Raw genomic sequence first — 144179 nt, 5'->3', positions numbered from 1 at the left:
CGAGGCAAACACTGATCTCTGATCTAGGCTTACCAGGAAGAACTTCCAAGTTTCTCAGACTCTTTCCTCTCCCCCTGCCCTGGAACTCCGAAGTCACAGTGGATGACTAACATGGATCCTGTGTCCAGTGTATTGTGTGTGCAAACGAGCACGTGTAGACATCGCTTGTATCGAAACGATCCCAAGGAAAAGAGCAGAGGGCCAGTGTCAGAGTTAACTTCCAATCAGGATATCCCACCTGGAAGGAAGCCAGCTTCTGTGCCTTTGAATAAAGCAAGAAAGACATGACCTTTCTTTTAACTGAACAATACCGTTGGCATGACCGCTTCTGTGGGCTTCTTCTGCACTGCATCTGGCTTCAAGTCATTTGGGAATGAGTGAATTTAGCATTAGAGTCTTACTCTCTTTTGCTTTCTGTTGTGGGAGCTCAGGCAACAACAAAGGGGGCCAGGGCACTGCTTACTGGCTTGCTTGCTCCGATAGCTTTCTCATCCAGTCCAGGCCCACCTGCCTAGGGGTGGTGCCACCCATGGTGGGCTGGACTCTCCTTCACCAATACATCAAGAGAATCCCACACAGGCAAATCCGATCCAGGCAGTTCTTCAGCTGAGACTCCTGTTCAGAGGTGACTCTAGACTGTAGTACCTTGACACCTGAAGCTAAGAAGAAACCCGGAAATTAGGAAAAGCTAGAGCACAGTAATTCATCACTTTTTGGTTTTAAATCCATGTTTGAGATGTTTCAGGAAGAGTAAGGACCTGAGCAGTTTATACGTTGCTGATTGGAAAATATGCAGTGAAGACCTTTTGGTATCTGGGTATATTTTAAAGGAAAAGCTTCCAAAATGTTCTGACACTTCCACACGGAGGCCCAGCTTCAAGTGTATCCTAAACGGACATTGGCACTGGTATAAAAACTGTCCCAGCCGAGACAAGTTGGCCCAGAGTCACTGTGGGGTTCTGTTGGGTCTTTCCTCTTCTCTCCTGTCTTTGCCGTTTAGATGCTGGCCAGAGCCTGAGTGTGCTTTCTCTGGTACTTTGGGCTTTCTCACCTTCTCTCCGATGCTCCCTTCCCAGCCATAGGGCTATCTCTCCCCACCTGACTCTCACCTCCATGCCTGACTCAAACAGCGCTGCTCCCTCTCTTTCTCTTCTCCTTCTTCCTCTTCTGGACAGCTGCTGGAGCTTACATCTTGCCGGCCCTGGGCTTTCTCCTTGAAACCCTAATAGAATAGTCCTAGAGCTTCCCAACAGTGAACGTAAGACCATTTTTAATGTTATTTATTTATTTATTTATTTTGATTGGAATACAATTACATCATTTCCTTCTCCTGTCCCTTCCTCCAACTTCTCCCATATCTCTTCTCCTCATCTCCATGTCACTCCCTCCTATCAAATTGGTGGCCTCTTTTCCCTTGAACGTTATTGTTACATAATCCATATATATATAAAGCGAAAGAATTATAAAGTACCTCACATCCAATAACAGTCAATTAACACATACATGATATCACAGACTTCCTGATTTGTTTGTACGTGTCTGTCACACGGTCTCACTGTGCAGTTGAAAGTGATCTTGATTTGTTATTTAGCCTAAGCTGACTTGAAGTTATGATTCTCCGGCCTTGGCCTCTTCCGTGCTGGCATTATAAACATACGGTGCTATGCCTGCCTACTTTCTAGTTCTTAAAAGATGATGGGTCTGCCGGGCACAGTGGCGCACACCTTTAATCCCGGCGCTCGGGAAGCAGGGATGGGCAAATCTCTGAGTTCTATGCCTCATCTAGAGAGTGAGTTTCAGGTTAGCAGGGAGCTACGAGGACGAACCCTGTCTCAGGGGCAAAGTGGGTGGTGGGCTGCCAAGATGGTTCAATAGCTAAAAAAAAAAATCACTTAGGATGTGATGATGATGATGATGATGATGATGATATGATGATAATGATGGTGGTGGTGATGATGATGATGGTGGTGGTGATGATGGTGATGATGATGATGATGATGGTGATGATGGTGATGATGATGGTGATGGTGTGATGATGGTGATAATTGTACTAGCATTAATAAATAATTTTAGAATAGTAAGGAATGCCTATTCAGAAGAACAAAAGCAAAAACCATTTCTATTCTGTAATTTGTATTCAATTACGTTGAATGTGTGTAGATGATAATAGCACAGACAGACAGACGGACGGACATATATTGAACATCTACACCCCAAAATGTTCATAGCTAACCCTGAATGATAGAATTGAATGTGAGTTTCATTTTCTTCTCTTTGCTTCTCTGCATATTTTATATAGGTAGACTTCTTTTTTTTTTTTTTTTGGTTCTTTTTTTCGGAGCTGGGGACCGAACCCAGGGCCTTGCGCTTCCTAGGTAAGCGCTCTACCACTGAGCTAAATCCCCAGCCCCTATAGGTAGACTTCTTAAAGCCGTGCTAAGTCTTGCCTCCTGAGACACAGCGGCTGGTTTGGGATCTGGGTTGATTTGGCCGCCATCAACATTGATGAGTTTTTTTTTCTTTGTCTTCCTGTCATTTACTTTTGTTTGATGTTCACAGGTCAGGCCTCAATGATATGTTCAACTCTTGGGCCAAAGGCGTTCCTCCCAGGACGTCCAGATTATCCTGTTGTGTATTTCTTCTCCGGTGGCCTGACGAGGTGCTCCTTGCCTTCGGTGAATACAGAAGGCCACCAAAGGAGGGAGAATCTAAGCAACACAGCCATGTCTGAAGCCTGAAGGTCTCGGCAAACTCGCTGACGTGCCAGGCTGCTGGGCAGTCACCATGCATCCCTCTGGTTCCATAATTACACCTCCTTATGCTGGTCCTTAAATCCAAGCAGGCCCATGCCATCCCCCATGATGTGCACACAACCATTAGTAACCTTCACCAGAGTCACTACTCAAAAACCCCGGCTCTCATCAAGTTGGAAGTGACCTATTCTAACCTTTCGCCTTCTTATTTCACCCCGTTTTTTTTTTCCTTTTACGTCATCCCCGAAGGAGAGGGTGAATGCATGTTTTGGATCACCTGTGGCCTTGTCTTAAATGAAATCATTTCTTAAAGAGGGGAGGAGGGGTTGGGGATTTAGCTCAGTGGTAGAGTGCTTGCCTAGCAAGCGCAAGGCCCTGGGTTCGGTCCCCAGCTCCGAAAAAAAGAAAAAAAAAAAAAAAGAGGGGAGGAGATGCAGCAGGTAGAGGAATGGTTGAAAAGAACAAGAGAAGATGACATGGAAAGACAAAAAGACAACAGAAGAGGAAGAGGAGGGGAGGAAAGAACGTCTGAGCCTACTTTCTGGTTCTCTACCAACTGATGGTTCACTTGACAGGGGGACTTTACCATGTGGGACAGGCTAGTGTGTCCTTCTGGTAATTTTTTTTAAGATTTATTTATTTATTATATGAGCACACTGTAGCTGTCTTCAGACACACCAGAAGAGGGCATCGGATCCCATTGCAGATGGTTGCGAGCCACCATGTGGTTGCTGGGATTTGAACTCAGGAACTCAGTGCTCTTAACCGCTGAGCCATCTCTCCAGCCCATCATTCTAATAATTTGAGGGAGGGGATTATGCAGGTAAATTTCCGATTGAACAAATAAATGACTTTCTGGATTTATTCACTCTCTGTGAACATGTCCCTACGTTGAATTTTCACCTAAGGATCTTGCTTATAAAAATGGAGCGAGCTAGGAGCTGGAGAGATGGCTTAATGGATAAAAGTACTTGCTGCTTTCCCAGAGGAGATCTGGTGCCCTCTTCTGGCCTCCTCTGCACACACAGCCCGCACTTGGACACACATGCTCATAGATCAATAATAAAAATAAGTCTCACAGGCTGAAATAGCAAGCAGACGGTGGGGAGCAGGGGACGTTGGGGGGAAGGGGAGACGGTTATATAAGTAAAATCACTTGCTGTGTAAGTGCAAGGACCTGAGTTTGGATTCCCCAGCACTCACATCAAAAAGCCAAGCACGGCCACACGTTTCTGTGATCTCAGGAATGGGGGCAGAGATAGGCGGATCCCAGGAGCTCAGGGTCCAGCCAGTATTTGCCTCCTTCAACGAAGAGAAGAAGCTTACATCACACTACATCAAGACTGGGTGAAGCAAGCTCTATGCATCTACTGTGTAGACACCAAGACCCCAGGAACACACACTGATTCTAGACGCCCATGTAATGTCTTCACAGTAGATGACGAGCCTAGTGACTCCAACAGTCTCTTGTTCCTGTAGGCAAGGATTCCTGGGGTCAGGGAGAGGGGCTTGGAGGAGACATCTACATGAAGAGGCTTATCCACGTATAAAGTACATGGTCTGGGATTGTTTTCCAGTAGAGGCTGGTTTAGAATTGGAATACTTGAATAGCTCCTGCTTACTCCCAGTTGACAGAAAGCCCACCTCCTCCCTCCCTGCATCCTCTATTGAGTTTGGTAGGAGTGTAGGAAAAGCCATCGGATCGCATCCACTACTGTCCTTATCAAACTACAGAATCATTATTAAGGCTCATCATCAGGTTCAAACGACGTTAGAAGTTACCGGAAGTGTGTATGTTGAGGGAAGGGTGGCAGACGGTAGGCTATGTACCCAAATGTGGTTGAAAGAACACCAGGGAGCAGGCAGAAACCCACGGGTTCAAATCACAGCCTTTTTGAAATTCAATGTTCTTATCTATGAAAAGGGATGGAAATTTAAAAAAAAATAAAGAAGATTAAAAAAAAAAATAAAACTCTCACGCTGGCTATGAGGATTAAATGAAAGCACCCACTAGCCACCAAGAAATAATAGCTGAGATTACCTATGCCAGTTGGTTATTGTAACAGTTTAATGGCTGCCATGTTTGCTGAAGTCTTACCTAAAGAAAGACATTGAGTTAAGTCGGTGATGAACTATTGCTTCAGTTGACGTAAAAACAGCCTATTGTCTCCTTGCTAGGAGAACAGCTAAGGTTCCTAAGAGGTGAAGAGAGACTCTCAAGGCTGTGCAGCCTCGCAGCAGAAAGTCCAACAATATCGTCCAAGTCGCCCAGTACCCTGGACTCTATCAGCGTTTTTGTAATACTTCCTCTTTAAAAGTGACCCGTAGCTGTGATTCGTGAGTAACTGCAGCGTCTTGCTCAAGCCTGTTTCCTGTTTTTCGAACGTTAAATCTGATCGACTTTGACCCTGTTATTATTTCCCAGTAAATATACCGAAATTCTAACCGGAGGAGGAGGAAGAAGGACTTAAAATTTGATCCACTAGAAAACAGAACGATTAACGTCAAGTTTGAGCCCTCCTAGGGTATATAGATCCCTGGTGGACCTTCTTTTAAAGATTTATTTTTATTTCGCTAGCATGACTGGCTTTCTGAAAATAATGTAGGTGCACCAAACACACATGTCTGGTTTCAGACCCTCCCAGACTGGAGTTCTAGATACTTGTGAACCTCCATGTGAATGCTAGGAATAGAATCTGAAAGGCTAACTAATGCCAACTCTCCAGCCCCCAGTATCTCTGCCAAAGACACTTGAAAAGCTGGTGTCTCCCAGACTCAGTTATCTTAGGACATAAAGTGCGCGCGCGCGCGCGCGCACACACACACACACACACACACACACACACACACACACACACACACACACACACACACACACACACACACACACACACCACAGCCCCACTGTATTTGGCATTTCTGTTCCTTCATTAGCTGCCTTAGCCGGATTTTACCGAAGTTCTTGCCGAGACCCATAAAGAGAATCCAGTGTGTTTTGCTGCCCCCTTGTGGTCACTTTAAATGGGATTGAAATTTTCCAATTGAAACGCCTCCCGGTCAATGCATTCTGTTCAACTTTATCACCCATGGAAAATGTGTGTATACACTACCAGACTGTCACAATGAGCACTATGACACTCAAATAATTTCAAAAGACTAAATTCTTTTTTTTTTCGGAGCTGAAGACCGAACCCAGGGCCTTGCGCTTGCTAGGCAAGCGCTCTACCACTGAGCTAAATCCCCAACCCAAGACTAAATTCTTAACTGCATTTGAAAGAGGCCTTCTAATGGAAACTTCCAAAATAAAATGGCGCTTCATTTCTCCAAAATGTAGTATCAGACATGGCAGTATAATCACAGAATATGAGTTGTCGATATAAATTTGGCCTTATTTGGAAAACAGAGAACTGTAAATGTTTTCTTGTGCTATCTGCTACTTAAAGGAATTCAGATGGCACAGACATTTTGAATAAACGATTAAGATGTTCTACTTTTAAAAAGGGAGAGGCGGCCTATGAGAATCTAGGAGTCATTTTAAAAGAGCTCATTTATCCGCACGAAAGAAATGTTAGGGGCTGGGGATTTAGCTCAGTGGTAGAGCGCTTACCTAGGAAGCGCAAGGCCCTGGGTTCGGTCCCCAGCTCCGAAAAAAAGAACCAAAAAAAAAAAAAAAAAATGTTAGAGTTTGCAGCTGTAACTGAGATATTGATCAGAGAAAAAAGGAACCGAAAAGAAATAAAACCCCCACTAATTGTGTGGATTGATCAAAATACACATGGAAATGTCCAAGAGACATTTTTTTTAAAACTAGGAAGTTTAAAATAAAGTTAATGAATGTAAATGGTTTCTCAGCCTCTACTGTGCTAGCATTTGGGGCTTATTCCGATCTACAACCATACACAACATTAATATAAATTTTTTCAAAACTATAAAAATGATAAACGTTTTAAGATATAAATATAAAATAATAATAAATATTTGAAAACATGTCCTGCTGTTGGTTTTCTTTTTTTCCTCTTCTGTCAAATTTTACTCCTTGCAGCCCTGGAGAATTGGAGAGCTAAGTGGTCATGAGCACAGGCTGCTCTTCCAGAGGACCTGGGCTTCGTTCCCAGACTCTAGCTGGTGGTTTGCAACTGTAATTCCAGCCCAGAGGAATCTGATGTCCTCTTCTGGCCTGTTTGGGAACTGCATGCACATGGTGCACAAACACACTTGCAACCAAAACATCCATACACATAAAATAAAGATAAATAAATCTTTTCAAACTCCTAACTCTTCTCTACCTTCACTTACATCAGCATGCTATATATTATTACATATTAAGCAAATAGTGATACATCAGTATATACAATACAAGCCCTATGTGAACCACAGTAATATATTTATCATAAGGTACAATCTTATATAATATGAATTATGCGGGATGAATAGCGAGTATATAATTGTTGCATTATGTAATGCAAGCATTTTATAAAACAATTCCTGTTAATATAAATTACATATCAAACGTATTAAGTGTGTGAAACATTAAATTATCATGTGTTAGTATGCTATGTGAAAATACAGTATAAAATAGTAATAGGGACATAAGCCATAGGGACTATTTAGGCAGTGAGTAAAAATCTTTTTCTTTGTGGAGAAGTTGTTATAGATGCTTACATATTAGTAGGCCATGTAATCAGTATACAAGATCGAACATGTTAATAAAATGTATAAATAGTAAAAAAAAAAAAAGTCACGGATTTGAGCCTTTTAAATGAACTGCAAGATCTTACCCCCAACAGGTTCTCTAATAAAACAGCTGGACACACAAACTGCACAACATTCACTTAACTTTGTGAGGCCACAGCCCCTTTGAAGCTAGAGATGAGTCACAAGACTGTGGCAGCCCCCCTCATCTGAATGATCCCCAGGGCTGTGTACTCAACACCAGCCAGAACTCCCTTAGGGAATGAGCTTAGGGACACCAACGCTGAGGACAGCATATATCTCAGTGAGTGCCACATAACAGGGCATGCGCAAAGCTGGGAGCCTGCAAAAGGGCATGCGCAAAGACGGGGACCTGCAAAAGGGCATGCGCAAAGACGGGGACCTGCAAAAGGGCATGCGCAAAGATGGGGACCTGCAAAGTGATTCTATGGATGATGAATTTGAATATTCATTGTTGTTTGAGGTGAAGATGGTCCGAAAAAAATGGTGTATACAACTGTTCCATTGTATCCATGATCGCTAGCCCTGCTGCCTAGTTCCTACGGATGTGCTACACTCTCAGTGTGATTTCAATGAAAAGACAGCTTACAAGTGACAATTCTACAATCTGACGTGGAAGGAGCTGTTTAATAAACAAGATATAGAGGCGGCTGTCCATCTCCTATGAATTCAGGCATTTCTTTCCTCAAAACGTATAAGCCTCTGAGTGGCCGGGGGTTGGGGGACGCTTTGCCAAAGGGGCTGAATTGTTAGCAAAAGGGTAAGATTATCAACCATCTGATGTGCGACAGACCAGAACCTTGGAAATCTAACGAGAAGAGCCAAGGCACAGGAAATCAGGCAGCCGATTCTCGAGCTTCTAGAAAATGTCACATAAATGCCATTTCACCTTGCAATTTTTGCTGACCTAGGAAAGTTAACGCGGAAACCGGCATGTTTGCCCCTGTGCGGAAAGTGGAAATTCATGTTACAGGCCCACGTATTATATATCATAAAATATTTCCATCTGCTTCTGAACTTTCCATAGGAGAATGCCCAACCTCCTTTTATGGATTACCATGGAGTAAATGGAGAGTTTGTATGGAGTTTTGCCCATCCCCAGCTTCCCATCTCTCCCTGCCTTCAGCCCTCCCCCTACCCCACCCCCACCACATACACACACCCCTATGAACATTTGGCATCGTTTAACTCTGAATGAGCTGGCTACACACATGCAAAAGATATTAACTTTACATTTCCACTAACTTCCTCTGACCAGGAGAGATGTTTGTTAACTTACTGCCAGACCCGTCTGAGACTTCGAAACTGTCTCCCCTTGTTCCCCAGGACAAGACTGTGCCCTTAGCAGACCGAGCCCCACCTCCCACCACCACTGCCTCAGCCCCCAGATTTTCCAGTCAGCTGTTGGACAATTTGGATGCATCATGACAGCCATTGAAACGTGTTAAAGGAACTGAGAAGGCGCAGATGTCCCCATGCACATTTATATGTAGGGGAAACTCCAGTGAATGCCTGTTGCTGTAGTAGTATAGATCAAACCCTATATATAATGTTTCTTCCTACATCCGTATACACATAGTAAGCCTATCTTATAAATTAAATTTACAAAACATCAACTAGTTATTATTAATAACTTAGAATATAACACAGACAGCAATGTACTGTAATAAAAATGAAGCGAACATGCTCACATTCTCTTGAAATATAACACAATCCTACAGTAACTCTTCTTGTGCTAAAGCCTATCTTTGTAGGTCGTCAGGTGGCTAAGTTACAATGCCCCTATGACATCAGGCTACTTCTAAAGATGCAGACCCCGAGCTGAGCCTGATCCCTCAGGCAATTGCTAAATGCCTCCAAGTGGATCCACGCCACAGACGCGCACTGGATAAACTTCCAACTCATGGATCCAACGGGACGGAAAACTGGAGTTTTATAATGCTACTTTGAAGAATAGCTTGGGGCATAAATGTGTTCCATTTTACTTCTGCGGGCTTCTGTGTGGTGTTTGTAGGCCACCACGAATGGTGCGCAACTGGAACCACCAAAGAGAGTACGGGTAAGGGGGGCTACCATATCAAGTATCCTGATATTCAGTATACTTGCATTTCTGAATGCTGGTGAGTTGGTATTTGACATGTCCTTAAAGAATAAAGCTCCCTCCCATGACCACCGGGCCTGGTTCTTTCAGCTGCTGCTTCTCGGGCTTCACTTCATGTGGTCACTGTCTGATCCTGTCTCCCCAGCTCGGCAATAAAACCAATGCCTGTCTCTCTGTGTCTCTCTCTTGTCTGCCTGCCTGTGTATTGGCAGGCTCGCGCTCACTCTCTCTCTCTCCGTCTCCTTCCCCCTACCCCTACCCCTCTCCCCTCCCCTTCCCCCGCTTCCTCCCCCTCCCTCTCCCCCCTTTTGCCTCCCGCATGTGGATCAGTGCCATGCATGCCTCATGCCTACCTGTCTGCCTTCATGCACATTCACATGCTTCATTCACAACAATCATGGACTCGCCCTCTGTAAGCAAGCCCCCAATTAAATGCTTTCTTTTCTAAATTGCCACGGTCATGGTGTTTCTCCACAGTAATAAAACAGTAACTAAGACACCCACATTTTTGTTTTACCACAGTCCTCGAATAATACCAAGCATGCACAGGTACAGACAGGTTGCCGGAACTGCCTGCCCCTCCCCCTGCTCTCTTATTGGTCCACCATCCATGCCCTATTCGGACTCCGGTCATGACCAAGCCTCGATTCTTTCTGACCTTAACTGAGCAAAACGAGGTGCCACTCTAAAGCCTGCCCAGACCTGAAGCCCTGGTGATCTTCCCCCGTGGCCCCTAGAATGCACCTGACCATCACGTGACACTCAGAACCCCATGCCTGTACAGTTTTGCTGGTGAGGATAGGCCAGACCATCCTAGAATCTGCTGGGTGATTTACTCTGCAGCATGGGATCGCCCCAAAGTACCAGTACTCGGTGATCCCCTAAAACATCAGTTTCTGGGGCTAGAAATGGCTCAGTGGTTAATACACTGACTGCTCTTCCAGAGGTCCTGAGTTCCCAGCAACCACATGGTGGCTCACAACCATCTGTAATAGGATCTGATGCCCTCTTCTAGTGTGTCTGAAGACAGAAGACAGCTACAGTATACTCATATAAATAAAAATAAATAATAAAAAAATAAGCCGAGACCCAGAAGATATGGAAAAATGTATCCACAACCCCAGAGACGAACAGGGAGTAAAACCGAGACACTTACCTATGTCTGATGGCACCAAACAGCCTCTGCTTCACTTGAACATATACTCACATCCTTCTCTTAAAGTAGAAAAACAACGGGAATATGGCTTTTTAAGTCTCAAATCCACGTGGCTTAGTTTCTCTAGCATTTGATAAATTAGAAGGATTTTTCATTTAAAATTGCTTGAGTGCTTGGAGAGATGGCTCAGCTGTTAAGGACGCTACTGTTCTTGCAATGAGCCACAGCTGGATCCCAGGAGCCACTGGGTGGCTCGCGACCACCTAACTCTAATTCCCAGAGATCTGTACCTTCTCCTGGCCTCGAATACTGAAAGATCGCCTTGGTTTCTGCAGCCCGGCCTAGTTAAAAGCCACGTCACCTGCCCTTTATTTGCCTCAAGTAGCATACTTCGAGCCCAACACACGTGATCGAAATGTTTGCACATGCGCGGTGTTTGCTGTTTTGTGGCGGCTGTGTCTTCAACTCCTAAAACAAGGTGTGCAGAGGTAAAATGTCGGCTTTTCCATTTACATGAATAAGAGAAGAAGACTTGTGGTCTAATACCCAACTGGAAACTAGAAGCACTGTGGACTTTAAGATTTGGTTCAATTTTACACTCCTACACATTCAGCCGATCAAAGGACAAGCTTTGCTGTGACACAAAGGGCTGGATGGTCTGAAGTGAAAAGCCTTCCTATCTGAAGCTGCTATTTGTACTTTATGTGCATTTTAAATCTAATTATAGCTGCTGGAAAAAGCATTCAAGTAACCGAAAGACAATATTTAGATAAGCACGTTGTCGTCGTATGGGATATTTATATTTATGGACATGTAATCTAATACAAGGTCTCTAAATAGCTATAGTATTATTATCCTGACACCCGGTGGTACGGTAACCCAATCCAGCAAATCCCTTTTGGTATGCGCTCGTGCTGAGTTCTGTTGCCCCGGAGAACCCTAGAGAACCCTAATACTGCGTGTGTCTGAGATCATGCTGCTGGTAGCTACTGGTGACAAAGAGTTTTGCCCAGCCTCCACGGCTCCGAAGTAGAACCTGTTTTCTGGTATCCATGCTGACACCTGCTCAGTTTATTTCATCTGCTTTCACTGTTTTGAAATAACTACCCATTTTTTTTTTGTTACCATTACCAAGTTATATTTCAACTGATGTTATCCCACAATAGTGTGCAATGAATCATGGGTATTTTGTGTTCAAGCACAGATAAGCCAAAAATAAAACTCACGAGCTCTTTTTTTTTTTTTTTTGCAAAATTTTTATTAATTCTTTGAGAATTTCATGTGATTTATTTTGAGCACACCCCACTCTCATTCCCACTTCTCTGGATCCTCCCACACTTTCCCATACCAACTTTGAGATTATTTTTTCCTTCTTTCTCCACAGGTTTCCTTGACCCTCTGTTTTGGGGACTGGGACCTCTGTTTTGGGGACTGGGACCTCTGTTTTGGGGATTGGGACCTACTGTAGTGTGTAGTCAGCCAATCAGTGTCACACCATGAAAGGAAGCTATCGAATGCTGATGGTTCCTTGGTAGTGGGGGGTGACTGACCACTTTCTCTGTTGTCTGTTGGAACTCTGGCTGGAGGTTGTGGAGATCTTGTGTGTACTACCACAAGCGTCGGGAGATCATGGTGCCCAGGAAACAGTGTTTCCTTAACATTACCAACCACCCCCTTTATTCTCAAAACATTACTTCCATAAATAAAGGGGATCCGTGTTCCTCTTCAGTAGCAAACTGACATCACCATTTGCCCTCGGGTTTGGTTGGAACCAACTACACTGCTTTCTGGGCTGCTTTAGGGAGCTCTAGGGTCTGTCAAGTCACTATTTCAAGTTCATCCCTGGCAGATGACTCACTGGATTCAGCAAAGGAGTCCTAAAAGCCAGTTGGTCAGCTCAAGGAGAGGATAAACATCCAAAGGCCATATCTGCCCAGTGAGACTGACTTAGTCACTTTATGGTAGAAGTTGTGAACTGGCGAGAGGTTTTCATCTAAAGCACATGGTGTTACCAGCTTGACATTCCTGGCTGCCAATTGGGGAGAGTGGGGGCAGGGGTGGGAGATCCAGAAAGATGCCTCACTCCCGATAAACATCTGTGCATCTGTTGAAAAGGTCAAGTGGTCAAGCAAGTTCTTGCCTAATTTTCTGCCTCCCTCTTGGCTGGTGTTTTTGGTCATAGGAAAACTGAGTGCTCTGAGATGGTTTGACTACTCTCGGGCAGATAGCGCTAGGCTCTGAGTCAACCCCTTGTCCCTCCTTGGATGACAGGGAGACTGCACTTGCCAAGGAGGTTTCTGGCCAAGGCAACATCCTTTGAGGTCTTGCTCTGAGCCACGTAGACACCCTCTCCTAGACCTCCTTTGCTTTGAGGCTGGCTCCATGTTCTGGATCCTTCACTAACTTTCCACTTGGAATCTGGGGAGTAACTTTCTTTACCTACAATGGGCACAACTATGTTTTCAAGAGGGGGGGGTCTTTCTCCCTACCCCTTGTTTCTCAAGATTCCAAAATTTGTACCACATGGACTGGAGAAACACTTCAGTTGGAAAGATGCTTGCCTTGCAAAGATGGACACATACATTCATGTCCCAGAACTGCCATCTAAAAAGGCCTGGTGTGGTGATGCACGGTTGTATTCCCAGAGCTGGAGGATTGGAGACAGAAGGAACACAGGGGCTCTCTGACCAGTCAGCCCAGCCAAACTGGCAATCCGAGGTCCCAGGAGGTGAGAGCCTGTCTCAAAACAAACTGAGGATGGCTACTGAGGCATGATACCTCTTCTTTAATCATCACATGCACAAACACACACACACACACACACACACACATACACACACACACACACGACAACAAGAAGCCAAGAAGAAACTGTGTATAACCAGATCTAGGAGTACCAATAGATTTAAACATGCCTGAACACACATATCCCCTCTGTCTGATATACTTTACATCCATCTGACCAATATAGTTACTGTATTTTATGTCTCAGAATCATTCTAGAGGCATCTTCTTCTCTCTGTAGAGATCAAAAGCACTACAGTAACATTCTATATCGGACCTCTGCACTTTGGTCTGATAAACAGATGGATGCTTCTTCAACAATGATTCGGATAGGAATCCCTGCAGGATAGTGTTAACGCCACGGCCTTGAGTGTGTTGCTGACAGGCTCCCAGGTGATGGAGCAATCAGCTGATGAGCAGGGGCACAGAGGACAAACTCCAGGACAGTGCCCTTGGACACAGTTTCTACTGACACAGTCAAGGCAGACAACTGCAGGTGACCACTGACCACTCATTCATTGTGTCTGTAAGTGTTGTCCTAAGTGCAGGGTTTTATCTGTAGCATTATTAAGAGCTTTGTGGACTTGGAGCTGGGTAGATGGTTAAGTGGGTGAGACGTTTGCTGCACACACATGAGGAGCTGGGTTCGAATCCCCAGGACCCACCAAAAAAAACCAAAAAACAAAAAACAAAACAGCCCGATAACACACATCTGTAAGTCTATCATCCTGTGGTGAGAAGGAAAGTGGGAGACAGGACAAAGTTTGAAACAGGGTGCGTTTATCAGTATTAAAGTGACATTCATTATAAAAATCTTAAAAAAGCCTTTTCCTCTTAGAAGCAGACTTCAATTCCGTGTTTCTATGCCCTGTGCTTATTAAAAGGCTTTTCCTTAACAGTGTTCTCCTCTGAGGTGAACATTTTCCTGAACCCCATCCCACTTGTTCCATTTTGTTTTGGAGAGAGACCCATAGGACCACCAAGACATCATCAAGCAAGCAGGTTCCAGGAGCACAAAGCCCTAATTTTGGCAACTCTTAGCCTGGAGCTGGAGGTGGAGTCAAGGTGGGTGGGGATGTGACAAGAATGGAAAGAGAGGGCTGTGCTGAGACAAGTAAGTAAAACTATGCTGATGTTCAGCCCTGAAGAAAAGTGAGGAGATCCTTTGGGTCTTCCAAACATCTCTATAGCCCTATAAAATATAAGAATATGACCATTACAAAAATGGAATAGTCAAATTTTTCATTAATACAGGAATGGTTAAACATATATGTATGGACACATGTGTCTATTGGAATATTATTCAGCCACTAAAAATGACTTGACAAAAGCATATAATGTAATTAGGAATTCAAGGCAGGTGTGGTAGCTAATCTTTATTGTTAGGTTGGTAGAAGTTGATATAATTACGGAAGCAAACCTCTGGGTGTGCATTTCCCAAAGGCTTTAGCAGAGAAGAGAGGAGCCACCCACATTCAGGGCGGAGTCCTGGACTGAATTCCCATTCAGTAGAAAGAGAGCTGAGTACCTGCACCCTCCCCTCCCTCAGATTCCTAACAGAGGATACAATGTAACCAGCTGCCTCCTGTGCCTGCCGCCTTGACTTCCCTACCATGATGGATTGAACCCTCAAGCTGTGAGCCAAAATAAACCTTCCCGTGAGCTGTTCCCTCAGTTATCTTGTCACAGCAGTGAGGAAAAGTAGCTAATACAGCCAGCAACAACAATGTAAGTCCGCAAAGATTTGTAATACCCGTGGCTCTTCTGAGTGTGTAGGTGTGGAGGCCAATTGCAGAACAATGTACTTTTAAAATTCATGAACAATTAACTCAGAATAGGAGGTGGTATCTATTTTCCCCACGTGTGTTCTCAAACTCTTCTCAAAATATATTATTTTTAAAATACTAAATAAATAAATAAATAAATAAATAAAGCTATTTCCACTCGAGGAGAAAACGCCTACTCAGCAAGTATTTATGAACCCCGGCCATCTGGGGTGGTGGGGAAACACAGACAGTTATGTGAGTCACTCCTGTCGACGGTTCACTCTCTCCCCTGTCAGTTTAACTCCAGTTATGGCTTGACTTCACAAAGCGGTGGCTAACTCACCCTCAATCAGATCGCATTGTCTGGATTGTGTGAGGTCATGGATTATAATTAAATAGAAACTACTTTTATCACGCATTTTAATAAACTCTTCTCGGTGTCTTTTGGCTGGGGATTTAGCAAAAGAGAGAGAGTAAGCGTCACAGAGAGCACTCATTCAGAGGGGCATTTGCCTTGTCTGCACGAGGTCCTGCGTGTCCCTACCATCATCTGAGAACTCATGTAAGAAAGGCAGTCCCAACATGGCTCAGTGGGAAGATGCTTGCCTAGTAAGTGTCTGCCACCAAGCCTGAAGACAGTTCAATTCCCAGGCCACGAATGGTGGCTGGCAGGGGAGAACTAATTCATGCAGTTACCTGCTGTCCACGGGCATAGCATGGCACACCTGCCCACTGCCCTCAAAACAAATAAATAAAACACAATAAAAATATTGTTTTTAAGTCAGGAATAGTAGCACATGCTCTGGGGAGCCAGAAGTTGATGAATCCCTAGCACTCAGTGACTGATGAGTTCCAAGTCAATAAAAGACCCTGTCTCTGCCCCTCCTGGGGATCCATCCCATATGCAGCCACCAAACCCAGTCACTATTGCTGATGCCAAGAAGTGCTTACTGACAGGAGCCAGATACGGTTGTCTCCTGAGAGGCTCTGTCAGAGTCCTACTGGTACAGATGAGGATGGTTGCAGCTAACCATTGGACTGAACAAGGGGATCCCAATGGAGGAGTTAAAGACTGAAGGAGCTGAAGGGGAGAACAATAATATCAAACAACCAGACCCGACCAGAGCTCCCAGGGACTAAACCACCCAACCCAATGAGTACACATGGAGGGACCCATGGCTCCAGGCACATATGTGGCATAGGATGGCTTTGTCCAGCATCAATGGGAGGAAAAGCCCTTGGTCCTATGAAGGTTTGTTTCCCCAATGTAAGGCAATGCCAGGGCATTGAGGTTGAAATGAGTGGGTGGGAGTGGGACCACCCTCATAAAAGCAGGAGGAGGAGGAAGGGGGTATGGGAGAGAGGGGAAGGGGATAACATTTGAAATGTAAATAAGGAAAATATCCAATAAAAGAAGAGGAAAAAAGGGGTTGGGGATTTAGCTCAGTGGTAGAGGGCTTGCCTAGGAAGCGCAAGGCCCTGGGTTCGGTCCCCAGCTCCGAAAAAAAGAAAAAGAAAAAAAAAAAAGAAGAGGAAAAAAAAAAGAAGAAAGGTATGTTACACCCTTCAGAAGTAGTCTCAGATCTGAAGAGTTCTTAGTGTGAAGATGAGGAAGGCTGTGAGTAAGGGATAAAATAGAGACCCTGGAAGATGGTGCCTGAGAATCTTAAGCTTGACTATGCCCTCAATGACACTCAAAGACAATCGTCAACTTGACTGGATGTATTAAAAAAAAAATCTCCAAGGAAAAAACCCTCATGGCTTGTCTGGGAGGGATTGTCTAGCTTAGATTATCTAAATTGGGGAAACCTACCCACTAAGTGAGTAGTACTTCTCCATGGACTGGGTCAGAGTGAAGAAAAAGGAGAAAGACAGCTAAGAACCAGTGTCCTTGATGGTAGGAAGGCAGCTGGGTGAATACCAGAAACATCTGAGGGTCTTCCTTGCTGTTTGCCTAGAGGCAGACATGATGGGACCAGGTACCTCCTGTTCTTGCCTTCATGTTTTCCTCTCCATGGTGGACTGTGTCTTGGGATTGTGACCCTAAACAAACCTTCCCTCCCTTAAATCTCCCCTTGATGGGTATTTAGTGATCACAATGAGAAAAGGAATCAAAACCCCTACCCCATCCACACATCTCTCTCTACTTCTGGAGTCGAAGGTCTATCTGGTAAGGATAACGGGTTCTGTCTTAAAGCAGTCTGTTGGGAGAAAGATTGTAAAGTTTAGGTGGGTCATCAGAAAGTCATTTGGGCGACATGTGTGAGCACAGAGAACCCTCCACCTTGGAATCTAATTTCTGGAAGGATGTACTTCTACGGTTCAATTTGAAGTGCATTTAAGTCTGTCAACCCTGATTTCACATTGACACATTTAACCAAGAGACAAGTTAGAAGTGGATGTCTACTTACTGACACAGTGACCGGTTTGTTCTAACTGTTCATCCTGGCCATTCTCCTCAAACCACATTAAGGTGAATATAAATCAAATAGGGCTTAGACTCTAAGACCAATCAGAAAAGTTTGCAGACACAACCAGTTATTATAAGTTAGTTACTTATACTAACGTTCTCTTCTTCGTCTCTCTGACCAGCTCACTCGTGGTACTGCCACATCTCACAACAGAAATGTCCTAATACCAAAGGCATCAGGAACATGGAGAAAAGAAAAGCGAGTAGGTCTTAAGTCTTTTCATTGAAGCCGTTTGATTTTAATCATGAGATCATGGCCCTTTCTTCTAACCAAGGCTGTCTACAAGAATATTGAGCATGAAGTACATTATGAATGGAATGGGTTCTTTTTTCCCCCTCTATTGTGTAGTTTATGCTGTGTTCTGGTCTGCTTAGAGAGTGGGATGTGTCCTGGTTAATTTTTACTATCAACTTGACACAACCTAGAGTCACCAGGAAAGAGGTAACATTAATTGAATTACACAGATCAGATTGGTCTGTGTGAGAGGCCATCTTGATTTATGATTGATGTGGGAGAGCCTAGCTCACTGTGTTGATTTATGATTGATGTGGGAGAGCCCAGCCCACCGTGGGTGGCACCATTCCCTAGGCAGGTGGTCTTAGGCTGTATAAGAAAGCCAACGGAGCATGGGCCAGTGAACGAGCCAGTCAGCAGAATCTCTCCATGTTTCTGCCTTGGATCCCAGCCCTGACTTCCTTCACTGAAGGACTCTGACCTGGAACTATGAGCCCAATGAGACTTTTCCTTCCTTACATCGCTTTTGGTTGTGGTAAAAATCAGAGAAAGAAAAATCAAAACGACAGCGGCATGGTAGGACCAGACGAAGGATGAGGGAGGGTGTTAAAGTACGCAGGCAATACTCTCACCTCAGGGTTTTGCTCGGTTTTGCTTCTTGTTGTGGTGGCTTACACCCAGAGCCTCGATCAGGCTACACAGGGGCCCTCACCCTGAGTTACATCTGCACTCCCCCAGGTCATTTCCTAAGGACCGCATTCCTAGAGCACATCTCATGAGCAATTCAAGGATTACACTGACCCACTGCACTTTTTTAAATGCCTTTTATTAGTTGTACATTTCCTTATGAGCTAACACACCATTTCGTTCCAGGGCATCCCTCCTGAACGCTGATATTATTCGTCCCAGCTTTGGAAGCACAGTTAGCACTGTGATAGAACAAAGTGGTTAGGCAGTTGCTTTCCGCCCTTCTCACTGTCTTCTCCACTGTTCGAGTCAGTTCACAAATTGACGAGACATTGAGCACAACACTCGGGGTGTGAAGTTTTACACACACATACACACACATACACACACACACACACACACACACACACACTCATCCAGAGAAAAGTGACAATATCAGCAGCTCACGCCATCCGCCATCCTCCTGGGCACCAGTGAGGAACTAAAGAACATCCTGAGATGGGAAATTAGAGAGACCACCATTCCTCCTTAGCACAAAAATTCAAGTTTGACTTCATCTCTCTGGTTTTTTTTTTTTTTTTTTTTTTTTTTTTGAGGTGGTAAGAGAGGAGCTGGGAGAGCCACATAACTCCCACTGGCCTAACGTTGCTGCCATTCCCTTGGTCCAGTGCATGGATTCCAAGAAATTCTTCATAGCATATCACAAAAAAAAAACAAAAAAAAACAAAAAAAAACATACACTTCATGTGCTCTTAGATCAGAAAGGGGAAGATGATGTTCCACATTTTAGATCTGGCGATAGGAATTCCACCATACTATGACCTTTACACAAGACAAAACACCCAACTTTGGCAAATTATTCCTGTCTTGATGACTGACAGAAGCCAGTCAGTCACCTAGGCTATTACACAGCCCTTATCAATGGTATTTGCAGTGAAATATAGATTTCTCCAGAATACAACCCAGGCTATTTGGCTATTTCAAATGTTACAAACATACATGACGTCTTTAAGGCCACATCATCCTTCAAGTAGGTATACTCCTGGAAGTTTTGTAAGCATCTATCATCTATCAACATCAATGAATATATCTATATCTACCTCAGGTCCTACACATGAACTACTTATTGCCTTGATTTGGAGATAATATTACCAGTTTCAACAAGCTGTTAAATTTAAAAAAAAAAAAAAAGAACAAAAAAAAACCCAACCACTATGTCCAACTTGGATGACAAGAAAGCTAAGCTAACACAAGAATATATTAGGCCACCTCGGACATGAGGCAAAGAAAAGAGTAATGGACTGTACAACAAAATGGCCATTTGTAACACACAATCCCAAGGCTATGCGGAAGTCATTACTTGATATTCCTACCTTCCTTTCCTTTCCCCATACAGCAATGAGGGGCGGGGGAAATAATCAGCCCTGCCTGTTTCCACTGAGGAAAAAACAACGTGAAGCCTACACCCACAACTCCATCACTTTTGAAGATCATAGGTGAGAACGGAGGGCCCAGACTTAAATCGAACACTTACCTCAAAGGCATGAAACGTTCCAGGAGGCCCTTCCTGCAAAGAAACTCTTAGTGAATTCTATGTTCTATGATTCAGCCTGCCTCATGTAAAGAAAATGATCCTGGAACCCACAAAGAGAAAAAGGTGATTCTAGCCCAGGATAGTCAGCAGCGTAGGGAATGTGGCAGAAAGATGGGAGTCTACGTGGGGAGGCCAGCACGGTCTCATCTTCTAAACTCTCCACACACGAAATTTAAGGGGGCTGGAATTGGGAATTCAAAGGCAGGGGTGGACCTCTAGTATCTCCTGTCACTGTTTTTGGGTGGGCACCAAGAACAGTCGTCCACACGTAGGCATTCTTACACCAAGTCATGTTTGCTTTGGCCCCGAGAGCTTCCTCTAGAACACACACGCTTTGCAAATAAAGTTGGCTTCGTGACATAGGAAAAGAAACAATCGTAGTTATGGAACGAAATGCGCCGCCCATAAAATTCACAGGATGTAAGGACGGGTGCCGATACATAATACTTAAGGGGACTGAATGCCTAATCCGGTGGCTCCTTTTGAAAGAATGAGGGTGAGCAAAGGACTCTTCATCCCTCCACAGAGGCACCTGCCCACTGCTGCTGGGATCACGGTAGTAAGGATCCGGAATCAGCCATCGACTAGTGAAGAAAAAATGAACGGTGGTACACATGTGAATGGGATTTGGGTCAGCCATAGTGAAAAACGAAATGTATAGGGAAATGGATGGAACTCAAAAACATTTAGTGAGAGAACCTGGACAAATAAGATGAGAGAGATATCTCACATTCCCTCTCCTGTGTGCACCCTGGTTCCTCGTTTTCTATACGTGTGAATGAGGGAGTGCGTGTAGATGCCAGGAAACTAGAAATGGGCACATGAGAGGACGAAAAAGAGGCTTTAGGGTAAGGGATGGAAATGATGATAGAAAACAAATAATACAAAAGTAAAAGGGGAAACACTGGGGGATAGAAGGGCTTAAGCAACAGTGGGGAACAGGGAGATGGGGGAGAGGAGGTTCAACCAGAACATAGCACATTTCAATACGGCAGAAGTCCACCCGCTCCTTTGAGAGCTAGCTAAAGATTCTCTGGGATACTTTTAAGAGCTTAGAGTGACGGGGCTCACTGCTGCAGAACCGTCCTGACTTATGGTATGTAAAAGCGCTCACACAAGAATGCAGCCAGCCTGGGTCATCTATGACACACCAAGGCAGAGTGACAAGAGACACATGAGGAAAGAAAGACATAGAACGTGGTCTCAGCCTTAATCTGCAGATGACACAGACGGCCGTGTCAGGGACAAGTTAGTACACGCACTTGTCCTTGCTCTCCATGCCACAAAAGGCTCGTCTGTGGAATGAGACCCTGAGCCTCAGACAGACACAAGTATCGACTACAGGAAGGGAAGGAGCATGATGGGCTTACTGCTCACAAAAGCAAGACTCTGCCCATACTGACAACTATAAGAACGAAAACCAGTGGGGATCTCTAAAATTATAACGATTAAGCACCCCTCAAAAGGGGGGCCCAATTGCCAAGTTCAAATGAAGACACCCATGGTCACGAATTTCTGAGAGTCCCAATAGTAGGCTATGTACATGTAAATTCTTTTAAAGAACTATTTTTTGAATGGGTACGTGTGTTTATTTGCGTAAGTTGTATGCACCACATGCATGCTCACGCTGGGGCCTGAGGAGTCTGAGAAAAGGCCTGAGAAAAGAACATCAGATTCCCTGCAAGGGGAGTTAGAGGCAGTTGTGAGCTCTCCATCCCATGTGGGTGTTGGGGACCTGATGTACTCTTCCTGTTGAGCCATCTCTCCAATCACTGAAATGTGCAAACTCCATCAGCACATTTGCATTAAAACACAAACAAAACACAACTTCCTTACTACAAAGTCCTTGAATTTGACTTCTGTATCTTTTTAAACTAGACCCCTCCTAGTTTTGAATAGGAAGATATTTCTATGGGAATTTTGCCTGAAGAGTGAAGTCTGGGTCAGGAACTGCAAAGAAAACCACCAACCAAGGCCCTGTCTCCAAAAATATGGCTGTGGGAGGAGGATATTTGCATAGCTGTTAAGAGCAGAGACTCAGAAAAGGTCCTCTCTGGATTTGGTGGAGAGATGCTTCCCATGAAAAGAGAGCTGTGCTCTGAAAGTTCTTGAAGACAGGTTTTGTTTTCCCAGTGTAACAAAAAAAGTTCTTTTCGATAGACTACCTGATCAAACATTTCAATAGGTCCTCTTAATGGGTCACTGAGATTTAGATGATACAGATAATGTAGATATCATGTAGATAATAAAGACACTATAACTTCCAAATGTGTCCAGTTCTGATGATGATAAAAGAAATAGCAAAGATCTCTGGATGACCACTGTCTTAGAGCAAATGGTAAAAAGACAGCGACAGACGATGACATAGCTTTCTGGGTACACAGGGACCCAACAGACTCTAAGGTTCAGAAATTCACTGGGGTTTGGGGGGGCAACCCAAGAGAAATCACATCAGAAAGGTGGTATTTTGCACAGGTCCCTTAAATCAGCAATATACTAATGGGTCAGTAAGAAAAGTGCCCCACCCAAGTTCAGAGGCAGAACTCTGAAATGGTCAGCTCAAGTTTAATCACAGTGAAAACAGGAAGTCTCTAAGCTCACCACTCACGGGAGGACTTTAGACCCTAAGCTACCTCAGATTACGCTCAGGGAAACAGACAAACAAACCAGTATATGGGTGAGCTGGGCACACTTCTGAAGAGGTTGGACTGCTGATGTAGCCTAGTGGGTAAGAGTGGTAATGGCAATGTAACACAGCAGGTAAAGTGATTGTCTAATATGCATAGAGCTCTGGGTTTAATTCTCAGCACCACATAAAACCAGATGTGATAGTGTACTCCATAATCCCAGCACTTGGCAGATGGAGGAAATAGGGTTGTAAGTTCAAGGGCATCCTCAACTACATAACAAATTTGAGGTCAGTCTGGGATACATAAGTTCTGTCTCAAAAACACCAATAAAATAAAATAAAATAGGATCAAGAGATGACTTAGTAGTTTAAGAGCACTTACAGATCTCCCAGAGGACGTTGAGTTTAGCTCCCAGCACCCACATCAACCAACTCATATTGCTTAGTATCTCAAGCTCCAGGAGATCCAATCCACACATACTTATACACATAGAAATGCATGTTCACAGACATAGACATAAATTTAAAGTAGAATAAAAGAATCATGTCTGCCTTCTATTTCTAACACCAACTTTGGTCTCACGAGTCCACTGTAGTTCTGAAAACAAAAGAGAAACAAAAGAGCTAGCATCTGGGTTTATGATTTGTCTTGCTTGAACAGTCCACTGCAGAGAAAAAGAAAATGTAAAGAGGCTAAGAGACAAGGATACAAATAATATCTAAGAATGAGCCTTTCCAAAACTAACCTAAGTCATGATGTCAACTATGTAGTAATAAAGAGAGTATCACTTAACCTTGAGGAAACTGTTCCGTCGCCTTCTAGAATAATAAATACTTCCCTGGAGAAATGAACAGATAACATTCATAGTACTAAATAAAGTCCTCCCGTGTTTTCTGATTTTATTTTCCTGTATTTGTCTTCCTAACAGGCCTCAGGAGCTAATCCAAATATGGAGCTGAAAACCCCAATCATACAAAATGTTGTGTTTGACCGTCTAAGACAGGCATTGGCAAACCATGGCCTGTGAGCTAAATACAACCCCTGGATTGGTTTTGTAAGGTTTAATTGTAGCACAGGTACCAGTTTTGCTCATTTAGGCATTTTCTGATGTCTTCAGATTTCAACAGAAGAGCTGAGAAGATACTACAATAACAACCAAAGAAACAGAAAGCCAAAAATATGTACTATCTGGGCCTTTATCGACACAGTCCTACATTCTATAACGTTGATTGATCTACATTCTATAGTAGTCTACTGATTTATAAGGCCCATAAACTTCCATCCCTCCCCCAACAAAGAAGTGCTTTCAAAATTGATAGTTCTTACATGCCATATGTTGTCCTAGAGAAAAAGTTCTAGTTTTCAATATATTTCCAAGGTAATTATAATTCAACCAATTAAGGCCATAGAAAACTTCCAGGTACTGGTGCCACACACCTCAGATCCCAGCACTCAATAGACAGAGGTAGGTGGATCTCTGTGAGTTCATAGCCAGCCGGATCTACACTGTGAGTTCAAGGCCAGCCAGGTCTACAGGGCAAGTTCCAAACCAGCCAGGGCTACACAGAGAAACCCTGTCTCAAGAAAAGAAAAGGAGGGGAGTGGAAGAGAGGAAAGGGAGGGGAGGAGGGAGGAAAGGAAAGGAGGAAGAAGAGGGGAGGGGAGGGGAGGAGAGGAAAACCAAAGACTATCTTTGCCTGTCAGTACATTCAACAGTGTTTTAAATGAATAGAGATCCCAGGAAAGAGAACCATGGCATCTCCAGAATGAAACAAATGAAATGTTTGTCTGCTCATCTGGTGTGGTAACTGTTTCTTCAGAGATTCACTGTGTGGCATTCTTCAACCACAATGTCTATCTATCTTCAACAGCCTGACAGAAAAGTGTCTCTTCCTTTTTGAAAAGTTTGAAAAAAAAAAAAAAAGACCATGAAGGTGACATTTATCCAAGTATCATTTCACTTGCTACCTCCGTAAAAGTAGGAGATTCCTTGAACCAGCAAATCCCCTTAAACTCAGGCTTTCTGACAAACACTCAGTGTGTGGTGTAATAGAAACTCTCTTCAGTTGGCTAGCAGAATATCAACTCTGACGAATTGTGTGAATACACAAATCTGATTGTCAAAGTCAGAGAAAGTAACAACCACACCAAGCCCCAAAAAAGTAAAAAGGGAATTAAGAACTAGATATCCATTCTTTTAAAACAGAAGAAACTTGTTTTTCCTAAACACTCCTGGAAGTGATTACTCTGAACAGAGGTAATGAAACCCTGTGGTTAATGAAGACCTTTTGGGGTTTAAACCATGACATCCTAGCCCCTCTCCACGTCTTCTGTGATTATATAAGACACTAGGTCAAGTCTATTAGGAGAATGGAGAAAAGTGATTGTCTTGGTACCAGTCTCCTCTACTGCACAGACTGTTTCTGACTGTTGCATTAAAAAAATTGTGGGGGTTGGGGATTTAGCTCAGTGGTAGAGCACTTGCCTAGCATGTGCAAGGCCCTGGGTTCAGTCCCCAGCTCTGGAAGAAAAAAAAAATGTGTATGTGTGAAGTGTGTGTGTTGTGTGTGTATTGTATGTACTTTTTGGTGTGGGTATGAGCACATGTGTGTGAATGAGTGCATATGTATGTGGCTGTGTGGAAACTAAAGGTCAGTGTGAGGGGTCTCTCTTCAATCTCTCTCCAAGTTTGTATTTTGTTTTGTTGTTTTGTTTTGAGGTAAGTTCCTTCTTTGAACTTGAGGCTAATAGCTTTGCTACAATGGTTGGCCAATGAGCTTCAGGGATCTTCCAGGCTGCCCTTACCTTCTAAGCATCTCCCTAGCTCTATCTGTTTTGTTTCTAGACTATGAAATCTATTAGCACACAGCTAAGGAACACCCAAGAATGGCTTCGATCTTTACCTTCATAAGTAAGGAGGCAGGCAAACGCAGATGACCAACAAGAAAGAGAAGGAAACAATACGGAGCGGCAGGGCTCGGTGACTGAGAACTCAGTTTTCAAAGTCGCTGGTCAAAGACTGAGCAAATCTCAGCATTGCATATGCCCAGCATCCACAAGCCTTGTGCTAAAATAACTCTGTAGGCTGGCTGATATAGTATGAGTTGTCAGGAGAAATACTGATGTCTGAGTGATAGTCTTCAAAGGACTGCTGCAAAGCATCTTGGGCCTAATTGTTTGATATGCTGAAGTATTCACTATCCTGGTCTACAGCATCACACACACACACACACACACACACACACACACACACACACACAAAAGGGGGAGGGGGTGCTAAGACAACCCATCAAAGGCACCATAAATAAGGAAACTTTGGCATAGGCAAATTCTTGTTAGGTTTAGAAGATAGACAAGGACTAGGAACAACGACCCATTTTGACTACATCTATCTGTACTCTCTTCCATCTCAGGGGACCATTTCAGTCTGACTTTTAATTAAGTGCCCTCAACCCTGGTGTGCATTAGGAACACATGAGGACCCTCCCTTTTCTTTCGCTCGCTCTTTCTTTCTTTCTTTCTTTCTTTCTTTCTTTCTTACCTTCAAGTACTACTTCCCCATCTCGACCTGGACCAATCAATTCCAAGTCTCTGTACCCACACAGGCACCTAAATGGCTCCAAAGTGTACCAAGCTTGAACTAGCAGCTCTTCCCACTACGGGTTCCTGCCCTGGGCTCCCGGACCTAACAGCCCAGGCACACAGGCACACAACCGGCTCTTGGTTAGAAGTGACTCAAAGTAGGCAAGTGATTAAGAGTAATCGGATCCAGACCAGAAAGACCAGAAGTTTCACTAGAAGTTGTAAGAAGGCTCCCCAGGGGGTTGGGGGATTTAGCTCAGTGGTAGAGCGCTTGCCTAGAAAGGGCAAGGCCCTGGGTTCAGTCCCCAGCTCCGGAAAAAAAAGAAAAAAGAAAAAAAAAAAGAAGGCGCCCCAGGCAGGAAGACAGATGTGACTTCTCTCTATGTCAAAGAAAGGAAACTGTCAGACTTAGAGAGGTGGGTGGGAAACTGGATGGGCAGTATCAAAAGGATAATAATACCACCTTTCTGGTAAGAAATAAATAAAACAGATGTGTCTTTAGAGCAGAGGAAGCTGTGCTTGGACCGGTACCAGGTGGAGGGGTGTTTGGAGGGATGGAGACACTGTAACCATTCACAACACACTTGGAAAGGTCATCTGTCATCAGGAGCGACCCACCTTTTGTTGGCGACAGGGTCTCCCACCGGCCTGGAATGTCAACATGTAGGCCAGGCTAACCCATCCATAGGCTTCCAGAGATCTCTCTGTCTCCCCCTCGGACCTCGCCATCACTGGTTTTATAGGCCTGCGCCACAAGGTCAGGCTTCTGTGGGTTCCAGGAATCTGAATGCAGGTCCTCACGCCTGAGACACCAGTGTTTTTGCTGACAGCCATCTCCTCAGCCCTGCCAATGGGTATCCCTCAAAACAGGCCATAAAAGAGATGCTGGAGTGTCCTGTGGAAGAGAGTCCTGAAGATACCAGTAACACAATGGAAACGGTACTGTTAATGCTTCCACAACCAGACGGGATGGAAGGGAGAATTCCAAGAGGTCAGGGAAGGGAATGGAAAAAAAAAAAAAAAAAAAAGCAGTGTTATTTTTTTTCCTCCCCCTTTTTAGCAAATATCTACCTTTTCCCTGCCACTCGGACCACATAATTTTAAACTAGAGAACTCACGATGCCTTGAATCACAAGAATTCGGTCAACCTGCAAGAGCTTGAGAGTGGAACGAGCTATTCCACATTGCTAGAAAAATACGTGGTCTGAGCCCACGCCAGCTCGGCAGTCTGTCGCAAGGCGCTGCTCTTCATTCAGTTTTCGTTTCATCAAAGACTGCTGCCCTTTCTCTTCTCGTATCACAGCCCTTCTAACAGGTAAGGCCTCTTTCTTCCTGGGACGTGAGAACGAACCAGCAAAGCAGGACAGTACGCGCATGACAGAAGCAGGCCTTGGGGCGTGTCCATTGAGGAGAAAGCAGAAAGCCTCATTTCCCTCTGCGAGCTTCCTCTCAGGACTCCTCTCAGGACTGACAGGTGACCTTCCAACTAATACAGGTGTTCCTAGACGCCACTCAGTAGGACTTGGCTAACAAATGTACTCACACCTATAAAAATAGACACACACACACAACACACACACACACACACACACACACACACATACACAGAGAGAGATAGGTAAATAGAAAAAGCATATTACTTCTCATTAATTTCATTTTTCCACTAATACTATACCACGAATTTGAAGAGAACCATTGTTTTTTGTTTTTTTTTTTTTACTCTTTGAGCCATGAAACAAGTGACTTTCAAATTTTCCAACGTTGGGGGAGGTGGGGTGAGGAGCATTAACTTTGACAGTTCATTCAAAAGATTCGGTGATCACCCACGGTGGAGTTGACGGTCGGGAGCAGCCGCCATGACAGCCGCAAGCCACAGTGCATAGGAAGAGCCCCTTTGCTTGAGATTTTTTTTTTATAATATTCTTAAAGATGCATATTAAATAACTTCCTCTGGACCACAGACATGATTGAACTTAAAAAATAAAAGCCCTATAAACACTGCCAAGTCAGCCTTGTCTCTGTATCTCCCTTCTTGCATAAAAATGGAATATTTCCAACCAAGCACTGAAACATAAATATTAAAATAAGTGGGATACGCTACGAACCTACTTTACAATCTCGTCAACTACTGTAGCACCTTGTTACCAGGGCCAATGCATTCATTTTGTAAAGAACACGAGAGATCCCAGAGGCTTGAGGACTCCTCGTATGCCTCGCCATTAAATATTTTATCACCTTTTCGAGTCCTAAGCCTCTATCATATTTCATCCATATAGAGAGCTCAGCCTACGCTAGAGATTCCAAGGCCCCCTTCGGAGAGGAAAAAGAAAAACAGGGAGAGGAAGCCCCTCAGAGAGGCAGGGTTCAATGATCTCAAGATGACTTTCTGTTGGCGCTGTGGTGAACTCACTTCGCCCTGTAAACCCACCAATCCACAGTAGGGTCAACCAGTCAAGTCCGTGGCTTTTTAGTCCCCGAGTATCAGTTTTACGAAAGACGCCACATCTGCTGCTTTGGCTTCATGGACGGTGAAAAATGGATGTTGCTAGGGAAGAGAAGACAAATACGTGTCGTCAATTCTGGGCACTGATAATATATAAAATTAGCAAATTAATATATCTGTTTAGTAAAGGGGTTAATAGGTCTATCAAGGCAAACTGGATTTCTCATAGTCCTTGTGAAATCAAGTGCACGTTTATTGACGGGCTTACCTCAAGGCTATCTCTTTATTGTCTCCTATTTTGATAAGTCTAGGTTTCCAATACAAAGAAATCTATAGTTTAAGTAACATAGGCCAAGTATGCTACATAATTCCATCCATAGGGAAACACAAAGATCGGCTAAGACCATCTCTCTAAAAAATTATCTCAGACAGCTGCAGTGGTAAAATGATTAAAACGCGACAGACTTAGCTTCCTCCACATCATGGGACAAGGAGCATGGTGGCAGAACAAGATACCAACGTAAATAAATGAGCAGGGGAGGCATCCGGGCCCTTGACATTGGAAAACTGGTTTGAACTAAAACAGCCTAGGCCATTTTCCAAGGCCACGTTCCCAGTGAAGACTAAGACTACATCTGTCCTGAAGAGTTTGAGCCATTTATAGACTATAAAGTAGACTGCCAGGCTATACTGGTCAATTCAGAAGAAAACTCCACTCAAAGATTAAAGGTTGAAAAAAGAAAAAAGAAAAGTTCTTTGTGTGTCGGGTTAAGTCAACTTAACGAGGTCATGTCTTACACCTTGTAGAGAAAAGGTAAGGCACGCCTCGAGAGCCCCCCATGTTCCAAAGCAAGTCCAACGACCAAGCCATTTCTTCTGTGTACCAGAACAATGCCTCGGTATCGCTCAGCTGGGCTAATAAGTGTTGGGCTGTAGCGCCTTCAACCTCCAGCTACAGAGAGAGATTAGGTCATGTTGTTCAGCAATTCTCGTGGGGAGAGAAAGAAGCAAAGAAACTGAAGAAGAAGCCCCTGAGGTACCCACACCGCACGCCCCTCCACCTCACCTGCCACACCCAGGTCTCTGACTAGCCAGGGGTACTACCTTTAGTGGCCACTGGGAACAGCTCCAGACGACCGTTTTCTCATGCAGTCATGACTCACTCTGCTTCTCTGATGAGGGGTTTCAGCTTGCAACCTTCGCTCTGCCTACCAGTAGGTTTTCTAATTATATTTGTTTGAAACCTGACAGCGGAGGGCCAGATGAGTCAGCTCTGTGGGGAACTGAGTGCCCACCCATGCAAGTCTTAGGAAACAATGCAGCGGGGGAAGGGAACAAAGGTATAAAAACCCCAAAGGTAGTGGGTGGTCACCGTGGAGCACTGTGACTCAGAACATGGAAAGTTCTTCTGTTTCTGCCCATTAGCGAGTGTGAGCTGAGTGCTGGCTCAGAGCCTTATGCCCAGCGTGAAGCTCTAGACTCCCCCATCTGCCACATACTGACACCCCTTTCGATGGCTGACCACTTACCAAGGTCTTGTTTTTGACCACTGTATTCATTAGCTTTCCCACATCCCCTTGACATTTGGGGAATCTTTTAGCGTGCTTGAAAAGCTCCTGAGTATCAAAACAGGACACGCCAAGCCTCCGATGGTCTGGATGGCTGAGTCCAGTGCCTATCTGCTCTACCTAGAGTCTTATTCTGTGGTCACTAGCTCAGTACATGGGGGCTCCAGTCCATGAATGGATTAAGTAATATGATCTTAAATCCTTAACTTGGAACAAGTCCTTTAGATGTCTTTTAGTTTATCCCACATTAAGAAAATACTGTGAGGGCCCGAGGACAAGAGATGAGAGTGTTGGGGGGTTTGGAGTCGAAGAGAGTTGAGAGCTTGATTCCTTCTATAAACGACTAAGAATAGGAAGGACAGCAACTTGGAGGTGGGCAAATGGGGTCCCAAAAACAATCTCCAGGCTCAGGCTCCAGCGTAAGCCTCTCTCCCTAAACAGGTCCAAGAGGGAGGACCCTGTACCATTTAGGAGTCCTGTGGTGCCAGGAAGAAACATGGAGGTTCATGGACATGCTGCCAGGAAGCAGAGTCAAGCCACATCACTAACAGGCCCCCAAAACATTCCAGGTACATACCTCAACCCCTAGGGCTGTGGGTTCAGTTCTTGTTTTGTACCGCAATCCAAATCTAGAACTTTCTCAGATATTTGGAGAGGACAATCACTCCACTGAGAAATCATCTGAACAGCCTGGCCACTATTTCTGGTGGCAAATATTTAAGACGGGGGTCATCAAACTATAATCCACAGACCAAGTCTAACTCCTTGTCTGTGGTGGTTTGAATGAGAAATGTCCCCATACAATCAGATGCTTGAATACTTGGTCCCCCACTTGGTGGCGCTGTCTGGGGAGGTTTAGGAGGTGTGGCCTTGCTGAAGGGAGTACATCACTGGGGGCAGCTTTGAGGTTTCAAAGACTCAAACCATTCTCAATTGGCACTCCCTGCTTCCTACTTCCTGCTTCAAGACTTGAAACCCTCAGCCCCACCTCCACCCCCCACCTCCACCCCCCACCTCCACCCCCGCTCCTGCCACCGCCACCTTGCCTCCACCATCAAAGGGTCTAACCTTCTGGAACTACTTGCCTAAATAAACCCTTCTTTCTCTAGGTGGACTTCGTAGTGTTTCATCGCCAGAATAGAAAAGTTACGATAGAGTGTCTGACTTCTAAATAAAGTTTTATTGGCACACAGCCACATGCTCACTTTGCTTTCCTACGCTAAAAATGGCTACTTTCGGCTTAGTTCATTTGCTTTAACAGCAACTACATGGCTCATTAACCTAAAATACTATCTAGACCATTACCAAAAAAGTGTTGGTTAATATCTGCTGTTGGAAAAAAAAAAATGCTACAAAACAGACGTTTGAGGAGATGAGCCAATAAGATGGGGCTTGCGGCACGTATAGCCCTCCATCTGAATTAGGGTGAAAATTATGGGGGATTCCGTAAAAAGTATATATCTGGGTTGGGGCCTTGATGATAATAATATTCCTTTATTTGGGGAAAAAAATCTTTTTTTTTTCCCTCTTCCTACCTCTTCACAAATTCCTAAAACTGAAACAATAGCCTCCCAGCACGTGTTGCCCAGTGCTGAAGTCAGGGAGTTCCGACTCAGAATTTCCATTTCAAAACCTCAATTCCACAGGAAAGCAGGGAATAGTTACGGTCTTAAAAGGCTCTCCATTTCCAGTACCACAAAGACTCTTGCCACAAAAGGTGGGGGCGAGGGCTGCCCACACAATCTTACATTACTAGACATGCCAACCCCCCTCCCCTTTTAGTGTTTGCTAGATTGTATCAGGAAGGCAGATGTCAACACCAGATGCCAATGTATAGGAAACCTTTTTTTTCTTTTCCTCAAATGTTTTCCGATGAAAGTTTTGATAAGAGGCCACTTAGATTGAAGAAAAAAAAAAAAAAAAAAGGATGGTCGGCACTAGCTGAACTACAGAGAAAATGTTATTGTATCAGAAATTAGTTATGAAACAGAGACTTCAGGATTCCAACATCCACAGGGTCCTATAGGAGTCATTCCCTGTCTATCACACCTTATGTGATATTATCTGTTAAATGTCCATGCATACCACAAAAGGGAAGTAGGGCCTGGAAGGGCCTCCAGTTGGTCACTTCTAAAAAATAATAATTCAAGAACAGATTTTCAACTCAAGCATGTAGATATACCCTCAAAGAGCACACATCTGTTGGGGTTTTCTTTCTTTCTTTTTTTTTTTTTTTGTTTTTTTTGTTTCTTTTTTTCGGAGCTGGGGACCGAACCCAGGGCCTTGCGCTTCCTAGGCAAGCGCTCTACCACTGAGCTAAATCCCCAACCCCGGGGTTTTCTTTTTTAGATATTTATTTTAAGTCTGTGAGTACACTGCCACTGTCTTCAGACACACCAGTCGAGGGCATGGGATCTCATTACAGACGGTTGTGAGCCACCGTGGGGTTGCTGGGAATTGAACTCAGGACCTCTGGAAGAGCAGCCAGTGCTCTTAACTTCTGAGCCATCACTCCAGCCCCCCACACATCTGTTTTCATAATAGCTGTTGACTGGTGAACACTAGACACTGCTCTTCTAAAGGAGGACAATGGAAGCTCAAGGAGATGGCCTGACTCCAATTCTTCTAATCAGAGAATGGCTCAGGGTTCAAGAAACCAAAGTCTATCCCCAGAACTCAAACAACACATGTCTGAGATGGCCACATCGGTCATCTTTTGATAACTCTTTTTTGATATTTTATTTTTTATTTTTATTTATGTATATACATGTGGGGAAGTGGAATGTTTATATACTCACGAAGACCTGAAGCAGACATCCAAATCCCTGAGGCTGTTGCTACAGGGCCCAGCATGGGTGCTAGGAAGTGAATTTAGGTCCAGTTCCTCTACAGCACATGCTTTTAACCACTAAGCTATTCTATAACTTTTATGAATATTTCCAAATGATTCTTGCTCTGTGTCTCAGCTACCCCAGAACACTGTCTAATAGGAGATACCGGGAGCATGTGCCTCTATGAAGCACTCAGCTGATCCAGACAGACAGTGGGGTTGTGGGTAGGATAAAAGAAAGCACTCTGTGACTGCTGTTGGCAGGTCCACTAACAAGGATCTCAAACTTTGCTCTTCCCACTCTTGGGATTGAACAACATCATAATTCTCCCGTGGTGGTTAGCGCTTTAACTGTCAACTTGGCACAACCCAAAAACCATCTGGGAAGAGAGTCTCAGTGAGGAATCATCTACACTGGGTTGGCCCGTGGGTATGCCACGGGAGACTGTCTGAACTGAGTTAACGGATGTGAGAAGATCCAGCTCACTGTGGGTGGCACCATTCCCTAGGCAGAGAGAGGGTCCTAACCTGGAGTGGTGAAGCAGAGCTAAATGCAAGCAGGCAAGCTAACATGTATTTATTTACTTCTGCTCTGATTTCCTGGCACTGGTAGAATAATCTGAAACCGTGAACCAGAATAACCCCATTCTCTTCTGATTTGCCCTTTGCCAGGATAGTTTATCACACAGCAACAGAAACAAAACTAGAACATCTCCCTCCCACTGTTAAAATTATAACCTTGATCATTGAGATAAACCTGAGAGGTGGGCCGTAAGCACACACTCACGTGTGGTCTAAATTCTTTCTCTCCAGAATGCACTTGTCCCACATCCTACATCTATTTAGGCAGAGGTGCTGTCCCAGAGCAACAGTGTTGAGGCTTTGTTCTCGTCCTGTTACTGATGGGAAGGACGATACATTCAGGATCATCTTTATTCCTGTAAAGGGACTTCTTTCCGCCAAAATGAAGACCAAAAATTAGAGAGGAAGAAGATCACTACTTCATCCAAGATTTGTTAACGAAAAATCGATGGGCCATATGGCTTGTCCCATCGAAGTCTCTGAACTCACATAACGAGCACATTTATAGTGGGAATCTTCCAGATTGGAAAGCACCAGATTCATGGACGTAAACATTTTCTAGGTTTACCAACATGGCAAACATCACTGGGAACGATGACCTATTCTGAGCTTGCACCAAAAACAAACAAACAAACAAACAAACAAGTATGAATGGGGCCGGCAAGATGGCTCAGTGAATAAAAGTACTTGCTGCCAAGCCTGAGGACCTGAGTTCAATCCTCAGGACCCACACATGGTGGAAGGGGAGAACTGACTCACTCCAGCAAGGCGTCCTCTGATCTCTACATGTGCACCGTGATATGTGTGCCCATAAATATACAAGTACATGCACATAGAATACATAAAATATTTGTAAAGGGTAAATATGAGTGATGAAGGGCCCTTAACTCTGTCTTATGTTCAGTTCGCAGGAATCAATCATATCTCAATGGATCCACTCCTCCCTAAGTGTTTATTTACACGCCATTTTAGCCACGGCTACGTCACGAGCTGTTTATTTGTTAACACGCACCAAAGTGTTTGCACTCACCATAAGCTCTGGATACGTGGGCCGTTCTTTGGAATTTTTCTTCAAGCTTAAAGAAAAAAAAATCACATTAAAAAATCTAACAACCATTTTTTTTTCACTGTTAGGACTTTAGAACCAGTGTAAAACCATAACTAATTTTTTTTAATGCACAAAGAAAAAGGTCTCCTATACTGGCTTCCATTGTGAATTGTAAACTCTTAGAAATTATGTTTTAAACTATGTTGGGCTTGCTTTAACATGAATAAGTATATATGTGGAGAGAGAGAGAGAGAGAGAGAGAGAGAGAGAGTGTGTGTGTGTGTGTGTGTGTGTGTGTGTGTGTGTGTGTGTGTATTTTCCTTTAATACATCGTGGGTGCCGTTCAGTCTAATTTTCTTACCTATAGCCATTGCATTTCCAAACCTATCTGTTCTTTCTTTCAAGGTAGCTTTTTATTCCCACCTCCTGGAAACAAAACCAGCAAATGTTCCTTCCAGGACACTAAGTATTCCTCACTGCCTTCAATGCGTGCCCCTCCCTGTTTGTGGTTCCCTTTTGCTTTTGTATGTTCCAAACCTGCCCTGAGACGGAAGCCACAAACCTCTATTTTACCGAGGAGGTGCTTCTTGTTCACTGTCTTGGTGGATAAGAAAGGAAAAGCATACTCAGTCAGCAAATTAGCAATGATTCTTAGAAATATTTTTGTGGTCATGCACTGCTGTCTAGCGGTCATTCGGTTCTCCAAATAGTCCAACACTTAACAACATTTGATACCAGAGGCAGTCCTCATAAAACAACGTGAAAGAGACCGGCCCATCGCCCCTGTCCTCAACCCACCCCTATCCTCTTTCCACTCCTGGGTCTAAAACGGAAAAGAAACAGTTTACTCCACATTAGAGTTCCTGGCTATAAAATGAAGGAAAGAATGCCCTTGAAAGCGAAGATGTACAAAATAACCGATAGCTTCCTGTAGTCACTGGGCCAGAAGATCATACATGAACGGGAAGAGAATCAGCGATAAAGTTTGAGAACCACAGTGTGACAGCTTATTAGCTTCCTGGGATTTGTGTTGCTAGGTCTTTTAGAGCAAGTGAGATCTTGAGCATCTGACAGGAGCTCTGCTACACCCACAGGAGTGAACCCCCTACGAGGGGTGCAAAGTACAAAACCGTGGGAGAGTGACGTCACTGGGCGACGCTGAACTATAGGTTTAAGCAAAATGAACTCCTCTTTAAAAATTAAAAGCTTTTGAACCAAAACAACTTAAAAGCAGCCTACCGGTTTATTCCAGGCAATGGTGTGGGTGGGAGCCAGGGAACCTGAGACAGGCTACAGGCAGAGGTGAGGACAGAAGTGTCAACCTGGAACTGAGGGTAGACCTAGGACCTAGTGGCCTCAGGGACCAGACAACCTATGAGAGAAAGTTCATCTCAACCGGGAATAAAAATAAGAATGCGTTAGAGAGAATGATCAACTGTCAGCATGGGGCTGATATGAGGATGTGTGCCTGGGTGGAATGAATGAACTTTTAACCCACCTGCTGGTGGCTTTGCATATGCCTACATCCTGTGGGTCAATGTTGGTGGTTCCCAATGGTGGCTATTCTGTACCTTCACCCCACGGGACATTTCTCAATGGCATCTCTGGTTGTCACAACGAGTTGTCAGTATCTGACAGGGGCAGAAGATGTTGCTAAGCAACCTTCAATGTGCAAACCTGCCACACCAAAGACAATCCAGTTGAAAATGTCACCGGTACAGACATCAAGAGGTCAAGAATACATGGACTGTGTGTAATTGGCTGGCCCTCTTTCTAAAAAAACAAAACAAAAACAAAAACAAAAAAACTTGCTACACCCTTCTCCGAATTGGAATGCAGTTTTAAGAACCTTCTCCAATTGGTCTACGTGCCACTTGCTTATAGTCTCATCGTGACTCCCTCACGCCTATCTCTCTCTCTCTCCTGTCTTCCTAGAAACAAAACGTTGTCTAAATTCAAGTACTAGTTCATCTGGGAAATAGTACAGAAGAAGAAATATCCTCTGGGGACACAGGTGCCTCCTTCAAAGATCCTAGATTTTATATTTAAATATATACAGAAGCCCCAAATATCCGGCTATTATTCAAATCTAAACCCAGAAATTCTCCTCCATTGGTTAAACAATTTAACTTAAGTCAATAAAAGTAACACAAATACAACATCAAAACTGCACTTGATAATCAAGGGACTAAATAGGAAATCTGAGGGGCCAGCAAGATGGTTCAAGGGGCAACGGGCACTTGCTGCCAAGCCTGGGAATCTGAGTTTGAATCTTGGAGCCCACACAGTAGGGGAAAAGACTTCTATAAGTTATCCTCCGACCTATATGTGCGCATCAGGGCAGCATGCACCCCACACATATCGGGGAGGGAGAAAAGAGTGGGGGGAGGGGTCAAGGGAGGAGGGAGGGAGTGAAGGAGGTGGAAGGAGAGAAGGGAGGGATGAAAAAATAAAAATGTTTAAAATACATTAAATCTATAACTTCCCATGACTAACTGTTTACTCAACAGCAGAACGAAGAGATTGGTTAGTCAAGAGGAATACCTTGACCTTGAAGTGCTAACATAAAGAATTCTCCTTGCAACCAGCCAGTGCTGGTGTCTGGCTCCGTTTATTGTGCCACAAAAGGGTTCTCTCTTCCCGGTTGGCTAAAGGCCTTAAAGATCCATTGTGACTTTACAGAAAGAATCCGGGACCTTGCACAGATTAGGCAAGCACTCTGTCACCAAGCTACATCCTCAGCCTCTGGGCTTTCAAGTTTTAAGTAAAAGTGACCGTGAGACAGGACACTTTCCTCCCCAGAACAGTTTATAAAACTTCCTCTCTTGCTTGAATCCATTTTCTTTTTAATGTGGGTAAAGTCATCCCCTGGTTGACCAGGCACAAAGTATGTAAGATCCTTCAGACCTCACAGGCTATTGCTCAACTGCCATTAAGTTACCTCTTAACCTCCCTAATCAGAAGGGAAAGTTTACCCCCAACTACAGAATTCTAATGAAAAGGTCTTTCACAGTGGCCGGCCTTCATAATGATGTCTGCAATTCCAGTACTCGGGAGGTTGGAGCAGGAGGATTACAGAATCAAGGCCAGCCTGGGCTACACAGGGACTTTTAGGACAGCCTAGTGTATACAGTAAAACTCTATCGAAAAAGAAAGGAATAACAGAGAAAGAGTTAGAGGCAGAGAAATAGAGAGAGAGAGAGAGAGAGAGAGAGAGAGAGAGAAAGAGAGAAAGAGAGACAGAGAGACAGAGAGAGACAGAGAAAGAGACAGAGACAAAGCTACAGAAAGAGAGAGACAAGAGGGAGGGAGGGAGGTGGAGGAAGAAGGAAGGAGGAGAGGGAGGTGTGGAGGGAGGGAGGGTGAGAAGAAGGAAGAAAAGAAAGAAAGCAAAGTAAGACTATTTGGTGAAAGAGTGAAATAATATAGCCTCTTCTTTCCATCTTTTCAATCAAAATCACTTCCAAAGAGGCACTAGGAGTAATAGTAAAATACCCAAGATAAAGTTGGGGTGGAAGCAAACTTTCCATGTTTAGTAGAAAATGCTTGAAACTCAATATAAAATAACAACCTTGGAGTTCAAAGGTACACCACTTTCTTCTTGAATGGAAGTCTGGCTTTTGAATGTCCGAGTGGCTTGTCATTTTCAAGTGTACAATTAGCTGATTTCTCTAATTCCCCTTCCAAAGGGTGCATCTCCTGACCATGGCTGACACTACAAACCCGATCCTCGCTGTCTTGAGGATTGCTAGCTTGAAGTTCGTGCTGACCAGGAGCTTTCTGCCTATCTGAGCTCCCCCTGATCATTTCCAAGAAGGGCTATTTGGTGTGTCCACGGAATAAAAACACACGGTGTGCCTCCGAAGCCATACATTCATCAAAAGATAAATAATACCCACTGCCCCTTTTACTCTCCTGCTCTGAACAAACAGACTGTGCTTAATCGACTGTTTGATTTTAGCTACTCTGAGTCAGACAGTATTGACATCTGGATGAGCCTCCAACACACTTGGGTATGGCAACAGGCTAGCCGGCTGGGCACCAAGACTACAGAGTCAGCCCTGAGGAAATACAAACGTAAGTCTAACTATTTCAGCAGCAGGCAGCTTATTCCAGAGACTTCCCTGTGTCAACACGGGTGAAAAGGTTAGAGTGAGAACTGTCGGGCCAGAGAACAGGTTCAGTACATAAACTGCTCCTCACCCAAGAAGCATGAAGACCCAAGGTTGATCCCAAAACCCACATAAAAAGCCAAGAGCAGCAGCACACACTGCTAATCTTAGCACTGGGGAGGTAGGGACAGAAGGATCCTTGGGCTTCATGGCCAGGCAGCCTAATTGAATAAAAGACCCCTCCTCAAAATACAAAGTGGTCGTACCCACGAAATGATGCCTGAGGTTGACCTCAGCTCCCCTCACGTGCACACACACCATCTATATACCCACGAAACCATACACAACATATGTATATGAACACATATATACCCAAACACGTGCATGATATATATACATATATACATATATAAGTATATGTGTGTATGTGTGTGTATATATGTGTGTTGTGTGTCTGTGTGTGTGTGTGTGTGTGTGTGTGTGTGTGTGTGTGTGTATGTGTGTATGGTCTATCTGCTAAGATCTCATTTTTAAAATAAAACAATATTAAATCTTCTACAAGACTAGACTGTAAGGATTTTCTATTACAAACATCCAAAAGCAAGTTCTCTGGTCATGTGCTGGTTTGAATGAGAAAGGTATACACACACACACACACCATAGTCTCCCATGTTCAAATAGTTGGGCCCCATTTGATGGCACTGTTTGGGGTGGTTAGAAAGTGGGGTCTTACCGGAGGAAGTATGTTACAGGGGGATGGCGTCAAGAACTTACTATCTTAGCCTACTCCCTGTTCACTCTCTGCTTCCTGCTTGAGATTTAGACATGAGCCCTTAGCTTTTGCTCCAGGTGCCAAGCCTGCTGCCTGCTGCTATGCCTCCCTGTGATGATCAACTTATCCCACTGAAACCATAAACTCTTCCACATGTCTCCTTAAGTGTGGTCTTATATGTAACGTGTAACTAATACCGGTTATTACCGCCCACCTTAGAAGTTCTTTAAGATCGATCTCAATGATAAAAACATATATTGGGAAAAAGGAGCAGCCTTCAGTTGTGCTGTTTTTAAATAAATACATAAAGGAGGTATTTTTAAATCACTGTTTCTTTGTTTCCTTCTGAAATACTTCAAGATATCGACATAGGCAAAAACTTAAAAATAAACAAAAACAAAAACAAAAAACAGGACTCCAAAACCACAGAAAATAATCCCAAGAACTGATGAGTGGGATTGGGTTGACATTTAAAAGTTTCTGTGCAACAAAAAGAAATCATTCTCAGAGTGAAAAGGACTATCTATACTACATAATGACAAGTCTTAAATGCCCAGAGAATAAATCTTCCAACCAATAAACGGGCTAAGGGACCAAATCAGAAGAAGCACAAATAGCCTTCTTGAAACTTGAGGTTTTCGGCATGCTTAGCTATTCCAGAACTCCAGATCAGCAGTACTTTGAAATTCCATCTCATCTCAGCCACGGTGGCTCTCACCTAGAGAAGGAGCAGAAAGAATGTGCAAGCCAGAAAACCAAAGGTTGGAAGGAACGCCGTGAGGCGTCACGTTCTGCACACGACACGGCCTTTGCACACATCCACTTACAGCAGCAGCCAGAAGACCTGACGAACAAGACATTCCAGCATGGATGTGGATTCTCCCTGGAGACCCCACCGCTGATGGGGGATCTGTGTGGTTGATGGCGGCTTGACAAGAGAATGTCTCTCTCGTTTGACGACCAATGGCACTGGCTGGACTTAGAGGATTATTAATGATCATTTTTAAAGGACGTAAGGCCGGGAGGCAGAAAACATGGAAATGAGAAGTGGGGTAGTGGTGTACAGATAAAATACACTGTGTATTACATGTGTGAAATTTTCAAACAATAAAACAAACTTCCGGTGAGGGTGTGGGAGAGAGAGGGGCCTTTAGCCACTGCTGCTGGAGAAGGAAGCTTCTACAGCTACTTTGGAAATCTGTGTGGAGATTCTGAAGGAAAAATCAAGACTAAAACTAAAATTACCACAGAATCCAGATCTATCACCACCAGTGCCATCACCCCTCTTTCCAGGGAAGGAACCCTTAGCCCATCCGGAAGAGGTGACAAGAGAGCACATTCTGGTGCCAGTTATAACTAAAAGGTCCAACACCCATGTGGATGGAAAAAGAAAATGTGTGTGTGTGTGTGTAGGTGTATGCATTTATATGTGTATGTAAGACTGTGTGTAAGTGTGTAGGTGTATGTGTTTGTATGAATGTGTATTGTTAATATATACACATGTAAGACTCTGTGTGTGTGTGTGTTTGTGTGTGTGTGCAGGAGTATGTTTGTATTTATATGTAGGACTGTGTGTAAGTGTGTAGGTGCATGTGTTTATCTAAATGCGTAAGAGTGTGTGTGTGTGTGTGTGTGTGTGTGTGTGTGTGTGAAGGGGTATATGCATGTGTGCAAGTGTGATGGTTATTCAAGGTTGTCAACTTGACTCCATCTGGAATTAACTAAAACCCAGGGGGCTGCTTACCCTTAAAAGGGCTCTTTCTCTTTTTTTCTTAATTAAATCATTTAAAGTGGAAAGACCCACTTATATTCCAGATTGAGGCGAGAAGATAGATCTTTAAGCCAGATCTTTTGAGGTGGAACGATCCACCTGTAGTCAGGGCCACACCTGCTGGTGGCAGCCTACGTAAAGGACATGGGAGGAGGAAGCTGGCTCCCCTTGCCTGCTTGCTCTCGCTCTCACTGGCAAGTCTGTTCCTTCTCTGGCATTAGAGCCTACTTCTTCAGGATTCAGAATCTCTCTCTCTCACTCTCTTTCTCTCTTATATATGAATAAGAATGAATCAGTTCTGTTCATCTAAAGAAGCCTGACTAATACAGTAGGAATGCAGTAAGGTGTGTGTGTGTGTGTGTGTGTGTGTGTGTGTGTGTGTGTGTGTAGGTATGTGTTGGGGGGGTCATGATGTAAAAAGGGACCATGAGAAGAGAAGCATCTGACAGGGAGGGAGGGAAGGAGAGCATGTGACACGGAAGGAGAGACACTCTTGTGGGGAGCAAACAGACCAATAACGGTAAGAGAGTGCAGAAGGGGGCTGGAGAAGGAAACACTAAGAACAAAGTGTGTGAGAATACACCCCCCCCCAAAAAAAAAACAAGTATTCCACGTGTTAAAGACTAATTGTGAAGAAGGAAAACAGATCAACATCATGAGGAGTAAGTACCCACACTTCCCTTCCTTCATCCAACGTGCTATTTGCTCTGATGCTGCTGAAGAAAAGGGAAAGAGAAACACTCAGTACCTAGCCCTCTGGGCTTGAGTTAGCTGGGTACCGTGACGGTGCCTTTCTCGAGAACCCCGTCTGCCTCACAGAAGGTCTTTTTCTCTGTGTCGGTTGCCCGTGTGTGTTCCCAACTGCTGTTTCGCTGTGCAGCGCATGAGGCGTCTCTGTTGCTATCCATTGCACTTCCGATTCTTTCCTGCCCTTTAATTTTTCTTTAACTTTCAGAGAAAACAAATCCAACCCGGACCTCCAGACTGTATCACTTCCAGTTTGTACCACTTCTGAAATCCACGACCCCCTTTCTCTGCTTGACACAGAGATCTAGGGCCACCGGGAAAGGTCATAGCATGACTGAGTTGCATCTGTTTAATGACAGCACTTGAAAAGAAGAGAGCTTTCTGTGAAAAACGCACCAGCAGGACAGCTACATGATTAGGAAATGGAAATCACGGGTAAGAGCTAGGGGCAAAAAGTAAGCTTCCTTCAGGGATACGCACTTTCCCGAGAGTTCTTTCTACAACATCAAGCTCCGTTCTAAACTGTCAATAGCAAAGCTAATGAAATGATGCTGGCCCTAAGCACGGAATGGACTCACACGGTGATATAAATGAAAAATAAAATGTTATCTATCGTGGTGGTTTGAATATGCTTGGCTCAGGGAGTGGCACTATTAGGAGGCGTGGCCTTGTTAGAATAGGTGTGGCCTTGTGGTAGGAAGTCTGTCATTGTGGGCATGGGCTTTAAGACCCTCATCCTACCTGCCTGGAAGCTAGTCTTTCCCCTAGCAGCCTTCAGATGAAGATGTAGAACTCTCAGCTCCTCCTGTACCATGCCTGCCTGGATGCTGCCATGTTCCTACCTTGATGATGCTGGACTGAATCTCTGAACCTGTAAGCCAGCCCCAATTAAATGTTGTCCTTATGAGACTTGCCTTGGTCATGGTGCCTGTTCACAGCAGCAAAACCCTAACTAAGACATCTATAAAGGCTGGAGCCACTCTAGTATATAAAAGGTGTGTGTATGTGGTGGGTGGGCGGGGGGCGGGGGGGGGGGTCACTGCAAAAACTCAGATAGTTTCAACCCAATTTTATGTTCATTCTCAGCATCACAGCAAACACTGTGGTGGTTTACAGCATAGTGGGCGAAAGCCTTACTAACCAAGCCACTACAGATGATCCTACCAAGGATCTGAAGTCCAACCAAGGACACACGAGGATGCTCAGAGCTGCCAAGCTGGTTCTCTTCTGGTGTTACCCAATCTCCACAATGATAAAGAAAATCCCTCCTTTACATGGTCAATTCCTGAGAACGCAATTCCAAAAACAAGCAATACTGAACTATCTGAGGAGATCTGTGGGGCCAGAGGGATGGCTCAGTGGTTAAAAGCACTGACTGCTCTCACAGAGGACCTAGGTTCAGTTCCCAGCACCCACACAGTAGGGCACAACAGCCTGTAAACATAATTTTGAAGAATCAGTCTCTTCTGGCTCCCATGGGCTCCTGCAAACATACACTCAGGTACACATGCATACCCATAAAAACAAACAAATAAAACCTTTTGTAACTTTCAAAGAGACCTGTCCTGTGACAGCTTCTAGGCTGACATGTTTTTAACGAACTCCACAAAAGAGCCAAGCTGCTATGAAGTCACATAGAGTTACCAAGGTTCGCTGGCTTCCACCAGTTACAGCAAAGCCAGAACTTGTCAATAGCCCAAAATAGTTACATAAATAAAATACGGTGTCTGGGAGCTGAAATTCATAGAAAAAGATCAAGAGATCCCAGAGGAGCAGCCACGAGCATTCTGAGAGTCATGGGGGAGGGAAGGTATAGCAAGGTCATTATAGAAAGATCAATAACATGGGTAACCTCAACTCTCCCCACATGGGCGCATACATTAACATTAGAACAGGTGCTTGTCTCTCAAGGTCTTGTGTTTTGTATACTGGGGCCAGAACGCAGAGCCTCCGACACACCAGGAAGTTGTTCTACTCTCCTCAGCCCCAACACTATTTTTAATAAATATTGGCAAAATGTTTCAATGCTTCGATTCTTTGCAAAAGTAAAATAAATAAGTAAATAGCTGAGCAAAACGAAGTCTGACACGGGAAAGTAACGAATGATGTTACCACTTATGTCTGAGGAGCACTCAGGAAGACTCAGAAGCTGACAGCAGGTTCACAGAACTGACAGCTAACCCTGGGTTCTCACCACATGCGGAGAGATTGCATGGGAAGTTTGCTAGTAGGGCTCAGGGGTCAGCACCTGGGCAAACTTTGCCAGTGACTGACCCATGAATGAGGAAGACTACGGGAATCACAGAGGAAGAGTCTGCATTTTACAATCATTCACGCCTGCCTTCTGCTTCACAAAGCTTCATGAAATACCCAGAATCCTTAGAGCAGGGGTCCCGGAGGGGAAGAGAAATAGAAAGGGAAGCCTGAAGACACTTCCTTACACGGGTTCCTCTCCTGAGAACTCTTGGAGCCAACCGTGCACCGTGACTCATGGCTTTTCCTACGTGACCTTTAAACACTTGAGGATAAAAGGGGGAAAAAGTGAAGCAAGATAAAAACACGAACGGTCAAGTTTTTTAATCTAAAAAGCAAAATCGTGACCCAGTTTCAAAGTGGCAGATGCATCGCCTCGCCCACACAAAAATCACTCAAGGGAAACAGGAGGCGCTTCAGGGGAACGAAGAGGGGGGAGGACGCATTTTTATTAAAGATGCCCAATAACACTGTCCTAGAGCCCAGTATTCCAGCTCTCTCTGGTCTTTCCGCCAAAATGAAAACTCACAATAAGGCGCTATGGTAGCCTTGTAAAACTCTAAAGGGACGCCAGGATGGGGAAGAGGGTGGGTGAGCACCAAGTACGGGTCCAAGGAGCCTTAGGCAAAACAGCATTGCCCTGTCTCACCGTGGTCCCCAGTAAAAGCTGTACTTAGAACTTCTTGCTTCTACCGCAAGACCAAAGGTTCCTTCAGTATCCTCTGTACCTCAAGGCGTCTTCCCAGGTCTAGGTCAACCCACAGTGGCAAGTATGGTTGGGAAACGGCTTGCTCCAAGAGACACAGGACCAGCGCTAGCTCTGACCCACCCACACCCTCTCAGCTTCCCATCTGCTTTCCCAGGATCGCCATCTACACTGACTCGGTTCCACTTCGGGCTGTGGACTGGGCCTCCTCCTCCCAGCTGCCGCTACGCTAGGACGCTAAGCATCATGGCCGTCGTGTAGACAGAAATCGTGTGAGTATCTGGAAGGTGTTATGTCCTCTTTTAAACCCCTCGGAACTATAGTAGTCATTTCCCTCTCTCTCCGTGCTCCAGCCCTCTTTGGGTTTGCCTCCAAGCCCCCGGCAGTACTGTTATACCTACCCTGACAAGTGCATCCCCAGTCAACATGGGCTCTGAACAAGGCAAAGTTCTGCCGGACTTGGAAGCACCCAGGAGACATCCTTGAATGGCCCACAATCTTCTCAGTCAGTCCCAGGGAATCTTTATCCCCCACCCCTAGCCTTCCCGTATGCCTTGCTAAACTTTGGTCCTATGCTGTAATCGATATCAAACTCCTTGAGGCTGTAACTGGAATAAAATACCCTGATAGAACATGGCTTAAAGGGGAAATGATTTATCTCAGCTCACAGCTCTAGGCTAAAGGCCAGCATAGCAGGAAGATGTGGCAGTGGGAACTTAAACCCTGCCACACCACATTCACGGTCAAGAGCAGAGAGAAACAGACCCATCCCTGTTTCGAATCCGTAGCTCCGTTTCTCCCTCGTACAGTCCCGGAGCCAAACCCAGGGAATGGCACCGTTCCCTTTTAGGCTGGATCCTTGCACATCGATTAGCAGAATCAGAACAATGCCCCACAGATTGCCCACCAGCCAACCTGTCCTAAACAACAGAGACTCCAGATTGGGTGAAGGTGAAAATTAAACTGGCCGTCACAGGGTCTGGGAGAGTGCTTTCTTGCTTTGGTGATGCAATGAGGTACAATCCTTCCGATGGGAACACCTCTCCTTCCTTACTCACCTCAGTTAGGGAAATACCTCTCCCATGGCCTCAGCTCTGGATTTATTTCCTCCGACACACACACACAAAAAAAAAATCCCATGGGAATTTGTACCCTCCAGATACCTATGCAATCACCCTCCCCAGGTCACGCTGATCCCCAATGCTTTCAAATAAATACTGGCTCGTACTAGCCTTGGAACTGGGAGCAGAGGCAAGGACTATCTATGTTCTGCAGCGCGCAGAGGACATACCCCAAGGATGCTTCTGGAATGAGCGTGTGTGATGGATCAGACTCCACGGAGGAGAGTCGTGAGAGTGACTTGTCGTCTCTGGCATAGATATGTGGGTGCAGGGGCTCTCTTACCACTGTGAGGTAAAGTCAACGAAGTCAGCAGAGAACTTGTCCGCTGGGAGTTGTGGAGACGGCTCTTCTACCACCTGTTTTAGCTGCTGGAAGGGCGTTCCCCAAGAATCATAGGGAAACCGGAGGATGGCCAGCTCAATCTAAAAGGAGGGAAGGGGGGAGGCAACCATTTAATGAACGCTCATTAGGAAGCAGCTGTGTTTCCCTTTAGGAGGACTAGAGACGAAGATCAAGTACAATTAGGGAAGAAAAACAAGCTAATAATCTGTTCTCACAAAATCGTAGTGCTGACTGCTCCTTTAAATATTATCTTACCAGTGACGAATAGTTACACCTACCTAAATAAATGAGTCCCTTGATAACACCCGGACCTATTTCATAAAAAAAACTTATCAGCCAACAGCATTAAAGTTCAACACAGGAAAGAACCAGTTTTTCAAACTTCTGGCCCAAATGGGAATTCTTAGACTTTGGCAGCACTGTGCCTCTGGTGCCACCTACAGGTCTCTTGGTGAAATGGAACATTAAAAAAAAAAAAAAAAAAGTTACCCAGGACCCAATGACTGACTGATCTTTTTTTGGACTTGAGTGAAGGCCACTCAAGAATCATTACAGAATCACATGTTTTCTGGGCAGGGACATGGAATAACTCACTGGGCAGTAGCCAGGACCGCAGTGGGTAATTCCAGACCTCAGCGATATACTAAAAAGGTACAGTCACAGAGGTTACAGATAAGGCACTGGCTGTGTGGCCGTGCTGGGGAAAGTACGGTATCCCTTATCGTGTTCCGAGGATAGATCTAAAACTTCAACAGCCAAAACTTCCACCCGGACAGTGTTCCGTGCAGAGTTTGGGACCTTGCCCAGCTGGCAGAGTGTTTGAATAGCAGCCGTGAATCCGGGGGTCAACCCCTAGCGTGATAGCAAACTATGCATGATGGTGCGTGCCTGCAATGCCAGGACTTTGGGAGTGGAGAGACGAGGGTCGGAAGTTCAATTTTGCCTGGGCAACGTGAGATCTGGCCTCAAAATATTAAAATGAAGTACATGACCTAGTGCTTGGCTTATCAGAGGCCAGACACGTTAGCAGGGTGGGGTTGGTTTTTTTGTTTTGTTTTGTTTTGTTTTGTTTTGTTTTGTTTTGTTGTTGTCCTGGTTTTGGAACCTAAGCTTCTTGTCTTGATCCTGATCCTTTCATTTAAACTACCAAAAAAAAAAAAAAACTATTAATCCCTTTTCGATCAGGAAGATCGCCAGTGAGAATACGTGAGTCTTTGAAGGTCATATGACTGGTAAAAGTCAGAAAAGGAGGAAAATTTGGACTGCCAGACCTCACTGTACGGTTTCCACTGTACAGCACTGCCAACAATCAGCCCTGGAAATCAGCCCGCTCTCTCAGACAGGAGAGGGTGCTCGAGTGTGGTATCAGGAGCATTTGTTTCTGGGTCCCCAAAGCCCACCCCGTCTGTGGGTTTGCACTCAGAACCTTGTGGCCCGCAATGATGATATAAGTTACCATGGTGATGCCCAGACTCCAAATGTCAGACTTCACACTGTACCCCTTCTGGTTGAGCTCTGGATTTATTCGTTCAGGCTGGAAAAGAGACAGACAGCTAAGAAACGGAAAAATGATTTGTAACACCATGTAGCTCAGTAAAGACTCGGGAGGAGACAGTACCATTGCCACATGAGTTATTTGATTCTGTTAACGTGCCTCCAGGGCCAAAAGACTGGCTAATCTCAATGAAATGTCTCCACAGGGCTTCCCTCTTTTATACTGCCTCTTTTTTTTTCAGAGGCAGCAATGAACTCGGATCCACGCGCCCCCCCCCAAAAATTTTAATTGCCCTAAGAAGAACAAAGATACACATTCAAAAGCCTTCTCTATCCATTACAATTATTCCTGGTAAAAATATCAACAGCTCAAAACGCACACTAGCCTGCCGAAGTTCGTAGCTACCGTCTGATGTTAAGAGACCTCGGGGATTTTACTCAAACACAAACAAGAAATTTCCAACCCCAAACACAAGTCCCTTCCAAGATAAATGTGTTCCTCCAGTTGGACGTTCTGTCATGACCAGAACTGCCTTGTGTGGGTAATTTAAGTTTCCCCATCCTTAGCAATCAAGTTAATACTCGGGTGTGACACTGAGTATGACACCGAGTGGCAATGCACAGTACTTACATGCTTTTTCAAATAATATGCCCTTGGGAGCTAATTCTGAAAGCCCATATATATGCTATGGTTTGCGTCTCTGTGCCATCCCGAAATGCACGTGTTAAAACTATATCCCACTGGGGCTGGAGAGATGGCTTAGCAGTTAAAACCACTGACTGCTCTTCCAGAGGTCCGGAGTTCAAATCCCAGCAACCACATGGTGGCTCACAACCATCTGTAATGGGAACCAATGCCCTCTTCTGGTGGGTCTGAAAATAGCTACAGTGTACTCACATACAATAAAATAAATATTCTTCTAACAAATAGAAAAAAAAAACCTTGTCCCATCTGTGACCATGACAGAAAGCCTTATCTCTATAAGATGGCTATGGATTTGTCTAAGTTCCTCATGAATGAGGTTAGTATCCTCATAAAAGAAGCCTTAGAGAGATCCCCTGCTCCCTTCACCACTTGAGGACACAAGGAGCCTCAAATAAGAAAGAGAAGCAGGCCCTCTCCACACACTGAGTCCAATATCTTGATCTTGGACTTCCCAGAGCAAAAAACTCATTTAAAAAATTAAAACTGTGTTCTGTAAGGTGTCCAGTTTATGATATTTTGATACTGCAACCTCAAAGGATGAAGACAATATTTGGAGCAAGTGTTAATGATTTCTGACATAAGACCTTCAAGAAAATGACACGAGGCAGGATTTTTCTCAGACCTGAGATTCACCCCAATTCTCCATCCTAGGCACGCATTTCGTATTTTCTAGCCCGGTTTTGCCAGCAGGTGCATTTCCCAGACACGTGCGAGCACCCACGCAGCCATGCATGCTGCGTGCAGGTACTTACAGCCATGTATGGTTTGCAACCGGCATCGATCGTTTTCGCAACAGAGTCGACCAGGTAGCCGCTGATTCCAAAGTCACACATCTTCACTTGGCCCAGCGTGTTAATGAGCACATTTGAAGGCTTGACATCTGAAGGAAAGAATGAAGAGTTACCTCTTCACCACTAGAGGGCGCTAGACTTCCCACTTGCCTTGCCGGGCTGTCTTCGCCAAGCTACCGGAACACAAACGTCACCACTGATCCTGACTCACAGGGGCACGCGGCTTGTTCCTCTCCAGTTGGGTTTTATTTTATTCTTCACACTTTGTCTGTGTCTTTCAGGACCGTGAATCTCAAAATGGGAAAACCTGTCTCCTCTGCTTATCTTTGCACATTGCTTCCATATGTGGCGTAAGAATTTAAACAACAACAACAGCAAAAAAAAAAAATTATTACCAAACCAAAGTGATCTATAAGGGCTGGGGACATGATGGTTCAATGGGTAAAAAAAAAAAAAAATCATTTGTCATCCAAGCATTGTGACCTGAGTTCAAATACTCAGCACCCATGTAAAAATATGTAGTGTGTGTACCCGCGGGCATGCGTGTGTGTGTGTGTGTGTGTGTGTGTGTGTGTGTGTGTGTGGTGTGTGTGTGTGTAGCTTGGGGGTCAGCTAACACGATGTACAGAGGAATGACCGACGCAGTACTATCTCAAATGAGGTAGAAGGCAAGGACTAACATCTGATCCACACTCCATATCAGGTACAACACACACACACCACACACACACCACACACACACACCACACACACACACACACACACACACACACGCACACACACACACACACACACTTTGCTCTACTGAATGCATAGTGTGAAACTCCGAGGTTGAAGAAAGAAAAAGGCAGAGAGGAACAGTACTCCAAGTGCAGTCACAGCAACCCCTATGGATTGAAACCTAAGAGATTCATCAGAGGCCACCGTAGCGTAAAACCTTATAAATCCAGGCATGGGCAGGTCACTGAAGAAGGTGATAAATGAACGACCATTCGAGTTAGGAAAACAACCTGCCCATTGATGTGCCCCCAGAGATGAACTGTTGCTCCCTAGAGGTGATAGAACTTGAAAGTCCACTTAATGTGTGCCCTCTGAGACTCTTTCCACAAATGACATCGAATAAAAAGAATAGGTTTACTCTAAAGTTAGTCCGTTAGCAGGACATGGTGGCACAGGCCTGCAATCCCAGTACTTCAGAGACAGAGGCAGGAGGGTCCTTTAGCTACACAGAAAGTCTGAGAGCATCCTGGGCTACAGGAAACCCTGTCTCAAAAATAAAATAAAATAATAATATATCTTAAGTTATCCCCTTGTTATTTTTCTCTTAAACTGGATGGCATGCCAAATATCATTCCACTATTTCCATAGCTTCATATATGCTGTAGTAAAAAAAAATATTTCAATATCTTGAAGAGAAAAAGTTCAAATGACTTCCGCACCTACAGATAATCTGTACGCTTGGTCTTATCTCTAGCCCACTTCCTACTTATACTCCCCGCTCCTATTTTTCCTAGCTTCACTGGTACCAAATAATGCTCACGGTAGCAGGTATGCTGTACAGGGCTTTTTATATAATATCCAAGTTCACAGTTTAAGAAATACCCCAAGCACAGTCCTTGATCCCCAGAAGTATTTCCTCAACAACACACTTAAAGTACAAAGTATAAGCTGCCCCTGTCTAGAACCTTCCAGCAATAATGAGCTCCTCTTTTTTTCTTGATACTATTTTTATTTATGGTGCTTTCCTATTTCCAGAATGTTGGTTTGGAGTTTTTCTAGTTATCTATTACTGAGAATCCTTACATAGAATTTTTACAGGATAGATTTTCCTAGATGACTCTTAGGTCTTCTTAATGTTATTAAAAACATGTATACGAAACATGACTTTAGAGGCCACAGAGAAGCCTCAGCAGCTGGAGAAGCTGCTGCTCTTCTAGAGGATGCAAGCTCAGACCCCAGCATCCTCATCCCGCAGTTCACAACAGCCTGGAGCTCTAGCTCCAGGAGATCCATCGCCCTCTTCTGGCCTCTGTGGGCACTGCACTAATGTGGCATAGACATGTACATACATAAGCACACATATACACCTAAAAACAAAACTGAAAACAATGATTTTATGAGATAAATGGATAGAAAAGGGTGGGCGAATAGATTAAATTGATGAGGAACTGGATGGAGATATAACAGACAGAGTTGAGGATGACTGGGCACCCCCCCACACACACACACACATATACACACACACACATACACATACATACACATGCACACATACACATACATACACACACATACACACATACACACATATACACATACACACACAAACATACACACACATACACATACATACACACATACACACAAACATACACACACACAAACTCAAATACACATATTACACACACACATACCCACGCACACACACACATACACACACATACACACATACACACACACATACACACATACACAAACTCAAATACACATATTACACACACATACACACAAACACACACATACCCACACATAAACACATACATACACAAACACACACACACACACAAACACACACACACACTGTACAAGCATGAGGGACCTGAGCTCAATCCCTAGAACCCACGTTAAAAGTCAGCCATGGTCATGCACACCACTGACCCGTTCTGTGAGAAGACAGTGGGATCACTGGAGTTTGCCTGTTGCTTCTGTGCAAGATCCTGTCTCAGAGAAATGAGGCAGGGAGTGAGAGAACCTGACATCCTTCTCTACATGTGTGCACAGTGAACACACCCACACAGCTGTGTGCATGAGAAAGACACACGCGCGCGCACTCACATAGATAAAAATAAATGAAAATTAAGAGCTAACAGGAAAAGAGGAAGTGTAGGAAGAGGAAGTGCTTTGTTCTGGAGATTTCCACAATACACCTGCGCAGACCCATCTGGGGATCACGTGACTATGCTTTTCTAATCATCTCTTCCTGCCGGATGTCCAGTACAAGCTGGAAATTTCTCTCGGGTGCTCTCAAGTTCTCATAGCTCTCCTTGATGAATTTCTATTCAATTTAGGTATGATACAAAATTCATTTGTTCTTATAGTCTCAGCCGAGGCTAAGAATGGCCCCGGCTTACAACTTGAATCTTAAACAGCTTCCAAAAAACCCATGTGCTGCTCAGGCTTAGTCCTCGGCCTAGCCCTCCTGGGTGAGGCTGAAGCCTTTGACAGGTGAGGCTTGGAGGGATGTTTTAGGTCACTGGAGACTGCCTTTGAAGGGGATTATGGGATATCTATCTTATCATCTCTGTTCCTTTCCTGGCCATAAGATGAACGTGCTTCCGCTACAACATGGTCCCACCATCTTGTGCCTCCTCATCTCTGGCCAAAAGGCAACAAGGCCAGGAAACCCCAGACTGATCCAAGATAAACTTTCCTTTTCATCAGTTGATTGTGTCGAGTGATTTGTTACAGCAATAGAAAATTAACGCAACTACTTACATTTTTTTTTCTACAATTCTAAAGGAAACCCGTTTAGTTCTTCTGCCTAACTCATCCCCCTACCCCCATACACTCAGGGAAGAGTGGGAGAGGAAAGGAGAAGGGGAGAGGGGGGACGAACAAAAGCAACTGCCAAGAGAGCTCTACACATGCTTACCTCGATGGATAACAGAGAGCTTACTGTGTAAATGTTCTAATGCTTTTACAATCTGCAAGAGAAACAGAGTGGATTTATTGAGCCATCACTAGAAAGAAGCTGAATGCTAAGTGTATTCAATTTTATTAAGGCTCCCTGCTTAAGGTTGCTGAATGAGTGCTTTTTCTCAAGTAGTAGTGGCCCTAATGGGGAAAACAAAAGGAAGTTACCTAAATTGTTTGCCTCCACGAAGGAGGATTGTATCTTAGAATGGATACAATTGTAAGATTGTATCTTAAAGCAGCCACTTCAGCTCTCTTAACCGTCATTGTCCTCCACCTTCCCAAACCTTGGCAGCCATTAAGGTTGCCTTGTCTTCTAATTCTTTTTACACCTTAGTGTTAAGAAAACATTAGGGCTGGAGAGATGGCTCAGTGGTTAAGAGCACTCACTGCCTGCTCTTCCAGAGGTCCTGAGTTCAATTCCCAGCAACCACATGGTGGCTCACAACTATAATGGGATCTGATTCTGTAATGGGATCTGATTCTGTAATGGGATCTGATTCTGTAATGGGATCTGATAGTCTCTGAAGACAGATGTTTTTATTTATGAAATGGATAAATCTTGAACTACAGTCTGTACTCAGCTAGGTCAAAGATGATGAATACAGGTGTGGAGGCCATGGTGGTGATTTTAATTGTCAACACGACGCAATCCAGAATCACTTTGAAGGAGAGTCTAAAGAGAGATTGGTCTGTGGAAGATTGTCTTGACCCTGTCCACAGGTTCCATTTCTCTAGGAGATTCTGGATTGTATAAGAATATAGAAAGCAAAATGCATGTGAGTGCTGTGTGCCCTTAACTATAGATGCACTATGACTAGCTACTTAGACTTCCTCACGCCTTGACTTCTCTATAATGGTCTGTAACCTGGAATTGTGAGCTAAAGAAACCCTTTCTACCTTAAGGTGGCTCTTGTCAGGGTCTTGTTATTGTTTTGTGTTTGTTTTGTTTGAGGTTTTGGGGTTTCAAAGAAACAAAATTAAGACAGAAGCATTGGACATGGTTTATCAAACCAGGTCAATGGCTGCATGTACTGCCCAGAGACTGGTAAGAAAAGCATTTGCTCAGCCTCCCGCTGAAACAGTACCCAACAGATATGTGTTAGGTGGTAGTTACTAGGCAAAAACACGAAGCCTGACTTCTCCCATTCTCCTTGAGGAAGTGGGGTCTTCATGATATACTCACAGAAACTGCTATCTTCCCTAAGATATCTTCTGGAATTGTTTGGCCTTTATCAATAACTTGTTTGTAGAATTTATCTAGTGACGTATCCATGAGCTCCATGCAGATCCACACATCGCCCTGGAGACCAAGAATTGTTAGTGAGGAGGGAAATGGGGAAAAAAGGAAAGATAACCAACAATTTTCCCCAAAGGGCTATTTCTTATTTGAACTTTTGGAAGAAAGGGATGGTTTCTTCTCAAGACTTGAAACCATTTAAAAGCAAACATGAATATTTCCGAAGAGTAGCCCACTTGGCAGAGAGTAGTGAGGCTATGAGATCTGAGACTCTTACGTTGCTGTTCTCCTTGGACACTCACTGGCCTGAAGGATCACCTACCTCCCGGAAGAGTGCACCATAGAAGGTCACGGTAAACGGACAGTCCACTGTCCTCATAGAAACATCCAGATCCATCAGTAGCCGTTTCTGCTCCTGGCTATTAACTGTGGCCCGTATCCGCTGAATGGAAACACATATTAAACAACAGATGGTTACTACTCTGAGGAACAGTCACCTGAAAAACCAGGGCGCCACCAAAGCCCCATTCTAATGACAGAATCAAACATCACACTGTTCTCAGAAACCTAACCCTCAGCATCTCTGAACATGAATAAATGATAAGACAACAGAAGATGGCTGACCATTTGACTTCCTGACCAGCCCCTGCTTAGAAGCAAACAACAACAGTGCAGGTCAGAGAACGGGCAAGAATGTGGAAAAGCATTTCAAAGCTGCAAAAGCAGCCTGGTTGAATGTTTATGTCTGTTTGATGCACAACGTGATACCCTTGATTACTCTCTGATTACCTCTGTCCCAATAGTTTAGAAAAAGAGAACGGCTAGGATTGGAGAGACAGCTCAGCAATTAAGAGCACTGGCTGCTCTTCTAGGGGACCCGGGTTCAATTCCTAGCACCCACATGGCTGCTCACAACTGCCTGTAACTTCAGTTCCAGGAGGTTGGATGCCCTCTCCTGGCCTCTGTAGGCACTGCACACACACGGTGCACATACATGCAGTCAGGCACACGCATATATATACACATATAATAAAGATAAATAAACCTTTAAGAGAAAAATAAAATAGCAGGAAAGGTGAAAAATCCCCACTTTGGGGGACCCTTGAAGTACTGTAGCTATAGTCACCCTTAGGGATGACTTAGGAATTCATTCTGGGATGAATCTGGATGACAAAAGATATAGATGATTGTGTCTCTAACATAAATTGCTGTCATTTGGACACACAGCTTCCCGTGTTCTATGAGTCACCCCTGGACTGGTCAGAATCCACTTAAGCCATGTAGGCTGACTCCAAACATCTGCCCATAGCTCAAAATCTACGTAATCAACACTAGACACATTTTACCTTCCTTTCCCTACAAATTGCTTCTTGATTTTCGAGGGATGTTTCTTTCAAACCAGCACACTATGCAATTAAAGAACCTTTTGTTTAGGATCTGATTTTATTAAAAAAAAAAAACAGCAGAAATAACTACACTTTGATATAATCAAGAAAATTTTATTCGGACTAGTATTAGATGAGGTTTTTAAAATACTATAAATAATTTAAAGTGTAATCAGTTACACAGTAACAGGGACTAAAGAGAAGTCTCCATGGTTATCAGCACATACTATCATACTATGCTTGTAGAAAATGAGCAATTTTCAATTCCTGGCCCCAAATCAAAGTGGTTCACAATTGCCTATCATTCCAGCTCCAGGGGATCTTATGCCTCCAAGTGTGCCTGTATCTGTGGGCATATAGTGTCTGTCTGTCTGTCTGTCTGTCTGCCCCCCCCTTCTCTCTCTCTCTCAAAAAAAATTCTTTAAAAACTTAAAAGTGGGAGACAAGGAAGACTTAGAAAATAAATATAAAGTTGATATGCCTCGGGGCTGGAGAGATGGCTCAGTGGTTAAGAGCACTGACTCTTCCAGAGGTCCTGAGTTCAAATCCCAGCAACCACATCGTGTCTCACAACCATCTGTAATGGGATTCAATGTCCTCTTCTGGTGTGTCTGAAGAGCTGCAGTGTACTCATATATATAAAATAAATAATTTTAAAAAAAGTTGATATGACTCAGGCCAACAGAACACCTTCCTCAAAGCTCAAGATCCACAAAAAGAGTACTTCTTTGTTTTTTGTTTTTTGTTTTGTTTTTTTTTTTGTAGTCTATTGTGGGTTGTTTTGCTTCTGGAATAAAAAATAAACGGCCATTCACAGTCGAGATGGGCAAGCACACACACTGAAGACATAGAACGCTTTGCGGAATGTCAACTCTACCTTCACCGCCATGATCTGCCCGCTGGGCACGTGACGCATCTTCTCCACCACCCCGTACGCACCTCGTCCCAGCTCCACTATAGGCTCCAAGTCATCGGCCTTCACCTCAAAGTTCTGCGAGGAGGGAAAGTAGTGACACAAGAGGAAAGTGAGTACGACACAGGACACCACCAAGTAGGCTACCCCCATATCCGTACGTTTCCTTCTGGTGTCCTTGGGGTGATATCTCGGCCGCAAGTCCTTTCAAGGGGCCACTCAAAGCCAGGAGTACCAGGAAATGTTCAGGATCCCGTGGTAGATGACCTGCTTGTCCCCAGTAACAGACGGGACGCCACCCAACTCGTCTTTCTTTCTTTTTTTTTTTTTTTTCTTTTCTTTTTTTCGGAGCTGGGGACCGAACCTAGGGCCTTGTGCTTGCTAGGCAAGCGCTCTACCACTGAGCTAAATCCCCTACCCCAACTCGTCTTTCAAACTGTGCCTTTCCATCTATCTACACGGCAGCCCCTTAGAATCTCTACTGGATAACAGCAACTAGACCTGTGTGGCTTTGAGAAACACCATCCCAAGAGAAGCATCAGCTGCACTCAGATGCCTTCCTTGCAGATCACAACTGCTTGATGGCGATTCACCATTCGAAACAGCAAAAGTACCGTTCAGTCCTTTCCCTTGTAACTCAACATCCTTTCTTAGCCCATCCCCCGACTCTCAGTCATGAGGAACGGATTTTTCAGTGTCCAGTGGGGAAGCGGTGCGTGCATACAAAGAGATCAAAGGGCCAATGGGTGCGCCGTGACTTTTCTCACCTGGTTTCCAATAGAAATGCAAGCCTTGGAGTCTAAATCCCGAGGAGGCCTAAGAAAGATAAGGGATAAAAGAAGCAGTGTGAGATGTTTGGTCAACTGTGTCCTTCCCAAACAGGGCAGCTGATAAATTTGCTCTCAGGTAACTGGTGCAAGCTCACAGTCAAGCAGAGGGACAGAGGGAAGAGCCCTTCCCAGGGACTGAAATAAAATGCATTTGGGTTTCACTCGTCTCACCTCTCTGCATACGTATCTAACGCTTCTTTAACTTGGGACAGTAACACATACACTTAGCGGCGTAGGGATCAGTACTAATTGAGATACTCCAAGTAAACTCCTACAGTAAACGTTCAATAAACAAAGAGCCTTGAGCGTCACATAGAGCAACGCTTTTGAAACCATGGCTTCTGACCCCGTGCGCTGTATAACCGTGGTGATTATGAAGTCAATTCAAAATCAAAGCCGAAAACGAAAAGAAACGGATTGGTTTCTGGTGGTGCTCACCTGAGCTGCACGGGGCGGCGTCTCTGTAGCCTGGGTTCTGAACACACAACGCACATCCTTGGTATAGCATGTGCGGTCACATGCCATGACACAGACGTCAATGAGCAGTGCCTGAAGGGCCTTGGATGCGATTACAGACTACTATTGTACATTACTGCTGATGTGATTTCCCTAGGCATACAAACCTCTCCGCTTCATGATGGCTCTGTGGTGGGGAACAAGGCCTTTAACACGGCCCTGCTAACATCCCTTAGTGTTTAAGTGTCCGAGTGGTATGCGTTGCATGGAATGTTTAATTTTGAACAACGCTGTTTGATGTGCTGTCTTAAGTTTCATTCCACGATTGCTAAGCATACCTTGACTTGGGATGAGGACATAATTTTAAGAAATGTCTGAAAGGGCCCTCACAAGAGCCTTGCTGCTTTGCAACACCTCGCTGTATCGAGTGGCATTCTCAGTATTGACAGTTATGACATAAAGACACTGATCAACCCTGAGAAAGGCTGAAGGCACCCTACATACTGCAGGATCACATGTTCCGCCGCCATTCGATTGTTTATGTAAAAACAAGCAACGTGCCTGTTTCATTAACATGCAAATTTGCCTTAATCATTCATGAATGGCTAAGTTTTATACATGTGCCAAGGAATTACTTTAAAATAGAGTTATTTAGGATTTCCTATCAGTAGATGTCTGATATGTATTCATCTTAAGAATCTATATATGAGATTATATTTTAAAATTTATTGACCAAAAGACAGGTCATGAGTGGAAAAAGCATTTGTTTTCATCGTGTGTTTTTTAAAAACTGGAATGTTGCCTTGTTAACTTACAAAATTCACGGAAAACAAGAACTCCAAAGTACTATGTCACCCCCTCCCTGCTTCGTTGGGTCACCAAAAGGTCTAGGGAGGCCAAGTGACTTGTTCCCAACCACCAAAGAACTCAGGTCTCCTGACTACCATCTCAGCATACTTTCGTATCTACAGGCCCAAGTCCAGTGACATTTCTTCTGTACATAGGGAACATTCTATTCTGGGATTGTCTCAGGAGCCAGAGGCTTGCTGACTTTGTGTTTCCATGGTCTCTTTCTGGGCATCAGTGTTTATTATCTGTGGTCTTGGTTAGTAGAAATCAACTGAAGGAAACAGTGTTTGGCTCTGGCTGGGAACCCCACCGGGAACTGAGAAGGGTACCTTCTCAAAATAAAAGCACCAAGACGCATGTGCTTTGCATGACCAAGCGAACAGAGCAAGTAGCAGATGAAGGCAGGCAATGTTGGTGCTACTCTTACAAAGAACAAACGGCCTAGCAATTCCCGTCTCCTTGGATGCATGTTTGTGCCAGACCTGTCTACAGAACGAAATAAGGGAAAATGGCGAGAAGGGGAGAAGAGGAGAAGGTGAAAGGGGGGAGAGTAAGGATCATTGCCACCCTCGTTAGATGGAACTGTAAACGTGACAAGCCTGTCATCTGACTAGAGAACGTAGATTTGGGAATAACGTAGATCTGATTGGCCTGTGAGCATGCCTGTGAAGAACTGTCTTCATTATCAATGAACTCAGGAGGGTCCAGCCCACCATGGGCGGTGTCATTCCTATTCAATGTAGACCTGGGTTATATGCTGTGGCTGAGCCAAGACTGAACCAGAGAGCAGAATTCCTCTATAATTTCTGCTTTCAAGTTCCTAATTCAGTTCTTATCCTGACTTCCGTCATCGTTGGACCATAACCTAGAAGTATAATCCAAATAAATAATATTAAATAATATTGATAAATAATAATAATTTATAGACAAAGAAAATAATGAAGGTGAAGGAGGAATGAAGGATAGAAACATAAAGGTGACTGTCAATCTAAGACTTTCATGGCAAGCCCTCCCTTACTTCAAACATCCTTTTAACTTAGCAGGACACTTGAAACCTTTCCTAGGCTAACCTGAAGCATGAGACAGACAGGGAGAGGAGAGAAGGCAACTGACCTGTCGCACACATGTCAGGATGCCCACGTGTGTACTGTTTCCAAGCAGGCGATTTGTCTTCAGAAAAACCTTCCAGAAGAATCAGGTTTCCACAACCTAATTTTTCTTTCTCTTTTAAGATTTATTTGTATTTTGTTTAAGGTGTGTGTGTGTGTGTGTGTGTGTGTGTGTGTGTGTACATCTGTGTGTGGGTATGCTCATGTGGCTGTAGGTGCCTGTAGAGGCCAGTAGAGGGCGTCAGATCCCCCAGGACTGGAATTACAGGTGGTTGTGGGCCACCCAACATGTGTGCTGGGAACAAAATTCAGGTCCTCTGCTAGAGAATTAAGCACCCATACCATGTCTACTCCCTAATTTTGCATTCTTCAAACAGTCAAAGCTGTTTTTCCTTAGTTATTACAATTTTTTTGCACTAATTTTAATAACCCTTGAAAAGGCAGACAAATGTAACTTGAAATGCATGCCTAATTATAAAATCTTTGACATCTTCCCTTGGTAAAGCCATGGAGGAAAAAGAAAGGTCACTGGATATTTATGCTACCTCCATTTCCTTGCCAACCAGTGAGATCACTGGCTAGGACCTCTTCCAGATCAAATCTATTTGAAACTGTGGCTCACAAACTACCACCTAAGGTACAGCTACAAAAGACTTTCGTAAATTTAATGGTTGCACAGTATTCTATAAGAATAACCAACAAAGAACACACAATCGATGGCCCATTGCAGCACAGAAGACTGAACTCTCCAGCTTTTCCAAACGTTTGCTACCCCTGACTCTCATCTCTGTCTTTATTTCATGGCGGCATCAGAGGGTTGGGTGCCCTTTTCTAAATGAAGAAAACTGCACACCGGAGAAGTCTGGTGATTTTAGGAAGAAACATCATTGACGACTACACTGAGTATGAGACTCGTGTCACCCGATCCTCAGCCTTGACCAAAGGAAAAGGAAGAGGAGAAAGACGTTAAAAAGCTGGACAAAGTGCTTGACCCCCTCCATGAGGCAAATCAGACTGAATCAAAGGAAGGGTTCCCAATTCTAACGAAAATGACTAATCCACCCAAGCCTTGGGGCCTCTGGGTTCATCAGGTCTGCCAAAAGCATCCAAGGATGGGCCAAGTCTGACAGCTCAGGCTGGATCAGCTGACACTGTGCTCCCCCCCCCCCCCCCCGTCCAGGGTTGGACATATTCGTTTGCCTACAGTAGCCACAGTTAGCCACAGGAGGCTAACACTCTGGGTGGATATTCTTGTCAGTTAGTCAATATTTTATTCCTCTGGGGAAAGAATCAAACTTAGTAGAAAATCCTTCCCCCTGGAAGACCAAAGGTACCCATCCCAAAGGTTGCCTAAGGCAGGCAGTTCATAGTAACACCAGCGACAGCCTAGTTTGATAATTATTTATTTATCTACAACTGTATACAAGGAAACAGCTCGTTGATAACTACTCATTTATTTTATTAAACACCCACCTGCTATGCTCCCTGGATACTATTGCATGCATTGTTGGTTTGTTTTAATAAGTACCCACCTGGGTCAGAAACATTAGATCGTTTTCATAAAACCACTTCTTGACCTCTTGTGATATTCAAGGTGCCCGGCCTCCACTTTGGTGGGAAGAATTAACATCGAAAGACATGAAATGACTTAAGAATCTTCACGAAGATAATGACACGAGAACCCAGGGCTAGACCATGAGGGATTCTCTCTATAGAGGTCAAGGATTCTCGTTCACTAACCGAGAACCATTAGGTCTGACCTCACATAGAACTAAGAAGGTAACTCAGCCTCCGGTGTCCCTAGCTTTATATGTCAGCTTTGTATGCCTAGAAGCTAAGCCATCAAACTAAACAGTATGCAGGGACCTTTCACCCACCAGGCAGCTATTATGATAGACCAAGATCTGGGCCACAGATGAGGGTTTCTAATCTCAGTTGTGATCTCCTCATTTGATCCTCATCTTTTAAAGAAGAAACTTAAGCTTCCTGCAACCAAGGAATCCTGTCTAAATTAAGGTATCTGAACAGAGAAGTTTAGAGCCCAAACGTGAGCTGTGTTGAAGGACTCTGCACACAGCACCCAACCCTTGAACAGTCCACCGTTTCACGGAAGTGAATAAGAACAACTTCACACACACACACACACACACACACACACACACACACACACACACACCCAGGGACTTGTCAAAGGTTAAATGAACTGCCAATTATTGGCATAGCATTGAATGTGAACTAGTTACTACCAGTCAAGGAAGGCAACAACTCAGAAACCACGGGCAAAGAGAACGACTCCAGAATGAGGATTCGACGAATCCACACAGGGTGAGCTAAGGAATGGTAGGCACTCCAAGCTCTCTGCTCTACCCCAGCACGACAGGAAGGGAATAAATGGTACTTGTCTCTATTTGATATCAGATCCACCTAGAAAATTACAAAACGCAGAAGCTCTATACGTTTGGAGGTAAATTGAAGCCTCGGCATTAATAAGACTCTAGGAGCTAAAAATGCTGAAATCTATCGAAACGAGGTTCCAGAGTGTACTCAGTGGAACAAAACCATGTGTTCAAAGTGTGCTCTGGGGCTGGAGAGATGGCTCAGTGGTTAGAGCACTGACTGCTCTTCCAGAGGTCCTGAGTTCAATTCCCAGCAACCACATGGTGGCTCACAACCATCTGTAATGGGATCCGATGCCCTCTTCTGGTGTGTCTGAAGACAGCTACAGTGTCCTCATACATAAAATAAATAAATTTTTTTTTTAAAATAAAGCATGCTCTACTCCCAGAAGAAACAGACTAGACACCACTTCTGTCCTTGGGTTCTATCTTCTTTATACCTAGGAATGTTTTAAAAAAAAATCCATAAAATTGGCAAACGTTAGGAAAGGGTAAAAAATAAAAGATTCAAAGAAAAGTATTATAAGACAGTTGCATGGTTGATATAAGAATATATGTGTATATATTTATGTATATAACACATGTACATATATACATATGTATGTGTGTCTGTGTGTATATATATAAAATCTAAAGTCAAGCCTCACTTGCTAGGCAAGTACTTTATCATTGAATTAAATGCTCAACTCAATAAAGAATATAGGTTTAGGAGCTGGGCACGGTAGTGCGCACCTTAAATCCTAGCACTACATGGGGAGAGGCAGTTGGGTCTCCATAAGTTTAAAGCCAACGTAGTGTATATAGCAAGTTCCAGGTCAAGTGAGTGAATATGTCAGACCAAAAGAAAAGGCAAAGGCTATAGCTTCGGGAAAACGTATTTTAAAACGGAGGAAAACAACATCGAAAGCAAAAGAAAAGCAATGAAACAAATTGTGTTAAGGAAGTCAACCAACTGTCTGGGCCTGGTGGTGCATATCTTTCATCCCACACACAGGAAGCAGAGGGAAGAAGAGCTCAATACCCAGAGAAATGTGTTGCACTCCTGCCCTAGCAGCTCGGTGTAAAAGAGATATCAACTCTGACTCCGTTGACTTCTGGGTTAAACTTAACTCCTAAGAAAATGTCAGCCAGTAGCTTTGTGAATGAGGACAGTGTATTCTAAAGCTAACAAGAAAAGACAAGACTCTTTCGAGGGCCAGTGTAGCTTTGAAATACATGTTTGTGTATGCATGTGCATGTGTGTGTGCATGTATACATATATGTATGCATATATACACACACATACATATATGTGTGTACTATATATTACAAAGGACTAAAAAATAATAAAATTAATTTTCAGGAAGAGCAAAATAGGAGAAACCACATCCCCTGTGGCCATAATAAGATGCTGTGAGCCCAGAGGAAGAACAGACCCAAAAGTCAAGAGAACAGAATAGAAAGTTCAGAAATAGCTCCAAGTGAACGTGCCTAATTACTATTAGACAAAGGAAAACGGCAGACCAACAGGGAAGGGGCAGTTTACAGCACACTGAACTACGTCAACCGGAAGTGTGTCAACAAAACAAACCAGAAAACCCTCAGTGCAATAAATGGAGTTCAAAGCCTTAGCTCCGAATGGATCTTGGGTTTCAAAGTTAAGGTAATATTTCTAAGCAGGGTCATTGAGAATCCTCAGGATCCCAGGTAACAAGAGTTCTTAGGTAGCAGAGGCATAATCTGAAGGAAGAATAGCAACTAATAAATAATATTCCGGGGCTGGAGAGATGGCTCAGCGGTTAAGAGCACTGACTGCTCTTCCAGAGGTCCTGAGTTCAATTCCCAGCAACCACATGGTGGCTCACGACCATCTGTGATGGGATCTGATGCCCTCTTCTGATGTGTCTGAAGACAGCAACAGTGTGCTCATATACATAAAATAAATAAACACATCAAAATAAATAAATGAATAATATTCCATCAAAATCAATTTTTTTCTGCCCTGTAAAAGAATCCTGATGAAAGACTAGAGAGGATGAATTGCCCACTGGAAGCAGTACTTTCAAGTGAGAGAACTGGGAAAGTCCTTGTGCCCAGAATACATAAATGACTCAACAGCCAATCACAGGGAGGCAGGGTAGTTCAGTGGGGAACGATCTCAGCTTTGCCAAGCCTGGGGTTCTGAGTTCAATGTCTGGGACCCTCATGGAGGAAAGAGAGAACTGAATCCCTCTGACCTCACCACAGGCAAGTACAAAGACACACACACAACACACACACACACACACACACACACACACACACACAGAGGGAGAGAGAGAGAGAGAGAGAGAGAGGTAATAAAAAGAGAAAGGTGGATCACAGAGGGTAATGAGGGTGGTGAGAAAAATAAACAGATAATGATATATTTATATGTATACACACATATATACGTATATGAAAGTTTTGCAGAGAAACCCATTTCTTTGAAATGCTAGTAAAAAAAAATTAAACTCAAAATAAAAACAACTCTCTAATAAGATGTGGGAAGGAGCGGGAAAGAGGCTTCAACAGTTAAGAAAGTGTACTGTTCTTATGGGTGTAGGGACCCTACAAACTGGCTCACAACCACCTGTAAGCCCAGTTCCAGGTGATGCTGTGCTCCCTACCTGAGTCTACAGACTTAGCACTCGTGTGTATGGCCTCATCGACACATAAGTAAAATACATTTTGTTGTAGATTAAAGATATGCCCAGACCTTGAACCAGAGAAAACATGTGGATGGAAAAGGTGTGTCTAAAGTATTTCTACATAATTCCCCATTAGAGATATTCAAGGTAAAGCTAGAGTTCTCTATTACTACACAAAAAGCCTTTTGAGATGGCTCGGCGGTTAAGAGCACGGACTGCGCTTCCAGAGGTCTTGAGTTCAATTCCCAGCAACCACATGGTGGCTCACAACCATCTGTAATGAGATCTGATGCCCTCTTCTGGTGTGTCTGAAGATAGCTACGGTGTACTTATATACATAAAATAAATAAATCACTTTTAAAAAACTTATTAACAATGGCAACTCTAAATGCTGGCAGAGATACAGAGAAACTATATATGCTTCATATATAATTGGTCAGAATATAAAATAGTGCTGTCATTCAAGAAAGCATACACACGGGCTGGAGAGATGGCTCAGTGGTTAAGAGCACTGACTGCTCTTCCAGAGGTCCTGAGTTCAAATCCCAGCAACCACATGGTGGCTCACAACCATCTATAATGAGATATGATGCCTTCTTCTGGTGTGTCTGAAGACAGCTACAGTGTACTCACATATAATAAATAAATAAATCTTAAAAAGAGAAAGAAAGAAAGCACACACACACACCACACCACACACACAGGGGTGATTGTATGGCTAGTGAAAACAAATAAGTTCTCTCATGTGTATCAGGGTGGCTTCCTGGGTTATGAGAACACTGCACAGTTGTGTAAGTTGTTAACAAGCACGCAAGCAGGTGTGCAGACTCGGGCAGGAGCACGCTGGATTCTCACATGCATTCCTTTGCAACTCCCTCTAACTATCACCATGTCTAAGGTCATTCCCATAAAGTCCTCTACAGATAGCACAAGAAAACGTCGGGTTTTACTGCAAGCTCTCTATAAGTCAGAGAGAAATGCTAAAGAAATAGAATCATGTTTTGTTTTGTTTTGTTTTGTTTTACTGTAAACAGTTGGAGAGAACTATGCAGATGAAAAATCCCCTTCAGACAAACCCGATATTTATGTAGGTAGGGGAAGAATTTCCTCCCACACATCTTCATGAAAGGAATATTCCAACTGAATTCAGTCTCTCAGCCACCCTAGAAAGTCTCTCTTTGCTGCTGTATGGAGTACGAGGGCCTCTCTATCCTGGGCAATCTCTTGGTCATTTTCATGAACACGTGCCAATGCTAGGGGGCGCTCTTTCTGATAAGATGGGTCACAGCTAAGGTCAAATTGCCTTTACAGGGAAGCTTAATGAATAGAGGCCCTACAGATTCAGGGATCGGCTCTCTGCACTTGCTCTGCCACTCCAGCACTCCTGTTGTGGTTTACAGTCTCCGATTCCCCACTCCTCCGAGGCAGACACATTGATTCTTAAGACCTCCAGCTGCATGGGCGATATCCAGCCAACCTCACAGACATACAAGAGCTCACTTAGGGCTTTGGACCAAAAGCTTCAGCTAATCAAGAGGGATTCCTTTGGCTTATTTTGCATTCTGTATCTATGGACTGGATCAGGTGTCAAAATGCCATGAATACCATCAAATAACACCCTACCCTTTCGACTCAATTTTAAAAGTATTGCTCCCCACGGAAATACATGGACTTGTCTGTTCATTGGTATCTACAAGGAAGAGTCAGGCAGTTCACACCTGGGGAACTTGCTATATATATATGTGTGTGTGTGTGTGTGTGTGTGTGTCTGTGTCTGTGTCTGTGTCTGTGTGTGTATACATATGTGTATATATATACACACACACATATATACACATATGTATATATATATGTGTGTAGATAGATAGATAGATAGATAGATAGATAGATAGATAGATAGATAGTTAAAGATAGATATGACCTCAACTCCCATGTGGTATATAGCTCTCACACAGCCAGTAGTTTGAGACACTGACTTCAAAGCTGTGAGTCAGTGTAGACAAACAGGCTGTTTCAAAGCTCAGAAAAGTGGGCAAAGACTTTCCTCTCAAGGGGCTGTATTTTCTAACAACCATGTGCAAACTGAAGACCTTGCTCACTAGTCCCAAAGTGACGCCCCAGCCCCCAAGCCCCCTGCAGCAAGCACGTGGTAAAATACAAGTGTTTGGGACAGAACCATCATCTGGCCAACTTACGTGGAACTGGTCTGAGGTTGTTCAAACGCTTCCCTTGGAATCTTAAGGCCGGGGTTTCGCTTCTTGCCTATGGGGAAGGACATAAGGAAAAAGTTAAAGCCCACCCTTACTGCAAGAGAGCAAGGGGAAGAGACTCCCAAGCAAAGGCAGAAAGTCGTCAAAGGTACCTGCCCTCATCTCCCGGCTCAGAACCTGACTTGCTAAGGGAGCAGTCAGTCAGGGACAGAGGCCAGGACATCACACGGCTTCTCAAATGCAAGCTGGGGCCAGAAATAGCAATGCCTTAGGCCCAGGTGAGCATATCATGGTGAAAATGTTAATTCTTGTTGGGAGTATGCCAGCAAACCCCTTGCCTACAATGAGGAAGACCAGGACTTAAATCGTCAGCACTGAAGAGGAAACGTCAGTTCTTTTGCTAAGGAGGTAGAACCTTAGTACCCACTGAGATGCTGTCACAATAACTTCTTTGGTCGTTCTTGTACACAGCAGCTATGGCGGCAGATGACACTGGGTCTAAGGTGGGACATTTTGGTTATTCATTTGTTTTTGTTTTAACTTCACTGTAGTAAAATGCAGTCACCCTGATCTTGATCTCTTATTGCTTTCTATATGGGAGAGAAGTTGTTAGACGTGACGTTGGAAGTGAACACAAAATACTTCTTGAAGCTGAGTCATGGTGGTGCATGCCTTCGATCCCAGCACTCGGACAGAGGCAGGTGGATCTAGGAGCTCGAGGCCAGCCTGGTCTACAGAGTGAGTTCCAGGACAGCCAGAGCTACACAGAGAAACCCTGTCTCAAAAATAAACAAACAAACGAAAACCCACCCCTCCACCATCCTATCTGTACTCATTCTTCAGCTATCGCTGAGAGGCTGAAACACGGAAGAGAAAGGGTCTGACAGACTCCCAGGAGTGTGCAAATGATACATTTACTCTGCTCTGAAAAGGATTAGAAGAACAGCCGGGATCGTGCCTGGAGGTTATCACTTCTTCTGGGAGTCTGTCAGAAATCGCTATTTAAAAAGCTTAACACATCAAGAGCCATTCTTAAGTCAGCAACCAGTTACGACACCATAACACAATAAATCGTCAAAATATCTATCTGAAGACAGAAAGACTGGGAGGAAGCAGTAAGAAATGGAGGGGGAGAAGGAGCTGGGGAGAGATCTTTGGGGACAGAAACTGATGGAATAGATGACCAAAACAATAATACAGCCTGCCCTTGGTTCTCCCCCAAGTTCCCAAGTATATCCAGCACCACACCACCCCTCTACCCCTGAATTGGCAACCCCCAGTGTCCTCTGATAGCTCACTCTCTACAAGTTAGAGATTTTCACGGTGTTCAAAGTTTTCACAAGGAGAAAACCTCAAACCATTCAACTCCTTACAGCAACAGGAATAAACCTCAGGAGACACAGACCCCAGCCGAACGAACATCACTTAGAAACGTGTCCTCTTTTCTTGGAAGACGCAAACCATGTAACCTGAAAACCAAACACATCTCTCCCACCTTCCAGAACTTACTTGACCATCTCCGAGAGCTTCCCTGGCTCCCAGGGGGTCTGCAAAGCTGCAAACTTGAGGCGGGCAGAAGGAACCCCAGTAGAAGCCATCCTTCACTAAGCTCCAAAGCCTGCACCCTTCAGCTGGAGGCAAGGAACAGGGCAGGCTCCGCCCCCTGCTCCTGAGTGGTACTAAAGCTCCACAGAATTCATTGTTCCAGGGCAGTGGAAGCCACTCAGGGAGGCAGAAGGTTAGCACGCCCATTCAAACACCCAGGGGTGGCATTGATCATTAACCATCCCGCAGTTATCAATCCCTGAAGTAACTCTGGGAGGCCAGTGCTCTAAGGCCTTTGATAAATGGGTCTTTCATTTCCTCACAGAAAGAAAAACAATAGGTGGTCGGTTCCAGCTGTGTTTATTTCAGGGCAATCTGTTCCCTCAAGGAGGCTGCCAACACCTTGTGCACACATTTAATACTGTGCTGGAGGGGTTGGGGGGGAACGAATGGGAAGGAGAGAGATGACTAACAGTTCAGTGGCCAAGAACGTTAATCGACCTTTCCTTTGATAATCCAAACCAGAAATTGTTTAAAGTCAGAAAACAGGCTTCACCTTAGGGGAGAACAGAAAAAAACAAGGATTCTCAGGGAACCTTGTCTGTTTCTTGTATGCCCTCTCCTTGGTACAGACTGGAAAAGGGGAGCCAGGCTGACACACACACACACACACACACACACACACTCTCTCTCTCTCTCTCTCTCTCTCTCTCTCTCTCTCTCTCTCCCCCTCTTCCTCTCTCTCTCCCTCTCTCTCTCTCTCTCTCTCACACGCACACACATGCATACACACACACATGCATGCACACACACATATGCACACGCACACAGTATGTTTTATCAGTATGCACACACAAATGTGTTTTTGTGTGTATGTACGTGTGTGTGCGTGTTTCGTGGGGGAAAAAATGGTTTCTCTGAATACAGTGCCCTCCCAGCGCACCCTGAGACTCAGCTACACTCATCTTTCATCTTTAAACCAACCCCAGGTCATGAGAATTCAGAAGCAAAATAGTACTGTGCTGAGAAAGAAATTTTTAGAGAGAAGAAAAAAAAATTACTAGGCCACATAGAAACGTCCTAGCTTTGAGTGTACATGAAATGGCGGGGTACAAATGAGGTCTCACGCAGTGCCTGCTCCAAGGGTGAGCACAAAGGCCTCTCCTGATGTGTATTACATAAAACAGACGGCTGTGCTCTGGTGCCAACCCAAACAGCACGCAGCCCCACAAGGCTGGCAGAAGGTGCCACCCCGAGATAAGCGGGTGTCTCAGAATTTGTCAGCTCCAATGAAGGCTGGCCAGCGCAATCCTGGGGGGGTCTGTGACTACCGTCATGGCTTCCCAAGAGGAAGAACCGTGGGTCGCCTCCGCCAAGTTTATTTTTTCTAGTGTGTCTCCTGGTGTGAATGGGGCTTCCAGCCAAGTTCCTGGGGACCTGGAGGCCTTGGCTGCCCTCTCCCTACAACATGCATCTGGCCTCATGTTCCAAGTGTAGCTGGCGGCAAAGCTCACCGGAAAGTGTCATTAGATGCCATTAAACTACAAGGATCATATGCAAAGCAGCTAATGGAGCTCAGGGGAGGCAGGAGGCGCAGAGATAAAGATGCTGGCTTTACAAAAGCCACTAGGAAGGAGACAAGGTGCCTCTACCACAGCTCCACAAACCACAGGCTATTACTGCACATCACTAAGGCTCGCACAGAGTGCAAAATCTTGGGGCGGGGGGGGGGGGGGTTACACCAGGGCTAGAAAAGAGAAATTGGAAACCTCATTTGAAAACTTAGAATCAGGTTAATTAAGAAGGCAGAATGAATCTCTTAGCAGCTTGCCTGTCCCTACATGGTCCCCTCTACAGGGAGTGTTCCGGCCCATTCAACCTTCCGAATTCAGCACACAACAGTGGAAAACCCACAGAACCTCCCAAGCCCTTCCTGCATTGGATTAAAACAGCTCCCATGACCATCATCCGTTTAGGGTCCACATCATACCTAATCTTGGTGCTTTTAAGTTCACATTTGCTTATTACTGACTTCCTGTCTTCCCCTCGAGAATGTAAGTTCCGCAACGGCAAAAAACTTTGTCGAGTGTTTCTCATTGTAAATATCTTTACTGAATGTTCGTTGTCCTTTTTTGTGGTTGTTTGAATGGAGCAAACCACAGAGAGGCATGGGAGGAGGAAGGAAGGAAGGAAGGAAGGAAGGAAGGAAGGAAGGAAGGAAGGAAGGAAGGAAGGAAGGAAGGTAGGTAAAGGGAGGGAGAGAGGGAGGGTGGGGGGAGATGGAGGGGAAGGGAGAGAAGGGAGGGAGGGAGAAAGAAAGGGATGAAGGGAGGGGAGGGAGGAAAGAAGGAAGAAAAGGATTGAGGGAGTAAGAAAAGGAAGGAGGAAGGGAAGTAGGGAGGGAGGGAAGGAAGATGAAGATGGTAAGGGAGAGGCAGAGGCGGGGACGGAAGGCTCCTTTGAGCACCAGTCTACACCCCCACTGATGGAGTTCTTTAAGTACAATGTGTCAGTTGAGTCTGTGGGTGGCCTGGAGTGGCTGTCTATCGGCTCCAGTTTTGTTTACCATGAGGAATGTTCTTTAAGAGCACACTGCAAATGAGTAGCAGAGCTGGTGTCTGGGTTTATTTTCCTGTTGCTGTGATAGCATAGCAGGACCGGAGCAAATTAAGAGAAAGATCTTGCATTAGCCCAGTGCAAAGTACAGCGCACAGTGATGGGGAAGTCCGGACAGTGGGAGCCTGCAGCAGCTGGCCACATTGTAGCAGTTAGAAGAGAGCCAGGAAGACATGCGTGCCGCTGCTGGCCTACTGTCTCTGTTTTTGCTTTACAGGTTCTCTTGCCCAGGCAATAGTCAGATCCACAATTAGAATGGTTCTTCCCACAGCTATATGACGGAATCAAGACAGTCCCTTAATAGAATACCCAGAGGTCCATTTCCCAGGGACTCTGGATCATGTTACGTTGACAGTCAACCACAAACCATCACAAGTAGGATTTGAAATGTACACTCTTTTTTTTTTTAAGTCTCCATTAATTTCTTTATTTATTCACTTTAATCTCAACAACAGCCCTCCCCTCCTCCCAGTCCCTGCCTCACATAGCCCCTCCCCCACCTTCCCCTTCCCTTCTACAATCTTAAAGATGATTCCACTTCATTTGAGGGTTTTTTTTTCTTTTCATATTTCCCTCCCTGCCTTCCATGTTTGCACTTTTGAAAAAAATGTATTATCTTAAAATATGACGTTCACAGAATGTGTTGTCATAGGCACCGTGTGACTTCCAAGGACATCCTCTGAGCTCCTGCCTTGTGTGACTTATGCTAAAATTGCATTTCTCAACAGCTCACACATCTTGAACCACACAGTGTGTGGAACTATGGAAATAAGTCCAGCTGTACAGACTGAGGGTGTCTAAAAGTGTGCCCTCAAAACACTCCTCCCTCTCTCTCTCTCTCTCTCTCTCTCTCTCTCACACACACACACACACACACACACACACACACACACACACACACAAGCTCCACGGTAATTTAGAGTCCAACCAGGGTCAAGAACTACTTGACCAGCACAGAGTATGTCAGATAAAGTTTTTCAGACACACCAGAAGAGGGCATCCGATCCCATTACAGATGGCTGTGAGCCACCATGTGGTTGCTTGGAATTGAACTCAGGACCTCTGGAAGATCAGTCAGTGCTCTTACCCGCTGAGCCACCTCTTCAGCCCAGATAAAGTTTTTCAATCTCACCATTTCCCACCTAATAATAATAAAACCCTGTCCTTCTAGGCACCGGATACTTCCCCTTCGACAGGTTGTAACTGCCTTCAAAGACTTAAATTCCAGGAGGCTGGAGAGATGATTCGGGTGGTTTAAGTGCACACACAGCTCTTCTAGAAGACCAAAGTTCATAGCAAGGCAATGATGGTGCACACCTTTAATGCTAGAGAGAAGAAATCCTGTCTGGGAATAGAGAAGAAGGAAAGGAGGGAGGGAGGGAGGGGGGAGGGAGGGAAAAAAAGAAGCCTAGAGAGTTCAATTCTCACACCCACATCAGCCAGCTCACAACTGCCTATAATTCAGTCTCCAGGGCAAATAACACCCTCTTCCGGACTCTTTGGCCACAGCCCTCATAGGCACATACCTACCCACGGGCGTGCTCATTACAATTGAAAACAATAAAATAAATATTTTTAAATGATTAAATTCAAAGTTAAGTTCCCCCACTGTGCCAACTGAGTCACTGAACCAAAACTGGCAATAATTTCCTAAAGTAGACATTACAAGGTGTAAAATCCATTACTATACAAATTCTGCTTCGAAGGGGTTGGCATATATGAAATTGCTATGACTATGATAGCCGCGAATTTATGTGGTGGGTGATACCAACATCTGAAAGTCGGACGCGGAGAAGGCGGTGCTATCGGTAGCCTTTAATAACTGATTTGACGGTACAGGAGAGTCAACTCACTTCTGTGATGGTGAATCTAGGGAGTCCTCCTGACTGGATCTGTTATCAACTAAAAGAGGCATCTCAGGTGGGTCTGTGAGGGCATTTCCTGGAGGACCCCTCTCCTTTCCCCTCCCCTTTCCCCTCCCCTTTCCCCTCCCCTTTCCCCCACACCCACAGTCGGCAAGTATGAAGAGATTTGGAGGGGAAAGCAGAGCAGAGCTCCTTTTGCCCTCTCGCTTTCCCTCCTGGCTGGTGAGCAGATCAACTCTGCTATTGCCATAGACGTTTCTGCTGTCCTTAGCTTACATCAGAACCTAGCTTCTTGGGTGAAATGGAGGACCAGAAACTCTCCAGTAGTCCTCCAGATCTCCGCTGCAATCCAGGGTACCACACTACCTTGTTCTCAGCCTCTCCAGCACGAAGGCAGCTGGACTACTTACTCAGCCCACCTCATGTGAGCCAATCTAATAATAACTACGCCTGTGAGGTATTTGTATTCTGTGGGTTCTGCTCCTCTAGAGAACCCTGACTGATCAACATCTTCACCACCCCTGACCCTCGCTGGGATAATCTTCTTGTGCTCTGTGTAAAGGTTGTCTTTGTATTATTCAAATGATTTCCGTACCAGCAGAGTGCTAAGTACTCTTCGGTAGTGTTATCCTAATTGCTCAGCACCTGCACCGGATTTTGTAAACACTCTTCTCCATCACCTTTTCTGATTGGTTTAATAAAGATCTGATGGCCTATAGCAGGACAGGAGAGGAAAGGTGGGACATCCAGGCAGATATAGGAACTCTGGGAAAGATCAGGCATGGGGAGATTCACCAGCCAGAACCGAAGGAAGTCAGATATACTGGGAAGAAGGAGACTTAACCAGCGGTGTGTCGCTGTGGAGTAGTATGAACGGGTTATTAAGTTATACAAGCTAGTTGGGAGCAAGTCTAAGCAGTCATAAATAAATATGTCTCTGTGTCATTATTCAGAGACAGGGTGTCAAGAGAGACTATCAATGCTACACCACTACCACCACCATCACACTACTACCACCACAATCTCCATTACTACCATATCACCATAACCACCATTATGACTCTTACCACCACCACCATCACCATCATCACCATCATCATCACCATCATCATCATCACCACCATCAGCATCCCCATCCCCATCATCCCCATCCCCATCATCACCATCACCACAGTATGTCCCATAAACAAGCATGTAATTAATACCGTGAGTTTCAACTCAGAGGTACTAAATGAAAAAATACTGGAAGAACATCGGACAGATAGACAGTGGGCAAACGAAGCTCGGCCGTGCGTGGCAGGAAAATGGTAAGATCGGACAGTAGAGAAGACAAACAAGGTAAACAAGGAAACAAGAAAACTGAGGGAAAAGAAGGTAGCCAGGTGTGTCCAGGACTTGCTGTGGTGGGAGAACTTGGTTCTGAAGATGCCAAGTAGCCTTGGCTTCTGTTGCTTAGGTTCTCGAACTTGCCTCTCGCCATCTGGTTATCTCTAGTGTCAGCAGGTCTCGCTGTCTCTGACAGTGGCTTGGCCCTCCCGTAAGTCCTGGATGTCCGCACTCCTAGGAGACCAGCTCTCCCCCGGCGGGATTTGGGTACCAAGAGCTGTGGCACAGGGTCAGCTCTGGGCGCAGACAAAAAAACCTGAAGGATTCTGTCCCAGACTGTTCCTCGGTTCCTGTGTCATGAGGGCTCTAGGCGGGTCCCTCAGAGCAGGAGTGATGGTCTCACCTGTGCTCTTGGGTGTGGCAGCACTCCTCGGACACCAGCTCTCTCCCGCAGGATCCGGGCACAGTATATATAATGAAAAAGGTGTTCCTGATCTCTGCATGAGGTGTCTACTCAACACATCTATATAATTAATGAAAAAGGTGTGTTCCCGGAGGGATGAAAAAAGAAGAAGGTAGCCAGGCAAGAACCCCTGGAGGGAGAATGAAGAGCCGCTGGTAGACAGGGAATCACGGTCCGGTCACAGAGTATGTCAGAATGTGAGCACCCAGAATGCGTCTCCTACAGCTCCGTGTGCTGGAGCACTGTTTTTAGACTTGTTGTATTTAAAGTATTTTCTGTCCTGTCGGCAATTTGGTTGCTGACTACAGGCTCTCGAAACAGCCCAAGTGTGAATCCCAGCAAGGCTCTCTCTACTTGTGGTCTAGACTCAGTGTGAAGGGAGGAGAATGGCAGGGGCCATCACCCCGCTACCTCTTCCTTATTTATGGGCGACTCCATTCATGAGCCATTATCAAAAGGAAGTGTGTGAAAAACAGCGCTCTGAAAAAAGAAAAAAAAAAAAAGATTGCAAAGAAATTTAGAAATTTAGAGATTGAGAGATTTACCTTCTCAAAATACACACCGAGTTTTGAAAGAGTTTTAAAAGGGTTTGTTTTTTAGATATAAACACTGAACTCTGCAACGGTGTGATTCTAGGGTTTGCTTCAAAATAGTACGGAGGACAGACCAGAACTGCAAACTGGAGATTAAAGTGGAAAAGGGTTACCCCTGAGCTAGTAACTTGGAAGCCTGGTGACTACGACTCATTAGATTATGTTACTTTTGAGTATATCTGAAATGTATCAAAATGTAAATAACAATGAAATTGCACTCCCTTGTGTCATCTTCATTTCCATAGGCAGAAGCAGGCTTTCCCTCTCCCTCCATGATTAGGTCAGTACCTCAATGCCCAGCACACTTATTCTGTGCTGGGGCAAAGTCGGGGAAGCTGGCCTCCTTCCAGATCTTTCTAATTCAAAGCTACATGGGCAGAAAAACCATAAGATGACATCTAACCCTTTCTCTGGGTCTTTGGTACACTCTGCAATACCTCATGGTCCCAGACAATGAGAAAACAACGGTAAAGAAATAGTAGCCAGAGAATAGGGCAGCATCTTTTGTTCTGTAACTCAAACTCTCCAGCTAAGAAAAACAAGCAAGCAAACGCAGTGTAATCCTTTGCCCTGCTGTGATTTGTAGAGAGAGGCCAGGCATTGGTAAAAGTCTGGTTTTCAAAGTGCATCCTGGTAACGAACCACAGCAGCTTGTCTCAATCTGCTTCACATTCCCTGGCTTCGTGTGTCACTTAATGGTGACATGTTTACTTAGGGGTCCACGATGTCCAATTTCACAGCAAAGACAGGAATGGCTCCTGGAAAGGCACAGAACTGAAATATAAGATTCTCTGGGAGGAGAAAGTTCATCTATAAAAGCAAATTTCTTATCTTCAACACAGTTCAGTTTGTACTAGCGAACGAATATTTCAATAGGACTTCAGATCCTCACATAGCCCTTAATGGGAACATTCCTCCGAGTCCTATAGAAAAACAGAAGCACCCAGTCTATACTCCTGAATGAGTCATGGTCACTGTAATTAACAAATATCACTTCAGGCAATGTCATGGCTCAGTGTGTCAGAAGAAGTCGAGGTCTCTAGTCTTGGGCAATAAGTCTAGAAACTGTTTTGGGTAATCACCCTCAGACATGTAAACCAGTTCATCTCCAAGACTGAACACAAGCAGAAAACACACTGTAAGAACTGTGATCTACTCTCTATATGATCCTAGGGCTGAGTCAATGGTATAGATAGGTTCATATATGCTCCACATACATACTGTTACCTAAAGTATTCCCAATATGGTTACAATGTCTTCTCAAAAACAGAGTAGGTGGAGAGATGGCTCATTTGTAAAGAGTGGTTCCCAGCAGCCACATGGTGGCTCAGAGCCATCTGTAACTCCAGTTCCAGGGGTTATAGTATGTCCACTTCTAGCCTTCAAGGGCACTGCATTCACAATGCACAGATATACAGAGACACAAAATAACGATACATACAAATTTTATTTTTAAATTTTAAATATATTTGCACATACAAAGTATATGTATATTTTAAACACATATGCATATATATATATGCAGATGGTTTGTAATTTTTCCTGGATATAATAATCTTATGTAAGATTTCCTCTACAGTGTGAGTTTTTCATTAAATGTTTTTTGGTTTTTTTTTTTTTAATCTCAGGTATATGGGAGTTTTGTCTGAATGCCTGCCTGGTTCCTGCAGAGGTCAGAAGAGAGCATCAGAGCCCCTACGACTAGAGTTACAGGTATGCGTGAGCCACTGTGTGTGGTCTGAGAACTGAACCCAGGTCCGATAGCTTCAGGAGCAGCTAGTGCTCTTGGCCAGTCAGTCATCTCCTAGCACCATAACGCACATCGGCAACGTATTGACTATCACTGATGTTACGAATGGGAAGCTAGACATTCTTATTATTAGAGAGCAGGAGGAAGGGAGGTACCCCAGACTTATGTGGGGAGCGATGATTTTTAAATCTTCAACAAAGTTGTTGTTAATGGGAAACTAAACAGTCTTATTATTAGAGAGAGCAGAAGGAAAGTTTGAGGGAGGTACCCCAGATGGGGCTGGGGTGGGGTTAAATCTTCCACAGAGTTGTTATATACAGTAAATGGGAATAGACTTAACAAGACCCTGTTTTAAAAAGGTGGGGGTGGGTTGGATGGGGCCAATAGCAAAGGACTCTAGAGCTGAGAACTTGAGAGCTTCGTCCTTAAAATGGGAATAGCGTGGGTCAGGTTGAAGGCAGCTTTAAGCAGCCTCTGTACTGACACTAGATAAACAGAAGGGCGGGGGGGAGCTGAATTACCAAGCTACACCTCTGTTTCGTGGTTGGCACTGTGTTATGAACAAATGGTTGCTCCTGAGAAAGCATGATTAAAACTTGAATTTCTTAGAAATTCATTATACGTAACATGGTGTCTTCAGTAGTCCCCATGACTTATTTAATGATCACAGCAGCTCCCTGAGGGGTTATTTCTACTCTTTCAAGGACTCCATCCAGGTCCATGAGCTTCGACACATACAGCCAGTTCCCATAGAGCACAATTGCACTTAGTGTTTCAAATGAAATCGCTCTTCGTCACGTGTCTACTGTGGGAGGATGGTGGCTGAACTGTGTCCACACTATATTTAAATTCCAGGATCTACAGAAAACTGTTGTGGACAAGGTCCACAGTGTCGGTGTTCTGCTTCTCTGACGTGGCTTCTCCAGATACCACACGCAGGTCATAAAGATGTTTGCCAGGTGGAGGCATGACCAGTTGAGGCTCTGGACTCAATAATAAAAAAAAAAAAAATTAAGCTATCTACTGCCGTGGGCTATGCTCAAGATATCTTAACCTTTCTAGAACTTTAGTGTGTCCCGTCCCATCCTCCCTCACCCCCCACGAAAGAATGGAAAACATTCGGTCAATCAACTAGGTAATTGGCTCAGTAATTGATGCTCTGGTATTTAAGAGGAGTACTTTATCAGCTTCTCAGATAAGGTCACGAGGACGGCTGCTCCTGAGAAGCCCTGTGACATCCCTACTGGACACCACACCCTTCTCACCAGAGGGTGTTCTGATGACACTGATAAGCCTGCTGGTCTGTATCACAGAAATTACTTTAGCAGGGAAGTAGGTGGATATTTGAAAGCTGGGGCTGTGATGTGATTGCAAGTTGCTGTGTGTCCGTGCGCCCTGTGTGCTCAGAGTCCCAAGGGGCTCTGGTGTCTGTCTGTCTGTCTGTCTGTCTGTCTCTCTCTCTCTCTCTCTCTCTCTCTCTCTCTCTCTCTCTCTCTCTCTGTGTCTCTTTCTTTTCTTTTCTTTTTTTTTCCAGAGCAGAGGACCGAACCCAGGGCCTTGTGCTTGCTAAGCAAGCACTCTACTACTGAGCTAAATCCCCAACCGCCTGGTCTCTCAATAGAGAGGAAGACGGCCTTATCCTGCAGCAATCTCCCTCTGGACCACTACCTGGACCCTCTGGGTTCCTGTCAGTGGAGCCAATTGTCACAGAACAGACTAAACACCAAGGGTCACTATCAGTATGACCACACATCTGGCTTCGGGGTGGACATTCAGAATAAAATAAACAGGCTAAACAAAAGGGAGTTCAGTAGCCATTCACCTTCTCAGTGCAATTCTAGGAAGATTGCCTAATTCTCCCTAAGAAGTTTCCCCATTCCTCAAAACAAACAAACACACCCTCTCCTCAATTAACATTCTCGCTGTTCCCAGCAACCACTGTAGTTTGGGGGCTCCAAGTTAGTGCCCTGGAAAACTGAAAAAAAAAATCACTCTTTCAGGGCGGTTCCCTCGTCATATATATACATGTCAGCCGCATACAGACGGGACACATTCTCGACTTAAGTTTAACACAGGCTCTTTGTCAGCGACTTCACTGTGGCTTCATAGAAGTAAAAAGGGGGAAATCTGTAGGCCTGCCAAAACCACAAATTACATACAAGAAATCAGAGGACACAGTAGATGAAGGAAAAAAAAATAAAGATATAAGGAGAGTTTAGATGTTTGACCTTTTTTGGTATGTGTGTTATTACTTGATATGTATATATATGAATGCATAAGAGATATAAATATATGTATAACAATAACTAAATAAAATATATAGACTATATAAATATATTTATATATAATCGAAGCATTGTATATATGATATAGATCATGAATATATATATATGAATATATATTAAATTTGAGTAAGAGTCAAAGAAAGAATCCATTGGAGGGAAAGGTCAAAAGAGGCCACACAGATGCTGTTCACAGTAGACAAATCAGAGAACCAGCCTAGCGTCCACAGAGGATAGTGAAATGTGGTAAATACACACAGCAGAGTACTACTCGATCCTAAAGAATGGAGTCCTGTCACTTTCAGGAAAACGGACAGACCTAGAGACCGTGTTACATGGGACAGAGCAGACTCAGACAAGCACCACGCTTCCTGTCATACGCAGTCAAATGTTTAAAATGACCTGAGGTAGGAGACCAAGGGTTGAAGGGGAGAGGAGGGTAAAAGCGGGGAATGGGAAGATAGTCGAAATAATTACATAAGCAGGAGAAACGTTATACTGAAACTTACTATCTAAGTGCAGTTAAAAGGAGTATATAGAAATGAAATTAAAAATCGGAAATAAAAAGAAAATTGGAGTGGGGAATACCAATCGCCCAGTCAGTAAAGAACTTGGGAAAGACACTCAGTTCCTGCACCTGCATGAACACCAGACGCAGATACACTGTAGCAAGCATCTCTAATCCTAACTCTTAGGAAGCAGAGGCAGGAGGATGCCTGGGGCTCTCTGGTCAGCTGGGCCAGAAAAATGCGTGTATGTGCATGGGTGTGTGGGGGGGGGGTACATGTGTGGATAAATGTGTGGGTGCGCACATGTGTACGTGTGTGTGTTTATGTGTGTGCTTGTGTGTGCATGCGTGTATACATGGGTACATGTGTGGGTGGGTGCATGTGTGTTGCGTGCATGTGTGTGCATGTGTGTGTGTGTGTGTGTGTGTGTAGATATTTGTTTGCATGTTCACTAGTGTGCAGGTACATGTGTGTGCATGTGTGCAGAGGCAAGAAGACAAACCCGGATATTGTTCCTCAGGCTCTATCCACCTGGCCTGGTTCACCCATCAGGCTAGATTAGCTGTCCAGGAAGCTCCAGGGAGCCACCACTCTGCCTCCCCCATCATACTATCATGCCATTTTTTTTTTTAATGAAACATGAGTCTTGGGGCTCAAACTCAGACCGTCAAGCTCACAAGGCAAATACTTAAATGACAGAGCCTTTCCAGCCCAAAAATGAACATTGTTTTTTAATTAATTTTTTCCTATTACCTCCCAGTTCAGATTGTCTTCGATTCTTTTTGTTTCCAATAATCATGCCCCTCATTGAACTCTCAGAACTATAAGTGTTCTTTAAACGACTTCTCTCACCTGTCCATTTCTACACACACACACACACACACACACACACACACACACACACACACACTCTTCCTATGGTTTCTCATTGCAAGATCCAAAGGAAGGAAGGAGTAAAATGGAATTTTACAAGCCAGGCATGGTAGCCACACTTTTAATCCTTCAAGGCTGATGAATCTCTGTGATTTGGAGGCCAATCTGGCCTATGTCGTGAGTTGCAGGATAGCTAGGGCTATGTAGATTAAATTATGTTTTTCTCTATGTAAAGAAAAGCTATGTAGGGGGGAGAGAGACAAAAGAGAGAGAGGAGGGAGGGGGAAAGGAGGAGGGGAGGGGAGGAAAAGGAAGGGGAGGGGAGGGGAGGGGAGGGGAGGGGAGGGGAGGGGAGGGGAGGGGAGGGAAATGACCTAGCATCTCTGCTGAGCATTACCGAGTCAGCGACCTTCTTCTGTATCAAAGAGCATTCTCTGAACTTGCATACATTGCTTAGTCTTTGCTGTATCTACACCCCAAAGCCCCTGGCCTCTGGACATAGAGGCTGCCATGGATGGTAGGTGTCATGCCCACAGGACTTCTCAAGCTGGGAATGAAAGCAGACACCATGGAGGAGTTGAGGGGAGAAATGCAGCGTCCCAGAAGAACATTGCGTCTTTTAATTAAAAAAACCCAGATAGCTAAACCATTAAAAATATAGACTTCTATGCCTTAAGTCTTACAAACGAATAAGGAAATATTCCACCTGGAAGCATCAGGTTTTAGCTATCCAAACACCTCTGTGATTGGAGAAACAGTGCAGGCGGAGAGAGGATGGGCTTAGCTCCCCGAGTCGTTTCATGCTAAGTCCGGAATGGTTACATAAGATGACTCCAAGGAACTGCTGTGGTTCCGTGGTGGTCCTGAGCCTCCCCCCTCCCCTCCATGGTGCCCGGAAGAAGCCTTCGCTGATGCCAGGGCATTTCTCAAACAAAACGAATAGCCACTGATGGTGTCTCTCTACTAAATCCAAAAGCACTTCCTGTTCTGGATACAACGTCAGAGGCCATCCTTGCTGGTCATACCAGGGTCCCTTCTGTTTGTTTGTTTTGTTTTTTCTTTTCTTTTTTTCGGAGCTGGGGACCGAACCCAGGGCCTTGTGCTTCCTAGGCAAGACTCTACCACTGAGCTAAATCCCCAACCCACCAGGGTCCCTTCTACATGTTTACTCACCCACATTATTTCCAGATTTTTGAGTAATTGTGCAAATGCAGGCTGAAACCTAGCTCGATCTGAGGTCGGAAGGAGAATGGAGACACTGACATTCGGCATCGACGTAAGTTTAAAACCTGCCAGGACTTACCAGGGAGGACTCCACTGGTGGAAGCCAGGAAGCAGACTTGCTGATATGGGAGGAACTGTAAGCTAACAATGCCACCAAAAGAAACCGGAAGAAATTACCTTATCCTCCGCTGAGTTTCTCGTTGATTTCTACTCTACGTCAGCAGTGAGCTGAGCGGGGCTGTGAAATACAACATTATATATCACTCTGCCGCCTCACCCATAGTTCCAAGATCTCTCTCCTAAAGTTTGGATTAATTTATAGTGTTCAGGTGATGCTCCCAGAGGCTTCTGGGAGGACAAACGGAGTAGCCAACTTCCCTCATGGCCTAAATGGGCTACAAGGGAGAAAAAAAAAAAAAAAAAAAAAAAAAACCCTTGGATTGAAAGATTGAATTCCAGGTCTCTTCTCTGCAAAATATATCCACACTTCCCTTCGAACTGCCTGCCACCTACAATTTACATTCTTCTCATGCAGTTGAAGGAGGGGAGGAGGAGGGAGATGTGGGGAGGTGAATCAGTGATTAAGAGCACTTGACTTGCTCTTGTAGAGGGTCTGTGTTTAGTTCTCAGCACCCACCTAGTGGCTCACAGACATCCAGACTTCCACTTTCAGGGGTTTTTCAGCTATTGGCACAGTTTTGGAATGTTGTAGAACCTTGGAAAAATGGGTGCCATTTGGCTGATGTAGCAACACAGGGGTGGCACCTGGGATTTTAGGCTAACCCCACTTCTGACTCAAACTCTCTTCTTATTTGTCTATGCAGATCCGGCGTCCCTGTGCCAGGCCTTCCCTATCAGGAACCTGTGAGCTGGAACAAATCTTTCCCTCCCTTGAGCGGTGAGAAATATAACTAATACAGACTCCTGAGGAATAACCAAGGGGCGGGTAGATGGAAGCCCTCCTTCCCAAACACACTTGTCTTGCCTTCTTTTCCATGGGTGTGATAAAATAGCCTGACAACAAAGAACAGCAGAGGAGGAGGGATTGATGGCGCTTCCCAGATCCATCACTGTGGGGAAGCCACAGCGGGAGGAACATGAGACAGCTGGTCATATCCCACTCACAGTCAGAGGCAGAGATCCGAATGCATGCACGCTGAGAACTCAGCCAGCTTTCTCAACTCTCATAAGGCCCAGAGTGGCACGCCAGGGACCACTGCTGTCTGTTTTCAGTCTGAGTCTTCCCAATCTATTAAGGCATTCAAGACAATCCCCCACAGACATGCCCACAGGCCAACCTGATCTAGACTCTTCCCCAAGGAATTCTACCTTGTGTCAAGCCGGCAAGTAGCATCAACCAATCACACACCTAACTTTAGTCTGGGCTGTATTCCTTTGGGCCAGGCTGTGCCTACAACCTTTAATGTTCTGGAATATCTTAATTTGTTTCCTCTGCAACACACACACACACACACACACACACACACACACACACACACACACAATTTAGCCTGGTTCTTCCTCCCAGCCCACCATGCTCCCAGAAATAAGACTCAGATTCAAAATATAATATATTTACAAACACCTTGACACCTTGCCCACATAGCTAGACTCTTCTCTAACTAGACCATAACCTAAATTAACCCATTGACTATAATCTATCTTCTGCCACATGACTGGTTACCTGTGTTCAGGTACTATGTGTCTGTCTCCTCCTATCTTTCTGGATAATCTCCCATGCCTTGCTCTCTCCCGGAATTCGTTATTCGTTCTCCTCCCTGTTGTCTTTTTGATTGACAAGTCATGAATCCATACAATCCCCAGGATCGATCTCTCTCTATCTCTCTCTCTCTCCCTCCCTCCCTCCCTCCCTCTCTCTTCCCACACCCCCTCTCACATGCACACACAGAGACAGACAGACACAAAGACAGACAGACAGACACAAAGACAGACAGACTGACTGACTTCTGTCATTTTTTTTTCTTTTCTTTTTTTTTTTCAGAGCTGGGGACTGAACCCAGGGCCCTAGCAAGCGCTCTACCACTGAGCGAAATCCCCAACCCCAACTTCTGGCATTTTAACACTATTATATTCTCACAAACTGTCCCTCATCTCTTATCTCCTCTGTTCTCCCTCCCTCTTACAAGACTGCAGAGTTATCTCTGTATGTATTTGCTACTGTGCACAAGCTGGGGATTGGTCAGTACCCTTAATGCAAAGCCCAAAGCAAGGCCTGGACAGAAGCGCCCTGTGCTAACCCCTCGGTTGCATGCTAAGTTGTTATTCCCACTGTGCAGCTGAGAAACTGAATGAGCAAGTAAATAGGCTACCACATTCCAGTGAGATCAGAGGGGAGCGAGTCTGGTCCTAATCCGTACTCCCCTCACTGGGCTGTGTGAAGTGTAGCATGTGTGTGGATGTCATCTGAGTAGCTTTCCCGATGTCTTTCTGCTTGCCTCCTCCTTCAGAACCCAAGGGAGCGTTCCGATCAAGTGGGTATTAATCAGCTTCCATAGAAGTGCGACTTGAGAAGGCCTCACCTCTGGCTACAGCTCGTACCTCCTCTGTCTCTAGAAACCCGTTCTACAGGGTCCCCGACCCCTAAAAGCAATAGTGGGGCCTGATACATGCATGTCTTAACTGCTGAAGTATGCAGGGTCCCCCAGAATCAATGAAAAAAATAACAGACGGGACTGATGAACAGTCCTGCTAGCCTTCTGGGGTTCTTCTGTTTGGGGTGGAGGGGTTGAATTTTTAGATTTTATTTATATGAGTACACTGTAACTGTCCTCAGACACAAATCAGATCCCATTACAGATGGTTGTGAGCCGCCATGTGGTTGCTGGGAATTGAACTCAGGACCTCTGGAAGAGCAGCCAGTGCCTCTAACCACTGAGCCACCTCAGCAGCTCCCTGTTAGTCTTCTGGACACACAGGTTTATAAGATACTTTCCAACAGGCTCCTGTACCTAATGGGAACAAAAGTTTTGGCCCTAGCAGTGACCACAGCACCAACTTTCCCTCCTTTCCCATTTCAATCACATTATCCCTCCCACTTCTTGGGCCTTGATTGTCATTTGGAGATCTGGAGGGAGTGGATGACAGAAATGGGAACTGAGCGGCAATCTGGGCGCTGGTGCAGTAATATGCCTTGTCACTCAGACCCTATGAATCAGCAGATTCAATGGTGACTGGCAGAAAAACAAACAAGCAAAAACCTAACCCACCATGGATATCAGCCACCTTCAATGCCTCAGTCTCCCAGCCCTCCCACAACAAAGCTACAATGGTGGACTCAGGGATAGAGGCTGGACATGCGTGCGGTGCTACGGAGCCCTCTAATCCATGGTCAAGCAACAGCAGATAACATGGACTCTTCTACAAGGAGATGAGCTGGCTCTTGGGGGGAAGGTCGCTCCCAATGCTATCTCCATCCAGAAGAGCAGACAGCCATTCGCGTTACTGCAATTGACACCTACGTCAGACATGAGTGTACGGTCTCTGCCCATGCTACCTCTTTAAGCACCACTCTCTGAGAACACAAGAGTGCCTAATCCACTGCTTTATAACATTTACTTCAGACCAGGAGGTTGACAAACCAAGGAAGAGGAACACCAATGAGCGTATGGCTGGGCCCACCATAGATAACTACTACTAGAAATTAGGCAACCAATTGAAACTATCGTAAGTTACAAAATACCTTTAACACACCTAACCTACAACACCTCACAGCCTACCAGCACACTACACGGCTAGAGCATTGGCTGTGGCTGTTCTGTATCAAAGTCACATAGTGAGGGTGGGGGGAAATGGCTCATATGAAAGAAAATCGGACCTAGTAATGTCTGCCTATAACCCAGCCCCGGGGAGAGAGAGGAGGACCCCTGGCGCTGTATGGCCATCCAATCTGGCTGAAGCAGCAAGCTCTAAGTTCAGCAGAAGAACCTGTCTCAAGTCATGGGGTGGAGAGCGACTGAGGCTGTCAATTGAAGTCGACCTCCTACTCGACCTCCTACCCTACATATGCACCCATACGTAGGACCGTGGGACATGCGGACATGTCCACATACATGTGCATATGTACACACACACACACACACACACACACACACACACACAAAGTATTTCATTTTACAATGATGACTGAGGAAAACTTAAAAAGTTCAAAATTCGAAGTGCTATTTCTAAGGACTGTATACGATTTGTCTCAATTAATCACTAATTAAGTTGAAAAATCACTAGTCAAGCCATCGTCTGCCGACGGTTATTTTATCTGTAAATTTATATATGCCTGCCATTCAAAAGCATCCAGCTGAATGAAAGAATGAAGTACTCTGGTCAAGGCTCTGACCAAGAGCCGGTTCAGGAAAACAACAGCCTACCATTCCGATGTCCCTGACCCGACTCTGGTATTTCCGCATGAAGGCTAACTTCCCGAGAGAGAAGAGAGGCGTCAAGATCTGAATGCCAGGTGTTCTCATTGTTCTCTTCTTAGTCCCTTCACGAATCCAGGCTCGGGGACACATGACTGCATGCGCACAGGGTGGCATTTCATCCCAGTTGTCAACTCGATTGACTCTGGAATCATCTGGGAGATGCACCCTTGGAAATGTCTTTCAAGGTACCACCAGAGAAATTTAAGAGAGACTCCACTTGAATGAGGGCTTTCCCAGACGGAATGAATAGTAAGGCGAAATGGAGAAAGCTAAGCAGATCTCCTCCCTTCCCCCCATGCTTCCTGATCCACTCAGACATAAGGAAGTTTCTACTACTGTGGCTACGAGGTAGTGATCTTCACCTGCCACCTGCCATCAAGTTACAAAGGGCCGTGTTGCTGGAAATGTGGGGTCAAAATAAAACCTATCTTCCTTAGACAGCTTCTTGTCAGGTCACAGCCGTGAGTAGAGCAACAACAGGCAAACATTTATAAATAGACCTATAGCCACCAGTAACACAAACATCCTGACGACCATGCACACTTTAGAACCCAGGAGCTCACTCTTAGAAGCAGTAGGGCAACGAAATGAGATCGGGAGGAAACTTGCATTTTTTTTTTTTTTTTTCTGGAGTAGGGTTTGAGTTCCTGGAAAATCTCTGGGGCTTTATAAACCGGAGCTAGAAGACTGTTAAATTGGATGAGGGAGGCTCTAAATTTTCCCTGGGTCACAGTGTGCTCCAAGACAATGATGATCTTCACACAACCCCAGTTCACCTCCCAGGGTGCTTGTGGGGTTTGTGTTTTTATTTCTGTTTAGCCTTCTCTGGAGATTTTCACGTCCACGATGCTACATGCCCTCCTTTTTAAGAGTGAGGAAACCTTCCTTCGCCCCTCCTGAGAGGGTCACCTGAATACTCATATCTTAACGTAGAGCCTACAAAGAAGAGGCATGCTTCACGGATAATCGATGCCCTTATCGCTCCTCAGCAGCATGACTGCAGGGGTTTCTAATGGGAAGCGACAGAATCCCGGAGCTTCACCAAGGGGGAAGTTTGCACTAGCTACCGAGTTAACCCACATCGTAATGCTATGTTGTGGACAGCACAACACAAAACTCCTGAACGTAGACGCTAAAACTTTCCCTCTGTCCTCCACCACCGGCATTGACTCAGAGCACACTGTGACCCAGGGGAAGTTTAGAGGCTCCCTCCTGCAAATTTAACACAGTTTTCTATCTTCGGTTTATACAGCAAAAGAGATTTTCCAAGAACTCAAACCCTAATTCAGAAAATTCAAGTGTTCTCCCAATCTCATTTATTGTACTTTTGCTTCCAAGACCTTGGCCCAAACACAAATATTTATCTCCATTTGAGGCCTTGCGCTGCCTCCCAGACACTGACTTTCAAGCTTCTTAGGCAATCAAGGGTCACTAAATTCCGAATTAGACACGCTGCCCTCTCAGCTCTCCCTCCTTGCAAAGAAAGGGAGTCTGAGTAAGAGACCCTGCAGGAGGAAAGGAAACAGACACACCAGCTGCCAGGAAGAAGAAATAAATAAATCTGTGGCTTAGAAGCCAAGGAGTAAAGATCAAGACAAAACCTGTCACTTCAGTGTGCTCCTGAGATCTCACCCCCATCCAACCAAACACAGCACTCAGAGCCCAAGGAGTTTTACCACCATCTCGAACAGCTGTGACAATAGAGATGGGCCTGCAGAGCACTTTAATGCACGAGGGCTCCTTTAACAGCTCTATTTACTACGTATCTGTAAAGGCTTACCACAGCCATTCTCAACCCCAGTGGGTCCCAACCCTTTGGGGTCCAACAACCCTTTCACGGGGCCCCCATATCAGATGCCCTGCACATCAGATATTTACAGTACAATTCACAACAGTAGCAAAATTACAGTCATGAAGCACCAATGCAGATAATTTTATGGTTGGAGGGGGAGGTCACCGCAGCATGAGGTACTTACCGTATTAAAGGGTCGCAGCATAAGGAAGGTGGAGAGCCACTGCCTTAATACAAAGGCATTGATTGCAGTCAAATTCAAGAGCAACCACAGGGTCTGGGGCAGCCTAACTCATGTGCCCCTGGGTGTGGCTCTCATAGCTTTGCCAGGCAGACATGAAATCAATACTCCAGGTCTGACTTCGAACCCCTACGGTCTTTTGACCGTAGATACGGGCACTGTTGATTCCAGAGCAGAGCATGGCGGTATAGCATTGGCCTAGCATTCAGAAGCACAAGGTTCAGTCCTCAGCGCCGTTTTAAAAAAGGGGGCGGGGGGGAGAGGAGTAAGGGAGTTCAGGGGAGCAGAAAAAAAATCAAACGGCTGCAAGAACTAAGAGCCAAAGAAACGCCAGTCAACCAGACGATCGCGCCCCACTCAGTACAGTCTATAATACTATGTTCTGCCCTGATCTTTTTCATTTGTGCGGTGTTTTGTACGTGCTCAACGTTATCCAAGATCATGGCCAGCATAAAAAACGATTTAAAGTTCCGTAACATACCATACCATGTGTTCCTTGGCCCCCTCTCTTCATTCTAATGTCACTCTGACTTCTCGTTCAGAGAACGCCATTCTGCATGCATTCAACCAACGTTCACATGTGTGCTCTGAGTCAGGATTTTATGCCTGGTTCTTAAATCCGACTCGGAATCATCTATTTCTGTCTTGAGACTTAAGCCGCACTCAGAAAGTCTTCCTGCTATTACACAATGGAGAAATGAGGGACACCCTCCTCATAAACCACCGGACCACCTGCCAGAGATGGAGAATCAGACAGATCACGGATTGAGGAGGAGAGGAATACGTCTTCTGAATGCCTTGATGTGGGGATGGCAGGATGGCTCAGTGGGTAGAGGTGCTTACTGCCACGCCTGACGTCCTGAGTTCCAACCCAAGAACCTAAGTGTTGGAAGGAGAGAACCACTCCCCCAGGTTGTCTTCTGAACTTTACACGCATGCTGTGGTAAACACCGCACACACACACACACACACACACACACACACACACACGAGAGAGAGAGAGAGAGAGAGAGAGAGCTTAATATCTAAAGCCATGATCACATTTTGTGTTTTAAAACATCTTCAATTCGTTCCTGACCAATATTTATTTGTAAATATGCTCTACCATCCTCTAGTCCTCGTGTCTAAAATATATTTCATGTCTAGGACTCCAGATTTCTTACTGAAGGGAAAAAAAAAGAAAAATTATACCACCCACTGATGCTTAAAAAAAAAAAAAAAAAAGCATTGCCTTTAAAAATAAATGTAGAAGGTTGAACCGGAAGTGAGACCAGCCGCGACGTCCGCGTTCACGGTTGGGAAGATGGTGTCTGTCGCGGAGAGACCGGCCTCAGGTTCTTCGTGGGGGAACCGACGGGCTGAGGAACCAGAAGTCGGACGGACGGACGGACGGAGGGAGACCTATGGACCCTACAGGGGACCCGACTTCCGGAGCCGTTGGGTTTTAATATTTTTAACATTAAAAGCTGGAGAGGTGGGTCAAAAAAAATGTAAACTTCCTGAGTTCAAAAGGTAAAAATACTATGATGCGGGTTTCGTAACACATGCCTACAATCCCAGTGGCTGGGACACTGAGGCGGGAAGACCTTGAGTGTTGATGTCAGCCTGAGCTACAGAGAGCTTTCAAGATTGGCCTGGGTTACTTAGCAAAACACTGTTTCAAAACAAAACCAAAAAACAAAACGTGACGCCAAAAAAAAAAAAAAAAAAATTGCAACTCTTCAGGGAAAAATAGTTATTTAAAATTTAGAAAATCAGGGGTTGGGGATTTAGCTCAGTGATAGAGCGCTTGCCTAGCGAGTGCAAGGCCCTGAGTTCGGTCCCCAGCTCCAAAAAAAAAAAAAAAAAAAAGAAAGAAAGAAAATTTAGAAAATCAGGCTGGAGGATAGCTTCGTGGTAGGAGAACTTGCCCATCATGTGCAAAGCCCCAAGTTCAAATCCCAATGTCATCATAAGGATGATTGATGATGATGATAATGATGATGATGGTAACAGTAATAATAATAAATAAAAATTACGAAAATAAATAAAAACATAAGGAGGAAAATTAAATTTACCCAAATTTCACAACGCGGGCAAAACCGATGTGACAATTTTGGCACAGTAAAAAATTTTGGCTGTGCCAAAATTTTCACACACGAACTTGTGACCATGTTTGCTGACACAGATATAGAATGCTCTAGAATCACAACCATATACGATTGCCCACACAGTGCTCTTAACCCTTAGCCTTTTGGTCATCAATAATTTCTATAGACATCCGTTGTCTTTCTATAATGTTTTTCCAGTTGCAAAATAGTCCACAGTGCTACAAAAAAAAAAAAAAAAAGTTAGGAAGAAGCATATTTGTCTGTGCTCGTTAAGTAACCACCTTACATGTTCCGTGTGCACGAGTGATGTCTGAATTACATGCATTAGCAATGTGTGAAATATGTCTGGCACCTTAAAGAAACAAGTGGAAGAGTGAAATAATTCTCAGCCACTCAGTTCACACAACCGAAGGCCAACTGACTTCAGCAACGTTCTGACTGAAACAGAGAAAGACATCACAACCTGGGCTGCAGCTGGCTGCTCCCCTCTAAAGCACGTCGGAGAATAGAGGACCCCTCTGGACAGGAAGACCCGCTAGTCTCTAGAGAAACAGACCGTGATCATTTTCAAGACATACAAAATCATGTAGCTAAGTGTTTCATTGTTCTCTGAGGGCTTTGCCTCCTGTGATGCCCCAGTGACAAAACCACACTCTTACTCTTTAAAGGACTTGAAGGGCTCGCTCTCCATGTGATTCAGAAGTCAGACTCAACGATGACACTCTGACTGCTTGAATCCGTCAAACTTTGTGTGGGGACCAGGACATGACAAAGGCATAAAAGTCATCATCATCATCATCATCATCATCATCATCATCATCACAATCACCATCACTACCGTCATTATCAACAATATCACCACCATCCCCATCCCCATCCCCATCCCCATCCCCATCCCCATCCCCATCAGCAGCATCATCTTTTTCCTGGATTTCTACACCATCCTTTTAATTGGTCTCTTCGCCTCCTCTTCCATCATCTTCCGCCCTGTGCATCACAGCACAAGAGTAATAGTCGAGTGGGAACTGTGAAAAGCCATCCGTGTGTTGACCTCCCACTGATGTTGAAGTGAAATATCCCTCCTCCCATCAGGCTAGAAAGACCTTTGCGATGTCCTCATCGGTTTCCCTGACTCCAAGTCCCTCTTAGTTGCTCTGTCTGTTAGTCATTCTCTCAGTCTGAGCTCCCTTAATCCAAAGAGCTGATGTGTCTCTAGAACTCGGAGCAAACTGTTTACCTGAAACACTTGTTCCTTCCCATCTTTCCTTCCTAATCCCTCCTCATCCTTCCGGCTTCAGCTAAATGTCATCATCAGCAAGAATCTTACTCATCAGCACAGGGTGTCTGTGTACAATGTCTGTGTACAGTGTGTCTGTATTCCAGTGTGTCTGCACAGTGTGTCTGTGTGCAGTGCTTGTGCACAGGGTGTGTACACAGTGTCTGTGCTCAGTGTGTCTGTGCACAGTGTGCCTGTGCACGGTGTGCCTGTGCAGTGTCTATGCACAGTGTGCCTGTGCCTGGTGTGCCTGTGCACAGTGTGTCTGTGTACAGTGTGCCTGTGCACATTGTGTCTGTACAGTGTGTCTGTGTGCAGTGCTTGTGCAGTGTATATACACAGTGTATGTGCACAGTGTGTCTGTGCACAGTGGTGTCTGTGCACAGCAGTATGTCTATGCACAGCAGTGTGTCTGTGCACAGTGTGTCTGTATTCCATGTGTCTGTGCACAGTGTGTCTTTATACAGTGTGTCTGTGTACAGTGCCTGTGGATAGTGTGTCTATCCACATTGTGTCTGTGCAGAGTGTGCCTGCCCTTCTATTCTCCACACCTTGTTTGTTCCCTCAGTTACACAACAGCTTGTAAGCAGGTTAGTTCTCTGTCTGTGCAGATGCTCTGATGGTCGTCAGCCCTGGGAAAATAAGTCTTGTGGAAGCACATGCAGTGATTCGCTGACTTTTATTCTCCATCCTGACATTTCATGGTGGCCCGTGGATGGATGCCAAATTCCTTCAGGTGGCAAGATGGTACATCGAAACGGGAGGACAAGATTGGCCATTGGGAGAGATCGATAGATTCTGGCAGAGGTGGAAGAGAGGCCAGTAAGGACCCCAAACTTAATCAGTAACAGCAGAGATTGGGGGGGAAAAACTTCAAGTTATACAGAAAAGGTCTTTCTAAGAAAACCAAGCAAACAACATCACAGGAGAGGCAAATCTGGAGATGGAGAAGGACGATTCAGACAGAAGCGGGGTGAACCGGAAGGACCAACCACCTAAAGAGACACAACAAGCCACTCTCCAGTCTAGCTGTAAGCTTCAACGAAAGGGTTTGACACACAAACAAAAGTTTGTAGTCTATGACTATTGATTTTGCTACAGATATACGTATTAACATTTTTATAGTATAGAGCTTCCAGAAAGTCAAAAAGACCTAATCTAAATCCACTGTTCAATAGTTAACTCGGCAGGCATAGCCCTCCTGTTCGTTCGTATGCAGATCAATACACAATGGAAGGAAACACACCACAATGGGACAGCAAGCTCCGTGGAGGTCACCATTCTCCGCTTTCCATCCAGGTTATATCAATCCTTCCTGGATACAGATAGCTCACTTCCTAACAAACACAAGCCCGTGAGCTCCCCGAGGCTGGGATCTTCACAAAGCTGACTGATCTGTTTTAAACGTTCGATGCAGCACCCATTCAGGATTTCTCCCAGAAAAGTATCAAAACACAGACAAACGTTGCCAAACTTCTTCCCGAGAATGTATACCACGGATGGAGAGATCTCATATCCCCCCCCCCTTATAGGGCAACCCCTTTTTTGTCTAGTATGCAGACAGGAAGAGATAACTGCCTGCAGAAGTTAACTGAGCAGCATTTAAATCCAAGTAAAGCAAAAGGCCGGAAAGCCAGGAGGGAACAGCAGTTTGAGTTTTTATCTACTTGTATTATAATCCATGAAAATGCCAGCATGTGTGGACGTCCCTACTGTGTTGAGATTATCCCACAGCGGAGTCCACTTTACTAAGTAAGTAGGTGGCGAGTCAGAGTTCGCCCGCTAATAGGAAGGTCTCAAACTAAATGTTTTCGCATAGTTCAATGGAGTTTCGTCCTAGTTAGCTTTCTATTGCTCTGCTAAACATCACGACCAACGGCAGCTGAGAGTGGGGTATTTCATCTTACCAAGCATAGCCTGACAGCAAGCATTGTCAAGGCAGGAATTCAGGGCAGGAACCCTGGGATGGGGACTGAAGCAGATGCTAAGAAAGTGACAGTTTACCAGAGTGCTCCCCAGGCTCACTTCAGGTACCTTTGATAGTCCTCTTGTCCAACTGCCCAGCGGTGGCACCTCTCACGATGGGCTGGAAGCGTCACATCAATCATTCATCAGGAAAATGCGTCCCACAGACTTATTGAAGCTCCCTCTTTCCAAACAATCCCAGTTCACGTCAAGTTGACCAAAAAATAAAACACACCAACCAGTACCTGGCATTCCCTGTCCCAGCCCAGGTGTGTGGAAAGGGCAGGGGACAGGGAGACAGTTAACTATGATAACTATGATAAAAAAAAAAAAAAAAAAGCCCAGTGTGCGAGCTAGGGAGAGAGCTCAGTGGGTGGGGCGTTTGCTATACAAATACGACCTGAGTTCAGATACTCATCAGCCACGGAAAAAGCCAAAAGCCACATCTGTAACCTGGGCACCAAGGAGGTGGAAACAGGAAGACACCTAGCCAATCAGGCAAGCCAAATCAATGAACTCCATGTTAAAAGAGACTCTGATTCAAAACATTAGAGCAGAGGACTAGGGAAGTTACATGACATTATCAACCTCTGACCTACACACACGCGCGCACACACACACACACACACACGCACACACACAGCTCTGGGTTCAAGATGATTATTTCATTAGCTCAGCAGCCATGCAAATGCAGACAGGAAGAAGCAGCCTCCCTGCCTGAGCATGACCCTGTCAGTCTCACATACACAGACCATAACCTGACTCATTCCACACGGCTAACCTCTGCAACATCAGGCTATCGTTCACTCATTTGAGGACTCAACCACTCAACAAATATAATTGGAGCTGCTGTGCTCCTGACTCTGTGGAAGTCTGCAAACACTAGGCAAAACATTTCCTTTCTCTTGAAGTAATAAGACATGCTCTCAATATATATATATATATGATATATATATATATATCATATAAAGTAATAATAAGCAATGATAAAAGGCTTATAATGGGAAAGCACTATACCAAATACCCAGGCAATAACTCATTTGAGCTTTGTGAAAATTATGTGATCAACTACCACTTGATATAGTGTATGGAGGAGAAAACAAAGGCAGAAACAGTATCTCTGAGAGGGAGATGTTCTAGAATCAAAGAATGGTTGAAAATCCCAGCTAAGGAAAGCAGTCACGTGCTGCTTCATCATCCAAACAAACATACTTTTGTAAAGAAAAGATGATATGAAAAATCGTCTTGGTTGCATTGCATCTAAAATATTTAGCAGTCAACAGTATCGGGGAACATAGGCAGTTCAAATGTTTTCAGAGTTATTCTAAAAGTGAATTTTTAATAGATGCTTTTGCATATGCCTTGCACAGAATACACATCGCTCAGTGGTGGAAAGTAGAAATGTAGTGGGGGGGACTTCCTGTCAGTTATCAGCAGAACATTATAAAATAACACAAACTGAATGATTTTTCTTGGCACCCATTCACATCCTTTAAGTCACTGTAGAGCTTCTAAACACTGAGCCTCACAGAGCTCGGCTTGGAACTCTGCCCAAACAGCTGGTGCAACTGGCAGTCCCCAGGGACGGCGGGTGTCAAATACTTCTCCCCGTTGCTACCTAAGACATGAATGGCTCAGCCAACCTTGACCACACAGATTTAATCAGCCAGCAGGCGCCCTGTACACTGCTGGTGAAAAGCAAGAAAAAGTCTGGCGCATCCTTGCCTGCTTCTTTTCCAGATGTGACCACACACTGAAGAGAGATTCTGTTCGCTGTGCTTTGTGTCATACGCACGCAGGATGCTGGGCGTCTACGGAGTTGTTCCCCACGACCCTGCTGCTATTAGTGTAATGGGTTCTATAGGAAGGGGCCCTAGCTCTGCAAACAGGAGGAGCTGAGTTTAGATCTCTAGCATGCACAAGACAGTCCAGTGTGATCGGGCATATAACCTCAGCACCATGTGGGGTGGAGACAGGAGGATTGTTGTGAGTGGGTTGGTGGCTATCAGCCTTGTTCTGTGTTCAGTGGAGACAGTGTCTCAAGAGACTAGAGTAGACAATGGTAGAATAGGACACCAGATCTCTCTCTCTCTCTCTCTCTCTCTCTCTCTCTCTCTCTCTCTCTCTCTCTCTCTCTGTGTGTGTGTGTGTGTGTGTGTCTCCCCCCCTCTGTGTGTGTGTCTGTCTGCCTCTCTCTGTCTCTGTCTGCGCCTCTCTCTCTCTCTCTCTCTCTCTCTCTCTCTCTCTCTCTCTGTGTGTGTGTGTGTGTTTGTCTCTCTGTCTGCCTCTCTCTCTCTCTCTCTCTCTCTCTCTCTCTCTCTCTCTCAGAAGGGGGGATGTTTTAAAAATCTACAGTAATTGCAGAACATGGATACAGGAGTGTTCCAACTCTGACTTCGCCAGGATGCATGGTAATCTAATGACTAACTGAGCTATAGACTTGATTGTCAGCAACTGTAACAGGAAGCAGATGTCAAAAAAAAAAAAAACAACACAAAAAACAAAAAGAAAACCCCAAAACCAAAAACCCAGAAACAAACAAAACAAACAAACAAAAGCTTCAAACGCCTATGGGAGAGATCACCTCTAGTTTGGTTAATAAAGAAAACATTTTCGGTGATCATCCATTCATTAGGAGAAATCTCAAACCCACAGGAGAACCATGTAAAGAACCTTTCTACACCTAAGATTCCCATTTAAAAACATCAGTCCATGGGTGTTCTGGCTTCACGCACACCCCCACGCACACACTTGTAGTAGTCCTTTGAAGCAAATCCCAGACATAGCATGATTTCATCCGCACATGTTCCAACACGCATTCCTAAGTGGTAAGAAATCTTTGAAGACGCTACATATGTGATCTCAAACCCATGACTTCTTAGGGGCAGGAAGGCGGTGCAGATGAGGTGGAGAGGTGGGAGGGACTTGAGGAAAGCCTGGGTGAAGCCTGGAAAGCCCAGGGTGAAGAAAGATTGACCCAGAAATGAGGCTGAGGCTTAGCCGCCCACAGAGTCACAAATGCAGACAAAAACAAAAACAAACAAACAAACAAAAAACCAAGACTGGAACTGTGAGGCTGGAGTCTCAAGGTCTTAAGACGATGGTCTGGAGTCCACCTAAAGAATCCACCTTTGCCACGACCCTACAGAAAAGAGGGATGGCTAAAGACAATTGCTTCCGCACCGGAGAGCACACTGTGTTCCCCCTGTCAGTCCACAGAGGAACTGTATGTGCTGGAACCCACAGAGACTAGCCAAGCACCTCTTCACCGCCAGAACATCCTGGCCACACCGATCAACTGACCACAGTCCTATCCCGAGGTAAGAGGAGACGCAAACTCAGTCAGCTCCCTGCTGACTAAGGTAGAAGTCCTCCCAGTCTCCCTTGCCAACGTCCCTGGTGGCTGCACGCAAAACCAGCCTGCTGAAGGTTTCAGCGGGTGCCCAGGGTCACGAATGGCGTGGCCAGGCTTGAGCTGAAGACTCGGCTTCATGTCTGTAGGTTATAATCTCCAGTGTGGTGTGATTCATCCCAAATGTGAACGGAAACCCTCACTCTGTTCACCTTTCAAATCTCTATGCATAAATTCTTGCAAAAATTGACATGAACGCCCTGAGGAGGAGGGCAGTGTGAATGGTAACAACGAAAGAGACGTTATGGAATTGGCATTTACCCTCTCTCTTCCCCTCAGCTCAGGGGGCGGGGCTTAATTGTGATTGGCCATTGAAATGGAACCCTGGCTCCTGGCTGGCTCCTGAAGTCCCTAAAGTTTCCTCTATCAGAATCAAGGATGCAGAGGCCTCAGATGACCCCAGCGGATAAGGAATGGCTTTTGGGATGCTAACTCACAACTCTGTAGGGGAGCCTTGGAGATCGCCCCAGAGGGAAGCGGAACCCCATGGCTTTCTCAGCAGCTGGCAAGCCAGCTCTCCCCAGAACAAAAACAACCCTGTCAGAAACCATAAACAGTCAGGAAAACACTGAGCCAGACAAAGCGAGGCCATTCAGTGGTCCCAGCACGGTCTCCTCCACCCCTCAGGATCATTGACCCACAAGTCAGAATCTGTCTTAAAAAAAAGAAACTGGCAGGAAGAAATCTCAGCAGAAGGATGAGGGAACAATGAGGCGAAGCCCCAAGCATCATCTTTTCCTTTTCATCAGGACCACTTGTGGCTGGATATAGCAGCATAGCAGGTAAGACCAGAGTACACAGAGTAGACATGACAACACATGCCTTTAATCCCAGCACTCAAGAGACAGAGGCAGGTGGGTCTCTATAAGTTACAAGACAGCCAGGTCAACTCAGGCAGCTTGGCTCGCCAGGGCTGCAGAGTCAAAAATATGACATCTTGGGAAAAGAAAATCAAAGGAAACTATTCCAGTCGGTCCTGTAGAAAGGGAGTTATTCCGGGAGGCAAAGAAATAAGGAAGTTCGAGTCAAGTCTCCATTTAGGACTCCTCCCAACCCCCAGGTGAGTAGGATCTCTGTAAATTTGAGGCCAGCCTAGTCTACAGGGTGAGTTCCAGGAGAGCCCATGTTACACAGAGAAACCCTGTGGGGGGAGGGGGCGCACTTTCCAGGCTAGGCGTGTGGCTCAGCTGGTAGAGCATGTGTGAACTCTGAACCCTGGGTTAGATCCCCAGAACCACACAGCTGTGATCCCAGCTCTAGAGAAACAGAGGCAGGGGGATGGGAAATCAGGGTCATCCTGACTACTTTAAAGTAAGCCTGAGGTACTTAAGATTCAATCAACCAGCCGACCTACCAGTCAATAGGACTTTTCTTCACAACTACTGGTCCCAAAGGGTGTGGAGTGTTTTAAATTCATCAAAGAGTCTTCCTCCTTCCTTTAAGTGGCTCTTCCTTCACTATTCTACAGAGGCTGCTATATCCTAGGTGTTCTCTCTCTCTCTCTCTCTCTCTCTCTCTCTCTCCCTCCGTCCCTCCCTCCCCACCCTCTCTCTCTGGGGGAGATAGCTCTGTGTGTGTGTGTGTGTGTGTGTGTGTGTGAGAGAGAGAGAGAGAGAGAGAGAGAGAGAGAGAGAGAGAGAGAGAAAGAGAGAGAAAGAGAGAGAGAGAGAGAACAGTCAGGAGCATCTATCTGGAAGAGTCCAGAGCAGAGAGAAAAAGAGGAAAGGAGACCTCGTGAACATGGCCAGCAGACTAGAGAGAGAGGAGAGAACAGCCAAGGGATAGCGAATCAAGAGGGCGTTCAGAAACCAGGAGGAACCTAGAGAATAGCCGAGCTATTAGAAGGATGAGGAGCTCAGAGGAGGGAAGCCTGTGTGCTGGATGGAGTCTGGGTAAGGGAGGGGTGAGGAAGGCTAAGATACCAGCGTAGATTTGAAATGTGTAACTGGTGCTTGTGGTACTGAGGGAGCCTGCGGACCCACATGAGCTTTGATATTGGGAATTGACTCCCTTTGGTAGAATGACCTGCACGGGCTTCACGAGTTCCTGAAGAATGCTGGCTTCTCACTGAGTGCTATAAATCTTCCCATGGTGCGGGTGGAGCTCATTTTTAGATACTTGGGCTGCCTTTTGGAGCTTGGGGATTGGAATTCCCTTTGGACCTGACACCTCTCATTTCGTGTTGGTCACCCCCTTCCCTCCACCACTGGGACCTGAATTTCCCTCTACATCATTAGCGATCTGCCATACCGTTTGGAAGTTATGGCTGCCCCCACGTAAGCTGGGAGCGCCTTGGAGGCAAGGGACCCAGTTTGTTTTATCGTACAACTGCCAGAGCCTGGGGGACAAATGAAATGTGTTTGCTGAATATGTAAAAAGTCTGAAGGGCGGGGAGGAAAAGCAGGAAAGGAAAGGGGAAGGAGGGGCCAGGAAAGGAGAGAGGGAGAGAGGAGACATGAGAGGGGGAGGGGAGGGAGGGAGGGGAGAGGAAGAGGAGGAGAGAGGGAAGAGGGGGGTGGAAAGGGGGAGGGAAAGAGAGAGAGGGTGAAGAAAGAAGAGGGAGTAAGGAGAGGGAAAGGAAGAGAGAGGAGGGAGAGGGGAGATAGAGAGGGGAGGGAGAGAGGGAAATGAGGGGAGGGAGAGAGGGAAATGAGGGGAGGGAGAGAAGGAAATGAGGGGAGGGAGAGAGGGAAATGAGGGGAGGGAGAGAAGGAAATGAGGGGAGGGAGAGAGGGAAATGAGAGGGGGGATAGAGGGGAGACGGGGATGGAGAGAGAAGGGAAGGGGAATGAGAGGAAAAGAGAGAAGAGAGGGGAGGGACAGGGGAGATGGGGTGGGGAGGGAGGAGAGGGAGAGAGGGGAGGGAAAGAGAGGTGACTGAAGAGGTCTCTCAGAAGATACCCTAAATTCTATTTCCTTCAATCTAACTATTTTCCCTTTCTCAAAGTTTAAGATTTACCTTACAGGCTCTTTTTCCAATTGTATTTTATTGTATATACTTGGGTGTTTGGTCCGTATGCGAATCTGTGTACCACACACATGCAGGCCAGTCCTGCAGAGGCAAGAAGAGGGGAACTCCCTGAAGCCAGAACTACAGACAGTTGCGAACCACCATGTGGGTGCTAGGAATCAAATCCAGGTCCCCTAGAAAAGCAGCCAGTGTTCTTAGCCGCTGTGCCACCCTACCCAGCCTTCCCTTTCCATGTTTTTAAAGGAATAATTACTTATTTAGTGACCCTAGATAAAGGTACTATGATGGTTGGTGCTGTCAACTTGACAAAACATAGAACTACAAGACACATCCGTAAGGGATTATTGCTATTGGAAGACTCATCTTAAGTGAGCACAGCCATTCCCAAAGCTGGGGATCTTGTGCTGCCTGAAAGAAGGTGAGTGGAGCAGGAGCGTGCGTGCGTGCTGCGTGCTGCGTGCGTGCTGCGTGCGTGCTGCGTGCGTGCTGCGTGCGTGCTGCGTGCGTGCTCCGTGCGTGCTGCGTGCGTGCTCCGTGCGTGCTGCGTGCGTGCTGCGTGCGTGCTGCGTGCGTGCTGCGTGCGTACTGCGTGCGTTGCTCTCTGCTCTTCATTGGGGATGAGATTTAACCACTGGCTGCTAGTTCTTACTGTGTTGACTTCCTTGCAGGGTGGGCCATTGCTTTGACTTCCCTGCAGAATGGAGAGTTGCCTTGGATTGTGAGCCAAACAAACCCTTTCCTCCTCAAGTTGCTCTTATCGGGGCATTTTATCACCACAACAGGAAAAGACACTAAGCTAGGTGCATCTTACATAACAGAGGAAGATGCCGTCTGAATCAACTACAAAACGTACGCACCATAAGGAAAATGAATTCATCTGAGGGAATTCTGCGGGTAAAGGAAATTGGGAATAAAATAGCTTAGCTTAATGATTAAAAAGAAAATAAATTAACGATAAAAAGGAAAACAAAATGGTAGTAGATTCAATTTTGTACAACGTGTTTTTAATGTAAAAATGTTCAGGGGGGGGCTGGGAATTTAGCTCAGTGGTAGAGCGCTTGCCTAGGAAGCGCAAGGCCCTGGGTTCGGTCCCCAGCTCCGAAAAAAAGAACCAAAAAAAAAAAAAAATGTTCAGGGGCTGGCTACTTTGCTGCCTGAAGGTTGGCAAACAAAAGAAGAGTAAAGTCCAAGTCTCCCTGGCACAGGCACAGTTGTTCATACTCAGCATTGCACACCAACGAGGGAGCTCAGAACCAAACGCAGAGCTCTTAATGGAAGGTTGCCAGCCTCTACAGGGTTAAAGGGCTTCAAAGGGTCAGTGATTTTAAAAAATAAGGAAGGCCCTGGGGATCTCTGAAAGAAGATGGGGTTTTGTTTTGTTATGTTTATTTCTAGGCTTACTATGTGAATTGTGTGTGTGTGTGTGTGTGTGTGTGTGTGTGTGTGTGTGTGTGTGTGTAGATAATAGATAGATAGATGATGGATAGATACATAGATAGATAAATATTCTTCCCTTAATAGGTCTAGGGTATTTATTGTAGATATATTTTGTTTATATGTTTTTTTTTTACATTTATTCCTTTACTTGTGTTTGGGGAGGGAGGAAAAAGAAGGGAGGAAGGAAAGAAGGAGGAAGGAAGCAAAGAAGAAGGGAAAGAAGGAAAGAAGACAAGATACCCAGGGCAAAACTGGGCATGGAAGTATACGACTGCAATTCTAGCACTCTGGAGGGGAAGGCAAGAAAATCAGAAGTTCAAGCCACAAGAGAAAAGAAGAAAAGAGGGAAGAGAGCAGAAGATGGGGGGGGGAGGGGGGAGAGTGAGAGGGATGACACTTAGGGAATAAACGTAGCACACCTCTGAATATGTCTGTTGGGAATTCTTTAGAAAGGGTTAACTAAGGAGAAGGTGAACAGTACCATCCCATAGTCTATGGATCTGAAGCTGAATAAGAAATAGAAAGGGGAAAAGTCAGCTAAGTGATGGTGTCCATCTCTCTTCCCCTGACTGGGGACTTGTGACCCAATGCCTCAGGCTTCTGCTGGTAAGCCTTGTCCACCACGATGGGGAGGGTCCCTCAACCATGAGCCAAAACGCTTCCTCCTTAAGTTCTTCTGCTCAGGCAGATCAGATCGGGTCATGGTGACAGACAGATCGGGTCACAGAAACAGCAAAAGTAACTAACACAACCCCATAATGAGAAACTAGGCTTTGGCCGGACTTATGCATTCAACAAGTCCTAGGTGACTCCACCTCTGTGGCTCGGTGACAGGGCCACTGGGTGAGGCTCCAGTTGTCTGACCGTTGATTGGACTGAGGCTGCAGGAGGTTGTATATTAAATTAATATTTATATAGATGTGGATCATTTCTTTCTGATAGCAAAGATCGCCCCAGTCATCACAGCCTCAGTAGCCCTGATGAGTCTTGACCAGCTTTGCACCTAATATGGCTCTGAAGCCAATATTCTTTCCTTTGCGCCAATTAACTTCGTACATTATCCAATTTATTTGTTATTTTTTCCTCCTTGCTGTAACAAAATGCCTGATCAAAATAATAATAATAATAATAATAATAATAATAATAACAATAATAATAATAAAGAAAGAAGGACTTATTTCGTCTCATAGTTTAAGGGTGCCACCCATCGTGGTAGGGAGTCCCGATGGCAGCAGGCTGAGGTCAGCCATGCTGCATCTGCACTCAGGAAGCTAAGGGAGATGAATGCTGGCGCTTAGCTCACTGTCTCCTGTTTATTAGGTTTGAGGACCCAGCTCACACTCAGGGTGGGTCTTCCCTCCTCAGTTAAGCCTTTCTGGAAATGCCTCAGAGATACAACCAGACACATATCTCCTGGGTTGACTCTAAATCCCATTAAACTGACAATATTCAGCATTATCTTCAATTACCTTGTTTACAAATTAGACTCAGAACCAAAATCTGTTGGCTCTCTGTGGGGCAGTAGGCCTGGCCACAAGACAGAGAATCTGGTAAGGTCTAAGGTCGAGTTCAGGAAGCCAGGCAATTCTCATCATTGAGAACGGTAGGCATTCACATCTACGCCTGCCCAGATTCCTGTCCTAGAACTCATGACCACAACACCTCCATTGAGAAGACTGTGACACTCGGTCACTTAGGGACAACACCTGAAGTCCTTCCACATGCAGATGAGGCATCCCTAACCTCTCAGACCGACCAAGCCAATGGAGAACATCAGGTCCTATCCACAAGGAATAAAGTACTTGAGTTATTTCACCAAAGATCTTCTGAGAGTGCCTGTCTGGTTGAGCTTGAACACTCCACAGTAGAGTTTTCTTTCCTGAAGCTTTCGTTGCTGGACCTCGACCTGTACCAACCAGCAGGATACTCTGTAACCACTTCCTGCACCTAGCCTGACCTTGCCGCCAGTCTCGACATGGACTCTGGGGCAGGGATCAAGGAGTTGGGGGGGTTGTATCTTCCCAGGGTTAAGGGTATGTGTCAAGTGGACGAAATCTAACCAGCACGCCATGCAGCAGAAACCATAGGTGACCCAGAAAGTCTAGAGCATGTATAATGTGATCCTTTGTAGGAAAAGCTTATTAACCCCCACGCCAAACACAATGACTCCCCCACTTCGAGCAAAGGGTTGAACAGCTGGAACAAGAGCTGGAGCCTTTTAGCTGTGGATTTGAAACCTGCGGAAGGAGTCGCTGGGAACACCTGGGAAAGACATTCTCTCCCGGTTTAGAGAAATGTAACAAGAATCAAAAGAGAAGAGCTCCAGTTCCAGCCTGCTTTGGGTTCTTACCATGATGTTACGATCTATAGGGCTAAAGTGGCATCCTACGGTCAGAAAGAAAAGCTAAGGGAATCGGGAAATCGGGGAATCGGGACAACCAGTGACGCCATCCAGAGCCAGGGCATTGATGAACAGCTAAACTAGTCAGCTCTGGAATTGCGACAGGTCAGGTGTCTTCACAAAAACATTACTAAAAATTGATCAGCATGACTGTTTCCGTCAATATCCAGTTATATGCACTAGACCAAAGCCTAAGGGATGGGGACTAAAGAGATGACTCGGGTTGAAAGCTTTGCTGCTCTTGTAGAGGACTCAGGTTAGAGTCCCAGAACCAACACCACGGCAGCTCACAACCATGTGCAACTCCCAAGTCTAGGGAATCTGATGCCCTCTTCAGGCCACCAGGGGCACTGCATGCACATGGTACATACACACATGCAGGCACACATTGCACATACAATTAAATTATAAAATAAAACTTAAATCTCAAAAAAAAACAAACAAACAAATCTAAAGTCTATCCATCGTCCCTTACCAAAGAACCTTCATAGCTCTGGTATTATGGAAGCTGAGAAGGTAAGATGGTTCTTTACATGGTTGTACCTGCTTGGGCCCACTATGCATACACCAAATAGCACTCATGACTAAACCTTGGTTAAGATTTTTTTTTTTTTTTAACAAACACAAGGTGTTTGAAGTGGGGCCTACTAAAAGCTTCGGTGATCTGGTGTCATCAGATTGAAACCTCAGATTCCACCCCACCCCACCCCCGGGAGAGTCTCCTGTTGCACAGCTGGCCTTAAACTCACCGGTCAACTCGGATGACCTTGAACCTTTGGGCCTCCCGCCTCCGTTTCCCCACTGTCAGGGCTACAGGCAGGTGATACCACACCAGTTTAGGGGCTTTCTGTCAGGGGATTTCATGGAGATAAGTGAGCGTTATGCTAACTGAGCTATATTTCAGCCCATGAACATAACATGAAGAGCCCCTTCTCGACAACACGCCACTGAGAATCCCCGTAAAAATACCTCACTCGCAGCATGCAACACTTCCTACCGTATTTTCAAATCAATCTCAGTTTATTTCATAAATCGATTCAATGTATTTTTATAAACATTCCCTGGGATTTGCATGTTGCCCTGAACAGAAATCGCCCCACCCCCTGCCCTCCACTGAACTTGTCAGCTAGGAGCTTCTTAAGAAAGCTCATCGGACAGGCACGAGCCCAGAACACTATAAAGCCCCTCTCTCTGCCAGGGGCCCGTCTGTCCCTGTCATTTCCTCTGACAAAGTTGGCTTCCGTGAGTAACACATTAATCACTGGAACCCGGACGCTTTTGCCAGCCTCAAAGGCTGTCATGCACAGACTTGGTGATAGGAAAGTGCTTCTGGCTAGAAATATCAGCCGTGTCACAAAAGCGTCCCCATATTTTTTTTATTGACTCTGCCGGACCACAGGGGGCAAAAAAGTTTCCATTTTGTCTCTAAGAAATAAGAAATGCGTGAAAACAGCCCTTAAAGCTGACAATATCCTGTTTTCATTTCTATAACTGTGTGGCCCTAACCATTACCTACACAGAATTTCCTTCTTTACTTCAACAGCGAAGGAAAGTGTTTTTAAAAATGTCTTTTTGTCTTCTTTAAATACCAGGAAGTGACTATCAACCTGGGCTACACAGAGAAACTCCACCCCCCACAGCCTCTGATACCCCAGGGGAGCTTTAAAACTTAAGGATGCCCGGGGTCAGTCCCTAGAGTTCTGATTAATAGCTTCACATGGGTCTGGGCATTCTGAGATCTAAAATTTTCCCCCAGGCAATTCTAATGCACAGTCAGGGCTGAGAACTGACCCCAGGGTCAAAGGCAAATAGTAGAAAATGTGACTAAGAGCCATACCCAGGAGAAAAAGATCTAATTGTATTTAGAGAGGTAAGAGAGCTTAGGGAAGGTTCTACGGTTCAACACCACCCCCTAAAACAATAGGAAATCAATTATCAACCAATAAGCAATGCAAATGTATAACTCTATATATAGGAAAGCACATATAGACGCTGGAGTAATGGCTCAGTGGTTAAGTGCACTGGCTGCTCTTGCAAAGGACCCAGGTTTCAATTCCTCGCACCTACAGGGCAGTTTACAATCATCTGTAACTCTAATCCCAAGAGACTGAGCATCCTCTTCCTGGCCTCTGTGGGAATGTACACGGTGCAACATACATATATGCAGGCAAAAGGCTTATATACAAGACCAAATAATTTTAATGTACATATGTCTTAGGGTTACTATCGCTGTGATAAAACACCATGACCAGAACAACTGGAAGAGTGAAGGCTTTACGAGGTTCACGCTTCTCCATTCTAGTTCTTCACCAAGGGGAAGTCCGGACAGGAACTCGGAGAGTTGATGCAGAGGCCTAAGAGGAGTGCTGCTTTCTGGTTTGCTCCTCCTGGCTTGTTCAACCTGCTTTCTTCTAGAAAGAACTCAGGACCACCATGCCAGGGGAAGCCCAGCCCACATCAACCACTAATTAAGAAAATGCCCTACAGGCTTGCTTATAGCCAAGTCTTAGGGAGGCATTTTCTCAGAAGAGGCTCCCTCCGTTTACAACGACTCTAGCTGACGTCAAAGTGAAAAGACAGAGACAAGGAGTCGATGCGACTGATCTCCTTGACTATAAACCTTACCCTAGGATTCCCACCCCCACCCCACCCCAGTCCCCATTCCCACCCCCCACCCCCCCTGCACACCCCCCACAGGCAGTAGCGCCTATCAGTTTTGAAAGCACACTCTTTTTCTCATAACTTTGGCCCCGGCTTCACCAAGTACCACTGAGAGACAAATCCAGCCCGCCACTTCTTTTGCAAAGTAAAGATGTATCGGAATTAAAGCGGCCAAATTCACGTACAGGTCATCAGCCTGCTTTCACATTACAGCATAGGAAGTGCAGCCCCAGACCCTCTGGCCTCCAGAGCCGGCAGCATTTCCTGTGCAGTCCTGTAGAGAAAAGGTTGTCCGGTCCCTTCTAGCCTGAAACGTGTAGTTTCTGGTCAAGCCATTACTGCACTGGTCTCTGTCCCAGACATCTGTGCCTTGGCCCCTGCCAAACATCTCCTCACTCTCGAAGTCCCAACAGTGGCATTCTCAGGGTCTCAAGGAGCCATCTCAGTGTCTCTGGCTTAAGCCTATCACGCAGAAATAACCAGCTTTCCTCAGAACGAAAGGCAGCATAAAACATATTTGTTCGACCGTGTTAAGAAGCACACAGTGTGGGGAAGGGGTGAGTGGGTGGGTGGGGAAAAATGAAAGAAGCAGACAGCGTGAGCTTTGTGCACAGTGCTTCCGCAGGACCTCAATTCCAGCTTCCCATTCACCTTCTGGGATTACCAAACCTCATTGGCCTGTTCCCTACCCTGATAAAGCTTTTTCAATGGTTTCTTTGTCTACTCATTTGGGGCTGCAGTGCGCACTCAGGGGATGGGGAGGTGCTTTCTGTGTGCTAAGCACTCACTGGACACTGACCAAGACCTCAGCCCCAGTGGTGTCTTTTAAAATGTATCCTTTTACTTCTATTTCTTTAAAAAAAAAAAAAAAAACTGCCCTATGGTAGTGGGAGTGAATTCAGAGCTCCCCTTCCTTACTATTTGCTTTTATCTACTTCCAAAACATCATTTCTTAATTGGGCGTGCACGAGTGTACACACACACACACACACACACACACACACACACACACACTCTGAGGGAGAGAGAGAGAGTTGACAGTTCATGGGTTTAATGTCCATGAATAGGTTTCGTCCCCATTACCTCTCTCATCTCTCACTGTCTAAACCCCTGCCGCTGCCGCTGCTGCTGCTGCTGCTGCTGCTTCTTCTTCTTCTTCTTCTTCTTCTTCTTCTTCTTCTTCTTCTTCTTCTTCTTCTTCTTCTTCTTCTTCTTCTTCTTCTTCTTCTTCTTCTTCTTCTTCTTCCTCCTCCTCCTTCCTCCTCTTCCTCCTCCTCCTCCTTCTTCTTCTTCTTCCTCCTCCTCCTCCTCTTCCTCCTCCTCCTCCTTCCTTTCCTCCTCCTCCTTTTTCTTCTTCCTCCTCTTCCTCCTCCTCCTTTCTCTTCCTCCTCCTCCTCCTTCCTTTCCTCCTCCTCCTTTTTCTTCTTCCTCTTCTTCCTCCTCCTCCTTCCTTTCCTCCTCCTCCTTTTTCTTCTTCCTCTTCTTCCTCCTCCTCCTTCCTTTCCTCCTCCTCCTTTTTCTTCTTCCTCCTCTTCCTCCTCCTCCTTTTTCTTCTTCCTCCTCTTCCTCCTCCTCCTTTCTCTTCCTCCTCCTCCTCCTCTCCTCCTCCTCTTTTTCCCCACAACGCCCCCCTCCTGCTCTCCTATCATTTTTTTTTGTTTGTAGCCCATTGAGGTTAATGAGGGTTGTTGGCACGAACATGGACGGAGCTTTATTTACAGGAGTGTGGGCAACTTCCCAATGACTGGACCACTGAACAAAAAACGACCTCCCCTCCCCCCAGTAACTGTTAACTAATAGGAACGAAACTCCCCGTCAGGTCTCCAGACATTGCCTAATATACCCTGGGGGCAACCCTGTACTCTCAGTTGAGAGCCACTGCAATATGGAAACCAGTCCAAATGCTGACTCTACCTTCCCCCAGTTACACCGCCCCGACCTTCTGAATCCCCACCACGGTCTTGGGGCTCAGGCCTGTACCTTCATCACAGTTTATTATACCCAAGGGTCTCACATCTCTTCACTCATAGCAGATGTGGGGATAACTGCCCCCCCCAACCCCCAAGGATATCCTTTAACCCGATCATTCGCTCCTCTGGGTCTCCTCCAGGAACCCTGGATGGAGAGAGAAACTCCACTATCATTCCACTACCCCTCCCCCACAAAGGCAGCCTATGTGCAGAACTGGGCTCTGATGGCCTGTGGAGCTATCTGGAGGGATTTGTCACAGCTGCATCATTGTTCAACCTCCTGCTAGCAGATCTTCCTCAGTGGGGTCTATTTTCTGAAGAGCAGGGCGCAGAACACAGAGGTGGCTTCCTTATTGGCAAACCTGTCCATGTTGCTTACCAGCCATTCTGTGCTAACTGCCCATCCCCTACGGGGAGGGGCCCTGGGAAAGCATTTCATACTGGGGTGGCCATGCATGCCATACCTCCCCTTTGGGAGGAGGCAAGACTGCACTGAATGTAGACTCTCCCGATTGCCGTGATGTAAATGTTGCCTTCATTGTACATTCGAGCTGCCAATGGTTTAACTACCAGCTTCCAAAATTACTGGCTATTTAATAACTGACTCCCTAGAACCAGCCGGGAGCCAGCACCAGCACGCTGTTGTCAGGCCTCTGTCATTGTTCTCACTTCAGCCAGGACAGACTCTCGCAGTTCTCCAGTGCCAGCCTGTTTGGAGAGCCTGCCCTTATTGTTACATTGTTTCATTGTTTCCCACTGGCTTCCTTTGGTCTGACCACTAAAGACCTACTCAATGCTCTGGAGTCTGTTCCAAAGAAGCTCTCTGAACTTCAGGACTCACCTCTACCTGGCGGGTTTCTCTGAAAGGTTAGATGGAGCTGCCTTCCCTCCATGCTCAGGTATGTTCAAAGTATTGTGTTTCCACTGCCCTGTATTGAAATCCCATCATCTTGACCATAAGTAAATTTGTTTCTATATTTAGAATCTACCACGGATTTTGCTGGTTGTTGTTGTTGTTGTTGCTCCTGATGTTCGTCTGTGGAGGGCTGGAGAGATGGCCCAGTAGCTAAGAGCACTGGCTGCTCTTCCAGAGAACTCCGTTTAGATTCCTAGCACACATCTAAAAGCTCACAATCATCTGTAACTCCAGTCTCAGGAAAGGGGACTCGGCTATTAAAATGCTTACCACACAAGCAAGAGGACCAGAGTTCAAGTCTCCAGAACGAATATAAATGCTGAGTGGACTTGGCGTGAGTGCGTTTCACTTGTAATTCTAGTCTTGGAAGGTAGACATGGGATCTCCAGGGCAGGCTGGCTCAGTAGACTGGCCCTGTATGTGATCTCTTAGAGACCCTGACTCAGAGAATAAACTGAAAGACCAAATGAGAACGATTCCTGACATGAACTTCAGGCCTCTTCATGCACACATAAAAATATGTGCACCAACACATACATATACACGTTCACACATTTGAACATGCATGCACACCATACACATACATGTAACATTAACAACAACAGCAACAAAGAAGTGACCCAAAAATGTGTCAAACCTAGAGGGCTGGCTCAACAGCTAACCTGCTTACCTCACAAGAGAGAAGAATGGAGTTTGGAGCCCCATTACCACATAAAAGTAGGGGGACACAGCAACCCACCGATAAGCCCAGCACTTGCAGACAGGGGAATTCAGGAACAAACTGGCTAGCTAGATCGAATTGGTGAGCTGCAGGTTCATGAGGAAAGTGGAGAGCGATGTGGGGAAACACTCGGTACCAACTTTCTGCCTCCATCCATGTGTGCACACATGTGACACCTACATGCACACATGCTCACACAGAGAGAGACACACGAGGTGTCTGGTATCCTGGCCGTACTGTTTTTTTAATTGGCCTCACCTCCTCCCTTTTGTCATGGGATGCAGAATTTTTACACACATACCCGAGGACATGCTTTACACATACAGGCTTGAGCTACCATGCTCTACTTCCAGAATATGCATAGAGGCAAGACTCGAGGGATGGCTGAGGCATCCAAGGGCCCTCATAGTCAGAGAGGTCCAGGAAGAAGAGTGGTTTCTGCAGCCCTGGGAGAGGGCACAGGTACACACACACACACACACACACACACACACACACACACACACACCCTCTTATCTCCCAGCCAGGTATTCTGGAAAGCAACCTTCTTAAATGCTAATAACCCCATGTCACGCGAGGAACGGAATAGCTTCTACGTAAGCCAAATGAACACACTGGGTACCTCCTACTTGTAAATTCCTGCATCTTTAAAATAAGCCCAGATACAGCGTGTGCCATCACGGGCCTCTGGGAAATGTTAACCAGGCTTGCTTCCCATTCGAAAACAAAGGTATGCAGGACAAGAAGGAAGAGGAGAGCAAATTGAGGGGTGAATATGATCAACGTGCACGATATACCTGAATGAAGTAGGAGGAGAAGAACCCGGGGCCCTATAACAGTCCCTCCGTACCACAGTCTGAAGAGTCTAGATGAGGGCAGGCACCCAGAGGACACCAAGCTCTGCATAGCCTCAGCTCACCCTGGAAGAAAGGAGGTTGGCTACAAATGTTCCTCGCAGAGGTCCAGAGGAAGCTCCTACTGAGACAGAAGCGTAGAAAGTTAATACTAGAGAGGACAAAGGGTAACAGAGAGCAGGTCCAGGGTGGGCGTGGTAGCTCTTCTGACTGGGATGAGGAGATCTGTGGTGGTACAACAGACACCCAAGCCTAGGCTGGGAACAGAAAGACCTGCTCATCCTCAAAATTTAACAGGGTCTCTGGGCACTGTGGACCAGCAAAATAATAAAGTGTCTTGGGCCAGGAAGATGGCTCCGTGATTAAAGCACTTTCATGGGGTCCCTAGCTCAGATCCCCAGAGCCCAATAAACACTGGATGGCCCTGGGGACCTGCCTGCAATTCTAGCTTTGGAAGAGACAGCAAAACTGATCCACAGGATGAGGGGCGTGGGTCTGGTTTGGATTGAGAGACCCTGCCTCAAGGAATAAAGCGGGGGAACCATCAAGGATAATTCCTACCATCAGCGTAGCACACATATGCAAGCATACATATATATGTACACCATGCACTCATGGCGGGAAAAGAGGGGGAAAATGTTATTTCTGAAGTAATCAACTGAATTACCTGACAAGAAGAATAAATATCTTTCAGAAAGAGTATCAGGAAAAGCGAATTGCTCAAAGAAAGCCTTCGAGTTTAGAGAGCCAAATCTGAATTTGGAAACAATTCTATCGGGCTATTTGCCCTATGGGCTGAGGTAACAGAGTCATTGCTTGATTTGAAAGGAAAATAGGGAGACCTGGGGGCGTCACAACACTAAGGGCAGCTTGTGAAGACTCCATCCTAGTCTCCTTCTCTGAGAGTTGCCTGTCCTCTATCAGCCGTGTTGCTCCAGATGCAGCCGCAATATGGGATTGAAACAGGCTGGTCAGCCAAGTGACCTCAACCATCTGGTAATTCTTTATTTCCTGGCTAGGACATTGGCTCCACTTCAGCAAAACTTCTTCACCTGGGAGCCCTGTGCAACGTGTCTCCCAGCTCCTGCTTGTCCCTGCTGTGCTGGGATTAACAGCCTTCCCCTTCGGACCACAGATGCTCACCCTGCAGAAGGCTTCCCAGGAGACCCCAAGTAAACCCTCGGCTTTAATTCACCCTCTGTTCACCTCCTCCCTCTTTTTATCACCTGTCCCTTTACTACAACGGCCCTCCACGATACAATTCCAATTCCCCCAAACCTGTCCTCACAGGAGACTCCTCTCTAGGTAGGAAACAAAGAGTCCATGAAAGAAGTTTATATGTATCTCCCGACGTCATCACACCTGTTACAACATGGCATTGGGAAGTGCTTCAGAGAGTTACACGATTCAGTATCTCTGAGGAAAATGTCCTTGGGAAGGCCACCAACTGTGTTTGTGAAGCACCCATTCCCCCTCTAAACACCCAATGCTGTAACTGTGGCAATGTGTGTGGGGGGAAGGGGGGTTCATAAGTGTGTTGGTGTCTGGAGGAAATGGGTAAAACTAAACTGACAGATAAGAACGGTAGATAGTCAGAGGCAACATGTCTCCCCCACCTCAGTTGGTGCCCATGCTACTATTGCCTAGCCCTGGATCGGCAAGAGAATTCCTCAGCCCCCTAAGCTGTGGCTTGCTCCTCTGTAAAAAAGGGGGAAACGACGCATCCCTAAGGGTTTACTCAGGAAGGAATCACGAGCTCACGCAGCTGACGAGAGTAGGACACCTAACAGCTAACGTTGGACTGTGTAGGACTGCGTAGGACACCTAACAGTGGGGGCGAGGCCTCACTGGAGAAACTGAGGTCCAGAAAACGGCTCAGCCCCATCAGCCCCGCTGCCATTGACTTAGCCCCTGTTATGGGAGTGTGAATCCAGCAATTCAATATCTCCAAATTTAGCCTAAGTTCAGGTTTCTCATGTGTCACTCGGGGAAAAAAAAAAAAAAATGTTGACTAACGTAAATCAAGGCTGTCTCCTCGGACTGGCACTCTTGTTCCTTAAGAGAAGGCTTTGGCCTGTCGCTTAACAGCCAATTGCCAATTGTTGGCCGGATTATATAAACCTGATATTCTTAAAGTGATAGATCCACTTCCTGCACCCCGGCTTCTGTTGATCCCCGACAGAGACAAGGCAATGAAGGTAAATATGACAGCCAAGGAGGAGCAGCTGGCAAAGCAACGTGCTCAGTACCCAAAATACCTTTGTTGCAGGGTAGAAAAAAAAGGATGGGTTTTTTTTTTTTCCTGGCTTAAACTCTCCACTCCTTAGGTATATCAGTACCTATGTCATTTCTTACACAATGCGACCTGGTCCTCTTAATAATATGAAATAAATCTGAACTAAACCTACTATCAATATATTAATAAGTGAAACCAATCATATCAGTTCTTTAAGCTATGGAAAGGAAGCCTTGGCCAGATTTACTTCTTGTAAAAATGTAAAGTGTCACTCGTCTAGACAGCCATTCCCGAAAAGGAAGGCCCCAGTGCTCATCACCTCAGGACCATTACCACAGAACAGGCCCTTTTAGCATCATCCCTTACGACTCGGGCTTCAGGCATATTACATAAAGGAAGGGGGATGTTTATGGGGAAGTATGCATGACACAATGAGAACAAAAACGTTGAATGAGACAACTGAAAGACAGGGTCCTAACCTTGGGTTACCACCTGGGAGTCGTGCAACTCCCAAACCGTCTACTTTCATACCAGCATGTAACAGTCTTCACCTCCATACAGCAAAACAAAAAAAAAAGATACATAGTTATATAGATAGATACATAGATACATAGATGGATACATAGATAGACAGATACATACATAGATACATGTATATGATAGACACATACACAAGATAGATAGATACATACATATACATACAATAGATAGATTGATAGATACATACATATACATATACATACACACATACAATAGATGATAGATAGACAGATACATACATATATACATACAATAGATGGTAGGTAGATAGATAGATAGATAGATAGATAGATAGATAGATAGATAACAGATTACCTAGATAGATAGGTAGGTAGGTAGATAGATAGATAGATAGATAGATAGATAGATAGATAGATAGATAACAGATTACCTAGATAGATAGGTAGGTAGGTAGGTAGGTAGATAGATAGATAGATAGATAGATAGATAGATAGATAGATAGATAGATAGATAGATAACAGATTACCTAGATAGATAGGTAGGTAGGTAGATAGATAGATAGATAGATAGATAGATAGATAACAGATTACCTAGATAGATAGGTAGGTAGGTAGGTAGGTAGGTAGGTAGATAGATAGATAGATAGATAGATAGATAGATAGATAGATAGATAGAGAACAGATTACCTATATAGGTAGGTAGATAGATAGATAGACAGACAGACAGACAGACGAAGGGAGGGCAAGCATGACCCTGTTTCAACTGGTTTGTAACAGGGAGCAAAGATGCCCGTAGGATTTTCCCCCACAGTCTCTGCACACTGCTCACAAATCAAGGCAATGGACTCCACACTCCATTTTCACTTTTGCTAAGTGAGTCAGAATTAGCTCTCTGACAGAGCCAGCTAAGGCTGAGCCAGCCCTTTTGCTTTTGAGGTCAGTAAGTAACCTAAGCTCGAAGAGATTTTCTCTCCACTGCCTGCCTCTCCTGAGTCAAGTTTCCCTCCTCCACCTCAGGGAGCTGGCGAGAGTTTTTCCTCATGCACAGGTACTTTGGCTCTCCCAAGAGACTCCAGAGAGAGAGAGCTGGTGGCTGACAAGGGACAGACGGCTTTGTGATCACTGAACTGGACATGGGAGTCCCCTTCTGTGTTTGGGAGATCCCCCCACTTTTTGAGGCAGACAGTCCGCCACCTATTATAGGATCTAACATTCCAGATCTGCACTTTCCCACCATCCTTTGAGGGAGAACAGGAACCCAGAGTAACCAGTGTAAAGTCAAAAGCAGCCCTTAATGACGAGATCCTGGGAGGGACCACAGCATTTTAGCACCTCACAAAGATGTCTGTACCTCAATCTGGTCAGGGGAAACTCTTGGAAGCATTTCTGGTGTGGTGACATCCCATGTCTCCTGGCAGGGGCCACAAACAGAGAGTGCACCCTCCAGGACAGCAGTGGAATCTGCACCAGACCCCTTAAGTCTGCATGTTCCCAGACTTGATTCTAGTTCAGCTACTGAATGTCCTCCCCCACCACCACCCCAATCAGAAAAGCTCGTTTTCTGTCGTCTCTCACAGGGGGCTTTCATTGGCCCGGGGAATCATTCTGAATGCCACAAGGTCGATCAGGACCAGCCGGGCACTCTGCTGGGACAGAGATGTCCAAATGAGCTGTCACGAAAATCTCATGGCACAGTTCAGCTTCTCCATTCACAATTTATATCAGAAAACCACAGAGACAGAAGTAGGGGTGGGGATTGCAAGTAACTAAGTTGGAGTTCGATAGCTCAGAAAGACAAATCTAAAACTGGGGTTAAAAACACAGTTTGGGGCCAGCTCTACTAAGACGTTGTTGTCTGTAGCAGTGGGATTGGATGTTACAAGATGTTTTGGGGCTTTCTAGTCCAAAAAGTGTTATGAGCTTTTGTCATGTCCCCAGTACTTCTCCTCCCTCTATGTACTGAGGGCAGCACACCGCAGATCCATCTCCCCGAAACCCCAAGGAATTCGGAAAGCGTCTAGAACATGTCTCTGCCTCCTTTGAGCTTCCCAAGCTTTTCACTCTGATTAAAATGCATTCCCTTCCGCAAACTCTTCGAGGGGAAACTGGGGGGGGGGGGAGCATTTGGGATGTAATTAATTAATTTTTAAAATGCATTCACTTTGTTGATGGACTCTCATCCCTCATCCTCCAAGCTCCAAGACCGCCATCTCCCCCCCCCCCCCCCATCATGGATTTATGTGTGTGAGAGAGAGATGGATGGAGGGAGGGAGGACAGATCAGAGGAGAACTCAGAGGAGTCAGTCCTCTCCTTTCCCCTTGTGGTTGGGGCCCTCAGTCGAATGCATACTGACAGACTCCGGAGCAAGAGCCTTTCCCTACTGGAGCCATCTTGCCAGCCCCCTAGTGAAGTTTTCATATGCCCCTCCCCCAGCCACCCCAACTACTACTTTCTTGGATCCCAACTGTGGTTACTGCGATGTCTGATGTCTTTGCATTCTCTGACCCCCTCTCTCCCATTCACAATAGTTTGTGACCTCCGGGTCACGACTGAAGTCTCATTCCAAGTTAAGGTAAGCCAAGTGAGGGTCTGGGGAGCCTCAGTCTGAAGTCACAGACCAAGTCACAGACGTGGTCTTTACCCATCTTCCTTCCATTACTATCTCAGAGCCTCCCAGGGTTAAGCACTCAGAGGTAAACAGTGCAGAGTCTACAAATTTCAGAGATCGATATGCTATAGAGCAGGCAGGGTCTGATACTGACCTAATGAACTATCATTCAAGGAACAAGAAAAAAATATAAGGAGGGATAGATGATAGATAGATAGATAGATAGATAGATAGATAGATAGATAGATAGATAGATAAATGAAATAAAATATTTTTTTAAAGAAGAGTTCTGGAGAGATGGCTCATCTATTAAGAACACTAGCTGCTACAGCAGAAGATGGGGGTTCAGCTCCCGACACCCACATCGCGCTGCTTACAACAGTTGTAAACCCCAATTCCAGGGAACGCAATGTCCTCTTCTGGGCTCCAAGGGCACCGCCCTGCATGCTTGTGGTGCGCATGCGTGCGGGTAGGACAACAGTTCCACGCACAGAATAAAAATAAAGAAACCGTTTTCAAAGAAAGGCACAAAACACATCGATAGTGCAAGTTAGGGAGCAGAAAAGCGAGCTCTTGAACCGGATGCTTTGGAAAGGAAAAGACGGGGGCACTGAACTCAGAAAACCAAGCAGGGAAACCCCAAGGTCAGGATCAAGCAGTAGGATAAGGAAAAGCGTCGCGTCGCGCATTAGTAGACGCCCCCGGAGCTGCGATCGTCGAATCTTCACAAGGTTTCAAGGACGTATGGATGGGGCATACAAGGGACCTCATCCTTGAATCAAGGCTCTGTAGTGGCTGTGATCTTCATTGCCAATTCACAAAAAGAGAAGCTGGATTTCATAAATCTTCCAAGGCCGCACCGCTTGTACAAGTAGCAGACGCATAGTTAATGTGCGATGTTCGTCCTCGATACAAGGGTGGGGACAGATGAATGAGGCCAAGTAAAAGCACCGGATGGTTTCAAGTGCACAGGCTTAGAAGAATTATGGACAGAGGTTAAGAAACAGGTGACAAAGCGGAACTGGAGGGGACCGGAAGGCAAGAGGAAACACACATTGTATGCGGGAGTGGTGAAGAGTGGTGTCAGAGAAGCAGAGGCATAAATGCTACTCAAGGAGGAAGACTGCCAGCCTAGAACTTCAAGGAGAGGGAGGATCTCCCGGGACAGCTCTAGCAGCCACATGATGAGAGAGATTATTCAACGAAGTGCTCATGGGCAAAGTCCAGCCTCCGGGGAAAACCCTTTCTGGAAAAAAAGTCCACATTTGGGAAGGGGGGGAGGCACGGAACGACAATCAAATACATTAGAAAAAGAAGAGTGTTCTCTAATAACTAAGTGGATTTCCAATAAGTTAGGGTAGTCGGTACAATCCGAAGAAGTGATTAAATTTTTTAAAGCGTCACTTCCTCTTCCACTAATAAGTGTATTAGACAAGGTCCTATGAAGCCAGGCAAAGTGGCAGCAGGGCTATTTCCCCTATAGCCCCATAAAGACCATGTTGGACATAGCAACCAGGCGTCCCTCTAAACCATGAAGGCATCAGGTAAAAGCTATTAGGGAGTCTGGACAAACGTCACTCAACAGTAACCATCACTCCGGGCATCGGGAAAGCCAAGGGGAAAATCCGTACTTTGACCCTCCCCTGACAGTAACAAGGAAATACCCTCTTCTACCCACTGTCTTGGTTTGTTTTTCTGTTCCTATGATAAAATATTAACCAAAAGCAACCTAGGGAAGGGAAGAGTTTACTTCATACCACACCCATCCCTGAGGGAAGTCAGGGGGGGGGGGGGGGATTGAGGCAGGACCGTGGAGGCAGAAACAGAGGCTATAGAGGAATGCTGCTTGCTGGCTCGCTCTTCATGGCTTGTTCAGCTTGCTTTCTTATGCAACCCAGAGCCACCGGCTAGGGGTGGGGGGCCACCACTCACAGTGGGCTGATCCCTCCCACTACAATCACTAATCAAGAAAATGCCCCCCTAGACAGACGCACAGGCTAATCTGAAGGAGACGATTCCTTGGTTGAGGTTGCCTCTTCCCAGTTGATTCTATGATTCTAGTCTGTGTCAAGCTGAGAAAAAGCGCACACACAGACACACACACAGAGACACACAGACACACACACACACACACACACACACAGACACACACACACACAGACACACACACACTAGGAGGCAGAAGCAAGAAAATCACATGGGTAAGGCCAGCTTGGACTAAACAGCAAGATTTGCTCAAAATGAGGGGGTGGTAAAGTCCATGGAGAATAAAGAAGGCAGAAACAGGAAAACAAGAGGTAAAGATGCTTGTATCATGGCAGGATGAAAGGACAGATGGCCTCAGCTTGTTAACTGTCCTCCACGGGCAAACAGAACAGAACAGGGTGTGGGGTAGAGAGATAGATCAGGCACACAGAGTACAAAGGAAACGCCAAAGAACTCATCTCATCTCCATTGTGGGAAATCCTGGGGTTCAAACATTATCACCCCAAATTACAGCAGTATCTTAGAGAAGCACTCTAACCACATCAAGCATTAACCCACTTATCCCCGAAATGGAACGCCATGTCATCTTTGAGAAATCTTCAAAATCACGGTTGAATGCTTCCATAGAGGCATCCATAAGTTATAATTTTGTTCTTACTCAAAACAAATGATTAGGGTCATCGAAGTAGCACAGCTGTAAAAAGCACTTTCCAGGGGTTGGGGATTTAGCTCAGTGGTAGAGCGCTTGCCTAGCAAGCGCAAGGCCCTGGGTTCGGTTCCCAGCTCCGAAAAAAAAGAAAAGAAAAAAAAAAGCTCCACAGGAGCCTTAATACCTGAGTTCCATCCCCCAGGACACACATTAAAAGGAGAAAAACCAAGTCCCAAAAGTTGTCCTCTGACCTCCACATAGACCTAGAGGTGCGCGCGCACACACACACACACACACAAACACATATATATACATGCACACATAAACACATATACACACATGCACACACATACACACAAAAATATGTAAATAATAACTTATTAAATAATAAACTTAATAAAAATAGATCAACATTTCTTTTGACCTCCTGTGCATAGAGCATATAAATTCCGACTAAGTTTCTACCTCATGCTTTACTAGGGAGGAAACATCCCCTGGAATATTTAGTGTTTTACACCTCTCATCTGCACAATTTTATCTTTTTTTCCTCTGTGAATCTGGTAGGAATGAAATGAAGCAATGCATGTAAAATAAACTTGACAGAAGGTCAGAGACAGAGTCAAACTCACAGAGCCCATGTAAGAAGCAGAAGTATGGGGACAAGGGGAATGAGGCCACAGGGCCAGCTACCAGATAAACTGTGCACTTGTCTACTGAGTCCAGGCTTCCTCTAGTCCCACGGCTACTAGAAGTCTTTTAACTTCTCAAGAAGACTATCTAATTCCATGGGAAACCCTGCCCACCTGAAAAATATCCCTCCATCCCAGAGGCACTGTTGCTGTTTGAGACAAGGTCTTCCAGGCCTGGAACTTGCTATGCAGACCAGGCCAGCCTTGAACTCATAAAGGTCCACCTGCTTCTGCCTCTTCAGCACTGGGACTAAAGATTTATACCAACACACCTGGTTCATCCTGAGATTTAAAATGTATTACTTTATTGGGGCTATTTTCCACTTCAATGGTGAAAATTCTTACAGGTGGGCTCTTCGTTTCAGAGGTACTAGCTACACTCATATATATTTATGAGTTGCCTCTGCCAAAATTCTCTAGATACTAGGTGATTATCGGGAAATATAAAGAGAAGAAATGTGGTTTATCGACATAGTAGAATGTTATGGAGCCTTCGAACGAAATGAAACGTTGATCCATGCTTGAGCATACGTGAACGCCCTCAAAACCGTTTGCTAAGAGAAGCCAGATGCAATGGGTAACTTGTCCCAGGGTTTACATTCATCAAGAATATTGAGAAGAGGGGTTGGGGATTTAGCTCAGTGGTAGAGCACTTGCCTACCAAGCGCAAGGCCCTGGGTTCGGTCCCCAGCTCCGGAAAAAAAAGAAAAGAAAAAAAAAAGGAATATTGAGAAGAGGCAATCCCACAGAGACAGGGAAAGCAGACCCATGGTTTCCAGACCAAGGAAGGAAGACAGGGAAGGCCTACTCAACAGACACAGGGTCTCCTTTGTCTCTGGTCAAAACGTTTTGAAGCTCAAAAGTGAAAATGCTTACAGACCTTCTGCATTACTAGAAATGATCAGATTCTACACTTGAGAATTACTACAAAGGGTCTTATGACATATAAGTTCATGATGATGAAATACACATATGTAGAGAGGGCATGGGAGGGATTCTACTCATGCGGCAAGAGGTTCACATATGGGAATGGACAGACTAGAAACAGGAAGTGGGTTTCCCCAAAGCAGGATTGCAAACTCACATAAATACTGACAGGAATGTAGACCCAAGGTATTGCTGGCCACTACTTTACGCCAGTTATAGAGGGGGGAAATTGTTAGGGTGTATGGCTGAAGGGTGGAGGGGTAAAGACATTGTACCATGGAAAATCAGGTCTAGTGGAGTTCACTCTACAGCCCAGGCTCACTCTACCTCTTGGTGATTCTCCTTACTCATTCTTATGAGGGCTGGGATTATACGTATTAGCTACCATGCCCAGTAGATACCAGTGTGCAGGTAAACTGAAATTGTAAACCAGATAAAAATAGAATAGTTCCTTAAATTCTTTAATAAGTAGATGGTGGCATTTTTCTCATTAATGCTCCTCCGACATTCCTGAATTATAACAATCATTCTAACACTAACCCAGACACTGACAGGAACTCTAACATCCAAGCATGACTCCTGACCCTGAGCCCTAACCCTAACTATAACCCCTAATTCCTAACCTTAACACCAATCCTAACCCACTCAACCTAACATTAACCCTAACACTAACCCTCTAACCCAAACCCTATCCCCTAACTCTAATCCTAACCCTCTAACGCTAACCCTATCCCCTAAGCCTCATCCTAAGCCTTAGCCAATCCTCTAACCCCTAACCGCAATCCTAACCTTCTAACACAACCATAACCCTAACATCAACTCTTATCCTAACCTTATCCTAACCCTAACCCTAACCCTAACCCTAACCCTAATCCTCTAACCCTAACCCTCTAACCCTAACCCTAACCCTAACCCTAACCCTCTAACCCTCTAACCCTCTAACCCTCTAACCCTCTAACCCTCTAACCCTAACCCTAACCCTAACCCTAACCCTAACCCTAACTCTAACCCTAACCCTAACCCTATACATGAAAGAAAAGCAGAGTCCCCTGGAGAAAGAGAGAGAGTGTAAAAGCTCTCCTCTTGAAGGGGAGCTGGGAGGGCAGAAGCTCCAGGAAAGAAGGACAGACTCTGGATGAGATCTGCTCATTTGCAACTGTCTCTTGGAAGTTCAGTCCCCGAGAGGAGAGGGAAGGCTGACAGCTGCTCGCTTCTTTTAAAGAGTTGTTTGCTGTCTTGGGATCTAAGGCTGTTGGCAGCGCTTGCTTCTGTTTTACTCCCTTGAAATCAATTCCAAAGACTGAAATACATTTTAGATCATTATTCTTTAACCTTTTGGAAGATCAGAGGGAAGCCAACTCCTGGAGGGACGCTGCCCTTTTTTGAAGACTACACACACACACACACACACACACACACACACACTCCTTTTGGGTTAGATTATAGACACCGTTGTCCTGTTAAATCCAAGGTTCATCCTCTATCTCAGCAGAATGGAAACAGATAGAGTATCATCTGCTTTGAAAGCCGACCAAATTCAGTTGTGTACAAACCCAGGTTGCCAGTAGACTGTGATGTGAGTAGCTCGTGTTTTTCCAAACTTCAACCAAAAATGAGAGAAATGGAAGTGACTTCCTCGAGTCAAACTGGAAGGAAAGAGAGGTGAGATGGGTGCCATATTTCACCCACTAGCATTCTGCGCATACACGGGATTCCAGCGTGCTCTTCATGCCTTTTAGTTTCCGTGTGTCCTCCCAAAGCAAGCATTTCTTTAGAACCAGAGAATAAGAGACCTCCTGGTTACAGAGGAGGACACCAAAGCCCAAGAAAGTCATCGGATGACACTAGAGATCCAGTTAAGAGAACATACTCTTGCAGAGGGGCACAGGTTCGAGTCTCAGCACCTGGAATGGTGGCTCACAACCATCCACAAAGCTTCCATACCCATTTCTGAGTCCCATGAGCACCAGATAGAAATATGGTACACACGTGTACACACATACACGCAGCCAATAGTCAGACACATGAAATAAATAAATCTAAAAAATGAACTTTAAAAATGCAGGCAACTAGTCAATTTGGGGAAGGTGGGGGGTGGTCTGGGTTGCTAAGTTCGTTGCTAAGAACTAAGCCAAGCTATGGATACCAATTTTGGAAACTTCTAGTTGCAAAACAGAAACACAAAATTAATTTCCAATGCATTATGAAATGGGGAAGAGATCATCTTACATCTGGTTTTGCATTGGATTGTCACCCTAAGGGTGCATCCTGCACAGAGAACCAGAGACTAGAAACAGCCTCCCCCCCCCCCCGCCCCCACAATAAGAGGGATTTCAAATGGTCCAGAAGGGTCCCTAGCTCTAGAACACATAGACTAGGTTTCTGCTTCATGAAACCTCCAGAATGGCAGACATTCAAATGAGGCCATCAATGTGACCATCACTGTGACCTCATGGAGGAAGCACACAGCAGAAAGCCAGCAAACTCCCGGGCTCTTGGCAAGCAGAAATGTCAAGTCAGTTCACCGAAAAACAGAACCGCGGGTGGGAGACGTGCCCATATAAATGAAAGCAGCATAATCGGGCCCCAAGGCATGCCCCGTGAACAAGGGCAAGTGCGAATTGGTGAGATGCCAGCAAAGTGTCATTACGAGTTGAATCATCAAACGCTGGTTAAGGAAAGCCACTTCCAACACCCAGGGGCCCCAACAAACTCCTCCCTCTCAAGGCCGGTATTCTTCTTGATCTCTTGATAAAGTTAGCTGTGGACTTGTCCAGAGAAAGCTCCTCAAAGCCAGTTTGGCTCCCTACTCCTTACTGAACTCAGAATACTAAACAAAACCCTGTTGCTAAGGGATGTAGAGGAATAATTGGGTCCAAAATACTAAATCACGCCGAGCTGTTGGAAGAAACCCTGTCAGTCACACCTGATGGCACAGTTCAGCCCTGCAATGAATCTTTCCCTTGGTCTACATCCACTGTGCCTGTCTCATCTCTGACTGCATTACCTGGTGGCCCCTCCATTCCAAGCAGGCAGAACATCAGGATTTTCTAGACCCTGGTGCTGTTTTATCCTGTCTAGGTACCCCAAGTGGGTCTCTTCCCTTCCAGGCCTCTTTCTGGCATTGGTATCCAAAGATCCATACAGTTAATTGGGTCTTTGGAGGTACTGTGAAATCACAAATGCCAGTAGATACATCTGTTGTCCTATGGAATGTGACGTTCAGTGAGATACTCTGTCTCAAAATATAAAATGTGAAGTTTTAACCATCAGCTTTGACCTCTGGCCTTTGCACATCTACACACTCATATATGCATGCACACACGCACACATGCACACACAGAGAGAAGGACAGAGACAGAAACAGACAGAGACAGAGAGACAGACAGATGGAGACAGAGACAGAGAGAGAGAGGAGAGAGAGAGATTCTCTTTACACTCTCTCCAAGTTCCTCTCTCTCCAAGAACCACCCAGGGACCCAGATAATTACTGTCCCTGGATGAATGGCTCTGTGCATTACAGAACAACAGAACAGGCCCATTCAATTATCTGATGCTTCAGTCAAAAGAGATCCTGATCTCCACTGGGCTTGATGCTCTCTTCCTTCTTTTCCTTTAAGCCCAATGAGTTAGTTTCTGCTTTTACAGGAGGAATGCAAGGGTTCCCCCAACGCCACGAGTCAAAGTCAGTTCCACATCAAAACGCTCCTGAGAGGCTACCAGCCATCCAGATATGAACTTCAGAGGACCTGTTTTCCTGCCTTTGGGGCCTCACCAATAACCTGGCATCTCTCCTTAATTCCTTTTGGCTAGAATGTCCTCATCGTCTCTAAAACAAGGTGTCCAGCCTACATAGTCTCTAAGATATACGTATATGTACGATTCCTGATTGTGTTGTCTTGTCTTTACATTTTGTCTGGTACTTAGGGGGCAGATGATTCAGACAACTGTCACACAGTCAGACAGCCTTGGACTTGCCCCTTGGGCATCAGAAAACACCAGTAAGACTTTCTGTTTTATTTCCTTTGATCAAGGGCATGGCTTTAGTTGACTAATCAGACTACATTATAGACATATGCATGCATATATATGGGTATACATGTAGGCACATGCATATGTGTGCATGCAGAAGCCACTGAGGAGCCTTGGGTATCATTCTTCGGGCACGACCATTGATGGTTTTTGAAAACAGCATCTCTCATGGACCTGGACCTTGCCAAGCAGGCAAAGGCATCTGGCCAGCAAGCCTTAGAGAACTCCTGTCTCTGCCTCCCCATCAGTGGGATTACAAACACTTGCCACCAGGCCTGGCTCTGTTATCCAGGCTCCAGGGCTCAAACTCAGGACCTTGCTCATGCATTCAAGGCAAGCCATCTCCTCGGCCTTATTAACATTCATTTTGTGACCTGAATAGACTCTTCACAAAGGCGACTGGTGACAGAATAAATGATTGTCTGTACCCAGAGTCTCTTCTACACACAGTAAACGTGAGCCGATCTAAGGAAATACACCTATTATATATATATTCAACTCCACAAGTAAGTGAAGTAACTCTTAATTCCAGGGAAGCTGATGCCTTATTCAAACACCTCAGGCTCAATGCACACACACAAAGTGCATACACATGTGCACACAAAGCACACACGTAAAATAAAGAAACTTAAAAGCAACTTTAATAAAATGAATAAGGGGCTGGGGATTTAGCTCAGTGGTAGAGCGCTTACCTAGGAAGCGCAAGGCCCTGGGTTCGGTCCCCAGCTCCGAAAAAAAGAACCAAAAAAAATAAATAAATAAATAAAATGAATAAATAAATTTTCTCCTTTTTGATTATTCTGCGCATACGGTGTTTTGCCTACTGCATGCCTGCCTGGTGATGACAGCCAGAAGAGGGCATCAGAGAGATGCCCCTGGAAGTGCAGTTGAGACAGACAGTTGAGAGCTACGGTGTTGGTAGCTAGAAAGCAAACCCAGGTCCTCTGGAGAAAGAAACAGAGCTCTTCACCACCAAGTATCTCTCCAGCCTGACACCTAGACACCTAGCCTGATTTCTTGGACTCTCTCACTCTCTGCTCAATGCTCTGTATTGGCTTCTCCATTCTGTCTTCCTTTCCGTCCACCATGACTTACTTCATTCCTAACTTCCTGCCTGTCTTCTTTGGTTGTTAGGTTCACCTCTCCTAAGACCACCTCGCACTACACATTACAGCTAATTGAAATATAAGTCTAACTAGGCATACTAGTTGCTTGGTTGGTTGGTTGGTTGGTTGGTTGGTTGGTTGGCTGGTTAGCTGGTTGGTTGGTTGGTTGGTTGGTTGGCTGGCTGGTTGGTTGGTTGGTTGGCTGGTTGGTTGGTTGGCTGGTTGGTTGGTTGGTTGGCTGGCTGGTTGGTTGGTTGGCTGGTTGGTTGGTTGGCTGGTTGGTTGGTTGGTTGGTTGGTTGGTTGGCTGGTTGGTTGGCTGGCTGGTTGGTTGGTTGATTGGTTGGCTGGTTGGTTGGTTGGCTGGCTGGCTGGTTGGTTGGTTGGCTGGCTGGTTGGTTGGTTGGTTGGTTGGCTGGTTGGTTGGTTGGCTGGCTGGTTGGTTGGTTGGCTAGCTGGTTGGCTGGTTAGTTGGTTGGTTGATTGGTTGGTTCCTTCCTTCCTCCCTTCCTTCCCTTTCCTTTTCCATGCATTTCCTCCCAGCTTTCTTATTATATCAGTTCATTCTATAGCACCCTTAAGTGCAAAGACACGGGTGATGGTTTTATGAGCTTTGGGCTTAATCTTCACCTACACGCATGTGTGCACATGCGCACACACACACACACACACACACACACACACACACACAGACACGCCCATGACATTCTCCAGGTTACCTGCCTGGCCTCCAGACTCTCCATTAGCTGCCAGTGGGACAGTAGACACATGATAAACACTTATTCCAAAGCAAAAGAGCTATTTCCCAGTGACTAACCATCAACACATCACAAGCCATAACCAACCACTTCTTTCCTCATTGTCTCTTCTCATGACGTAGCTCCTGGCATTCTAAGGTGTAACTTTTAAGCTGGTTGTCCAGATCACGTTACAAGGATGAAGACGCTCATTAGTTTACATATACGTACACATACATGCAACTTAAAAGGCCTTTTGTTAGTAACCAAGGGCTGTGGATGCACGTCAACGGAGGTCTATTTGCCTCATGCATGCGAGGTCACAGGTTCTGTCCCCAGTATCACCACAAAAAGAAAAGAAATCAATATTGCAAAAGCTTGGTAACACGTGTGCAGCCCTTTTTTACTTTTATTATTAAGGTTCACAGTCATTTTCTAAAAATAAGTTTCTCTTGGCTACAGATGCTGAGACCTAACTCTCACTTCCCAAGCTCTGCTCCACTGAGACTCTGACTACTTGTTACAATGGGAAAGAAGCCTTTCCCCTCAACCCCTAAAACCCCCACATCTGTGTCTATACCTCAGAGTTGCCCATAGCAACCACAGAGAGCGATTCACTAGTCTCACTACTGATAAATGGTCAGTTTGGGGAATCGATAGCAACGCTGTTTTGTGTTCACACGTGCTTGTACACATTCGTTCTCCAATTCAACACACCCCACTTTAGAAGCTCTCAACCACCAGCGAGCAAGGCTCTTGTTTTACCTCCCTATTCTCTCCTGGGAAGCACACTTTAAGCTCTACTATGCCAGAAAAATACCTTCCCTTGCGGACAGGCTTCCCGGTCTCCCACATGCCTTAAAGCATTCTGTCCTTACCTTACCTGCTTATCACGCGGGCTAGCATAGGTTTGCTGCATTTTTGTCCCCCCCCCCCCAAGTCATAGGCTGAGCCACGTCCTCCAAGATTTAATGCTCTGAAACCCGAACTACTAACACCTCAGAATGTGACCTAACTGGAAAACAGGGTGGTTACATGTCATTACTTGAGATGATGTCACCCTGGAATCGGGTGGGCCCCTGTTGCAGTATGACTAGTTCCCTTATTTAAAAAAGGGGGGGGGGGAGGACATTTTGAATCCAGACACACAGACAGGGTAGAATGCCATGTGACTTGGAGGGTAAAGATCTGGGTGGTGAGTCTACATAGGAAGGGCCTTTGGAGGCTTGCCAATAAACCACCAGAAGCTAGGAGAGAAACACAGACAGCCACCCTATCCCTCAGAAGACGCAAAACTACCACCAGCTTGACTTCAGACTTCCAACCTCCAGATCTAGGAAACATTAAATATCTGGGATTCAAGCCACACCAACATGTGATACTTTGTCCCGGCAGCCTCAACATGCAAATGCACCCCACAAGACAGCAGGCTTCTAGAGGGCAGACATAGGACTCTGTCTTTGTATCCACAAAGCACTATGCAAGGTGCACAGGATCAGGCTAAGCTGGTCAGGAATGCTCTAACCAAGAAAGACCCAGCCTTCCAAGCCTTGCCACCTCAATGCTGACCAGAAACTTTCTCTTAGACACATAACATCAGAAAGACTGAAATCCAAGAATTGAAAAGGTGGTTACCACGCAAGTGTGAAGACCAAGGCTCGATCCCCAGAGCCCACACAAAGAAGCCGACTGTAGTGGTTCATGCTTGTAATACCAGTGCTGGGGAGGAGGAGACACGCTGGTCTCTGGAGCTTCTGGGCCAGCCAGTCTAGCCAGATCAGTGAGCCCCAGGACAGTAAAAGCCATTGTCTCTAGAAACTAGATAGGTGACTTTTCTCTTACCAAAGTTTTTTTCTTTTTTAAGAAGTATGTGATTTTTTTTTTAATTATGTGCACATGCATGCACATTAAAGTGCAGGAGTGCAGGTGTTCAAGGAGACCGGAGGCACCAGATTCCCTGAAGCTGGAAGCTGTGAGTCACCCAACGTGCGCGCGCACACAACCATGCACATGCCCAGACCTACTCACGTGCATACAACATACACACAGATGCACATTCACACAGAGAGAAACACAAAAGCACTCACCAAAAAAAAAAAAAAAAAAAAAAAAAAAAAAGATTGAATTTCAGGATGGAGAAAATATTCTAACTCAAACACATCAAAACATCTCAATTCTTTTCTGAAACCACTTCCAAAATTGTAATCTGCAGCCTCTCCTACTTCCCCTATATAAACAGAAGCTCGCCCAAGAACAAAATCTCACAGATCACTGGGCAAGCAACCTGAAAGAAACACTATGGTTCGCGTGTCCTCTGCACCTGGCTGCATTTGACATTTTCTGTAACTGCTCAGCAAGATGAGGCGAACCAGCCCTGAGGTTGGCACACCTCCTCCTGGGAGTGGTTCACCTCACCCCTTACGCACTCTTCTAACTTTGAACAGAGTCAGGGAAGAGAAAGGATGCTGACTAAGTGCAGGGTTCTTGGACAAAAAAAGCCCATTTCGAGTCTGAGAGCAGAAGGTCACTTGGGTTTTGAAGCTGAACTAGCGAAAGGAAACAATTTAATCTATCAGTTCTACAAAATATCATCTATTTTCCAAACTGTACTCTTTTTTTTAGAAACTATGTCACTAGATGTGCCATTATAATATGTACCGGTAACCCCCAGAAAATACAGTTTAAGAGATAAATGATATGCACGCGCATATGACTGTCTCGATAAGGTCAGTAAGAGAAAGAAGCTTCTAGAACTCCACTCTAAAGTGAGAATTCGGAAGTATAGTGTATGACTTCGCTCCTCCGGCAAACGGCTCTGGAAAAAGAGAAAGGTACAAAGAAATTGAAGCTCGCATGTGAGTAGGTTATAAAAAATGAAAATTGTACCGGCAACCGTGCTCTGGAAAATGTTCCCTGACCCAGCAAGACGCTGATTATTGAACCAACAGTTTGCTTATATAATTACAGAGCGCCTATAAACCTGGCTGATACGACAGACTTGCTCAACTATTAACCTCTAGACTTCCTGGATTTCCTACAATGCAAAAGCCCATCTAGAAGCAAGATACAGGACGCATGCCACTTACAAACAGAACCCCGTTTACCTTGCTGCGGACAAGGAAGTGCTTCAAAAAGACACAGGGGGTCTTTACCCAGGTATTTTCCTGGTCATTTTTCTCTTTTGCACTTTCCTTTGCCTGAGTATTCTTCTGAGCAAGTGCCCTGCCTATACCAGCATTCGGTCGCTGCCCCTGGATATTAGAGTCAAGATTCCTCCTCTCTTTTACTTTTGGATCAGGGACTCAAATCCTCATCGACTCCGAAGATCACGTGACCACTCCCATACCAATTAGGAGGGCTTTCCTAGCCTCCTTGTTATCCACCCGGCACCCGAGCGCTAGACGAACTTAACTGTGAACATTTTTTATCTCCTCCTGCGTGAGAATGCCTTTAAGGGCTGAGGGGCATGGAAGAGTGGGACAAATGTGATTATGGAGTGATGGTTGATTCTAGTGGAGTACCTCAAACACAGACGTGCCCTCAGTGAGCGCTTGCAAAATGACAGCGGGTCAAACACGGAGAGCACTGTATATAGCGTGCACGACCTTGTTTAATCTCCCTGACAGCTCCATGAATTAGTGTCAGGAGCCACTTGGGGTTAAAGTGGATTTTTTCAAGGCTTCCTAGTGAATAACGAGAAAAGTAGAATCAAGTGTATTTTCTCCACTTCCGCCCTGCACGGTATTTTTTTTAAAAGATTTATTATTATGTGCAGGGTGTTTTGTATGGGCACCGTATGCATGACCGGTGTTCGTGGGAGCCTGAAGAAGGCAGGAAATAGACTGGAGCTGGAGATAATGAGTCATGGTGTGACTGCTGGGAACTGAACCCAGGTCCTTCTCAAGAGCAGCAAATGCTCCTACCTGCTGAGCCATCTCCCCAGCATCACACTTACCCAGCCACACCTCTCCCGCCAGCTTTTCAAAAGTCTGTATGTGGATTCGGTCCAAACAAATTCAATACCGGAGCCTCCCTTTTAGATCGGTCCAGTCTGTGGGACTTGACTGCTCTGGGTTTTGCTCTGCTTGTCAAATGGCAACGTGGGTATGGAGTTTGGAAAGGGGTAAATTAAAAGGGAAGTAAGTGCGCAATGCATCCTTTTCAAACGCCCCAGAAGAGCTATTTCTGTGTATCCACTGGCTCTTATGAGCCTGCTCCCAATGGTCCCTCAGAGCCTTGCTTCTTATGCCTAAGACCTCCTGCCTCATGTGTGGTTAGAAGAGAGAGGATAAGAGAAGAGGCTAAATATCTACATGGGCATGGCTACTCAGCTTCAGCTGTGAGAAAAGACCAGAAGGCAGTCATTGGGCGATGCATAGCTGGCATGCACTTAGCGCTGCCACCCCAGCACTTAGCGCCGTGGGTGCAGAAGGATCACCACAAGTTCAATGCTAGCCCATTGGAGTCCAAAAGTATTTCTTGTTCATAGCTAGCTCAAAAGTAGCTTGGGCTATATAATGAAAGTGTGTCTCAAATAATAAAGTAAATAAAAAAAATAAGTAGTCATTCCCAGCTCCTTCTACCTTCTCAGCTACACAGATGTAATCTCATGTTTCTTCACACTGTCCAATACAAGAGGAAGACAGGCTTATTCATAATTTCAAGGAAATTGCAGTTGATAAATTTCTATAGAAATAACCAGGAAGAAAAGGAAATAGCTAAGCTAAAAGGGAACCGGGGCTGGCTATGTTCTGGTTTAAAGCATTGTCATTTACACACACACACACACACACACACACACACACACCACAACACACACAAGGTTTGAGTCGATTCAGTTTCTTGATGGTACAACCTACGAACAGCGAAGGAAACCATCTGTTACCAATGTTTTAACATAAACTTCCAGGAGATACTCATCAATACCAGTCAGCTGATCGATTGTAATCAGCCTCTTTCAACCAAAGAGAAGTGTATGTTGGAGTTCAACATGTAGAATCAGAATGAGTCAGACTCAGCATTCTCCACTCAACAGACACTTAGAGTCATGTCTAAAAGAACTTATAAAAAGCCACAGAACACCCCTCTTAACTACCAAACTGGACCCAGGCATGCACAAATCCATCTGAGCCCCTATGGAGTCAGGTCAAATTTTCTATCTGCAACCATTGCTTTTGTGCATGGGGTTTTGCAAATTGACTTTGGAGGTGCAGTTCCAAAGCGGAATAGATCGGAGCTCAGGTTCGGGAATTCCGTTGACCTTGACTACAACCTCCGCTCTGCTACTGTCAGTCTAACATCTGAGTTCTTAGCCTCTCTGGCCTCGGTCTGCCCATCTACAAAATGGGATATCACCTCACTGAGCAAGAATCGATATAATTCACAGGCATCATGAAGCACAGTGTCTGAAACGGAGAGAACTCACAGCAGCGCCCCCTTCTGGACTCCTGAAAACTAGTTCCTTCCCTGTATGTCTCTTAATCAAGGCACGTTAAAAAATATCTAGTCTCGTCCTGCCAAAATGTCTCTCTTTCACCTTCCTTCCCTCTCAGAACCTTTATGACAATCATGCCTCTTAAATACAGAGCGCACATGACTTGAGTAACTCTTTTTTTTTTTTTCTTTTTTTTCCGGAGCTGGGGACCGAACCCAGGGCCTTGCGCTTGCTAGGCAAGCGCTCTACCACTGAGCTAAATCCCCAACCCCGACTTGAGTAACTCTTATAAGCAAAGGGACACTCACAGCATAACCAAGAAGCTGCCATTACACAAGCCACAGGTTTTAGGGATAATCGTAAGCAAACTTTCCAGCATTTTCAGAAGACGAGAACCTGAAAACTCTCCATGTAGCAAGGAGAATGTTCGAGCGTGGAAGAAGGCTTTCATCACCACACAAAGGAATCGATGGAGCCTCTGGGCCACGTCGTGAGGAAAATCAACTAAGCCCAGACGTCTGGGCGAGAGCGTGAAACTGTGGACGCACTTTCTAACAAACCACGGGATCGAGGAAAGGATGGAGACCATGGGGAGGAAAATGAATGGGCGACTTCTCAAGGCTGCAAAGCCAACAGGAAGCGCGCCGCACAGGGAAGGGGAAAGGACCCCCGAACCGGGCTAAAGGAAATGCGTGGCTGCTTTGGGCAGAAATGAGCATCGACCTACATTCTCATCGCTAGGAGAAAGGCCACTCAGACATTTCCTGTGAGCTGGGCCCAAGAGGTAGCCAGAGGAATGGCAGGCCAGGATGATCCAGGTTAACAATGTCCCATCAAAGTCAAGGAGGAATGCGGCGGCCTGTGAGCCTTGTCATAACGAGACCCCACTGACGCCACCCACCTGAGTGAAGTCGGCGGAGCAAACGTTTTCAGACCAGGACAAATGGCCAATATTTTCTACTTCGTGGGCCACAGAATCTCTGTTAGAACTACTCCATCCCAATACTGGGGTGCTAACACCAGCCACAGGAACTAATCAATCATAACTATAAAACTTTACTTGTGGGCACTGAATTTGGATGTTATATCTCCTTCACTTGCCACAAAATAATCATTTTGTGGTTATTTGCAATTGTTGAAAACTGGTAATAAGAAGTAAAATATAGTATAATGCAAGCAGTTATCCCCTCTTCTTGACGTTTGTTTCCTATCATCTATGTATCTATGTATCTATGTATCTATCTATCTATCTATCTATCTATCATCTATCATCTATCTATCATCTATCATCTATCTATCTACCATCTATCATCTATCTATGTATATCTATGTATCATCTATGTATCATCTATGTATCATCTATGTATCATCTATCTATCTATCATCCATCATCTATCTATAATCTGTCTATTTTCTATCATCTATCTTTGAAATTCAGTTTCATATAGCTCAGGCTAGTCTCCAACTTTCTATGTAGCCAAGGAAGACCTTGAATTTCCGATGCACCTGCCTCGACCTCCTAAGCGATAGAATTACAGGTGTGCACCCCCAAGCCCCTTTTAGGCAGTGCTGGAGATCAAACTCGGGCCCTTGTGCATGATAACCAAGCACTCTATCAATAGAGCTTCAATCCCTAGCCCAGGAAGAATGACTTGCACTGTCCTGACCCGAGGTAGGGCACGTACAGTTGAAAAGAAATTATACATCTCAAAATAACCAGCCAAGCAGAGTGTAAAGGTCCTCAGTACACAGAAATGGAGAGGAAAGACAATTACTTGAACTTCATCAGCGCTCCTTGTATGTATTTATTGAATTATTATACCGCACCCTACATGTGAGGTGTCAGTTTAAAAAATTTAAATTAGAGCCGGGATAAAGCTCAGCAGGGCAGGCATAGAGGGCAGGGAGCCCTGGGTTACATTCTTGGCACTACCAAAAATGAACAGGGAATCGGTTTAGCTCATAGGATGTGCCACAGCGGTCGTAGTTTTCTGGCTGCCGGTTAAAGCATGGGAAATGGCCTTATTTATTTATTTATTTATTTATTTATTTATTTATTTATTTATTTATCGTCTCCTGCTTCCTGCCCCCTCCACTTCCCATCAGCCGCATGAGGGAAAACATAGAGTCAATTTGCTCATTTGTAAAGTAAGGCTTCTAGCATCTGACCCTGGGACTTATGTGATATTTCCAAACGTGACACATGAAAAGGGACCACAGCAAAAAGTGACATAGAGAGGATGGTGGAGTTGGTTAGGGGTGACAGCATTTCGAAACGCTGTGCACGGAGGGATCCACCTCTAAGACTGAGCCCAAGGCGCTTACAGAGGTAAGGCGTACATCCTAAAAAGCACAGCTGCCCATTTAGTACTCGACTCGGAGCACAGCGAACAGAGTAACAAGAGCTTGTGATCGACTTCCCTGACTCTCCTCTTCAAAGTGGAAAGGGCAGGCGAGTTGTCTAGACATCAAACTTCACAGACAAGTTTAGGGACGGAAGGTCCTCTGAGGGAACACAATCCAGGCAGGCAGGGGTGGCCAATGGCCTCGGTGGCAGTCAAGGCGGAAGTGAGGAATCACAGGATTGAGCGGCTGTGCTCGCAGATCTGTTTTATTGGAGGGAAGCCTACTGCTAACATTTTCTCAATTGCTTCTAATAACCCTTCAAAAGCTCCATAGAAAACGAAAGCAGCGAGGGACGACGGAGACACTCATTTCTGTCCCACCAACTATCTCCTTTGGGCCGTTCATCTTGGGGCCGCTTACTAAGCACCTCCTTCACCACCGAGCAACATCCTTGGCGTGTCACTTTTCCCATTTGCTTTGTTCGTGCGTGCTTGTGTCTGCATGGGTTGTATATGTGTGCGCTACCCAAGCGTGACACGTCCGTAAGCGCGCAGGTACATACCCAGGCACGTACTCAACGTAGACGCGGAGGACTATCGGCTTGTCACCTTATTGCCTTGAGACAAGATCTTTCTTTCACTGGACCAGAAGGCAGCATTCAGTCTAGGCTCTCTGGCCACGGAGCGCTGAAGTTCACCTGTCTCCCTCTACCAAGCGATGCTAGGGACACGGGGACTTATAATCCTGCACAGTTTGTATGTGGGTGCTGGAGGCTTGAAACAAGAGCTGGAGGCAGAATAAGCGCTCTTTAACTACTGATCCATCGTCCCCAACCTCTCAAGTTTTTAAAACAAGAAGTTGATAAAGGACCACGCAACCTTTAAACCTGTTTAAAGGGCTCTCTAGGAAGGACCCGGTCTTCAGTCACTATCCTTTTGCTATCTTTGCAGCTTCCAAATGATCAAGCAAAGAGATAATGAGACTTTGAATGCAAACAAGGAAGAGAAAAGGCAACTGTGTTTACAGCTTAATTACCCCAAACCTTTTAGGGGAGGGAATGACAACCACCCTTACTGATGAAAAAAATAACTTCAGAATGCATTTGCCTACCACCGATCACCAGTTATTGGATAAACGAAACAGAACATTGAAAGAGTTACAGAAGCACAAACATATGAGAAGGTTACCTACCCAGCCAGATCTTTTAAAAGGAGCTAGTTCATAAAAGGCAAACAGTAATTACAGAGCTTAAAGCTCACGGCCCTACTCGGTAAGCAACGGGAGCATTTGCAAAATATATCTTTTAGCAGAGAACTGGTAAGAAATCCAACCACCATAATTCATGGATCACCATTTCTTGGGCGAAGAGTAAAAGCTCTGATGATTTTATCACCAGTCCCCCACCCCCCAGTCTGCTCCCCACAAAGTAAACAAATGGGAAAAAAAAACCGTAAAGTACACTAAATTCTGAGGGAGCAGGGAGGAGTTCAAACGTGGATGAACCACGTCGCTCTGTAGCTCAGAGAAAAGAACTTTGGACCAAGAATCACAAGTCACCTTTACCTGTGCTGCTGTAATCACCAAACTCATTCTAAGGCCTTGGCCTGCTCAGTGACAAACCCGTTCAGGTGACTCTTTTCCTGTTCTTTTTTTTTTTTTTTTTTTTGGTTCTTTTTTTTTTCGGAGCTGGGGACCGAACCCAGGGCCTTGCCCTTCCTAGGTAAGCGCTCTACCACTGAGCTAAATCCCCAGCCCCCTGTTCTTAAATCTTATCAGGTCATCCCAGAATGCGCAAGCAGGCAGGCTTCCTCAGGATTAGCTAAAGAATCTGTCACACCTGCCTGACTCCTAACTTGGGTGCTCACCAATTTCAACTGTAGCCTTAATTGTTTTAACAGTGTAAATTGAAATCAACTGTTCCCCGGAATTAGCCTTGTAATTAAAACTGAAACAACTCATTATTTTCGCTCAAGGTCCACAGGTGCTGCATAAAAATTACTTACAAAACTAGGGAAAAGCTATTTTTCTCTGTAGAGGTCGTTAGAACTCGACACGCCCAGAAATAAGAGTATTTTTCAGTCTGGAAATCAGAGTCGATCGTTATAATTTATCTTCGTTATTTCCCCGTGGGTCTGGACAGCAATGGACAGTGTAAACACACTGAGTTTACATTGTAAAATATGTGATGTGTACACGAGACACTATGGTCAAAAAAATAAAATTAGAACTTATCAAGGACTGAAACCATTCACTTGTACAGAACCGAAGTTCCAACATATGATTATCTAACCTCTACAGTCTTGAGGTTTTAAAGCCTAACTATAAAAGTAATTTTACCTTTATGTGAAATGTTAAAGATATATTTTATGAGGGGGGAAAAACCAAATGAAACAGAAATGTCAAGAAAAATGAACATTTTCAACTTACTACTTCAAAAAATGTAAGTAGGAATCAAATATAAATACCATTTATCAAGTTGCAAAAAGTAGTTGGTCAGCACAAAACAGACACCATGGGGTGCATATGTGGGGTGTGTTTGTGTGTGTGTGTGTGTGTGTGTATGTGTGTGTGTATGTGTGTATGTATATGTGTGTATGTATATGTGTGTGTATGTCTTGTGTGTGTGTGTTCTGCTTTTTGTTTTGCTCCTTTTTTTTGGTTCTTTTTTTTTTTTTTTTTTTTTTTTGGTTCTTGTTTTGCTCCTTTTTTTGTTTTATTTTATTGATTTTTTTTTTTTTGTACTTTGCCCATCTTGATTTTGTTTTGTTTCTGTTTTTGTTTTCAGAGAGAGAAAGAACCTGAAGTTGAATGGTGGGGACGATCTGAGAGGGGTTGGGGGAGGTGAAAAATGCCATCACAAAGATATCATATGGGGTTGGGGATTTAGCTCAGTGGTAGAGTGCTTGCCTAGCAAGCGCAAGGCCCTGGGTTCGGTCCTCAGTTCCGGGGGGGAAAAAAAAAAAGATACCATATGAGAATGTTTCTAATACAAACTTTAAAAAAAGAAAGAATGAATGATTTTTTAAATATGAATGAATGAATGAATGAATGAATGAATGAATTGGGCTTCTGTGCAATAATCTAATTCCAAAGAATTCCTTGCAATGCCACTTATGCCCGCAAATAGGATGGCAACTGTGTGAAAGTTCACGGAAGACTTGAGTGTATGGCTGTGCCCTTACAAGTTAAAATACACAACTGTGACAAAGAATGAGGCCACTGTTTGTGTGCTAATGTTGGAAGACAGCCAAGTGTCATGGGAGGCTTTAAGAAAAATATCCCATACAGTAAAATAACACATGTAAGACTGTGTATACAAAGTTAGTCATCAAAAATGAACAGTAATTATCCCTGAGAAGTTTGAGGTGAAGTTGTGTGTGTGTGTGTGTGTGTGTGTGTGTGTGTGTGTGTGTGTGTGTGTTTTGATATACTCACTATACAGCCCTGGCTGACCTAGAACCCACTACGTGGACCAGGATGCTCTTGAACTCACAGAGACCCACTTGCCCCTGCCTACCTAGTTCTAGGAGTAAAGACGCACAGCATCAAAAGTTGGCTCAGGTTCAGTCTTCTTATCATGAATTTTCTCTTCGGTTTAAATTTTTCAACGACCATGGACCATTTCTATAATAATGATAATCAAAGCCTAGTTTTGAAATAGAGAGAAAATATTGGGGGATAAAGGAGAATCAGACACTCACAATCTGCAGTTGACTTCCTGGAATTTAGTCTCTTGCCATCGTCTGCCCAGGAACATGTGGCAATGTGCGCTATTGAGGTAAACAGGTACTCAAATTCCTTTAATTCTATTTAAGCAAATGAAGTGGAACTGAATATTGCAATGTAAAGAGACGTGGACTCAGACATAATTCATAGTACATTGGGGAAATAAAAAGCAGTCTAGTAGCCACTCGTGGGCTACATAGTTTGCATTTTTTCCGACACATGGGCACAGCCCAAAAGCCTAAAGAGTGCATGTCACAATGTACTCTACAGCAATTAGACATTTTTGTTTTCCTTTTCTATCAAATATTCCTATAATAAAAGAAGTACTATTCATAAATATTTTAAGTTTTAAAACTACTCCATGTAGATTTTTTTAGGTTTTAATAGATTGAGGGGGGGGGGGGGTAAAAAAAAAAAAAAGGCATTAGTCTGTGAAAAACAGAGGAATGAGAATCTCAACCCTCGTGTCCAGAAACTGCATCACCAACACACACATACGCACATGCACACCATGCTAGAAAGGACAGAAAGCAACACCAACACAAAACAAACAGGAGGCCCAAGGTGCCAATTCTGCCTGGGTGTCCTGAGACCGACAGAGTTATAAAACACACCGGCTCAGATTACAGGCCAAGCATGACAAGTCTGCCTGATATGACCCAACAAAGGCATGTACACTGAATGAGCAGTGTACACATCTGGTGCCCCCCTGGGGGGAGTGAATTACAGGAGCAGAGATTAACGCAGGAGGGTTGAGATGGCCCCTGCCATTTTCCAAGTACGCCTTGGGAGCATATCTTACATGACTTACTTATGACTACATTCAACTAAAATAAGATCATATTGTTTTGTGGGGCTTTTTTTTTTTCCCAAGGTGAATAGAAAACGAAGCAAGAAAGACTGGTTTCTAAAGGGGTCAAGTTTATATATTTTCAGGTAAACCAGGAGATGCTAGACCTCCCTCTCTTCCTCAGAAGACCATTCTGGCCGATCACAATAGCTTTCTCTCCCGGGTAGTGTAGATGACACATTTTTCCTGTGGCTTGCCTTCCTGTAATATTCAGGAATTCCGGCACTCTCTTGGACCCTTCCTGTTAACTTACACTTCAGATTTCCTCAAAAGGCACACTACTGCTTTAATATTTGAAAAAGAAAAAGCTCAACCCCAGACAGCTAACACAAACAAGCTGAGAAACATACCACCTAAACTTACAACTGTGGAAAACAGAATCTCTTTTTAAGAAAATTCTTTCTCGGAATCTCACTGTTGGTAAAAAGGCTAGGGAGAAGGAGCCCAGTCCTTCCAGCTCCTGGGCAGTCTGTAATTCTTTGCCTCTGCTATGCCTTAAATTAGAGGTCTGTAAAAACCGAATTATAGTGATCTGAAAAGTTCGTAAAGGTTCGCGAATTGAACACGCTGTTAAATTCTTCAATACTGGGAGACTGTGCCCACCTCTCACTGTTCCTCCCATTTCTTCTGGCTAGAGTATTAGAAGTCTGGAACTGAGTAGAAAAAAAGAAGAATTAAAAAAAAAAAAAAAAAAGAAAGAAAGAGTGCTTTTGGCTATTTGAAGACAGCCCTGCTAAGCCAGGCGTAGTCCACATAAAAAGACCAGGCCAAGGCTCCTTGGCCATTTCTGAAATGATTGCCCACATCTTTCCACCAATAATTTTCCTTTTGGACAAAAGGCCTCATGTTCAGACCAGATAGAGTTTGCAAGCAAGGTCTGGTTGGGAAAGCTCATCTGCATAAATTACTTGAAGGACCACCCACCCCTGGTCCATGATCAAGAGTGGATACCTCCCTGTTAGCTTCCAAAGGGGGGAAAAAAGACCTGCTGAGAAAGGAATTATCTTACAAGTAAGCCCAAAAACTATGGCAAGAGGAAGTTAATGTATAGCCCAAGGTTCAAATTGGGTGATGGTGAGGTGTCCTCCGGATCATAGGACATATAACCTTCTTCCCGCAGTGTCCTTACAACTCCCCAAATAAAAGACTCATTGTGGCCTCTGAACCATGGTAGCCCTGTGCCTCTTCAATAGCTGGGCTTTTAAATTTTGTTTTATAATTCCGTTTACTTATTCTGTGTGTCTGGGGTGTGCATGGTGCACATGTGGAGGTCAAGGGACAACTTGGAGGAGTTTCTTTCCACCGTTTGGCTTTGGAGGATGGAAGTAAGGTTGGCTTGGCAACCTTTACGTCCTGGGCCATCTCGCTGCCCAATCCCTACTGCTGTCTGTGTCACAAAAATGTCCTCACATTCTCACTTTCTCAAACCAGACGGTAATTCTTGAAGAAAAAGACTTCATTTTAAATATTCTCGTGTACCCCCCCAAACTCTATGCACATAACACATGCATGCAAATATACATGTGTATGTATGTATAATTATGCATACATGTATACAGACATAAACATGGATATCATACATACATATATTAAGCTGAGTTGAATGAATGAGTGAATGTTTACCAAATACAAAGTAACTAGGAGTTATTTCTTTAGTATTGCTACCGCATGGACTGACTCTTGTACACTCTGATTTCTCTGCTCAAGATTTTGAGATTCTCCTAGCTAAGGAATATCCACACCTTTAAAAAAGAAATGCCAATTCCCAGGTTCATCTGCACATTTCTGAAACAGTTAAAATATTTCCTCCTCCCCTGACCTGGAACACGAAACAAACGACCATAAACAGTCTTCCTTTAAATTCTGAAGAACAATCCCTTCTGTCACGGGATTAGATACGTCATGTTCATCAGGTAGAATTAAATGGTATCACAACTCCAAACGCAGTGTGGCAAAAAGCTTACTGGATACTTTAATATCCCCAGATCTTGCTCTAGTGGTGTTCTTAGGTAACCTAGCAGACCTCTTCATTTTGGGGCATTTCTCAGATACCACCAGATTTCTCTATGTCAAGGAAGATTGCTCTTGAAACAAGTCATTAAAGGTCTCACGGGCGCCTACGCATCTCTTCAGTGACACCATGCAGGACTCTTTTATTTTTTAATCCAGCTACAGAACATCAGTAAGTTTGCAAAATACAGCCTTACAAAACATTTTTTTAATTAATTAAATTTGAAAAAGAAAAAGGCAACCACAGTCCTGAACTTCTGACCTATTATAGAACTTCCTACCAAGTCTAAGCAGTTACACACTTACAAAATTTCACTGTAGTTGCCAATGAAACAGTGTAGTCGGCTCAGGTTTGATACAATGCGCACAAATAACGCTGCTCACCCCCTAAAGTCCTCCCCCAGGCGCAAAAGCATCTTCCAAAGGGCCAAACACATTTTGAGTCTTCACCTCTGCAAGCAGTTGACACAAAGTACAAAATCTCGGAAAAGCAAGACTTTTTTTTTTTTTAAATAATACACTGCTCTCCACACTTCACCTTTACTTCCCTTAAAAATCAAAAGTTGCCTAATGTCCAAAGCGAAATCAATAAAAATGTAAGCTGAACGCTGGCACCGCAGTGGTTCCTTCCCCCAAAGAATATAAGATCACAGAAATTTCCTACTAGTTTAGGGCGAGTTTTGCCTTTCATCTTCACCTCGAGACTTTTCAAAAGTTTGGATTCCTGTTGCACACAAAATGACTTTGAATATGCGTGCATACTAAAGAAATGAACTATTATATAAAGCATTGCACACTTAGACGCTACCAACCTGCTATATCCCTCCTGACTGTGCAAAAGGCAAAAAGGCTCGGTAATCCTAGCAGAAGAATGCAAATAATGTCAATGCACAGCTGAGCTGCAAGCCCTGCCTTACAGGAACTCTCTGTGTCTGCAAAAAAAAAAAAAAAAAAAAAAAAAAAAAGAAGAAGAAGAAGAAGAAGAAGAAGAAGAAAAGAAAAAAAAAAGACTCACACTAAACAGGAAATGCAACTGAGCTGTGGCAAACCTCAAACTTAAAAATGCAATCGCCGGGCGAAAATTGCATCCATGCATTCATGAATGCATGCATAAGCCTTTGCATTTTTTGCAACTAATGCAAACAGGCTCTTACCTTTCGACTGAGACATTTTCCCCTTTCCTTTGATGGGGGAGGGGAGCACAAAAGACTTTGCCTTGCTTCTCTTCTGTAGCTAGTTTTGCAACAAAGATGCAAGCTGCAGGCGTGCAATCTTCATGCAAGTGGAGTTTCTCTTGACCGATGCAGCAGATGGACTTTCAGGGAGTCAAGATGGAATTGCACACCTTGCAAAACAGTCTGGAAAGTGATTTTTCCCCCAATTGCAACGTTAGGGAAGGCTGTGCTGCAGCTACATGATGGGCCAGGGCTGGCAGCTAAAAGCTCCAAACTTGGAACTGAGTATCTTAGTGCGCAGACGTCCTTCCTGCGAAAGGCGCGAGGCCTGCTGGGTAATGTAGTTCTCCTGTAGAGTCCACGCGTCTCTGATTTAAGGAAACGTGCTCCTGTAGGTGGCTGAGCCAGATGACTGACTAAGCGCGACAGAGATCTCAGATAAACATCAGACATACACTCTTTAGTAAGGGAAGGGTGACAAACAGCACGGTTCACGAAAGAAGGCTTTTTGTTTGTTTGTTCTAGAAAAAACCCTGAATCAACAGTTTAGAGAACACAGGGGTAGCTAAGGCGCTTTTGACACCCCAGACTAAGGTCTAATTGGGGGTTCGACGTGTTAATTTTTTTTAACCGGCTCAGTGTCTGTGAACTGTTCTGCCTATAGAACCGTTCACCCTGACGCCTCATTTCACAACAAACATTTTTCTTGAATGGAGATTCTGGTGGTGATCTGGCCCTTGGAACAGCATACAAAGTTTTATTTATTAAGAAGCGATCCGGGTCAATTCTTTTCAAGAAAACTGAAATCCAATGCTGGATAGGGCCGAGGGAGAGAGATTTAGGAAGTTTCTCATTTCTTACAGGGTTAGACAGGAAATTTTGTTTCTTTTTTTTTTTTTTTTTTTTTTGGTTCTTTTTTTCGGAGCTGGGGACCGAACCCAGGGCCTTGGAAATTTTGTTTCTTATATATCAAAGCCAATTTTAATCAAAATTAAGATTTTTTTTTTTAACTCGCCTGAGGCAGGCGGGGATGAAGGAGAAAAGTCCCTGGCCTTGAGCAGGAGGGGCGGGGGTGGAGGTGGGGCAGTAACCTTAAGTGAATAAAGTCGACTATCTTGAATGTTTTTCGATACCATCGAGAGATGTTTGTTGGGAGCCCGGAGCTTGCCAGGCATATTCCAGGGCTTTGGATTTTCCCTTTTTCCTGCAGTGCTCGAGGCTAGAGCTGGGCTGTTTTTTTTTTGGGGGGGGGGGGAAGCCTCTCCCCTTCACTAGGAATTTGGAGATGCAAGCCTTCTCCGAAAGGAATAGAAAAAAATCTCAGCCTCTCCCACCCCACCCAACCCCCTTTTTTCCCTTCATTTTGAAGCAGGGAGCTCCGGTTTGGCTTCCATTGCACCTAGTAGAACACCTTCTGGAATGTTCTTTCAAGGCAAATAGGGAGAGAATGATGGCTTCGGGCATCTGGTTTACCGAGAAAGCAATGCTAGGG

General features: G+C 45.0%; 1 protein-coding gene and 1 long non-coding RNA gene across 5 annotated transcripts in view; one reads left to right on the top strand and one right to left on the bottom strand.

Moving 5' to 3' along the window:
* Positions 1-3031, top strand: part of LOC102551705 (uncharacterized) — a 14072-nt gene extending 11041 nt beyond the window's left edge. For both annotated transcript variants that reach the window (XR_015631317.1, XR_015631318.1), the window contains one exon: positions 2560-3031. This is a non-coding gene — a long non-coding RNA (uncharacterized LOC102551705). The remainder of the gene's footprint in view (positions 1-2559) is intronic.
* Positions 3032-28360: 25329 nt separating this feature from the next.
* Map2k6 (mitogen-activated protein kinase kinase 6) lies at positions 28361-142789 on the bottom strand. Of its 3 annotated transcripts, none has more exon segments than NM_053703.3 (12): positions 28361-29016; positions 34925-34970; positions 46708-46847; positions 48224-48301; positions 49720-49847; positions 53411-53462; positions 54638-54754; positions 55014-55133; positions 56954-57067; positions 57757-57805; positions 67473-67539; positions 142667-142789. In NM_053703.3, coding segments are annotated over 12 exon segments (1005 nt in total). In that variant the 5' UTR covers positions 142683-142789; the 3' UTR covers positions 28361-28938.
* Positions 142790-144179: the final 1390 nt, after the last annotated feature.

Source organism: Rattus norvegicus, chromosome 10 (assembly GCF_021556685.1).
Source record: "Rattus norvegicus strain SHRSP/BbbUtx chromosome 10, alternate assembly SHRSP_T2T, whole genome shotgun sequence".
Classification (NCBI taxonomy): Eukaryota; Metazoa; Chordata; class Mammalia; order Rodentia; family Muridae; genus Rattus; species Rattus norvegicus.
Note: the sequence above shows the minus strand (reverse complement) of the source record. Positions and strands in the feature narration are given on the sequence as shown.

Excerpts from the sequence above, each read along its gene's own strand:
- Map2k6 (XM_087569315.1), bottom strand. The coding sequence starts at position 56,992 with ATGCGTCACGTGCCCAGCGGGCAGATCATGGCGGTGAAG. Across the intron at positions 49,848-53,410 it reads GCTCTCTGTTATCCATCGAG|ATGTCAAGCCTTCAAATGTG; the intron begins GTAAGCATGTGT and ends TCTTTCCTTCAG. Across the intron at positions 34,971-46,707 it reads GTTGACTTTACCTCACAGTG|CTTGAAGAAAAATTCCAAAG; the intron begins GTAAGAGAGCCC and ends TTTTTCTTTAAG.